Source organism: Arvicola amphibius, chromosome 4, assembly GCF_903992535.2.
Source record: "Arvicola amphibius chromosome 4, mArvAmp1.2, whole genome shotgun sequence".
NCBI classification, from domain to species: Eukaryota; Metazoa; Chordata; class Mammalia; order Rodentia; family Cricetidae; genus Arvicola; species Arvicola amphibius.
In genome coordinates this window covers 106,819,255-106,963,433 of record NC_052050.1, presented here as the reverse complement: position 1 = coordinate 106,963,433, position 144,179 = coordinate 106,819,255, and the positions used below count along the sequence as shown (strand labels likewise).

General features: G+C 40.2%; 3 protein-coding genes and 3 pseudogenes across 5 annotated transcripts; 2 read left to right on the top strand and 4 right to left on the bottom strand.

Moving 5' to 3' along the window:
• The first annotated feature begins 2,268 nt into the window (after positions 1-2,268).
• LOC119811579 (formin-1-like) lies at positions 2,269-3,938 on the top strand. Its single transcript, XM_042054983.1, is given in 1 exon segment — positions 2,269-3,938. A coding segment is annotated over 1 exon segment (1,434 nt). The 5' UTR covers positions 2,269-2,378; the 3' UTR covers positions 3,813-3,938.
• Positions 3,939-7,554: 3,616 nt separating this feature from the next.
• LOC119811578 lies at positions 7,555-9,950 on the top strand (annotated as a pseudogene).
• Positions 9,951-10,592: 642 nt separating this feature from the next.
• LOC119811576 lies at positions 10,593-20,102 on the bottom strand (annotated as a pseudogene).
• A 39,191-nt stretch (positions 20,103-59,293) lies between these two features.
• Positions 59,294-90,466, bottom strand: LOC119811334 (zinc finger protein 431-like). Of its 3 annotated transcripts, XM_042054844.1 has the most exons (4): positions 90,353-90,466; positions 64,446-64,572; positions 63,782-63,842; positions 59,294-62,635 (listed from the first exon to the last, which is right to left on the bottom strand). In XM_042054844.1, exons 1-4 carry the CDS (start codon positions 90,410-90,412, stop codon positions 61,120-61,122), a joined length of 1,764 nt encoding a protein of 587 aa, XP_041910778.1. In that variant the 5' UTR covers positions 90,413-90,466; the 3' UTR covers positions 59,294-61,119. The 3 variants fall into 3 exon arrangements, with proteins under 3 accessions (XP_041910778.1, XP_041910779.1, XP_041910780.1); XM_042054845.1 differs by lacking the exon at positions 59,294-62,635 and having other exon boundaries at positions 63,778-63,842; XM_042054846.1 differs by lacking the exons at positions 59,294-62,635; positions 63,782-63,842; positions 64,446-64,572 and adding exons at positions 71,733-71,797; positions 72,559-72,685 and having other exon boundaries at positions 90,353-90,423.
• Positions 64,445-71,794, bottom strand: LOC119811336 (annotated as a pseudogene).
• A 12,850-nt stretch (positions 90,467-103,316) lies between the features above and the next one.
• Positions 103,317-131,967, bottom strand: LOC119811335 (zinc finger protein 431-like). Its single transcript, XM_038325221.1, has 4 exons — positions 131,871-131,967; positions 106,771-106,897; positions 106,517-106,577; positions 103,317-105,399 (listed from the first exon to the last, which is right to left on the bottom strand). The coding sequence occupies exons 1-4, from the start codon at positions 131,871-131,873 to the stop codon at positions 104,190-104,192; spliced, it is 1,401 nt and encodes a 466-aa protein (XP_038181149.1). The 5' UTR covers positions 131,874-131,967; the 3' UTR covers positions 103,317-104,189.
• Between the last annotated feature and the right edge of the window lie 12,212 nt (positions 131,968-144,179).

Genomic DNA, 144,179 nt, shown 5'->3' with positions numbered 1-144,179 from the left:
GTATTCAACTGCATGAGTATATTAGAATCATTTTCATTCAAATCAACATACATTTCTTCTTAGATAGTTACACCTACTTTTTATCTAAACAAACTCTACCATATCCTTAAGTGAGACTGTGATGATTTATTTATTGCCACAAAATAAACGTTTCCATTCCACGATGAAAGAATCAGAACACAGAAAGTAAAAGACAGACCAAAAGCATGACCAAAATCCAAAAGAACAAACATCAAATCTGCCAATTCTATGTATATCTTTAGCTCACGGTGAAATTGACTGGAATGCAGAGAACTTAGGTATTCCCACCCCTCCATCTCTGTCTGTAGCACACACCATCTCCTTTAGGCCAGCTCTATTACATGCCTACTCCTTTCTCAAAGAATGTTCATGGTCCTCCTTTCTCCAATCTTCTATGTATGATATTGTATTTTACTTTATTAAAAGAGAGGCTGGAAAGAATACTTGGTGGTTAACAGTGCTGTTACGGCTTCAAGAAGACACTTATTTGGATACCAGCTTCTACAGGGGAGTTTACAACTATCTGTAACTACAGTTCCACAGGAACCACAAGGCTAAATAGCTGGGCATAAGCTAGTATCTGGCACAGACTTGCACTTATGAGACTCTTTTCTATGAATCTTGACATTGACAATTAGATTTAAAACTTAGTCATACACAGACTTTGTTGATTCCCCATGGGAGGCCTCACCCTCTGAGAAGTGGATGGGGAGTGGGGTTGAAAGAAGGTGAGGGAAGTGGGAGAAGGGAAGGGAGAGGAAATTGGTATTGGTATGTAAAATAAAAAAGATTGTTTTAAAAAAGAAAAGTAAAAGTAAAAAGAAAAGTTAGTCATACAAAAATATACTTCTGTTCCCAAGGAGAACACGCAGGAGTCGTTTAAGATACTGCCTCTTTGGAACAAATAAATAACTGACAACATATGATATAAGAAATGAAAAGTATATTCTATATTATAACTCTAGGGAAAAGAATCCATTATGGATGGAAAGACATGGTAGCAGTGTTGGGAGTATAGAAAATTAGGTCTGAGATCAGTAATCAGAGCAAATAGAAATTTCTAACAGCTATAAAATCTTGAGTATTATACAGAAATTAATTTCCTCCAAGGAGGTTCCGTTTCCTGAAGCTACTACAAACTGCAAAAGAGCATTAGCAGCTTGGGACCCACCATTCCAAACATCAAATTTTGGAGGATATTTCACATTCAACCTGGAACAGTTAGTTACAGACCAGCAGTTCTCAACTTTCTTTCTGCTTTGACCCTTTAATACAGTTCCTCATATTATGTTGACCCAAACCATAAAATTATTTTGTTGCTACTTTATAACTGTAATTTTGCTACTGTTATTGAAAGACCCCCATTCAATAATAGCAGCTAGTAGCAGTAACGCCATTTTGCAAGGCATGAAATTTTACCAGCACAAAGGACAGGGAAGTTCAGTTAAAGTTCAGTTCAGAGAAACAAGGACAATGAGGGGCCAAGCAGGATATCTATGGTTGGACACCTGGGCCCTAGCCCGGGGACAGAGACAGTTGGTACCCGAGATATGGCTAAGTCAGCACCAACATCTGGTTACTTGGAACGCCCCGTAGCTGTTTCCAGACTCCCCCACAACTGTCTCCAGGTACCCCGACTTGAACCCCCGCCTCATTCAAACTAACCAATCAACGCTGCTTCTCGCTTCTGTACCCGCGCTTTTGCTCCCCGACCCTATAAAAACCCACTGCTCCAGCCTAAAGGCGCGCTAGTCCTCCGAGAGACTAAGTCGCCCCAGGTACCTGTGTATCGGAATAAAGCCTCTTGCTTATTGCATCCGAAGAGTGGTCTCGCTGCTCCTTGGGGGGGTCTTCCCAGATTGGAAGACAACCCACTTCGGGGGTCTTTCATTTGGGGGCCCGTCCGGGATTGAAGACCCCTGCCCAGGGACCACCGACTCACCACCGGGAGGTAAGCTGGCCAGCGATCGCTTTGTGTGACTGTCTGTACTATGTTTTTATGTTTGCGCCTGCGTCCGAACTAGTTAGCTAACTAGATCTGTATCTGGCGGACCCGCGGAGGAACTGACGAGTTCGTACTCCCGACCGCAGCCCTGGGAGACGTCCCGGGGGCATCTGGGGTCCAATTCGGGACCCGTCCGTTTTCTGTGAACCCCACCCGGATCGGACTGTTTGGAGCTCCTCCGCAGTCAGAAGGGTATGCGGTTCTTCTGGGAGTAGAGAGATCCGGACTCTCGCTATCTCCAACTCAGGCTTTGCTTTCGGTTTTACGCCGAAGCCGCGCTGCGCGATTTTGGTGTTTTGTCATTGGTTTTTTGTTTTTTTGTCTGGTATTGTCTGTGTCTGTGTTTGAAAATATGGGACAGTCCTTAACTACCCCTTTGAGTCTGACTTTACAGCACTGGAGGGACGTCCAGGACATTGCGAACAACCAGTCTGTGGAAGTCCGGAAGAGGCGTTGGGTTACTTTCTGTTCATCTGAATGGCCCACATTTAATGTGGGCTGGCCAAGGGATGGTACATTCGACCTTAATATTATCTCGCAGGTCAAAGCCAAAGTGATGGACCCCGGCCCTCATGGGCACCCAGACCAGGTGGCCTATATCGTGACCTGGGAGGCAATGGCCTACGATCCACCATCCTGGGTTAAGCCTTTTGTCCCCCCCAAGCCCCCACTTCCTCCATCTGCTCCCACCTTACCCCCTCCAGTCCCCTCCTCTCCAGCAGGACCCCCAACTCGCTCGTCTCTATATCCAACCCTTACTGACCCTTCAAAAACCAAACCTCCCCCTCCGCAGGTCCTGCCCGCAGGAGATGACTTGCTAATAGACCTCCTCATGGAGGACCCCCCTCCCTACCGAGAACAGGTCCTCCCGCCTCAGGCAGCGGACTCGACCGAGGGAGGCGAGGGACCTGTCGCGCCATCCCCTGCTGCCCCGTCCCCCATGGCAGCCCGCTTAAGGGGACGGCGAGACCAGCAGCTGGCCGCGGATTCTACTTCCTCTCAGGCATTCCCTCTTCGGACCGGAGGAAATGGCCAACTACAGTACTGGCCATTTTCCTCCTCCGACTTGTATAACTGAAAAAATAATAATCCCTCTTTTTCTGAAGACCCAGTTAGGCTAACTTCTCTAATTGAGTTGGTCCTAATTACTCATCAGCCCACCTGGGATGATTGCCAGCAATTACTGCAGGCCTTGCTGACTTCGGAGGAGAAGCAGAGAGTCCTCCTGGAGGCCCGAAAGGTGGTTCGGGGAGCAGACGGACGTCCCACCCAGCTGCCTAATGAGATAGACGCCGCCTTTCCCCTCGAACGTCCCAATTGGGACTTCACCACACAGGAAGGTAGAAATCACCTAATCCTCTATCGCCAGTTGCTCATAGCGGGTCTCCATGGGGCGGGCCGACGCCCCACCAATCTGGCGAAAGTTAAACAGGTACTGCAGGGACCAGGAGAAACTCCCTCAGCGTTCTTAGAGCGGCTCAAAGAAGCCTATCGTAGATACACCCCGTATGACCCAGAAGATCCAGGGCAAGAAACTAGCGTAGCTATGTCTTTCATTTGGCAATCTGCTCCAGATATCAAACGCAGACTCGAGCGCCTAGAAAACTTAAGGGAGAGTTCGCTCAGGGACCTACTAAAGGAGGCAGAAAGAATCTTTAATAAACGAGAGACTCCAAAAGAGAGGGAGGATCGTCTTAGAAAGGAGGCAGAGGAAAGAGAGGACCGTCGCAGAACGGAAGCTGAGAAAAAAGAAAAAAAAGGGACCGCAAGAGACATAAGGAAATGAGCAAACTCTTGGCCACCGTAGTTTCCAGTCAAAGACAGGGTAGACAGGAGGGAGACCGAAGGGGGCCCCAGGTGGAGAAAGATCAATGTGCATACTGCAAGGAGAAAGGACATTGGGTCAAAGACTGCCCCAAAAGACCGAAGGGGCCCCGGAAGCCACGACCCCAGACCTCCCTCCTAACCTTGAAAGACTAGGGGGGTCAGGGTCAGGAGCCCCCCCCTGAGCCCAGGATAACTCTTGACGTCGGGGGGCAGCCAGTCACCTTCCTGGTGGACACTGGGGCTCAACACTCTGTGTTGACCCAAAACCCCGGACCCCTGAGCAATAAATCCGCTTGGGTCCAGGGGGCTACCGGGGGGAGAAGATATCGATGGACAACCGACCGCAAGGTACATCTGGCTACTGGTAAGGTGACTCATTCTTTTCTCCATGTCCCGGATTGCCCATACCCATTACTGGGAAGAGACCTGCTGACTAAATTAAAGGCCCAAATATACTTTAAAAATTCGGGGGTGCGAATTGTGGGGCCACAAGGACAGCCCCTGCATGTGTTAACCCTAAATTTGGAAGATGAATATCGGCTCCATGAGCCACCTAGAGACCCCGAAACCGCACTAGAGACTTTTTGGCTGTCTAAATTTCCCCAAGCATGGGCAGAGACTGGGGGTATGGGATTGGCCACTCAACAAGCCCCCTTGATTATATCGCTGAAAGCGACTGCTACCCCTGTCTCAATCAAACAATATCCCATGTCGCTTGAAGCTAAGACGGGAATCAGACCCCACATACGGAGACTCCTGGACCAAGGGATACTAACACCCTGTCAGTCCCCCTGGAATACTCCCCTATTACCTGTCAAAAAGCCGGGAACTGGGGACTATCGGCCAGTCCAGGACCTCAGAGAAGTTAACAAACGGGTAGAAGACATACATCCCACCGTGCCTAACCCCTACAATTTGTTAAGTGGGCTTTCCCCGTCTTATAATTGGTACTCAGTATTGGACTTAAAAGATGCATTCTTTTGCCTGAGACTTCACCCAGAAAGCCAACCTATATTCGCCTTCGAATGGAAGGACCCAGAATTGGGGATTTCAGGACAACTGACCTGGACCAGGCTCCCACAAGGGTTCAAAAACAGCCCCACCCTGTTCGATGAGGCGCTACATAGGGATCTGGCCGATTTCAGGATTCAGCATCCTACCCTGATATTGCTCCAATATGTGGACGACCTCCTACTGGCGGCTACCTCAGAACAGAAATGTAAGAAAGGCACAAAGGCCTTACTGCTGACCCTAGGAAACCTGGGCTATAGAGCCTCCACCAAAAAGGCTCAAATTTGCCAAAAGCAGGTCACTTATCTGGGGTACCAAATCAAAGAAGGGCAAAGATGGCTGACTGAGGCCAGGAAAGCGACAGTTATGAACATGCCTGTACCTGGGACCCCTCGGCAGCTGAGGGAGTTCCTGGGGACAGCAGGGTTCTGTCGCCTATGGATTCCAGGATTTGCTGAAATAGCAGCCCCTTTATACCCACTCACCAAATCAGGGACTCTGTTCAGGTGGGGCGAGGACCAACAAAAGGCATATCAGGAAATAAAGCGGGCCTTACTCACCGCTCCCGCATTAGGACTCCCAGACCTAACTAAGCCATTTGAACTGTTTGTGGACGAAAAACAGGGTTACGCAAAAGGGGTCCTAACTCAAAAACTGGGTCCTTGGAGACGTCCTGTAGCTTATCTCTCGAAAAAGCTCGACCCAGTGGCTTCAGGATGGCCGCCCTGCCTGCGAATGGTAGCGGCGATTGCGGTCCTCACCAAGGACGCGGGAAAATTAACTCTGGGCCAGCCATTGACCATCCTGGCACCACATGCGGTGGAGGCCTTGGTTAAGCAGCCTCCAGACCGTTGGCTCTCTAATGCCCGCATGACCCACTACCAAGCCATGCTCCTGGATACGGACCGGGTGCACTTCGGACCTGTGGTAACCCTGAACCCTGCAACCCTGCTCCCTTTGCCGGAGGGAGGGGCGAAACACGATTGCCTCGAGATCCTTGCGGAAATGCACGGGACCAGACCGGACCTGACGGATCAACCCCTCCAAAACGCTGATTTTACCTGGTATACAGACGGGAGCAGCTTTCTACAAGATGGTCAGCGAAGAGCCGGGGCTGCAGTGACCACCGAAACCGAGGTAATCTGGGCAGAAGCCCTTCCAGCCGGAACCTCTGCCCAGTGGGCTGAACTCGTTGCGCTCACCCAGGCTCTCAAGCTGGCAGAAGGTAAAAAGCTTAATGTCTATACTGATAGCCGGTACGCCTTTGCCACTGCCCACATCCACGGGGAGATTTATCGGAGGCGGGGGCTGCTAACATCCGAGGGCAAGGAAATTAAAAGCAAAAACGAGATCTTGGCCTTACTAAAAGCCCTGTTCTTACCCCAAAAACTAAGTATAATCCATTGCCCGGGACACCAAAAAGGGGACAGCCCCGAGGCCCGAGGCAACCGAATGGCTGACGGGGCCGCACGAGAGGCCGCTATAGGCATGACGCCAAGCGCCTCACAAGTCCTCACGATTGCCCCAGAAGATACCAACGCCCCTCCTTTACATTGTCCCTTCCACTATACCAGAGAGGACACGGAGATACTAAAAAAAATGGGGGCTTCTCATGATTTGGCCAGAGGGCAATGGGTCTTCCAAGGCAGATCTGTGGTGCCCACAAAACAGACTTTCGAACTGATAGATTATTTACACAAACTGACTCACCTTAGTCCTCGAAAAATAAAAACTCTCCTAGACAGAGAAGAAAGCTTCCATTATTTGCTAGGCAGAGACAAAATCCTACAACAAGTAGCTGATGCCTGCAGGGCATGCGCTCAGGTCAATGCTGGAAAATCCAAATTCGGGACAGGAATCCGGGTACGAGGACACCGACCAGGTACCCATTGGGAAATTGATTTCACTAAAATTAAGCCTGGACAATATGGATACAAATATCTGTTGGTATTTGTTGACACCTTCTCCGGATGGGTAAAAGCCTACCCGACCAAACATGAAACAGCCAAGATAGTGACCAAGAAGCTGTTGAAAGAGATTTTCCCCAGGTACGGCATGCCCCAGGTACTGGGAACCGACAATGGGCCCGCCTTTGTCTCCCAGGTAAGTCAGTTGGTGGCCAAGCTCTTGGAGATTGATTGGAAATTACATTGTGCTTACCGACCCCAAAGTTCAGGACAGGTAGAGAGGATGAATAGAACAATCAAGGAGACTCTAACTAAATTAACGCTTGCAACTGGCACTAGAGATTGGGTACTCCTACTACCCCTAGCCCTTTATCGTGCCCGCAACACTCCAGGACCTCATGGACTTACTCCCTTTGAGATATTATATGGGGCGCCCCCGCCCCTCATTAATTTTTTTGACCCCGATATTTCAGACTTTGCTAACAGTCCCTCTTTGCAAGCTCACTTACAGGCACTCCAGGCCGTGCAGAGGGAAGTCTGGAAGCCACTCGCTGCCACTTACAAAGACCAGCTGGACAGACCAGTGATACCCCACAACTACCAAATTGGTGACGTGGTTTGGGTCCGCAGACATCGGACTAAGAATTTGGAACCCCGTTAAAAAGGACCCTACACTGTGCTGCTGACTACTCCGACTGCTCTCAAGGTCGACGGCATTGCGGCCTGGGTCCACGCCTCCCACGTAAAAGCGGCCCGACCGGACGAGAAAACATCAAAATCATCATGAAAGGTTCAACGTTCTCAAAACCCTCTAAAGATAAGACTTACTCGGGAGCCCCCCTAATCATTTTATGGGCCCTGATAGGACTGGGAGGGGGGGGGAAGCCAAGAGCCCTCATACAGTTTATAATATAACTTGGAGAGTCACTAACCTTATGACAGGACAGGTTGCCAATTCCACCTCCATGCTGGGAACCATGAAAGATGTCTTTCCTACCCTATACTTTGACCTTTGTGATCTAGTGGGGGATTCATGGAACCCCTCAGACCAGGAACCCTTCCCCGGATATGGCTGCAGCAGCCCAGGAGACCGCCTCGACACTAGGGCCCGCGACTTCTACGTGTGCCCAGGTCAGAACTTTCGAAAAGAATGCGGAGGGCCTGCAGATGGGTACTGCGCCCAATGGGGCTGCGAAACCACCGGGGATGCATACTGGAAGCCATCCTCTTCCTGGGACCTGATCACCCTCCGACGAGGAACTACTCCCGGGTGGACGGGTAGTGGACGCTGGGTCTGCGAAGTCTCCGGGAAAGGGGGATATAGGGACTGGTGTGGTCCCTGTTATGACTCCTCGACTAAAAATGTTACGGGGGCCACCTTGGGAGGCAGATGCAATCCTCTGATCCTCGACTTCACCACCCAAGGCAGAACAGCAGTCTGGGATGGTCCCAAGTCCTGGGGACTGCGTCTCCATCGCACAGGATATGACCCTGTCACTATGTTCTCCTTAACGAGACAAATAGCTTCTGTCTCATCAACAGTAGCTGTCGGGCCAAACGCGGTCCTGTCAGAACAGAAGCCCCCTTCCCAACCAGCACCCCCACCCAAACCCAGGCCAATCCCTGCCCAAAACGTCTCTTCTACCCCAGCCCCCACATCAGTCACTAGCCCGTCCGGGAACATCTCGAGGGGACCGCCCTCATCCCCGGGCACCGGAGACAGGCTCCTTAGCCTAATCCAGGGGGCATACTCGACCCTCAACTATACCAGCCCAAACTTGACCGAGGAATGCTGGCTATGTCTGGTTTCGAGGCCCCCATACTATGAGGGAGTAGCTATAATTGGCAATTATACCAACCAAACTGAGGCCACGGCCTATTGTGCATCCCCCTCCCAACATAAACTTACCCTGTCAGAGGTATCGGGACGAGGGACCTGTGTGGGAGGAGTCCCTAAAACCCACGAGTCACTGTGCAACAGCACCCATCCACTTCAGACTAACTCCACTGGATATCTGGTGGCACCCAACGGGACCTACTGGGCATGCAGTACGGGTCTCACTCCTTGTGTTTCCCTTACGGTCCTTAATGCAGCTTCTGATTATTGCGTGTTAATAGAGCTATGGCCCAGAGTGACCTATCATACCCCCTCATATGTTTATGAGCAATTTGAAGAGAGACCACAAATTAAACGAGAGCCAGTGTCCCTCACACTGGCCCTCATGCTGGGAGGACTAACCGTGGGGGGAATAGCTGCGGGAGTAGGAACAGGGGCCGCTGCGCTGGTTGAGACCCAACAGTTCCAGCAATTACAGGCAGTCATGCACACCGATATCAGGGCCTTGGAAGAATCAGTCAGTGCCTTAAAAAAGTCCTTGACCTCCTTATCCGAAGTGGTCCTTCAGAACAGACGAGGGTTGGATGTTCTATTCCTACAGCAGGGGGGGCTTTGCGCAGCCCTAAAAGAGGAATGTTGCTTCTATGCTGATCACACAGGTGTTGTCAGGGACAATATGGCAAAACTCAGGGAACGAATCAAGCAAAGACAGCAGTTATTTGAGTCACAACAAGGTTGGTTCGAGGGTTGGTTCAATAGATCTCCATGGTTAACCACCCTAGTCTCGTCCATAATGGGACCCCTCATGATTATACTATTAATCTTGCTGTTTGGGCCTTGTATCCTCAACCGTTTGGTTCAGTTCATAAAAGACAGGATGGCAGTCATACAAGCCTTGGTCCTGACCCAACAATACCACCAACTTAAGCAATTCGACCCTAAAAATGCAGGAAACCGAGTCAGCTAAATAAAAGATTTTATTCAGTTCAAAGAAAAAGGGGGGAATGAAAGACCCCCATTCAATAATAGCAGCTAGTAGCAGTAACGCCATTTTGCAAGGCATGAAATTTTACCAGCACAAAGGACAGGGAAGTTCAGTTAAAGTTCAGTTCAGAGAAACAAGGACAATGAGGGGCCAAGCAGGATATCTATGGTTGGACACCTGGGCCCTAGCCCGGGGACAGAGACAGTTGGTACCCGAGATATGGCTAAGTCAGCACCAACATCTGGTTACTTGGAACGCCCCGTAGCTGTTTCCAGACTCCCCCACAACTGTCTCCAGGTACCCCGACTTGAACCCCCGCCTCATTCAAACTAACCAATCAACGCTGCTTCTCGCTTCTGTACCCGCACTTTTGCTCCCCGACCCTATAAAAACCCACTGCTCCAGCCTAAAGGCGCGCTAGTCCTCCGAGAGACTAAGTCGCCCCAGGTACCTGTGTATCGGAATAAAGCCTCTTGCTTATTGCATCCGAAGAGTGGTCTCGCTGCTCCTTGGGGGGGTCTTCCCAGATTGGAAGACAACCCACTTCGGGGGTCTTTCATTATGAATCATAATTGAAATATTTGATATGCAGGATATCTGATATGCCACCCTTGTGAAAGGGTCATAAGAACCACAAAGGGAACCTAACCTACAGTTTTGAGAACCAATCATATAGAACCTATTAATTGCGTCCAGGGTTTTATAACACAGATTAAATTAACCCAAACTTCATGTTCCTATATAATAATCTAATAATTTTTATCTATACTAACAGAACAAAGAATATTATGTTTGAATAAGAGTATTTAAAATATATTATCATAAGCATTATATATGTATGCTACATCAAAGTGGGAAAAATATTACAAACTTTACATAAACTTCATAACAATGTTAGTCTATCCATGGGTGCAATGGATGAACATGAAGATAGTATGATAATAGAGATTGTGATCACCCTCCGTATTATGGAGCTCTCAGGAATGAATCATCCATAGTTTAAGCACTGAGTTCAGTAGCTTCTGTCCACTTTCTTTGGCTTGTTTGTGAATAGAAAGGTCTTTCTAGCAAGCCAAGGATTTCTACACAGATCAAACTTGAAACATTCGTCTTGACTTTGAAAAAAATGAGTCTAGGTACCAGCCTCAAAAACTAGAAACAATATCAGTCACCAGAACTTCAAGTAGGACACCTTTCTGTAGACCTTCCCCAGTCTGTCAGTGCCTGCCCTCTACCCTATCCTCAATCACCCACTCCTTCTTGTCATTGTGTCCTTGCCCCAAACTCCATCAGAGGCACCCTCCTCCACCAAAGGTCACCAGAACTGCAGGGGGTCAGCCCACCCAGGGATTCTCCTCACATTCTTGGTTCTCCCCCATCCTACCCTCAATCTCCCACCCCTTTTCACTGCTGTGTTCTAACCCCTAACTCAGATAGAGAAACCCTTCTGGGTCACAAGCCACAACAGTCAGGAGACCAGAGAGGAAACAGAAACAAAGGAACAGAGGAAGAAAACACTCACCCAACAAAGTCAAATTCAGAAATCAAAACCTAGACCTTTTACTAGTCCAAACCAGATGCCTAAACTCCAGCGTAAGAACGTAATCATGCCGGGTGGTGGTGGCGCATGCCTTTAATCCCAGCACTCGGGAGGCAGAGGCAGGCGGATCTCTGTGAGTTCAAGACCAGCCTGGTCTACAAGAGCTAGTTCCAGGACAGGCTCCAAAGCTACAGAGAAACCCTGTCTCGAAAAACCAAAGAAAGAGAACATAATCAACAAGAGTCAAGGAAATATCACTAAAATAGTCCAGCTACACTACTACAGCAAACCCTGAATATTCTAACATAGTCGTAGCACAAGAAAATAACCCCCAAACAATTTTATGAAGATAATAGAGGGTCCTAAAGAGGAAATGAATAGACTCCTTAAGGAAAAATTCAAGAAAGCCAAGAAAAAAAATAAGCGAACAGTAGAAGGAAAAGCATTAAACAGTTTAAGACCAGAAAGTGGAAATAGAATCAATAAAGAAAACACACACAGAAGAAATTATTGAAATAAAAAATCTAGGTAAGTGAACAGGAACTGTAGATACAAGTATCATCAACAGAATTCAAGAGATAGAAGAGAGAAACTCAGGTATTGAAGATTTGATAGAAAAATAGATACATCAGTCAAAGAAAATAATAAATCTTAAAAAGTGCCTTTTAAACAAGGCTTTAACCATCACAGGCATCTTAAAACACACAAAAGAACTTATAATGAGAAGAAAAGCAGGAAACAGTGCACATTTAACCTGTGAGATTCCCAAGGGAAGTGTGCCTGATGGGAGGGGGGGGATGAACTCACCTTATCACAGAGCTGAGCTGACCTTGAATAGAAAGCAGCCATGTTGTTTGCTCCCATCTCGTCTGGTGACCTTATCACAATGGAAGCAGCCACTGACTTAGCTGCCCTTTTTGCTAAAGGTTTGATTAAAAAATAAGTGCCATATGACTTCTTGATTACTGTGGCATAAAACAAAATGCAGTATCCACTTACTGTGCCCTCAGGATATTACCCTATCACATACTAAGCAGATAACAAGAGACTTCTATGGTGTGTGTTAGTTTTGTTTTATTTTTGACACGTACATGCTATTTTTTACTAACTTCCAGAAAGGATTGACAAATTTTCTTCTGCCATGACCCTATCCCTGGGAAGATTCCTATGTTCCACAATAGGGACATGAGGATTTGAAGTGTTAGGTAGGAAGAACAGAGACCCAAAAAATAAAATCACAGAGACATAGGATAATGTTGGAAGAACCACTCACTCTCCTGCATACTGAGTTCTGAGTCCTCCTGTATTTAATTTTTCATACACTTTTATACCTCCATACAAAAAGGTGGGGAAGGCAAAAAACTGCTTTAACATAATACAAAGGCCAACTAGAACAGTTACTTGAGACATCAAATCATTAATTCTTTAGAAAAACATTCTGTTGTTTAGGCAGTGAACCCACCCTAGAACAAGTATCTTGAAGGCAGTCACTCCCTAGGTCAAACCTCCTAATGCAAACAAAGGAGCAGAAGTATGCTTGAATTCTCTGACCTTTGGGCCTCTAAAGGCCATCTTAATGTCTAAAACACCAAGGTTAGGGTGTGCAACTAGTTGTTGTGAACAACTTCGAGGAAGCTAAAAACTCTCTGACCTTCAGACAAGGAGGAATAGGCTCACATTTTTGGGCTTCCACAGGTATCAAAGAATCTGGCACTTAAAAATGATTAGGTTGGAAGGATCATGTAAATTTACAACAGCATAAAACTAGGCATGGGAAAGCACAGGCCCTACGAGAACAAAAGAATAGAACACAGGGTACCAGAAAAGCTCTTTTTAGCAGGTAGTTATGATAGCTTCAGGCCTGAGATGGAGATTTTTCTGAGTCTTAATTCCTAGCTGTAGTACCCCACCTGGAATCTCCAAGAATTTTTCCCTAAGGAATCCTTTGGCTCATGTTTGTAGTTCACTTTTGCCCCCATCATGAACTAAAAATAATATTTTTGTGATGTGGGATTCCTCTCTATATGCTATAAATATATTTTATTGCCATTGGTTAATAAAGAAGCTGCTTTGGCCGATGGCAGGGCAGAATACAGCTATGCAGGAAAACTAAACTGAATAAAGGGGAAAAGAAGACAGTGTCGGGCAGATGCCATACAGTTGTCCAAGAATCATGTGAGATAACAAGCCATGAGACTTGTGGTAAAATGTAAAATAATAGAAATGGGTTAATTTAAGGTGTAAGAGCTAGCTAGGAATATACTTGAGTAGCTGGCCAAACAGTGTTGTAATTAATATAGTCTCTGTGTGATTATTCAGGACTGGGCAGCCAGGAAACAAACGTGCAATCTCCATTCAGAGTTTTATTTTCATATTTTAACCTCTTCACACACATCAGTGAAGCAGTTACTAGGGTCCCTCCCTGCTGAGGCTACCAGACAGAAAGTGTATTTTTAGGTCTGAGTCATTTCTTTTTTGCTCTGCAAGCTAGCCTTTGGCGAAAGTGCTGGTGCAAATCAATGCTGCTCCCTTCCCCTTCTGATTTGCACAGGTCACCATGGTTACCCATAGACGCCACTCCGCCTATTGGTTGTTTGCATAGGGCTCAGTAGCAGCTGTTCTATCCTGCTGGAAGCACCAAAGAGACGCTGACAGTTTTGCCACCTAATGTTAGTCTATAATATTAAATGCACTTAAGAAATGTAGAGTAGGGGGCTGGAGAGATGGCTCAGAGGTTAAGAGCACTGGCTGCTCTTCCAGAGGTCCTGAGTTCAATTCCCAGCAACCACATGGTGGTTCACAACCATCTATGATGAAATCTGGTTGCCCTCTTCAGGTCTGCAGGCATACATGCAGGCAGAATGTTGTATACATAATAAATAAATCTTTAAAAAAAGAAATGTAGAGTAGTACACAATTCCCTTACTGTTTCTTTAGATCTCTCAATAGTTCAGCCTCCTCCCCTTGTAACCCCTTAGGCTAATCTCCTTAGAAAGATCCTACTCAGTCAATTGCCCACCCCTTTTTACAACCACAGGTGCTGTCACCCGCTATCAGGAGCTGGCAAGCCTGTGTCTCTTATCGCAGAAACAAGGAATGCTTTCTGACCCTGATAAGAATTTTCTATAACATTTTTTCTGCCTAAAGTTGCTGTGAACTGTGTATACAAGCTGTGAAGAAAAAGCTGAAGCAGAATAATAAAGAGTATGACCCAAACAGCCGGCGTGTGAGTTATTTCATAACTCTCGATTAGAAATATCCTAAATTCCTTTCGCTTCGCTATGGCTTCTGATGTGAACCTTGGAGGTGGCCTGGCAGAGTTGGACTCCAAGGCCACCATCAGATTGTACTGAATAGCTTTATGTACAATGGTCATTTTCATGGTATAAATCTACCAGTGTGTGAGGGTCAGATACTGTTTGTTCTCTAGTGACTCTCTTATACAGCTGTTGTCCTTCACATCCTTGATTAGGTTCACTCTTGCTACTTAGATTTCTTTGAGGTTATTGTAAATGGGATTTTGTTCATCATCTCTTTTTTTGTGTGTTGCTTATGTGTGGAAAAGTTATTGCTTGTGCAAGATGAGTCTGCATCCTGGATATTGCTGAATTACCTTGTTGTTTCAAGAAGTTTTCTGTGGAACTCTTGGAATACCCCGTGTTATCTGCAAATGGGGATAGTTTGACTTATTTCTCTACTCATACTGCTTTAATTTCCTTCTCTTCCTTATTCCTCCAGCTAGTATTTAGAGCTTAGAACATTATAAATTAGTGGGTATAAAGGGCATCATGTCTTATTTCTGACTCCTGCTGGATTTCTTCAAGGTTCTCTTTGTTTAGGAAGCTGTTGGCTGCATTTTCATATATACCTTCAGTATGTTGAGGTATGTGTTTTCTCTATCTGTACATTACCTAGTACATATATCATTAAGCCATGTTGGACATTCTTAAGGGCTTATCCTTCACCTATTGAAATGAACATGTGATTTTTGTCTTTTAGTTCATTTATGTAGTTTAATTTAAGGCTTGCTTAAATTGAATCATCCCTGCATTTTAGGGATAAATGCTACTTAATGTCTTCTTGGTCATGGCAGATAGTCTTTTTGATGCATGTCTGTATACTGTTTGAAAGTATCATATTGAGGAATTGGAGTCTAGGGTTTGGCAGGAGGGAAGGTAATATGAGAAGAAGCATAATTATATTTTAATTTGAAATATATACCATTACAAAACAGAGACAAAATATAGGCCTTCTCTGGTAAGAGAATGAAAACATGTGCCGTCCATCAAAATAAAGTTGTAGTTGTCCCAAAGATTCGGAGTTTCTGTATCATATGTAAGTCAACAAATATGGTAAATCATACAAATAGATATAAAATTTAAAAAATCAGATGATTCTTTCATGAGTGTCAAAAGCTTTTGGTGATAACAAACATATATGGATGGTAAAAACCTGGAAGTACAGTACCTGACAAAGTACATAACAAAGTACATAACAAAGGCTATATTACCCTAGGAAGAGGAAACCTCTAAGCAATCCCATTAAAATCAGAAATGAGACAGGGATGTCCACTATCACCACTCTGTTTCAACATGGTGCTTAGAGCACCCACTAAGACAATAAGACAAGACATAGGGAGGAGTCTCTGGGGTACAGGTGTTATCCTCCCTCATTGGAGGCTCTGTGAGTCCTTGGTTACAGACCTGATTGTCCAGAGTGCATGCAGTATGTGCTGCCTTTACAGGCATGAGCCAGCCCACTACATTACATGCATCATGAATTTGGGTTAGAGTCATGAGCCCCCACAAATACATCACTGTGAATGCTGTTTTATAGCCTTGAGTCCCCCAAAATATCTTTACCATGAATGTTGGGATACAGCCTAGAGCCTCCCAAAGTGCATGTACCATTAGTGCCAGATTACAGCCATGAGCCCACCATACTACATGTTCTGTGGATACTGCATTATAACCATGAGCTTCTCTCAATGCAAGTACAATGAGTTCTGGGTTATTTACTTCAGCCCTCCACAGTACATGCATCATGAGAACTGGTATTCAAATGTCAGCCTCCCAAAATACATGACTCATGAGTCATTTGTTACAGACTGGTCATTATTTTTTCCTGTGTGACATAAGGCACAAACAGAAGCCTGTTTACTTTATTCAAATAAATTCGTTTCTATTTGAAACTGAATAGGACTAAAGAATAAAGGAAAGCCCATGTATTAAACTCTTAAATAGATCCTCTGAGTTCAGAGTCCAAGTCTAAGAGAGGAACAGATCATGGGTCTTGTCCCAGGAAATGAGGTCACCAAAAGAGCCTGTTCATTAGGGAAGATAGTAAATTCAATTCTTTATATATAAAAACAAGTTCTCAAGGAGAAAAAATGGAAGATTCCTAAGTTTCTGAAGCTGAAGTACTCTCCTCCTCAATGTTTGTCCTGAAACATCTGAAGGCAGAGGTTCCAAGTCTGTTTCCACAGAGAGGAATGTTCCACCTCTGTGAACCATGGCAAGACTGAGGGGAAGCACTTAGCTTGGGTTAGTCTCACTTTTGTGTACATACGATGGCAACTCAGACATCTGAGTCCTGCAGAGATTGGAAATCACAAACTTCCCAGGTGTAGGGAGGTACTATTCTGGTTCACCTAAAAATATCATTTCAGATTTGCAGGTGTTCTATAGTCTCCTTTCAAGACCTGATGTGTGTGGTTGATGACAATCAGGTCATGATTTCCATAATTAGGTGGCTTTGCAAGTGGGTCATAGACACGCTGAGTCAGCATGAGGGCAATCTAGACTATATCTCTCACTACGTACCCAGGGATGTGGCAGCTCCACTTGGAGAGTGCTTCCAAGTTCACATGTTTGATTACCTGGTCTGTGGACCACTAGATCTGGGGCAAGGACATGCCTCCGGGCTTGCCAATGAGGTACTCATGGTGAAGGACTGTGTCACTCTAGGAGATGATCAGGAAGTCTAGGATGAGCTTGAGTGAGTGCAGGGGAGCAGTGCAGTACCAACTGCTCATAATACACAGGCAGGCATTTGACCTTGCCCACCTCCGTGCACTGTGCATATATCACCTTGATGGCCTTGTTCCACTTCATAAGACAGTCTTGGCAGCTGCTCAGGTCAAACCCTGAGATGTGATCAAAAGCTTTTTGTAACATGAGGGCCTGCTTGTTGGGGTTTCTGTCCTGCCCAGTTCCCACAGTCATTATGTCCCAAAGAAAATCACACAGGGTTCTACATTAGATATAAATTGATACAAAATAATACAAAAATGATAAAAAATAATACAAAGCTCAGGCTTTGTATTAGCTCTTATAACATATTAACCCATTATTCTTATCTATGTTAGCCACATGGATTGGTACCTTTTTAAGCAGGGTAGGTCACATCCTGCTTCTTCGGTGTCTGGACAGGACTGCAGAGGAAGCTTCCTTCTTCCCAGAATACTCCTGTTCTCATTATCTTGCCTCTACTTCCTGTCTGGTTGTCCTGCCTATACTTCCTACCTGGCTACTGGCCAATCAGCATTGATTAAAACATAATTGACAGAATAAAATTGTCCTATACCATTTCCCCCTCTTTTTGTTTTTTTTTTTTAAGCAACAAGAACATCCATAGTCCATTTTTGGGAATGTGGGCATAGTTTTCTAGGCTACTTCCTGCTGGTTGGGGGCACTGATAATCTTATGGGGACCTAAAGAAAATTTAGAATTATGATCAAGTCCTGACTGGAGTATCCTGTGATTCTTGATCATCTCAGGAAGCAGTCTTGAACCTGTTCTGGATATAGAACTCAGACATCTGGGCCATCTGTTCCTACCGGAGATTTCTCAGGTGGTCTTCTTTGATCAAACCTGATTATTCTTAACTCAGAATGAATCCATAGCTTCTCATTTCCTGTGAAAACAAAAGCAAAATCTCTTCTCCAAAGTAACATACCTTTTGACTTCAATTTTGAAGTCAAGGTATTTCTAAAATACCTATCTTGGATTAATTCAGCAGCATTTATAAACAAATATCTTTTAGCAACTGTTGCTCCTTCCTCAGCATTCAAACAATTCAAAGAGAGCATAATAACATACAGTATCAAGATTCTCTGTGTGTTTTCCATCTTTATGTGGCTTTATTTTAAATTCTTTTTCTTTTATTTTTAATTTTTGGCTTTTTGAGAAGGGTTTCTGTATATCTTTGGCTGTCCTGGATACAGAACTCACAGAGATCCTCCTGCCTCTGCCTCCCAAGTGCTGGGATTCAAAATGTGTTCCACCACACCTTGAACTCACAGAGGTCTGCCTGCCTCTGTCTACCAAATGTTAGGATTAAAGGTGTGTGCCACCACACCAAACTACCCTCTTTCTTTTTTTCTATTTTAAGGACTTTAACCTTTATCCTGCATATATTTTTAACACACAGTAAACAATTTAGAGGGTTTTTTCATCTTTGAATCTCTCTTTACTGTATATTTCTCTCTTTTTCTGACCACACGAGTCTTTAATTTGTTAAGCAATATGGGTAGGATTAAAGCCATGGCTTTGATGGCTGGATCCAGCCCATTTCTTAGCTTTCTGAGATTTCAGCCACAACTCTATGGCATTTTAAGGTCCTTGCAAGCAGGCAAGCAAGCAAGCATGCTGCAACAGTGTGTTCACAAACAACACTCAAATGCTCTCTCTGTAGTTGGACCTCCTGCTTCAAAGAGTCAGAGTTTGTACTGACAGGATGGCCCAGAAAGCCAGCATTTTAAAATGGCATAGCTTCTTTTCCTGCTATTGCTGAAAAACAAAAAGCATGCAGTCAGCTTTTATCAACACCATTTAAATGTTTTGTGGTAGGACCTCTTAAAGAGCTGCAGGGTTTTACAGTAAAGCTGAGTCAGGAAGCCTCACTTAAGTGAGAGTACTTGCCTCTAGCAAGCAGAGCAGATCTGAGAAATTGCTGCTACCAAGAAGCCATGCTTTACTCTATTCTTTTCTGTCTAGAATTACTTCCCAAGTTCTCTCAGGGTTTTGGTGGATGCAGTTGTTCATGTGGGTGCCATTCTGTTGTCAGGGTTCCTGTCTGCCCAGTTCTCCTGTCATTTAGTCCCAGAGGAAAATCACACAGAGGTCTCCATATGTTTTAAACTGATTGGCCCTTTAGCTCAGGCTTCCTGTTAACTCTTATAACTTATATTAACCCATTATTCTTATCTATGTTAGCCACATAATTCAGAGCACTGACTGTTCTTCCAGAGGTCCTGAGTTCAATTCCCAGCAACCACATGGTGGCTTATAACCATCTGTAATGAGACCTTGTGAGAAATCATGAAGGGCACGGAGGCCTGGCCATCATGCACCATTAGCAGAAATTTGGAGTTGGGGAACAGGCACGCCAGCTAGATGGAGGACTTGAATGTGAAGGCATCCTTGTTACACAGCACATATACTGGCTCACCATACTTGGCAATCACCTCCAGGATTAAGGCCTGCATGGCAGTGTCCAGCACCTCATCCATCACACCTGCCTCATCCAGCTGCAGTTTCTCCCAGCCAGACTTTGACCATTCCTGCTGCATGACGAGCACATGAGGGATGATGTGTGTCTCCTCTCACAGCACACTTCAGAGTGCCCATCTAGCTTGGCACACACCCACAAAGATGAACTGCATGGCCTTGCCATAGAGGTACTCCAACTGGTTGGCACCAAGCATCACCAGTTCCTTCTGCTCCAGCTGCATCCTTTCTGGGTTCCACACACCCAGGAATAACACCCAGCACTGCAAGACTTGCTGCCCAAGCTTCAGGGCCAGCACATAGCCAGCAGCCAGTGGTCATCAACACCTTATGCAGGAACAGACATATGCCCAGCCAGGGGCACAGGTCCAGGCAGGGGACACGCCTCATTGACAGACCAGCAGGCCCACCTGGTATGCATCTGCCCTGGGCATCCTCATTTCCAAGCACCAGTCCTCGAGCCTGCTCAGCACATGCCCAAATCTGCAATGCTACAGACACAGACTCCAGATCCCTGCCAGCTACCAGGGAGGTGCTACAAGGGGCCTGGGCTGGTGATTCTTGCAGCACATGCGCTATGATTTCCAGATTACAGATATGTCTTCCAAAATACATGCACTGTGAGTGCAGATTTACAGGCATGAGCCTCCTAGACTACATGTGTCATGAGTACTGGTATACAGATGTCAGCCACCCACAGTCCATACACTATGAGGGTTGGATTACAGGACTGAGACCACCATAGTCCATGTATGATGAAGCATATAGCAGCCTTATAGGAATGAGACCCCATAGTACATGCTCTGTGAGTGCTTCTTTATTGGTATGATCCTCCCATAGTAAATGTGCCATGAGAGCTGGTCTATAAGCATGAACTTCCCACAGTATGTAACATAAGTGCTAGGATTTCACATTTCAGCCTCCCACAGTGCATGTATGAGTACTAGCATAGAGATATCACTCTCCCATAATATATACATAATAAGTCATGAGTTACAAGCTAGATCCTCTCAGCCTACATGTACTATGAGTTCTGTATTACAAGTTTGAATCTTCTACAGTATATGCACTGTGAGTATTGAGGTAAAAGTGCATATCTCCATGAAATTGCACCATGAGTGCTGGGTTACGGCACTAGTCTTCTACAGTACATGTATCATGAACGCCATACTGTAGGCCTGAGACTCCTAGAATGCATGCAGAGAGAGTGCTGGGTTACAGGCATGAACTCACAATGTACATGTACCATGAATGCTTGATTATAGGAATGAACCCCCATGAACTGTGATTGCTTGATTATAGGTATGAACAATCCACAGTAAATGCACTCTGAATGTGTAAGCTTCCCATGGCATATGCACCATGAGTGCAAGGAATATAGGTGTCCGCCTGCCATACTATATACATGATGAGTGTTGGGTTAAAGCCAATAGCCCAACCTAACAAAGGCACCATGAATTCTGGGTTATAAATGTGAGCCTCCCATGGTACATGCATTGTAATTGCTTGCTTACAGCTTTGAGTCTCACACAATACATTCAGAATGAGTGTTACATTTCAGGCACAAGGGTCTCACAGTACATACACTATCAGTGCTTGGCTGTTGCTATGAATGTCCCACATTGTATAAATCAAGCATGGTAGGATACAGAAATGAGTCTTCCTATTGCATAATGAGTGCTGAGTTATAGGTGTACATCATAAGAATGCATGTACCATGAGTCCCTTATTACAAACATGAGCTTCTCTTGTACACGCATCATGAATGCTCAGATACGGCTGAGAGCCTTCCAATAGTGTGTGCCTAGTGGTGCACCTTGAGTGTTGTGTAACAGGAACAAGCCTCTCAGAGTTTATTAATTATGAATCTGGAGTTATAGGCATGATCCCCCAATCATTATATGCTTGAGGAATGTTGTTGTGTTCTAATAGATCCCTCTGGGAAGAGAGTGAGAAGACATGGCAACAATGGCACAGACACTGGAAGTCAGGTAAAAGGCAAACAGCAGATTCACGTATTCAGCAATGGGGAGAGCCTCATATACCCTCCTCCCAGCACCCAGACTGTGTTCCAATCTATTGACATCATGTGGTTGGTTAGGAATGATCAGGACTTCTGACATTACCTGTTGCTAGGCCCTAAGGCATACTCCAAGTTGGCTCATCTCTCAGCATTGTAGGCCTTATCTTTCTAATTATCTACAATTATTTTATTTATTACATGGGCACTCAGCAGGAGCCAGAGTTCTTTGCTCAAACCTTGTTGACCCTGTATCAGGAGGGCTCAATGGCTCAACTGTGCCTGTCTTAGGCCGGCCTATCAAACAAGCTCTTACCTGTCATTGACTATTAGCCCTTGAAGAGCATTCATTCCTGGAGAGCTGCCAGGGTGGGAACACTAGCCTTTTGAATTTCAGATAACCAGGCATGCCTAACCTCCTGCAGAGGTCTGCAAAAGGGATGCCTAAGAGCCATTAACACCTGAAAAGCTGCTTCAGTTGCTACCCACTGTTGTCAAATATGCTGCAGGAGACATTTTAAAAGAATAAGGATTAACAATACCACCCCACAAATTAAGGCATATGTGAGCATCCAGAAGGGATCAAATGGAATTTTTATATTATGCCAAACTTTTCTCAAAAACAGAAGTCAAAGGCTATAACCTCTGCCATTATCTGATCTAACTGAAAAAAATGTGTTAGTTGTAATGCATAATATATATATTTAGTTGAACATGGGCCCTTAGCCAGCTTCTGGTGTGCTGAACTTATATTCCTCATCTCAAAAGACATCATACAAACTAAGGGAAAACTAGGGTCAAAATTGAGTCCCATCAAGGAATCTAAAGTGCCAATTTCTTCCTCTTATAATAAATAAATTTGTTTGGGGGGACAATGAGAGCAAGAAAGGGGAGTATGTATATTACCCATCCTGGGTTATTCCATCCTTGGTGGAAACAGGTTGATCTATGGTTGGATGCACATTTCTTACTGGTACCCATATTGGTATCATAGTAGTCTGAGGAAAAACATAAGCATACCCTTGCCCACAGGTTAGCAGGGGGCCGGTGGCTGCCATTAGAGGGAGATGGGCTCTCTCCATCTCACCAGGGGCATGAGTGTCTTCCTTGGCAGAGACGCCCAGTGCTTGTAGGCCAAACTGAGCTCCTTGTCATCAAAACTGAGAAAGTTCATATGGAAAGGACATTTGTTAAGGCCAGATGAGGATCTCTTTTAGCCTCTGGTGAGATAGTCCTGGCCAACAAACATATCCCTAAGAGCTCTGTTGGTTCTCTCCACAATGGCTTACCCCTGCAGATTGTAGGAGATGTCAGTGGTATGGGAATCTTCCAGGACTCCAGAAAGTCATTGAATTATTAGGAAGCATGAGCAGGGTTATTGTCAATCTTAAATGTCCAAAGTACCCCAATAACTACCATGGCCAACGTAAGGGTCTTGATAACATTGACAGCTTTCACCCCAGAAAGGGTGAGGTCATAAACAAAGGAGGAACATATCAAGATTGCCAAATGGGGCATAGTGCATAACATCCATTTGCCACATGACATTAGGCAAGAAGCCCTGGGGAATTACCCCTGTGCATTGAAGCTGTCCTAAGGGAACAAGAAGGGCACAAGTGACACATGCCTAGGACAAATGTTTACATTGGAAACTGGTAATTTTGGAAGAAGTTTATACAAATTCTGACAATAAATGGAACTGCTGGTGAGGAGCCCTGGCTTGCTCTAGGAGATCCAAATTGGCTGTTAATATGGTGGTGTCTGTGACCTCATTTCCTTGAGTCAATAATCCAGGTAATTTGGAGTGAGATATAATACACAATAGGTACCAGGCCTCAGTCCTCTGGTTTAAGATATGATGAGCATAGTGCTGGAAATGGAGGTCAGTGAGTTTTTGATTTGAGAAAAGCCAGCCCACAAACTGCTTGTACAGCGTACTATCAGAAAAAAAAATGTTAATAGGCTAGGTCTGGCATTCCACTAGAACCTTGAAGAGGGTCAATAGCTCACCCAATTGAATAGAACCAGAGTTAGGGATAGCATACGTAACATCTTTGTAGCTAGGATGCTGAATAAGAATACCATATCTGCTTTTATTGGAATCTTTAAAGGCCAGGGTGGGATGAGGGATAGAAGTGGAAGAGGGGACTGCATGGGACTTCCAGTGAAGATTAGAAGTGTAGGGAGCCCTGCTAAGATCTTATTTTTTTGGCAAAAGAATGTCAATAGTTCCTATGAATCCTGCAACTATTTTCTGGAATGAGATAGAGTCCACTCAGAGAGACTGAATATTCTTGAAAATATTCTTGAATATTCTTGAAAAAAGGGGGGTGGGGCAAAAGTTTATCTGGCCATTGTCCATATGTTCTCTGTGCTAGGATTTGTGCCTTAAAGGCAGGTTGGAATTTATCAAACTTAGAGGTGACTTTTCACAGATCAAAATGTACTTGATATATCCATAATAGGGGACCAGATTGCCATAACACACCAAAAATAAAAACCCCTGAATATTCAGAGGATCATTGCCAACAAGGACTTCTGAGGGTCATGGCATTGGTGTCACCTTGAATGGCCACAACCTTTTGTGGTAGACCTCTAGCCCCATGAGTAAGCCTAACCTTGACAGATGGACAGGTGGGACCCTCCAACAATGAAAACAAGTATCTCATCTCTTGATCAAGGATGGGCAGAAAGGGTTTAAGACAGTTAACCATGCCACATATGATGTGGGAGAGTCTTCTGTTTGTATTGATTTTATTCATTAATAAAGAAACTGCCAGGCTGGAGAGATGGCTCAGAGGTTAAGAGCACTGGCTGCTCTTCCAGAGGTCCTGAGTTCAATTCCCAGCAACCACATAGTGGCTCACAACCATCTGTACTGAGATCTGGCACCCTCCTCTGGCATGAAGGCATACATTGAGGCAGAATGTTGTATACATAATAAATAAATAAATCTAAAAAAAGAAAAAAGAAACTGCCTTGGCCCATTTAAAAAGCCAGCCCTTAGGTGGGTGGAGTAGACAGAACAGGAAGAAGGAAGTGAGGTAGATGGCTCAGACAGTTGCCATGCCTCTCCTCTCCAAGATGGACACAGGTTAAGATCTCTCCTGATAAGCAACCACCTCGTGGTGCTACACGGATTACTAAATATAGGTTAATTAGCCAATAAGAGGCTGAAACTAATGGGCCAGGCAGTGTTTAAAAGAATACAGTTTCCGTGTAATTATTTTGGGTAAAGCTAGCCGGGTGGCGGGACACAGCCTGCCGTTCCTTCTACACACATAATTGTTGTAATTTTGAGAATGAATACAATTCCTTCATTTCCAATTTATAGAAAAGGGGACAAACCCTGGAAAAGACTAAAAAGGCAAAGGGTTGGATACCATTTGAACCTTATCTGGCACCACCATCAGATGTAATGACATGAGATCTTTTAACACCTATTCATCAGTCCTTTGCAGATGGACTGCATCCCAATGTGCCAAAAGGAGATCATCCATGCATCCATGTAATGGATTAAGAGGATTGTCCTTGGAAATATTCACCAAGGTCTGAGAAGTATATAACTGGCAAATGTGGGACTATGCTTCATTCCATGTGGAAAAATAGTACATGGCTAGCTTATGCATATTAGGTTCTCATACTGTAAAGGCAAAGTTGTCTTAATCCTGTGGTACCAGGGGATTTGAAAAAAAAGCAACCTTTAATATCCAAATCTGAAATATAATAAGATGGAGGAATAGAAGTAGGGTGGGGGAGGCCTGGTTGTGTGTACCTCATTTTTTTCCATTTGATCATTAATTGAATAAAGGTTCTGCAGGAGGTAGTAGCATCCTGATCTCTTGAGAAAAACAAATATGGGGTATTATGTTTACTTGTGGCTGGTTCTATGTACACCATCTTTAGTTGTTCTGCAGCTAATTTTTTTAGGATTGACAGCTTAGGTTCAATTATAGGCCACTGTTCCACCCAGGCATCTTGATTCGAGAGCCATGTCAATGAGATGGGGCTAGGAGGCTTGACTATCTTAGATTTCTGAGGGACAGTAGCCCTTAAAATTGGGGGTGTGACTCATGTATAGGATCATGATTTGACAAGCCTGTCTTGTTGTGGCCAAGGTCATTAAAGAAATTCTATGATCAGTAGTTAGGACAGCACTCATATTCTCCTGGATGTCTCTACCCCAGAGCTTTCTTGGTACTGTACAAACAGTAGGGTGAATGGCTCCCTTGTCGCCATCAAGGTCTTTCCAATGGACTGGATGGGCAAGAAGTTTTGAATCTTGTTGGCCTCCTACTTCACTGATGGAAAGACCAGGTCTAAGTTTCCAATGGGGGAAGTTAAGAGCCCCCATTTCTGTTAATATGGTGACATGCACACCGGTGTTCACCAAGCCTCTAACAGCTTGTCCATCAAGATATATGGTCAGCATTGGGGACTATGGAAAAACAGGCTTGTATCCAATAGATTTTTTTGGATTACCAGAGTCTCCTTTTACTGGCCAGGCTTGGGAGCAATCTGCCTGGAATTTAAAGAGAATGGTGCTTCAGCAAGCTTTGATCTGCAATCCTTTGCCCAATGAAATCCATTGCCAGTGGACTTGAGAACACAGCTGAGTGCTGCATGGTGATTTTGGGGTTTTGTTTCTATAGACAAAAAAGTTAGATATGAAAAATAAAGACAGATTTAGACAAAAGGGCCTTTAAACAGGTTGCGGTGTGTTTTGATAATGTTTTGATAGCTTGAGAGAGAGAAGAGAAAGAATAAATACAGTTTAGATTTAAAATACAGATTTACACCACAAGATCAAGACCATTTTGCCTTTACAGTATGGGAACTTAATATGCATAAGCCAGCCAAAAGATATCAATAAAAATTAAATAAAGTCCTTAAAAAAGAGTAAGTAATATAAAGAAAACGAGTCAGCTGAGGGTGGAAAATATACACAGTCTGGATTATGTGTATTGTGGTTTTTTTGGCTTTTTTTGACTGTTAATGAACTAACTGCTGAGAGACATTTAATTATATAAGCTGCTAAATTAGATGTTACTTTGGGAAAGACACTCTGCTTTTATTTCTATAGAAAATGAGAGGTTATGTATCATTTCAATTTAAGAAAAACCAAGTATGATCAAGGAAGACCCCCTGAAAATCCTGACTACAGACATGAGAAAATAAACCTAAAGTAACTTCAGGATGCATGATGCATACTTTGCCTGATCAAAAATAAAACAAAAATTTATCTTTGGCTGACTTGTGTACAGTACACAGTTTATATTTATATTTATATTAATACAGATGTATGTGTGTGTGTGTTATCTTTAAAAGTTTATATATTTACAAAACAAGGGGACCATACAACAATAAAAATGGATGGCCCAACTGATCCAATGTCTCAGAATGCCTCTGTTGCATTTTCCTCTGAGTTCTACACCCAAAACAGCTTTAAAGTGACTGACTGAGATGATCCCATTGTACAAAATGCTCCAGTCAGGACTTGACCATAATTCTAAATTTTCTTAGGGTTACCAAAAGATTACCAGCACCCTCTATCTGCAGGAAGTAATCTGAGGACTACACCCACATTACCAAAAGTAAATTATGGATCTTTGTCATTGTTTAGGGGGTTGGTTACAAGTTATTATTGGTAATGGTCAGAAAAAAACTAAACAAAAGAGATTAGATTCAAGGATCTTGTTCTGAAAAGAAAAAGGGGGATATAGAAATAATAGTATAAAAGGGTAGATTATTAAATCTACTTTGATCCAAAAAACAATTATTAATCTTACATGTTTTACATTGGAATCAGTTTTAGTTTATTGACACCACTTTAAAGTTTATTTGTTATATGCATATTTCTACTTCTTTAAGATATTATGTTGATGCAACTCATTTAAAAATTAAATGTATAATTTAAAAGTACAGATTAATAGTCATCTTTAGTAGTCAAACTTATGTTAGTTAGAGGTTTTCTAGGAATACAGAGATATATTTCAGATAGATAGATAATCTTCAAGCACTTCAAAGACCTGCAAAATATAGATAGAATATTTTCTTTAATTTTGCCAAATACAAGTAGACATTGTAACTATAATTCTTACTTGATAATTATGTATATAATTTTATGATACTAAAGTTAAAACCTTCCTTTTTAATTGGAAAAAGGGGGGAAATGCTATGGATGATGCTTGTTGCTAATAATAACACTGATTGGCCAGTAGAAGGAAAATAGGTGCAGTGACCAAACTAAGGATGATGGGAAAGAGCAGGGTAGAGTCAGAGAGTCGCCAGCCAGATGCAGAGGAAGCAAGGTTAGAATGCCATACTGAGAAAATGTACCAAGCTGTGTAGCTAAACACATATAAGAACTATGGGTTAATTTAAGTGTAAGAGTTAGTTAGTAATAAGCCTGAGAAACTTATTTTGCATTTCTAAGTATTACAAAGCCTCCAAGTCAATTATTTGGGAGTAGCTGTCAAATATTTGGGAGTTGCTGGTGGGACAGAAACTTCTGGTTTCAGTGACTTAATGTGAATCCTAACCTATTAGGTTACTGACACTCCAGCTGCTGTTCTTTCAGAGGTCTGACTCTCCACAACTCTCTCTGGAAATGGAGGTTATCAGAAAGCCTGCTATGCCTCTGAAGCCTGCTGTAGGAGGCCAGTTGTTTGTTTTCCAGCCACAAAGACTCCTGAAATAATCACACAGAAACTGTATTAATTAACTCACTGCTTGGCCAATTACTTAAGCATATCACTAACTAGATATTACATCTAGAATTAACCCCTTTTCCTTATTTTATATTTTACCATGAGGCTCATGGCCTACTGGCAAGATTTCAGCTGGCAGCTTGCATCTCTCCCCTCTGGTGGCTACATGGCATTTCACTGACTCTGCCTTCTTCCTCCCAGCATTCAGTTTAGTTTTCCCCACATACCTCTATTCTACCCATCACAGGCCCAAAACAGCTTTTTTAATTAACCAATGATATTCACAACATACAGAAGGGAATCCCATATCACCTCCCCTTTTCTGTTTCAATAAAAAGGGAGGTTTTAACTTTAACATCAAGCAAAAATTACAGTTACAACATTTATATCTACTCTATCTTTTATTATAACCTTTATTCTTCAACTCCATCAAAGACTCCAGAAGGATATAATATTACCTAAGTAAATAGGAAGTGCATTGTAAGCAACTTCCAAAATTCTAGAATTGACAGAGACATCTCACTGCCTGGACAGTCATCCAAAGCTCTTCTGTAACATCGCAGGCACTCATCTTCAGCCTACTGGCCCATAGTATTAGGCAGACTTTTCAATGAAGCAGGAAGCTTTAAAGACAGTTTTACCTATATTGGCAGTTTGTCAGTCACTTTCTTCGGTGTCTTAAAGAATGTCTGACAGATTCTTTCATGAAGCAGGAACCCTGAAGAATCATCTCACCTTTAGGCCAGTTCTCTGTGGGTCCTGCATGTTCAGTTCATACAGCATACTATCAAACAGTCTAGGCAAAAGCAGTTTCTTGCCAAAATGGCTAGCCAATGCCATAAGGAGCCTCTTCAGTGCCTGTCATCCTCTTGAAGTAGATTGGTGCTGCCAGGAGCAGGTGAGTGTAATAGGAGGGTCTGCTTGTTCGGCCCAGCTTCCCATCTAGCTTAGCCCTGAAATAACCACACAAAAACTGTATTAATTAAATCACCGCTTGGCCCATTAGCTCTAACTTCTTATTGGCTAACTCTTACATCTCTGTTTAACCCATTTCTATTAATCTGTGTGTCACCATGTGGCAGTGGCTTACATCTATCTCTGGCAGTGGATCCATCACTTCTCTTCACTCTGCCTTCTTTCTCCCAGCATTCCATTTAGTTTCCCCTGCCTACCTAAGTTATGCCTTATCATCAGGCCAAGGCAGTTTCTTTATTTATTAACCAAGAAAAGAAACATACAGACAGAAGGACCTCCCACACCAGATGTGTCTCATTGTCATGAAAAGTCCTGTTATTAAAACATTTTAAATGCAATTTTCTGATGTGGGAGGGTCTTCTGTTTGAGTTGATTTCATTGGTTAATAAAGAAACTGTCTGGCCCATTTGATTGGCCAGCCCTTAGGTGGGCGGAGTAGACAGAACAGAATGCTGGGAAGGGAAGTTAATAAATCGCCATGCCTCTGCTCTCTGGGTCAGACGCAATGAAGCTCCAGCCCAAGATGGACATATGCTAGAATCTTCCCGGTAAGGCACCACTTCATGGTGCTACACAGATTATTAGATATGGGTTAATAAAGATGTGAGTAAGAGGCTGGAACTAATGGGCCAGGCAGTGTTTAAATGAATACAGTTTGTGTGTTGTTATTTCGGGTATAAAGCTAGCTGTGTGGGAGCCGGGCAGGACAAAAAGCAGGCCTGCCCGCAGCTCCTCACTACAATTTTCTGTAGTTCTTTCAAGTGGTTGAAGAATACCTTTCTATCTTAAATATATCTGTACATCTAGAAAACCTAACGTGTCTATAAACTTGATTATTATAGATGATTCTCTATTAACCTATATTTCTTAATTATATGTTACATTTTTAAATGAGCTGCACAAATGTAATACCTTAATCAAGAGCAGAAATATAGAAATAACAAAATTGACCTTAGAGCGAGATCCATACCCAATGCAAATCTCTATAACATATTCCCCTCTAAATGTAAACAAACATTTATAAATAATATTTGGAAATTTGCTCTCCACAACTTTCTCTGTAAATGGAGGTTATCAGAAAGTCTGATAAGCCTCTGAAGCCCCCACTTTTTATTGTGGTTTCAAAAAATACAATGACACTAATGATAGCAAGAAATATCAAATATGAATCTTTTCTATCAAATAGTACCAAACTTGTATTTAAGGAAAGGAATTCAAATCTCTATACCACCCCCACCCAGCAAACTTTTGTTTATTCCCAGGTCCTCTTCTGTATTCTAGAAATTTGATGGCCTGGAGCAGTGACCCTACTCTCCGTGAAGCAATTAGTGTCTTTCTTCCCTTCCTCCTTCATTCCCTATACACTCTTTAAGAATCTTTAAGAATCACTCAGTGAATAAGATTGCGAGGGCCAACTCTGGATACTGGGGACAAAACACAGTCACCACTTTCGTTAGGATAAAATCAAGTGCAGTTCCTGTCTAGGGGAGTTCCCTTTTCAATCACACACTCTCTTGATCAAGAGAAAAGTTAGTTATGTCCAGACATTTGTAACAATTTAGGGGCTAGTCTGGGAAATTAGCTCACCTGAGGAAACACTCAAGTTTGCCTTTCTGGGTAGATGCTTCCCACCATCTTCTGTGACTCTAGAACTTTCCAGGTAAGCAAAAAAATCCAGGGCTTGGAAGTTTCTGGCCATTACAGTGAGGGCAAGCCTAAGGAAATTACCGTGGTGACAAGGAATACTCAGCACACAGATGAAATGTAAGGAATGATGTGGAGAACAGAAACTTATTCCTTTGTTGGTTGGGTTCTCTTGGGGATAGAGATGTGTTTGACCTGAAACTTGTGTGCAAGAAATCTCTTTAAAAGGTTGTTTAGTATGATGTAAACCAAAACGGGAAAACAGCCTAGGTAGAAAGAGCTCTAAAGAAAAAGAGACACGGAAAGAGACAGAGAAAGAAACTAAAAAAAAAAATATTTCTCCAAAACATAGGAGAATCCTGTAGCTGTGCTATAGGCTCCCTGAATATAACTTGCCCTACCCTAAGGAGACATTGAACAATACAAAATCTGTAATCTGATATTTAAGCTTTTATCTTTCCTCTGTGTGCATATTATCCATCACTCCCTTCCCCACCCAGCACCCACAGATTTTGCAAAACCTTGGATCAGTTCTGGTGGAAGGGACAAAGGCAGTCTCTGCATAATTAAGCTTATATGATGATGTGTGGCAGTACTTTCTGAGTGAAAGGGTCCCCAAATCCCACCAGGTTTCAATTAAGATGAACTATTTTAACAAGTGTGTTTCCAAACATTTAAATCCAAGTACACACAAAGGGTAACAGATCTACCTGATCTCAGTCCATACTGAACTGGGATAAATTGGTGCCAAGAAATATGTTGTGCCTGAGGACTTGAGGAGGAATAACCCCTGAATGACAATGCTTGGCTTCCAGTTTTAATTCATGTGTAAGGAATATGAACTTCATTGTCTCTTAGTGAGACCATGGAATTTTTTCCTCTGTTCTTTTGGTATTTTAGGTCTATCTGTACAGGCCATTGATATCATCTCCTCCTATATACAAGTTAAATAAACTAACATGCCTTTTACAAAAAAAAGGAAGTGGCAGTGCACATTTAATCTGAGATATGTGGATCCTGCAGAGACTTTTGCCAGATGGGCTCGCTTTCCATTGCAACTGAGACAACCTTGGCCAAGAATGAGCCACATATGTAAGTGTCTGTGCTTACTTGCTGGGTCAGTGTGACCTTACATGGCCATTGGAAGGGCCGCAGTACAACTGACACAGTGACGATTGTATTGAGAATATTGAGATTTTTATACTTTTAGCAGAAACAGAACATAAAGGCAATTGCCAGGATCATCAATACATTTATAGTTGCCAGGATAAAGAGTACTGGGGACAAAAGATTAATATTCAAGACCAGTTGTCCTGTAAAGCCTTTATACTTCCTTGACTAACTACAATGGGAACATACAGAAAAATGCAAAGTAGTCTAAATACTTCAGAGTCTGAGGAAGTGCATCCAACTCTCAGGAACTGGAAGCCACATTATGCCTCAGGAGCCATGGACTTTAACCTGAAAAACCTAGGATGCAGCCTCTCAAGACAGCTAAGTTAACCCAACTCAATGGTTCACTGCATTTGTGGCTTGCTCCCATCTTGATGGTGACATCATCACAATGAAAGCAGCCATGTATCTTGGCCATCATCTTTGCTAAAGATTTCCTAAAAAATGTAAATGCTGTGTGACTTCTTGGTTACTGTGGATTAAACCAAAATGGAGACATCTATAAACTTCCTGCTGTCCCTAATCTTAAAGAATTACCCCATTTATACTAAAGTAATGACACTAGGCTTTCATGGTTTGTGTACTTTTGCTTTATTTTTCACATATCGCTTTACCTGATTTATTTAATGGTTTCCAGAGGGAAGTGAAGCATTTTCTTAGTCATGTGCCTCTAACATTAGCAAAGCACCAAAGGAATCCAGCATTTTTAAATGGTTAGGCTTGGAAGACTCATGTAAATTTACATTAACTTAGAAATAGTCTTGGGAAAGCACAGACCCTTCCAAAAACATAAGAATAGAACACTGGGTGCTAGAAAAGCTATTGCCAATGGTCAGGTTTTACAGCTGCAGGCTGGAGATGGAGGCTATGCTGGGTATTAATGTGTAGTGAGGAGCTACAGGCAGGCCTGCTATTCGTCCCTCCCGGCTCCCGGCCACCTGGCTAGCTTATGCCCTGAAATAACAACACACAAATTGTATTCGTTTAAATACTGCCTGGCCCATTATATCTAGCCTCTTCTTGGCTAACATCTTGACTAACCCATATTTAATAATCTGTGTAACACCACGAGAGGTGGCTTACTGGGAAGATTCTAGCCTACATCCATCTTGGGTCGGAGGTTCATTGCATCTGCTTCACTTCCCTTCTTCCCAGCATTCTGTTCTGTCTACTCCACCCACTTATGTTCTAACCTATCAGGCTAAGCAGTTTCTTTATTAATTAACCAATGAAATAATCAGATAGATAGAAGATACACCTACATCATTAATGGCTAGCTCAGCTTCCCATATAAAATCTCCAAGACTTTTTCCCTAAGAAATCCTTCTGTCCGTGTTTGTTGTCCACCTTTGCACCATCATGAATTAAAAGCAATGTTTTTGTCTTGTTTTTCCTCTCTGTTCATAAGCATCATTGAAGCAGTTAATCATTCCTTTCAGCCAAGTTGGTCTTCATGTCTACAAATTCCTTTTCTCTTCTTACAGAGAGCATAAACCCCAGCAGGAGACATCAGGCCTGTGTTCTTGTAGGCTCCCATTGCTGCCAATTTGACATAAACTCAGTCTTGTGGCTTTGGTGCAGTGGTCAGATACTTTAGAACTCCTATTTTCCTGAACTTTTTTTGCATTCTTCCCTCATTTTTTGCAGATTTATGGTGTGGGACAATTGTCTGTATTCTGTCAATTATATTTTAAATAAACTCTGATTGGTCAGTAGCCAGACAGGAAGTACAGGTGGGAAAACCAAACAGGAAGTAGAGGCAGGTCAATGAGAACAGGAGAATTCTGGGAAGAAAGAAGTCGTAGTCTGCTGCAATCCTGGCCCAGACACAGAAGAATCAAAAATGTGACTGCCTTGCTGAAAAAGGTACTGAGCTATGTAGCTATCATAGACAAGAATAATGGGCTAATATAAGTTACAAGAGTTAATAAGAAGCCTGAGCTAATGGGCCAATCAATTTATAGTTAATGTAGACTTCTGTGTGGTTTCTTTGGGACTTAATGACTGTGGGAACCAGGCAGGACAGAAACCTCAGTCAACAGATTTGACTTAGAAATTCCTTGAAGCAGCAAGTCTAAGTTTGTTTCTGATGCTATCAATCTTATATTTCTTCTGTCTGGGTCATTAGGGCTGAAGTAAAGATGAATTGAAAACAGCCATTTACATGTTACTATAATCAATGACATGCATATGGATATGAAAAGATACCTCAGAGCTAAAAACAGTAGTTTTTGTCCACAGGGACTGGCTTTGATTCCCAGCACCCACAAGATACTCAGCACCAATAAGACAGCTTACAAACTGACTGTCATTTCAATCATTGGAGATCTGACATTCTCTTCTGGTCTTCACTAGTATTTGGAATTCAATTGGTATACACACTAGCAAAACTTACCTAAATTAAATTAATTATTAATTAAATTATTAAATTTAATTATTTTAAAAAATAACACAAATATTAAATAAATCTTTTTTTCAATATAGAGTCACATGTCTCTGCTTCTACATCATTTGCATACCTGGTGCCCAAGGAGGCCAAAAGAGTGTGAAGAGTCCAAGAATAAGAATATAAAAATGTAGATTCCAAAAATAAAAATGCAGAAATAAAAAAAATATAAAGTTGTAAGTCTAGGAGAATGAAAACAGACTGTCAGCAACTTTCTCAACAGCTTGAGGATGAATTATTAACAGAGGGCTATTTTGCTTTACTAGCCATAGCTCTATTTACAAGGCTGGAGCTTCTCTCTGCAAAGTGAGAGTAATGTCCTGGCCATCCTTGATAAATGACAGATATGAACTGAGTTAACCTTTAGGAGACAGAAATACATGACCTCTGGGTTAGGCACTGTCTCTGTTATGGGAAGGCATGGGGCTTCAGTAAACACTGCCTGAAGGTACCAGGAGAGACAGTGGATCAAATACTGACACTGGTTTGACTGATGAACTCTGCTAATGTGGGTTGTAAAGTAAGGCAATCTGTATCTGAGTTTTATCTTGAGATAGTGTTATCCTGATTTATCAACCTTCTGATATTACTAGCAGTCCCTTTTTCTAACTAATTGCTAAAGACATCTGTTTTCTTGCCATTAGTGACTTTCGCTGTAATCTCCTCTAAAACACAGTTCATGGTAGCTGCCTAATTACCCATTGACATTAGAACCCACTCCCTCCTTAGGGTCTCTGTTGACTAATCCGCAGGTTGGGGCAAGATCATAAAAATTCCTTTGTTCAGACCTAATGCTTGTGGCTCTACTATAAAAAGATGGGTTCAGAAACCAGCCTTTTGCCACAGCCTAATAAACACCATCTCTGGCTGTGATCTCAGCTAGTTGATAAGCTTCTGTGCCTTATGGTATTTTTTTATTTTTAAAGGTTGCTTCTGGTTTCCTGGAATCTGGTTTCTGGAATAAAGTTTGCTTCTGGTTTATTAGACTTTGGTGGTCTGTCCCCATCTTTGTGTGACCCTCTTGGGTCATCATATATTTTGGACCTGGAATTACAGGTAGTCCTGAGTCATCTGACATGGGTTCTAGGAACCAAACCTAGGAGCATTACTACTGAGCCAACTATCCAGTTCCCAAATACATCATTATAATGCAGTATATGAAGATGTCCCATTACTGAAGATAATGAAAGACCCTGTTACGTGGTAACAAGTGCATCATATATTTTGGACCTGGAATTACAGGTAGTCCTGAGTCATCTGACATGGGTTCTAGGAACCAAACCTGGGAGCATTACTACTGAGCCAACTATCCAGTTCCCAAATACATCATTATAATGCAGTATATGAAGATGTCCCATTACTGAAGATAATGAAAGACCCTGTTACGTGGTAATTGAAGGGGTCCATGGATTTCTAGCCTTCTGTGAATGGACTCTCCACATTCTTTCTTATTGTCATTATTAACACATTTCTCTTGATGTGAGTAGACAATAAAAGGATTTGTAAAGTCCAGCCAGATTACATAAGAAAACTTCCATAATCTTTTTTTTAGAAAAAAATCTTTCTACATAGCAACAGCTGTCCTAGAATTCACTATCTCAACCACATCTGTGAAAATTTAGAGATATCCTCCTGACTCTATCTCCCAAGTGCTGTGGTTACAGACATGCAATACTATGTCCAGCTGTGATATATTGTTTTAATGACCTATTTTTGAATCAGAGAATAAAAAATATAATGTAAATTCTGAGCAGAAACCATCATTGTTTTGATGAACAATAATTCTACATAAAATTCTACAATATATTAATTTCAACTAAGTCGTTTAATTTATTCTACATATTTTGGTTATTTTCTTTGCTTTCATGATTTCAAATTTTTAAACTGTTTTAACAGTGTATATACACTTATGCCATGTGTGCATATGAAACTCACGGGATAACTTACAGGTGTAATTACTACTTCATCTATGTGAGGTCTAGGAGTCAAATGCAGGTAGTCAAGTTTGACTGTAAGTGACCTCCCTGGCCTTATTTTGGTTTTAAAATGATTTTTCTATGTGGTGGTGTTTGGGTGTTCATATGCCACAGCCCAAGTGCAGAAATAAAGAGAAACTTGTAGGAGTAGTATAGGTCTCGAGGAGACTGAACTCAGGTCATCAGGCTGAGTAGCAACCAACTTTATCCACTGAAATAATTCTCTGGAATTCTTTGTTGTTCTGAGAAAGTATTATGAACAAGTGTTTCCTTCTCAGAATAAACTAATACAAAACAAAATGGCAGTATAAATATCATGTTCATTTACAAATAGGATTCATTATTCAAATTATCCTGCATTTCTCTATCTTTAAAGGACAGTAGCGTTATAATTTTAATTGATATAATGTTTCTACTGAGCACCAGTGGGATGCTTAATTAGGGAAAAAATATCTGTGGTGTGCAAGGCTGGCAACTTGATTTGATCACCATACAAAGGGCTAAAAGAATTTTCTCAAAGTTTTCTTCAGGTCCTAACATGACTGCTATGCCCTACAAATCCATAATAAAATTGTTGCACACACACACACACACACACACACACACATCTTTTTTCTAAAATAAATCTCAATTCTCTGACATTATGTGACATCTCTAGATAATTTCCTTAGGAGGCAATAAGTGGAGTGCCAAATAGATAAAAACTGGATCAGTAAGAAGAAGGAATGTCAAATAAAATATACATCGCCATAGCACATCAAACTACATTATGAGATGTACAAGTGATTGCTGATTCTTCTTCTTTATTATATCTCTACCAGATAGATGAAAATGATACTCTAAATACACAGATGAGGTATTTTCATGCTTCTGAGATCCTCTTCTGTTAAGCATTTTAGCATTTACAGTTTAAAAGTGTTGACAAAACAGGATGCATTGGGGATATATCTTCTATCCTTGGACTGGTACTTGGGAGGCTGACACATGATAATCATCAGTTCAAATGTAGCCTTGACTATTTACTGACATCCAGGCCAGGTTGGATCACAAATATCTGAAGAAAATTTGTGAAAAATACAAAAAACCAAGCAAGTAACAACAATCCACCACCTTACACAGACATCATTACTTGAAAAATATGATCATATACTGCCTGATATTTAAATAAACAGCAGACAATTTAGATGATGGACATTCCATTCCACATATATAAACAGAAAAATATGTGAAAGCACAATAGAAGATGAACAGAAGCCAAAGAATGAATGTATGAACCACCAAATAAACTCCAGTAACTAGATTTGCCACATATACAGAACACTTCAATATCTACTCCAAAAGCTTTGAAATACAAGTCACAATACTGTGATCTCCATCATCAGAATTGCATGAACATGCTAAATAATTTACTTGCTTCAAGGCTATGATGAAAAAGATTAAACAAGATTTTTTTCTTTGAAACTGAAGACAACTGTGATGTTTAAATCTTTACCATGTTGTTTACATGAATAGGGCTTTTTGTGTATGTGCTCTTCTCTATTTCTTAATGACAAGATGATATATAAAGGTCTTAAAATATTTAGAGGGCTAGAGATAGAGCCAGTTAAGACAAGCTCATGCTGAGGAAATGGGTGAGTTTTCTCTACAACTTCCTATAATTCCTTTTAGAAATTCAGGAAGATTACAAGGTCTAATTTTCTTGGGTACCATCAAGCACATGCATATATCCATAGACACACATCTACCACATAAAAATTAAAACAAATCATTAAAGAAACTATTTTCACTCATGACAATATTTCTTATGTGAAATTTTTCCCAAGATCCAGATGTTGAGGCATTTAAAGGCTTACATAAAGAGTTTTTCTTCATCATGAATTAGTTCACATAAAACAAAACAGGTATAGCCTTCAAAGATAGAGAATCAATAATTCTCAGGGTTTTTTATATCATTTGGAAACATTGAGAAAACGCTGCCTTTTAGAAGGGATGTCACTCATCATGGGCTTTGACACTTTAAACACTGACACCACTTTCAGTTCCCACTCTCTGTTCCATCCTTCAGGTTGAGGATGTTAGCTGTGAGCTTTGCTCTGCCCCTCTCATGATGGTCATGTATTGCTCTGAAACCATAAGTCAGATTAAGCTCTTTTATAAATTGCCTTGGACACTGTGTTTTATCAGTGTCTTAATTAGGGTTTCTATTGCTGTGAAAAGGCATCATGACCACGGGCAATGCTTAAAAGGAAAGCATTTAATTGACAGTTCAGAGGTTTATGCTGTTAATGTATGTTGGGGATCATGGTGGTGTGCAGGCAGGCATAGTGCTGGCTATATCTTGACTAGAAAGCAATAGGAAGAGACTGATTGTCACATTGAGTGAACCTTGAGAAAGAGATCTCAAAGTCTGCCTCCAGTGATGCAGTTTCTCCAACAAAGTCACACCCTCAATACTGAAAATTCGTATGAGCTTATGGGGGTCAATTACATTCAAACCACCACAAACATGAAGAAAGGCACTAGTATACCTCCATAAAGCTTTAATCTGGATGATTTATTCCACATAATTGAAGAGAAGGGTAATATCTAAAAATTTGTCTTGCTAATTTAGTTCACAGAGCTTTTGTCCATGAGTGTGTAGGTGCAAACAAAATAGAGACATCATAATCCTTGAACAGATTGTTGACATTTGTCACCTTTTTAACCACAATAATTTTGTGTAACTAAACATACATTTGTTGGTTAAGATCTTGTCAAATTCTTTATAGTTAAACATTCCCCCTCAGTAGGAGTTCTTTCATGTCCTAAAAGACTACTGTAATATACACAGGCTTTAACAAATTGATTAAACACTATGAGTATTACTGTTAGATGAAATTGTCCATGTTATCAAGGACTACAGTGAAATGTAGACTTTACGACACTGATAACATTCATACATTTACTCTCCAGTATGCATTTTTCATGCTTTTGAAGATAATTGTGAGATGCAAGGCTTTCCCACATTGATTACATTTATAGAGTCTCTCCAGTATATGAACTTTTATGCTTCTGGTGTGAAAATATTTTACCGCATTGATTGTATTCATAGGGTTTCTCTTCCATGTGGATTCTATGCCTTTGAAGACCACTATAACATACAAAGGCTGTCTAACACTGATAACATTCATAAGGTTTCTCTCCAATATGTGTTCTTCTATTTATTCTGGGATTATATTGTTTAGAGAAGGCTTTTCCACATTGAATACATTTAAAGGGCTTCTCTCCAGTAAGTAAACTTTTATGTGATTTAGTTGTGAAATTTTATAACAAAGGTAAGTTCATTTGTTTAATTTAAATCAATAAATTTGAGAGATATATAATTGCAGACAATATCACCACCCATGAATTTAATAACCTTTTTGCTTATACCATGGATGGTATTCTGCAAGGCTTATATGGATTTTCTGATGCATCTACTAATTTGATATCGGAATTAGCTTTTTTCATATTATATCCTTAAAATAGTTTGATAATAAAACCAAGAATGAGGCACTTTTAGAAATGATACAGTCTTTACAAACTAATAACCAACAGCAAGCTGACAGGATTTATATCACTGAAAATCAAGTTAGCCAAAAAATTAATACCATTGAAAATGATAACATTAATATGGTCACCACACCATTGATACCTATTCAGGTTTTCAATGGGCAACTGCTTTGAATTTGGAAAAAGCCCATTTGGTAACCACAAATTTGCTAGAAGTTATGGCCATCATGTGTGTACCTGTACAAATAAAGACAGAAACACTTCAGCATATAAGTCTTTAAGAAAATGAAATAGATTTTTTTTGTATTATTATATACAGCATAGTACCAAGTATACTACACAATCCTACAGGGCAGGTGGTTATAGAAAGATCAAATTGAACTCTAAAGCATTTGCTAAATAAACTTAAAAGATAATAAAGACCCCCAGAAAAGATCATCTATTCTATTAACTGAATTTTCTAAATGTGAATGAGAAAGGAACAACAGTGGGGAAACAATGGATAGTAAAAAAAAAAAAGCTATGGAATTAAATCAGCTGGTATACTTCTACTAAAACACATTTCCCAGATAAGGGCTCTGTCTGACCCAACGGAAGAAAGACAAAGCTGGTAATACCTGTGCTGTCTGAGTCATAGGTGGTCCAAGATAATGAGAGACTCTGGGCAGGTCTAGAAATCAGGAGTACTAGTGGGAGGTAGCTTGCAGGTTCTTTCCAAGATTCCCCTCTGGCTCTCCTGTAGGGACTTGTAAAGAAGATCATTAGTCATGCTACAGTAAATGTGGAAGCCACTGTTGCCAGACCAGGAAGATTAGGCTGCTGAGGTACCAGAGCTCAAGCCACAGGGAATTGGGATGGATCATGAGCCAGACTGTGATTCTATTGGTCCATGTGGCAGCAGCTATCAGCCTCTGAGTCTCACTAAGTATGGATTCCCTTGGGAAGGGTAGGCTCTGCAGCTCAGTTCATAGGAAGCTCTGATGTTCTTATTATAAATGTCCAGTGTGCATACACAGGCATTGTTTTGGTGTGCAGTAGAAAAAGATTGTAAAACTGAAAGTCTGGTTTTTAGAAGTTCTGGTATTGCATTACACATTCACTTTTCTTTGATAAATTTCACAAGTAGTTTAGAAACTGGTAGAAAGCAGGTGATAGGATGGTCCTTCCGCAATCCTAGATTAGAATGCTTTCAACTTTCCGCTACCACCAGCCAAAACAATGTGATTCAGGAAAACTCAATTCTAGGGTACGAAAAGGAGTTTCTGATAGTCATGTTTCACAGGTGTATATGACCTTAGGCAAGTAAATGGGGCAGATTCTACGTCTTGTGCCATAATCCATGTGGCAGGAAGCAAGCATTAAATTATTTTTCAGCATTGCTTTGCATGTGGGAATCAGAGAGACAGGGTTTGCCTGACACCACTAGGGGGCCCTGTGGGGCTGCACAGCTATAGCCTACCTGATGGCCTCCATTTCCAGAGAGAACTCTAGAGCAAGGGGCCTCTCTTCTTAGAAGAGAAATCAGTTGCTGGAGGGTCAGAAACATAGCAATTCAGGGGTCACTTTGAATTTTTTTGTGGGAGATGTGAAGTCTGTGTTTATTTAATTTCTCTACACATACAATCATAACATTGGTCAAGATCACATTTTCCCTGGCTGAGTTTCCTTAGGTCTTTTGGTAAAAGCTTGACTAGATTTTTGTGCTTTTGTTCTTGACTTTTTCTACCCATCCCTTTATTCTTTTATAAATATTTTACACATTCTTGATTCTTGTAGTTTTACTTTTTCATGAAATGTAGAAACCACATTGTGTCAATATGTGTACAATTTCTTCATAATCCTATTGATAATTCTGAGTTTTTCCACATAGCATGTAGCTTTGGAATCAAGCTTCCTGTTACAAATTGTTCAAAATTTTCTTTGGATTGTATGGAAAATCCAATACTGCAAATTGAGTATATCCAACATCTTTTTTTATTTAATTACAGCACATTAATGGTGTTGATTTACAGTAATATAAAGGGGTAAATTAGTATTCTACATAGCCATTTGTTTACCAACCTACAATAAGTATGTGAAACTGAAACTGATGTGAAATAATGTAAAAAACCATAGAAATATTTTAGTGACACAGAATACATTGTTATGTTCAGAAACTTTTCTATCAATGTGTTTATGTGTTTCTACAACATGCAGATTTCTCTTAAAATTATAGAATTGCTATAGATCCCAGCAATCTTCTCAGTATATTTTTCTTGCATTCGAAGTTAATATTAAGAAGTATCAAAATTCTCATTCTCATGGCAGTTATATTCATGGTGGCCACAATATGAAAATGACCAAAATGTCCACTTTCAGGACATTGTGCTAAGGGAATGAAGACAATAGCAGTGGTTAAAGGATTACATACTTATAAAGGACTTAGGCAGTGTCACCCCACTTCTATCTCCCATCAGATTTTAATATCTAGTGGCACTCTCATTTGTCAGATGGATGTAAAAGCTGTCTACACTACAAGTAGCAATAGAAAATGAAGGACTGAGCTGGGTGGTGGTGGCTCACTCCTTTAATTCCAGCACTTGGCAGGCAGAGGCAGGTGGATCTCTGTGAGTTCAAGGTTGGCCTGGTCTACAAGAAATGGTTCCAGGACAGGCTCCAAAGCTACAGAGAAACTCTGTCTCGAAAAATCAAAATAAATAAATGAATAAATAAATAAATAAATTTTTTAAAAAGGAAAAGAAAATGAAGGACTGCAAGAACACAGAATCTAGCAGAAGCAATCACCTTCAAAGGGGTTTTCTACTGTTCATTTAGTTGGTATGTGAAGAAGAAAAATTAAATATCGAGCTTTTGTAGTAAGAGTTGTTATATAAATGAGATGCAAATGTCTTATTATAGCATTCTATAAAAATGTAGAAATTTTCTTTCTTTGGTTGGTATGAGAGCTTTATGCCAGTGCTTCACACTGCATGAAAAAGTAAAATGAGGTTAAGAAACAGGGCGACTTGCTTTGTCTCAATTTACATTATGACGATACATTATAGTTTTACAAAAATGTAACAGCCTTAGACAACTAACTCATCACTTCTGATCAAATAATCCACTTTGGATATCAACACTTTCATTTTTGCTTTGTAGAATGTGTTTAAATATTTAATTTTATATATGAATTGGTTTATTTTAGTGTATCATTTAATTACTGCAGCAATACTGTATAACATTACATATGTATTTCTAATAATTAAATAGTTATTCAAACATTAGTTTTCTTAAAGAGAAGCAAAAGTATCCTTCTGGAAATAAATGGGAGGGAACTTATATATTTCTACAATACAAACAAATGAAACATATGGAACCACAAAAGAATCCATTAGGGACCACAACATTATTTAGAAGAAGATTTGGAATATTTTACAAAAACTGCTAGATTCTCATAACATTATGCATAGCTTTCAAAACAAACATCAGCATTTACTGATGAAACCTAGAATTTTGAGCCTTATATAATGAGATATCAAGGATTTCTTGATTCAGTGCCTTGTGTTGTAAATAGCTGTGTAAACAGATTTATGCATGAAGAACATAATCTGAGTCATATCTGGCCTCTAGCTTTATATGTTCAGGATTGCAGAGAGAAGACCAACACAAAGGGATCAGTGACCAATCCAGCGATATGACAAATGTTATAATATTTATTATTCATTTTTCTCTTTTCATACATAAGTCATGGTAAAAGAAGAAAATTTCATGTAAAAAAGGTAAATGAGTCATTGCCACATGAAATGCCATATAGAATGGCATTTCTTATTTCTTAGATGCTGAGAAAACTGTCAGATCTCCTTGTATAAACAGAAGGGGCTCTAGCACCAGCCAGGATAATACGTGCAGGACAAAACTAGCACCATACAAAGAACACCTTGTTGCAAACTCTCAGACCAAACAAGCACCATTCAAGGGACATCTCTGTGGAACCCCTCATAATTGTCTGTGAGGATGGAAACCTGACTGCCCCAATTATGTTGAGCTGCATTTTGTATTCTCACATTTGTGCTACTCCAAATAATTTCTGTGGAACCTTATAGTAAACTGTTGAATATATACATTATGAATAAGGGTGAGATGCTTTCAAAATAGTGCCTCAAAAGTTAAAATGCCAATGAAATTTAAATTATGTAACAAAATAAAACTGCAAAAAAGAAAGAGGGAAAGAAAGAAAGAGAGAAAGAGAGAAAGGAAAGAAAGAAAGAAAGAAAGAAAGAAAGAAAGAAAGAAAGAAAGAAAGAAAAAGAAAAGTATTCCTGGTTTCAGCAAAAACCCAAACCTTTTGGCTTGTTAAAAGAAATAGGAAAAAATTCTCTGTAGCTCATTTATTTATGGTATTTTGTTGGTTTTATACTGAAGAGTGGAAGAGGAAATGAAATCCCCATGTGTTCTTGACTCTGACAGCATCGTCCTATACAGAAAGTTGAAAATAAGAAGTCAGAGGAGAAGGATATGAAAGTCTCCTTCAAAATAGGTATAATTATAAAAATCTTTCTAGAGAACATGGATGTTAAGACTCATAAAAGATTACAGGGCAGACAGGAAATAAGAACAGTTTGGGTGATAGAAAGGATAATCTTCCAATAGCGACTGAGAATGACACACATAGGAAGGACATTCACAGCAGAGAAGGAAGTAGTAAGAGTGGAACATTCACCGAAAGACTGGAGGCACAGGAAAGTGATAGAAAGTCACCAACTCACAGCTGAGAGTTCAAACAGAACCAGTTTTTCAAACCACGTAAAATGGATTTAGGAAAGATTATATTTATAAGAGTCATTAGCCTCATGCCTCCACCTCCCTCAGCAAATCCTACTGGAGTGTGCCACAACTGGCAAGCCACTACAACAGGTTGGAGAGATGGTTCAGTGATTAAGAGCACTGCCTGCTCTTCCAAAGGTCCTGAGTTCAATTACCAACTATCACATGGTGGCTCACAACTATCTGTAATGAGATCTCATGCCCTCTTGAGGAAGACAAATGGTCAGTTGTCCTCAGCAACTTAAACCATGAAACCCAATACGAATAAGTTCAACAGAACCACAATACATGGGTTGCCCGTGCATGTTTCAGCCTTAACAGGGCATAATTTTTATTCAATTTCAAATACCAAGTTTACAAAAAACAAAAAATGAAAAAGTTCAAACTCTACTTCATTCCTCCTGGTTGTAGCTCTGCACCCATTCTTGCCATTGCTCTTGTTCACGGTAAGGGGAACATCAGGGTTTCAAAGGTCTAGATCATTACTGATAGATGCTTGTCTCTCTATCCCACACAGGATTTGTTCTCTATTATCAGGAAGAAGTGACCAGATTCAGAAATAATTTTCAGATAATTAGTCAGTATATCTCATGGAGCCCAGAACTCCAGTTGGATGGCTCAGAGAACTAGGGTAGAACCAAATACAACTGACCAAAAAGAATAGTCACTAAAAGGATTCCTAACTATAATCTTTTTAAATCATAGATTGGTGCCTAGCCCAACTGTCATCAGAAAATTTTTCTTCAGCAGCTGATGGGGGCAGATGAAGAGAAAACTAGCTGGAGTTCTGGGAACCATGAGGAAGATGGGAGGGGGGACTGTAGGAGTCAAGAGGGGCCAAGGACACCAGGAGAACACGACCCACAAACTAAACTAAGAAGGAATTATAGATGCTCACAGATACTGAAGCAGAAATTAAGAGAAGAAAATTAAGAATAAACAAACAAAAAAGAAATGAAAATGCATTAAGTCTAACTTCAATGATCCTCACAATCTTTAATAACCCCAATACTATTCAAATATCCAAAGTCTATTCTGCTACTCAAGAACATCTCTTGGTGTGACATCCTATAAAACCAAGAAAGAAATTAATTCTTTCCAAGATATATACAGTCAATTCTCATGTGCAGGCCACACTATCCAGAAGAACAGGTAGACCACCAGTGCACGGAATTCCCTATTCCTTCAGTTCCTACAGACACAATCCCCCACTAAGCCTCCAGTCACCACCCCTGTAGCCATGTTTCCACCCCAAACTCAGGTGAACATCCTCTGTTCAAGTGCAGGCCATATCAACCAGAAGAGATAGGCAAAGTCAGGCAAAGATTTGTTGCTGAACCAGAGGCCACGCCAGTCATCGTAAATCCAGATAGGCTGCCCCCCAAGGACTGCCTCCAATTTATCTGTAACCCCACCAATACTATCCCCAATCTCTTTCCCTTCCTCATTGCTGTCTTAGCCACCAACTTGTGTGAAGATGCCCTGCTAGAACAAAAGACACAACAGCTATCAGAAGTCCATGTAGGCCACCTGCCAACAGACCCGCCTCACTCTTGCAGTGCCCATCCCCATACCATCTCTAGTTCACCTATCTCAAGCTCCTCACCTGGGACTAACTCTGCCAAATATAGATGGGTCCAATAGGGCTAGACTGAAAACACAGAAAGAATCATGACTTTCAAATTTGGCATCTTGTCTCCAGAATGATTACAACATGGAGGATCATCTCAAATTTGGCTTCTGAGTTGTGATGAGCTTCACCAAGCTTGGACCAGAGTTGCAGAAGGTTCTGCATGAAGTTGCTTCCTAGGATTAGGAATTACTTTGCTTACTCCATCCACAAGTTGAGGGGTTAGCTGAAGGAGTCTTGCTCTTAGCACATCCTCATAAGCTCCCACTATAAAGCAAGGGGCTTCTCTTTCATGGTGATACTCTCCTTGAAGTGTCTGCCCATTTAACCACTAGACAGCCATCTCAAACTACCCTGTGCTGATTTTCTCTACAAAACTCAGACGTTTCATTTCTTTCTGCCTCACTTGTTTCATTTCCACTGGAGACTCGAATGAGACCTCAGTAATAACCATCCAGCAGAATCAACATTTTTTTGAAGAAATCAGCCTATTAATTTTAAATTTTGGATCATTCAACTCTTCAGGGAATGGAGGATGTTAAGAATGAACTGGGGCCAAAATATTATACGTGTCCTCTAGTTAAATTTTTTATGGAGGCTACTGCCCACTGACACCGTGTGACCTCAACATCCACTATCTATATTACTCTCAATATTGCCAGGCCTACAAGCATGGATGACTAAACTTTCTGTGGCTTTGCCATCTATAGACCTAGTGTCTTCAACATTCCTCCAAAAGTCATGACTCCCAGGTACTTTGCAGCAACAAAATCCCTTTTCTCAACACAAAATTTTTCTGAACAACAAAATTTGTTGTTCATTTTTCTGAACAACAATATTTTCTAAATGCAAAAATTAGTGAAGGTCCATCATCTTCTAGAGAAAACACTAAAATTAGATGGTAATTAAGAAAACCAGTGACAAGACATGAGACATAAAGACAGACCAACAAATATATGTCATGGTCCCTTAAACAAGAATGACAAGACTATAATCAAAATCAAACTACAAGAAATCTCTTGCCAATACTCACCCTATGCATTCTGGTTTTTTCTTTCCAAAAAAGAGAAAATGGATTGGACAAGACCTGCTCTTGCAACAAAATTAGAGAGATTTGTTTGAAGTTGTCTGATGTTTTCACATGGTAAAAATGGTTTCAATTACTATCTTATCTAATGTTTCTATTTCTGAGACCAAACACCATAGCCAAAAAGCAAGTTGGTAAGGGAAGGGTTTATTTGGTTTACACTTCCACATTGCTGTTTATCACCAAAGGAAGTAAATCAATACAGGAACTCAAACAGGGCAGGATCCTTTAGGAAGGAACTGATGCAGACACCATGGAGGGGTGCTGCTTATTGGTTTTCTATGGCTTTCTCAGCCCACCTCCTTAAAGAACACAGGACCAAAAGTCCAGGGGTGACACCACCCACCATGGGCTGGGCCCTCCTCTATGGATCACTAAATTAGAAAATGCCTTACAGCTGGATCTCACTGAGGCTTTCCTCAACTTAGGCTCCTTCCTCTGATGACTCTAGCTCCTGTCAAGTTCACACATAAAACAAGCCAGTACAACTACTAAAAGGATCTCATTCTCTTGATAAAGAAAAGCAAGTATGTTAGGATCACCTGGACATCATTTTGCTTCCTATGATTTATGACAGGATGTAACTCTGCATCAGAGTGAGGAAATGAACTTTTCCAAGCCAAATGCAAGATAACAGATTTTTAAAGAAGCAGTGAATGATTTGTATTATAAACCAAAAGCAACTTGCTTTGCTATAATTGCTTTATAAGTCACAAGCACTTATGTAAGTTTATCCCCATTTTTTGTGTATATGTTTGTGTGTGAGAGAGAATGTTTTCCATGTGTGTACAAAAGAGGGTGCCAGATTCCATGGATCTGGAGTAGCATGTCATTAAGAACCTTCCAAACGGAGTGTAGAGATTTGAACTCAGGTATATTCGCTGAGCCACCTGACAAGCCCCACAGTACTTCTAGCCAATAAACTGAGTCTAAATGATCCTTGGGAATATGATGCTTCAATATTAAGATTCTATGTATGGTCGATTTGTAGCATGAACTGAATACAACCCAAAGAAAATTCCGAACAATTTTTAATAGGAAAACTAATTCTAAAGCGACATGTTGAGTAGAAACACTTAGAAAGCTCAATGGGCTTATGAAAAATAGTACAATACACACTGACAACTTATGACTTCTATATTTACCCTAAAGCTATAAAAATAAAAATGTATACCATGTTTGTGAAAGAATAAAGGGATGGAAAGAAAAAAACCAAGAACAAAAGTAGGAAAACATAGTCAGCTGTTAGTCAAAAGAACAAAGGAAACTCAATCAAGAAAACCTGTAATCCTGACCAATACTACCTAGCTACCTATGGTACCTATGTGGATAGAAATTAAATAAACACAGCCTTTACAACTTCCACAAAATTAACTCAAAAGGAACCCTTAACTTACTATGTTTCTGACCTTCCAATTACTGATATCTCTTCCAAACAAGGCCCCAAGCTTTAGAGCTCTCTCTACAAATGGACATAGTCTCTGGCTATGTTTCTGCTATACATCATGCCTCCTAGTATTTTCAGGTGAAATCAGCTCTGCTGATACCCAAACCAAAAACAATGACTATTTCCTGCCATGTGGATTATGGTACAAGATGGGGAATCTGTCTTATCCACCTGTCCAACATCCTGCATACCTGAGAAACTTCTGCAGTTCAGAAACTCCTTCTGTGCCCTGGAACTGAACATCCCAGAATTAGACAATTGTGGCTGGTAGTAGCAGGAATTAAAGTGTTCTAATCACGTACTTCTGCCAGATCATCCCCATCACTTCCTTTCTACCAGTTTCTAAACTATCTGTAACATTTATAAGACAAACCATAACACAAAATGCAACGTTAAGAACTTCAAGAAACTAGACCTTAATTTTTTTCAATCTGTCTTCCTACTACACACCAAAAACAAAGCCTGTGTGTGCACACTGAACAGAGATATTACAAGCATAATATCCTCCTATGCCAGGCCTACAGAGTCTCTCACTCCCCACAAAATCTATACACAGGGTGTCTCACAGGACAAGAGCCACTGCTCAGGTAACCCCATGGACCAACAGAACCGCTGTCTGCCTCCTGGTACATCCCAGTCCTAGAAGCCGAGAGCTCAGCACTTACTCCTCCTGGTCTGCTGGGACCACCCATCTGGCCTCAGAAGAGTAGCAGCTTCCCTGCTGGAAGATCATGTCAAATGACTCAGACAGCACACTCCTTGGCCCTGCCCTTCCAATCTAGAGGCAGACGAGGCCCTAGTTAGGGCAATTGCTGTTTTAGTAGAAATTCTTGCAGCCTTGGGAGTACATCCTGTTCCCCTCCAAAGGCAGAGTTCTTTGTGTGCACATCCTATTACACACTCTATGTCCAGTGCACCCAAATCTTTGCTTCTTTTTTTAGATTTATTTATTTATTATGTATATAACATTCTGCCTCCGTGTATGCCCACATGCCAGAAGAGGGCACCAGATCTCATTACAGATGGTTGTGAGCCACCATGTGGTTGCCTGGAATTTAACTCAGGACCTCTGGAAGAGCAGTCAGTGTTCTTAACCTCTGAGCCATCTCTCCAGCCCCAAATCTTTGCTTCTTAACTGGGAAATTCTGTTGCCAAACACAGGTCACAGTCAAACAGGAGCTGTTATACTGTGTAAATCTTGTGAAAGAAAAACAGGCTGTCAGTTAGAAAACAATGAGAGGTCATGGTAGTGCTTCGAGGCAGAAAACAGATGATGGATATGATGAAGTTATAATCTCAAAAATTATTTTGAAAAATTTGAAGCAGGCTTTATGGCCATGTGCTCCAGAGACTAGGAAATTGTATGGGAGCACACCAAGGATTACTCATAACTTGTCTCTCAGGATGTACAAGTTAAACATGGAAAATAACAGCCCTGGTAGGCTGGGCCACACAATTTATGCAGATCTTCTATTTTGCTTGAAATAGTATAAGTACAGTGATTTGTTTTCATGATAAGGTCAGTCCTTTCTCCAGATTCTTTTTTTGTTTGTTTGTTTGTTTTTCAAGACAATAATTACTTGTACAAATCCTTTTCTTACACTACAATAGATAGCTGACTACATGACTCATAGATAATTTGAAAACTCTGAAGTGGTACTGATGGAGGAGGGTCATCTGTCTATGTGTTACCTTCATTGGTTAATAAAGAAACTGCCTTGGCCCTTTAATAGGACAGAAAATTAGGTAGGCGGAGTAAACAGAACAGGATGCTGGGTAGAAGGCAGTGAGGCAGATGCCATAGCTCTCCTCTCCAAGATGGACGCAGGTTAAGATCTTTCCCGGTAAGCCACCACCTCGTGGTGCTACACAGATTACTAAATATGGGTTAATCAAGATGTGAGAGTTAGCCGGTAAGAGGCTAGAGCTAATGGGCCAAGTAGTGTTTAAAAGAATACAGTTTCCGTGTAATTATTCTGGGGTATAAAGCTAGCTGTGCGGAGCCGGGTGGGACGAAACGCAGGTCTGCCTGCAGCTCCTTTCTCCATCATTTAAGATTTTGGAAGTGAAACATAGAGGACAGCTAGGTCATCACCCTGGAGAGAAACTGAATGGAATGAAGGTCACCTGGGTAAACAAACAAACAACAACAAAAACCTTCTCTCAGAAACACTTTTCTAAAAGGCAGGAAGTACAACTGTTCTAGAATTAATATGCCTTCCCAGGGAGAAATCACTCCACACTTAAGAGATTAATAAAGAAAAACCTGTTTAAAGAGCACATTCATCTGGCTAATGATCAAATAAGAAAGAATCTAGAAGAGATTTTGCATTCCACATATGTTGTCGTCCTTAATTTTCTTTTAGGTTAAGGCTCGAAGTTAAACATCGAAAATTTAAATAGGGATAGGAGACCACAAGTCTAGCCACTAAGGCTGTTGGAGACTTACATAGCAAATATATTAGCAGACCTGAAACAGCAGACCATTCTTCAGTGACAAGGTCCTGAAGAGCAAGTGCCAGGGCATGGGAAAGATAAAAAAAGTAGAAGGTAGAAGAGATAAAGGCTGGGTTGGAGAGGTCCTGCACATGCAAAATAAGCTTCTTAAGAAAAATACCTTCTTGTTATATTACTTTCAAGGGGAAAATTGAAGGAAATGGGAGACTTCTTTGAAGTCTAATCATATAATCATACAGTCAGAAAAGCTCAGAAGGCTAATCAAACAATGTTGCATAAACTGAACACAAGGTAGCTCAAGAGTATTACTGACTAAGCCCACAGTGGCCAAGGGACTAACAATCAGAGCTCCATCTGTGAGAAGGGTTAGGGTCTCAGGATCTGAAGCAACCCCTCCACAAGGGTCCTGGTCCTAGACCATTATCAACTGCCTCAAGAATATACTGATTTTAGAGAAGATGCTCTGTTTTATTCTTTTTCGTTTGTTTTTGTTTTTGTTTTGAAGACAGGGTTTCTCTGCAGCTTTGGAACCTGTCCTGGAGCTAGCTCTTGTAGACCAGGCTGGTCTCAAACTCACAGAGATCCGCCTGCCTCTACCTCCCAAGTGCTGGGATTAAAGGCATGTGCCACCACCACCCAGTGCTCTGTTTTATTCTTAGCACATGGGTTCCTTAGGCTAAATTCCCAAGGCCATGGGGATCACTATTAAAAGTATGTTTCAGTAGGAGGCCTTGCAGATGTTCAGGAATTGATATTTGGTTCTTTTTATTTTAAGAAACAAACAGGACAATGAAGCAGTCTCATTTCTCTTAAACTCCTAAAACAACATGACACATGAACTTCAAATACTATGCACATATCCAAAGCAAATCAAGTTACACTGTGAAACATATTGTTGATTGCAGATTATCCTACTTTGTTACATCTCTACCAGATAGATGAAAATTCTCCTTTGGATATACACATGAGGTATTTAATACTTCTTACATTCTCATGCACTAAGCATTTTAACATTAACATTTATAAAAAAGTTTCAACAAAACAGCAGACTCTGGGGGTACATCATCTAGCCTGGGACATGGACTCATGAGGATCATGAGTTCAATTGTATCCCTCACTAATTACTGACACCCAAGTCAGACTAGATAATGAACAACAATATCACAGAAAATTGATAAAAACATACTTGCTGCCTGGTATTTATTTATTTATTTATATTATTCCATTAAAAAATTTACACATCCTCCACTCCTCCCATACCCCTCCTGCTCTCCTACTCACCCTCCTCCATCCCTCCTTAAGAGAGGGCAGGGAACCCTGCCCCGTGGGAAGTCCAAGGCCCTTCCCCCTCCATCCATGTCTAGGAAGGTGTTCATCTAAATACACTAGGGTCCCAAAAAGACAGTACATGCAGTAGAAATAGGTCCCAGTGCCATTATTGATGGTTTCTCAGTCCACCCCCATATACAGCCACATTCAGAGAGTCCGGTCTGATCACATGCTCATTCAGTCGCAATACAGCTGGATTTGGTGAGCTCCCATTAGAACAGGCACACTGTCTCAGTGGGTGGACCAACCCCTTGCAGTCCTGACTTCCTTGCTCATCTTCTCCCTCCTGCTCGTCAACTGGGAGCTCAGTCAATTACACCGATGAGGGTGTCTGTCTCTATCTCCAACCATCGCTGGATGAAGGTTCTATGATAATATTCGAGATAATTATCAGTGTGATAGTGGGGCAAGGCCAGTTCAGGCACCCTCTCCTCTGCTGCCCAAGGACCTAGCTGGGGACATCTCCGTGGACACCTAGGATCCCCTCTAGGGCCAAGTCTCTTGCCAACCCTAAAATGGATCTCTTAATGTAGATATCTTCTTCCTTGTTCCTATAACTGCCCTCCCTCCATCTCCACCCACCTGGCCCCCAAGATCTCCCCAACACTCTCCTTCTCCCTTCTCTTTCCCCCTCTCCTGTTCCCCCAACCCCACGCTAACCCTCTCAACTTTTGCTGGCGATAATGTTTGCTTCCAATTTCCAAGAGGATCTATATATGTTTTTCTTTGGGTTCACCTTAATATTTGGCTTCTCTAGACTTCTGAACTATAGGCTTAATGTCCTTTGTTTATGGCTAGAATTCACTAATGAGTGAGTACATACCATATTCATCTTTTTGGGTCTGGGTTACCTCACTCAGAATAGTGTTTTCTATTTCCATCCATTTGCATGAAAAATTCAAGATGTCATTGATTTTTACCCCTGAGTAGTACTCTAATGTGTATATATTCCACACTTTCTTTATCCATTCTTCCATTGAGGGGCATCTAGATTGTTTCCAGTTTCTGGCTATTACAAATAATGCTGCTATGAACACAGTTGAACAAATGCTTTTGTAGTATGATTGGACATCTCTTGGGTATATTCCCAAGAGTGGTATTGCTGGATCCTGAGGTAGATTGATTCCCAATTTCCCGAGAAACCGCCACACTGATTTCCAAAGTGGTTGCACAAGTTTGCATTCCCACCAGCAATGGATGAGTGTACCCCTACTCCACATCCTCTCCAGCAAACGTTATCATTGGTGTTTTTTATTTTAGCCATTCTGAAAGGTATAAGATGGTATCTCAAAGTTGTTTTGATTTGCATTTCCCTGATTGCTAAGGAAGTGGAACATGACCTTAAGTGTCTCTTGACCATTTGAACTTCTGTTGAGAATTCTCTGTTCAGTTCAGTACCCCATTTTTAATTGGGTTAATTAGAATTTTAATGTTTAGTTTCATGAGTTATTTATATATTTTGGAGATCAAAGCCTTTGTCTGATGTGCCTTTTTGTCTTAATGACTGTGTCCTTTGCTTTACAGAAGCTTCTCAGTTTCAGGAGGTCCCATTTATTCATTGTTGCTCTTATTGTCTGTGCTACTGGGGTTATACGTAGGAAGTGGTATCCTATGCCCACATATTGCAGACTACTTCCCACGTTCTCTTCTATCAGGTTCAGTGTGGTCAGATTTATATTGAGGTCTTTAATCCATTTGGACTTGAGTTTTGTGCATGATGATAGATATGGGTCTATTTTCATTCTTCTACAGGTTGATATCCAGTTATACCAGCACCATTTGTTAAAGATGCTTTCTTTCTTCCATTGTATAATTTTAGCTCCTTTGTCAAAAATCAGGTGTTCATAGGTTTGTGGATTAATATCCAGGTCATCAATTTGATTCCATTGGTCAACATTTCTGTTTTTATGCCAATACCAAGCTGTTTTCATTACTGTACATCTGTAATAGAGTTTGAAGTCAGGGATGTTAATGCCTCCGGAAGTACTTTTATTGTATAGGATTATTTTGGCTATCCTGGATTTTTTGTTTTTCCATATAAAGTTGATTATTGTTCTCTCAAGGTCTGTGAGGAATTTTGTTGGGATTTTGATGGGAATTGCATTGAACTTATAGATTGCCTTTGGTAGAATTGACATTTTTACTATGTTGATCCTCCCAAACAAAGAGCAAGGGAGATCCTTTCATTTTCTGGTATCCTCTTCAATTTCTTTCTTCAAAGACTAAAATTCTTGTCAAATAGATCTTTCACTTCCTTTGTTAGAGTTACCCCAAGATATTTTATGCTATTTGTGGCTATCGTGAAAGGTGATGCTTCTCTGATTTCCCTCTCTGCTTCTTTATCCTTTTTGTATAGGAGGGCAACTGATTTTTTTGGAGTTGATCTTGCATCCTGCCACATTACTAAAGGTGTTAATCAGCTATAGGAGTTCTTTGGTAGAGTTTTTGGAGTCGCTTATGTATACTATCATAACATCTGCAAATAACAAAAGTTTGACTTCTTCCTTTCCAAACTGAATCCCCTTGATCCCCTTATGTTGTCTTATAGCTAGTGCTAGAACTTCAAACACTGTATTGATGAGGTATGGAGAGTGGACAGCCTTGTTGTGTTCCTGATTTTAGTGGAATGGCTTTGAGTTTCTCTCCATTTAATTTGATGTTTGCTGTCGGCTTGCTGTATATTGCTTTTCTTATATTTAGGTATGAACCTTGTATCCCTAATCTCTCCAAGACCTTTATCATAAAGGGGTGTTGAATTTTGTCAAATGCTTTTTCAGCATCTAATGAAATTATTGTATGCTTTTTTCTTTCAGTTTTTTTTATATGATGGATTACATTGATAGGTTTTCGTATGTTGTTGAACCAGCCCTGCATCTTTGGGATGAAGCCTACTTGATCATAATGGATAATTTTTTAATGTGTTCTCGGATTCGGTTTGACAGTATTTTATTGAGAATTTTTAAGTCGATGGTCATGAGTGAGATTGGCCTGTAATTCTCTTTCTTGGTTGAGTCTTTGTGTGGTTTAGGTATCAGGATCACTGTAGCTTTGTAAAAGGAGTTTGGCAATGACTCTTCTGTTTCTATTTTGTGAAATACATTAAGGAGTATAGGTATTAGCTCTTCTTGGAAGTTCTGGTAGAATTCTGCATTGAAACCATCTGGTCCTGGGCTTTTTTATTGGTAGGGAGGTTTTTGGTGACAGCTTCTAATTCCTTGCGACTTACAGGTCTATTTCAATTGGTCACCTGATCTTCATTTAATTTTGGTATATGGTACTTGTCTAAAAAAATGTCCATTTCTTTTACATTTTCCAATTTTGTGGCATACAGGCTTTTGTAATAAGATCTCTGAATTTCCTCTGTGCCTGTGGTTATGTCCCCCTTTTCATTTCTGATCTTGTTAATTTGCATGTTCTCTCTCTGCCGTTTGATTAGTTTGGAAAGGGGTTTGTCAATCTTGTTGATTTTCTCCAAGAACCAGCTTTTTGTTTCATTGATTCTTTGGATTGTTTTCTGTGTGTCTATTTTGTTGATTTCAGCCCTAAGTTTGATTATTTCCAGTTTTCTACTCCTCCTGGGTGAGTCTGCTTCTTTTTTTTCTAGAGCTTTCAGGTGTGCTGTTAAGTCTCTAATGTGTGCTTTCTCTGTTTTCTTTATTGGGCACTTAGTGCTATGAACTTTCCTCTTAGCACTGCTTTCATAGTGTCCCATAGGTTTGGGTATGTTGTGTCTTTATTTTCACTGAATTCAAGGAAGACTTTAATTTCTTTCCTTATTTCTTCCTTGACGCAGGGGTGGTTCAGTAGTTGACTATTCAGTTTCCATGAGTTTGTAGGCCTTCTAGGGATAGAATTGTTGTTGAATTCTAACTTTATTCCATGGTGATCCGATAGTACACAGGTGGTTACTACAATTTCTTTGTATCTATGGGTGCTTGCTTTGTTACCAATTATGTGATCAATTTTTGAGAAGGTTCCATTAGATTCTGAGAAGAAGGTATATTCTTTTCTGTTTGGGCGGAATATTCTATAGATGTCTGTTAAGTCCATTTGGTTCATTATATCTGTTAGTTCTCTTATTTCTCTGTTAATTTTCTGTCTGGTTGACCTGCCCATTGGTGAGAGAGGTGTTGAAATCTACTATTAGAGTGTGGGGTTTGATGTATGCTTTAAGTTCTAGTTTCTTTTACATATGTTGGTGCTTTATATTAGGGGCATAGATATTCAGGATTGAGACTTCCTCCTGATGAATTGTTCCTGTTATGAGTATAAGATGTCCTCTATCTCTTCTGATTGATTTTAGTTTGAAATCAATCTTGTTAGATATTAGTATAGCCACATCCACTTGTTTCTTGGTCCATTTGATTGGAAAACCTTTTCCCATCCCTTTACTCTGAGGTAGTGTCTGTATTTGAGGTTGAGGTGTGTTTCTTGTAAACAGCAGAATGTTGGATCCTGTTTTCGTATCCATTCTCTTAACCTGTGCCTTTTTATAGGTGAATTGAGTCCATTGATATCAAGTGATATTAATGACCAGTGGTTGCTAACTCTGGTTATTTTTTACGGTGGTAGTGTTTGTGTGTTTCCCTTCTTTGAGTTGTGCTGGTAGAGGGTTGTTAGATGCTTGTGTTATTATGAGTGTTGCTGTCTTACTTGGTTTGTGGTTTTCCTTCTAGTATTTTCTGTAAGGCTGGGTTTGTGGATATGTATTGCTTAAATCTGTTTTTGTCCTGGAATATCTTGTTTTCTCCATCGATGGTGAATGCAAGCTTTGCTGGACATAGTAGTCTGGGCTTGTATCCATGTTCTCTTAGTGTCTGCAGCACATCTACCCAAGACCTTCTGGCTTTCATGGTTTCCACTGAGAAGTCAGGTGTAACCCTGATAGGTTTCCCTTTATATGTTACTGACCTTTTTCCCTTGCAGCTCTTAATATTCGTTCTTTATTCTATATATTTTGTGTTTTGATTATTATATGGCAAGGGGATGCTTTTTTTTATCCAGTCTATTTGGTGTTCTGTATGCTTCTTGTACCTTCATAGAAATATCCTTCTTTAGGAATATCTTTCTTTGGGAAAGTTTTCTTTTATAATTTTGTTAAATATATTTTCTGGGCCTTTGAGCTGTAATTCTCCTTTTTCTACCCCTTTTATCCTTAGGTTTGATCTTTTCATGGTATCCCAGATTTCCTGGTAGTTTTGTGTTAAGAATTTGTTGGATTTATTTTCTTTAATAAATGAGTTTATTTCCTCTATAGTATATTCGGTCTTTCTTCTATCTCTTGTATTCTGTTGGTTATACTTGTCTCTGTAGTTCCTGTTCATTTACCCAGATTTTCCATATCCAGCCTTCCCTCAGTTTGTGTTTTCTTCATTACCTTCGTTTCATTTTTCAAGTCTTGAACTGTTTCCATTACCTGTTTGATTGCTTTTTCTTGGTTTTCTTGGGTATCTTTGAGAGATTTATTCATTTCTTCTACCTTTTTTCATCTTCTCCATTTCTTTATAGCAGTTTTTCATATCCTGTTTAAGGTCCTCTATTAATTTCATAATGTTATGTTTAAAGTCGATTTCTTCTACTTCTTCTGGATTAGGATTTTCAAATCTTCCTGCTGTATGTTCGCTGGATTCTGGTGTTATCATATAGCTTTTCAGATTGTTGGAGGAATTCTTGCATTGGTGCCTGCCCATCTCTTCCTTCAAATGCTGTTAGGAGAGTCTTGGCATCTTGGTCCAATCTTTGCTGTGGCTAACTGTGTACTTGGGGTTTTTTCTTGGTCTGCCCTTTCTTAGGTCCCTGGAGTTGGCTCTCAGATCCTCTTCACCCTGAAGTAGGCTGTGGTGGTGTACCTAAGGATCCTGCAGATGGAAAGAAGTGCTTGGGTGGCTAGTTGGGATGGGATAAGTAGAGAAAGGCAGTAGCTGGGGAGAAGCCACACTGAATGGCCAGAATGTTTAGGGGATTGGATGTTGCCTGTACTGAGTTCCCGCCAGCCAGTCGGGAACTCACTTACCCCTCCAGATGGATCTTCTGGTACAGGAGCAGGGCCACTTGCTGGCCAGGGACCTCGCAGACAAAAAGGCAGGCTTGCTAGGTGCAGTGGAACAAAGAAACTCCTGCAGCAGTTACACTCACCACTTTGTCCCCAGATCCTCAGCCCCGAAGCAGGCTGAGTTGGGGGATCCTATGACCCCACAGATGGAAAGGGGTGCTTGGGGGCAACCTGGGATGGGATAAGAAGAGAAAGGCCGCTTCCTGATATTTAAATAAGTAATGGACCACTGAGAGGCTGGGCACCACATTGTATACATTACAACAGAAAAGCACTTATCAGTACATGAAAACATAACAGAAAGTGAACAAAAGACAAACAAAGCATATGAGAACCACAAAATAATCTTTATTAAATCAATTGACCACACCAAAAAAACCACACTTTTAATATCTACCCCAAATATTTCAAAATAGAAACCATCAGTCTTGAGTAAACATGGTCAATTATTTACTTACTTGAAGGCTACAATGAAAAAGAGATGAAACAGGATTTTTTTCTTGAAAGTGAAGACAACTGTGATGTCTTTACAAAATCATTTCCACAAATAGGGTTTTTCTCTTCTATGAGTTCTTACACATTTCCTGATATCAAGATGATATTTACAAGGCTAGAGATTGGCAGAGCAGTTATGAGAAGTTCACTCCCAGGACCAAGGCCGATTTTTGACAACTATCTGTAGACAGAGGCTGCTTGTTTATTTCTCAGCTACCCAGACCCAAATAATCACATGGAAACTACATTACAATATTCATTGCTTGGCCTATCAGTTCAGGCTCATTATAAACTAACTCTTACATCTTAAATTAACTGATTTCTATTAATCTGTGTATCACCATGAGGCTGTGGTCTACCATAAAGTTTCAGCATGTGTCTCCCTGACTTCACCCACTCTCTCTATATATATCTTGTCCAGCCTGGCTGTATTTTGCCCTGTCATAGGCCAAAGCAGTTTTATTCATGAACCAAAAAAGCAACACATATAAAGAAGGACATCACATATCAACTACCTGTGTAATTCCTGCTACAAGAAGATCCTAGAGTCTAAGCTTTTTGGAAACCAGCATTAAAATGCATATATCCACACAATGATACAATGACATCACATAATTAAAATTAAACTAAATCCTTAAACAAATTTTCACTCATGTTTTTTCTTGTGTAAACATTCATGCATATAACACAAGTGTTTAGGCATTTAAACATTTACTTAGAGTTTTTCCTCATCTTGAACTGGTTCATGTAACAGAAGGTAAGCATATCAGCTTGAAGTCAGAGAAATTAATTCTTCACAGTTGGCTGTATCATGTAGGAAGATTTAAAAAATATAACTGTGCTGGAAGAATGGGCCTGAGAGTTTCCATCCCCACACCATTTCTACTTCCCACTCTCTGTTTCATGCTGAAGGCTGCTTTGGCTGCTAAGTCTGACACTTGGAGCCCTGCCACTTGCATGGTGATCTTGTATCACTCTGGACCCATGGGAAAATTAAATTCTTTCATAAGGTGGCTTGGATATTATGTTAATCACAGCAACAGAAAAGGCACTATTACACATCCATAAAGTTTTACACACAGATGAGTTATTTCATGTAGCTGAAGCATGAAATCTAAAAGGGTTAACTTACTTAAAACCACACAGCTTTTGTCACATGAGTTTGCAGATAAAAACAAAATAAAGAGATGTGTCATAATGCTTGAACAAATTGTTGACATTTGTCAGATCTTTTTTTCTCCACAACAAATAACCTTTTGTAATTGAATGTAAGTGTGCTGGCTAATGGTATCGCCAAATCCTTTAAAGTCAGATTCCCACAGGTATGAGTTCTTCCAGGTTCTCAAAGATTACTGTGATATACAACGGCTTTAACAGACCAATTACACACTAAAAGTTCTACTCATGTATAGACCACCATGAAGTGCCAAAATTTTGTCACACATTTATAGGGTTTTTTCTGTGATACAATTTTGTCTCAGGATTTTGAAGAGTGTTGATAGAAGCAAAGGCTTTATCACCTTTATTATATTTGTATAGTTTCTCCCCAGTGTGTGTTCTTTTATGTCTCTGGAGACTTCTGCGATGTGCAAAGGCTTTATCAAATAGCTTACATTTATAAGGTTTCTCTCCAGTACGTCTTCTTTTACATATCCTGAGACTACTTTGACATGCAAAGGGTTTACCATATTCATTGCATTCCTAAGGTTTCTCTCCACTATGTGCTCTTTTATGTACTTGGAGATAACTGTGACTTGTAAAGGCTTTACCACATTCATTACAGTTATAAGGTTTCTCTCCACTATGTAGTCTTTTATGTACTTGGAGATAACTTTGACTTGTAAAGGCTTTACCACATTCATTACAGCTGTAAGGTTTCTCTCCACTATGTGTTCTTTTATGTACTTGGAGATAACTTTGACGTACAAAGGCTTTACCACATTCATTACAGGTGTACGGTTTCTCTCCAATATGTGTTCTTTTATGTGCTTGGAGATAACTGTGAAATGCAAAAGCTTTACCACATTCATTACATTCATAAGGTTTCTCTCCACTATGTGTTATTTTATGCCTTTGAAGATAACTGAGACGTCCAAAGGCTCTACCACATTGATTACATTCATAAGGTTTCTCTCCACTATGTGTTATTTTATGTACTTGCAGATAATAGTTACGTGTAAAAGCTTTACCACATTGAATACATTCATAAGGTTTCTCTCCAGAATGTATTCTTTTATGTACTTGAAGATGATTGTGACGTCCAAAGGCTCTACCACATTGATTACATTCATAAGGTTTCTCTCCAGTATGTGTTCTTTTATGTACTTGAAGATGATTGTTACTTATAAAGTCTTTACCACATTGATTACATTTGTAGGGTTTCTCTCCAGTATGTGTTCTTTTATGTACTTGAAGATGACTGTTACTTGCAAAGTCTTTACCACATTGAATACATTCATAAGGTTTCTCTCCAGTATGTGTTCTTTTATGTATTTGGAAATGCTTGTACCGGGAAAAGGCTTTATCACATTGATGACATTCATAAGGTTTCTCTCCAGTATGTATTCTTTTATGTATTTGAAAACTACTGGAGTGGGAAAAGGCTTTACCACATTGATGACATTCATAAGGTTTCTCCCCAGTATGTGTTCTTTTATGTTTTTGAAAACTACTGGGGCGGGAAAAGGCTTTACCACATTGATAACATTCATAAGGTTTCTCTCCAGTATGTGTTCTTTTATGTATTTGGAGATTACTGAGCTGGGAAAAGGCTTTACCACATTGATGACATTCATAAGGTTTCTCTCCAGTATGTGTTCTTTTATGTATTTGGAGATTATGGGGCTGGGAAAAGGCTTTACCACATTGATGACATTCATAAGGTTTCTCTCCAGTATGTCTTCTTTTATGCTTTTGAAGATAACGGTGACATCCAAAGGCTTTACCACATTGATTACAATTGTAAAGTTTCTCTCCACTGTGTATTTTTTTATGATTTTGGAGATGACTGTGTTGTGCAAAGGCTTTGCCACACTGACTATGTTCAAAGGATTTCTCTCCAGTACGATGTGCAGAGGCTGCACCATATCCAATACTTTTATAGGGTTTCTTTCCAGTATGATTACTCTCAATCCTTTGAAGATGACTATGACATGCAAAGGCTATACAACACTGAGTGAATTCAGATGGTTTCTCTCCAGTACAAATTCTTTCATGCCTGTGGAGAAAATTGGCAAATGGAAAAGCTTTAACACATTCATTATTCTGATGAATCTCTGTATTTATATACAAATTAGTTTGAAAATTTAGACTAACTGTAAAGGGGAATCAGATAGTAAGGTTTACACTCATGGTGTTCCCCTAAATTAAGCATTGTTTTGTGTCTTTGAAGATACCTGTGATAGTAAAAGCCTTTTTTAAAAAAAACAAAATGGTCCATTTTTTTAGATATAGTATATTTTTTCCATGTTCACATATTTGAAGAGAACTGGAAGAACTTAGAACTTTACCATACTGTTCCATAAATAAGTTTTCCTACAGTGTGAGCCATACCACATTTCAAAATGAACCATGACAAACAGATGTATTTACACATTCCAACAGTCATAGGAATTTGCTACAATGTGAGGTTGTTGATGTATTCCCAATAAAGTTGGAAAACCAATTAATTGTAAACTTGTAAATTGTAAATTGTACCACATTCAATAAGTCTACTCAAAGTGGAGACTACAAACTATCTTCTAATTGTCCTGGAAGATAAATAGGTAAATGGCCCGTTTCCATATCCTTTTGTGCACATGGCTTGTATTCAGAGTGACATATGAGGTATCTATTAAAAGAATAACAACAAAAGATTTCCACAGTGCATTCACATTTTGACTTTCTGTTCCTCATAGACATGTGGTATAGGTATTAAGGTTTCTACACAGCAACCTTGTTGACTCTCATAAACTGTCCCCCTTCAATAAATTTAGTAAAGTCACAAGTATATGAAGAACATGAGCCTTGCTATGGATGATTGCTTGTTAGAGGGTTTTGAACATATACTTATGACATCTATACCTTTTGCACTAAGTGGTATAAACCTAAATGGATCAGAACTTCTACAGTGTAGTTATCATTGGCCTGTGATTCAAATGGAGATATTTGTGAGGCATTGTTTCCTTGTCTTCTTTCTGAGAGGAATGACTTGAAAATAGAGATCACCTCCCTGACACTGAGTTATATGATTTTGTGAGAAGTTAGTAATCATGAATACACTTTAAGCTGGGCTTATTTATACTGTTGATTTTCCTTAACACTTCTAGGACACACTAAAAATTTCTTTAGAGCCACATTCTTATCAGCCGTAAATGAAAATTACCTTCCATGTCTTCTAGAACTTTGACACCCTTCTTCAATAGGACGGGTTTCCCAACGGTAGCCTAAAATAAGTAGCAGGAAATGTATGATACATTATTGGAAATTGTACAAGATTGAAATTACTATCTTCAGTGAACCTTAACAACTTCCTTGATTTATTCACCTCATTCTTCCTCTTTCTCAATCAAAATTACAGAAGATCATCAATAACCTGTAGTGAGGAGCTGCGGGCAGGCCTGCTTTTCATCCTGCCCGGCTCCCGCATGGTTAGCTTTACACCTGAAATAACAACACACAAATTGTATTCATTTAAACACTGCCTGGCCCATTAGTTCTAGCCTCTTATTGACTAATTCTCACATCCTGCTTTAACCCATATTTAATAATCTGCGTAGCACCACACGGGGTGGCTTACCAGGAGAGATCTTAACCTGCTTCTGTCTCGGAGAGGAGAGGCATGGCGACTGCCTGAGGCATCTGTCTCACTTCCCTTCTTCCCAGCATTCTGTTCTGTCTACTCCACCCACCTAAAGGCTGGCCTATCAAATGGGCCAAGGCAGTTTCTTTATTAACCAATAAAATCAACACAAACAGAAGACTATCCCACATCAATAACCAAGAAACAGTTCTTTTATTTTAAAATGTGAAGGAAAATTCAGTCTTACCTATAGCAGTGAGGTTCCTGTAGGTCTCCAGCATCACAGATTTGTACAGACTCTTCTGGGAAAGATCCAGCAAAGCCCACTCTTCAAAACTGAAGTCAATATGCACGTCATCATAGGTCACTGCACTCTAAAATATACCATACATGTGTACAATAGAAAGAATGATACTGAAAAGTTGTAAAGGTATACTATACTTCTTTGACAATATATTAATATAATTTTGTTGCTCCCCACACTTTATTCCACAACATAGAAGTTCTAACATAAAAACCAAGTCACTTTAAAAGGAAACTGTATGAGAGGTTCACCTTTGTCCTTTCTGTACCCTTTGAAAAGGATATAGTCTTAAAAGAAAAATGCCTATTAACAGACATACAGCAAGACAAACAACAGATCAACAGTACTGATAACACATCAGAGTGATTGAATGAACAGTTATAAGTATAAATACATGGACAAGCTGGGTGTCTTCACTCATGCCCATAATCAAAGGACTCAGGAAGCAAAGGTAAGTGAATTTAATTAAGGTGGATGCCAGCCTGGCATATGAAGTGAATTTCAAGATAGCCAGAGTTACGTATTAATAAGGCCTGTCTCTACCACAAAAATCAATCAAATAAAAAAGGTAGAAGGAACTGAGAGGTTTTTACAGAAGTTCTTACAAAGAGGAAGACATTCACTCCAGTTCTATATTCATCTTCCAGGAACCTGAGGTGCTGCAGATTAAACTGTCACATTAATAAGATCTTACTAAAATGGAATGCAGTTACAAATGGACAGATGAAAATATTAGCAATGAAATGTTGTTATTAATAAAGAACATAAGGAAGGACAGATGGTTCAGTAGTGAAGATCTCCTGCTAGTCTTGCACATAGGTGGTTCAATGGCCAGTATTTAAATCGGGGCTCACAACTATCCATTACTCCAAGTTGCAGGGATGATGAGGCCATCTTCTGACTACTGTGAAGAGCAAGCATACGTATCCATGTGGTACATAAACATGAACATGGGCAAAAAAATAGTATTTGTTCAAAGGAATTCAAAATAAGCACATTAGGTAAGAGGACTGTCACGCATTTGGAATTCAGTGACTCGGAATGTCCAGGCAGTATTAGTTTTGCGAATATTGCCAACCTAGGAAAGAGAATGAGACCTAAATTTCAAAATTCAAGATGCAGGTGAAAAATCAGTACAACAGCATATGTTTGACATGCATACGAAAACCTATGTTCCAGGCCTATCAGGCAAATATATATATATATATGTGTGTGTGTGTGTGTGTGTGTATGTATGTATATATATATTATATATATATTATATACATATATATTACATATATTATATATATTTCAAAAACCCAGGCATTTTGGCCCACCTTTAAAACCTGCACTCCAGGGCCCAGAATCACTTGGATCTCTGAGTTGAAGACAGCCTGGTCTACAGAGCTACTTTCAGAAAAGCCAGTACTACACAGATAAACCTTGCCTTAAAAAACAGAAATGAAAACAATAAAAAAAATCAGCCTAACCAATTGCATTGAATAGCAATTGTTCAATTGTATCTCATGTGCTTTAGTGATACCATCTACAGTGATGGTGAAGTCATGAAAAAAGGACACAAAGACCAGAAAATGGTTGAGGTTATGTATAAACATGCAAATTCCATCTCCAGTGAGTCCTAAAGGTTCTACAAGCATCCCAAAGATACTCACCATGGATAAATAAGTATTCAAATAAATCATCCTATCTGGAGCTTTTCATTCAATTGGCTACATTCTGACTCAGGTCACTACAGATTCATGATCATTCCATAAAAAATGCTCTAACTTTAATGACTCATAGCCTTCAACAGCCCCTATACTGTTTAAATGTCCAAAGTCTCTTCTGACATTCAAGGCAATAGATTTATTGTGACATCTTGAAAAATCAGAAAACAAGTTACATCTTTCCAACACACAATGGCACAGAATACCCTTTACTATTCCAAAAGAGAAGAACAGAGACATAGTAAGGAGAGATTGGACCAAGGCAAGACTGAAACCCAGGAGGGCAAACACCAAATCCTATAGCTCTGTCTCAGACACATGGAGCTTTGGTTTCAAAGGCCTTAGGTGCCTCATTTTTTCCTGCAACTTATCATACATCTTTCCATGGAATATGTCTCATAGCTTAGCTATTTCAACATCTTGTGCTCTCAAAATGCAATCCAGGCTTCATTCTCACAGCTTCAAGCAATGAACTCACAACACTGCATCTCTGACTCTGCAAATATAGACACATGCAACAGTGTTAAACTAAAACCACACACCATGAATTCCTAACCTGAAATCTTGATTCTTTCCTGTTTCCAGAACCAGCACAACATGGGAGAGCCTGCCAAGACCAGCTTCTTAATTAGGATGGAACCTGTCTCACTTGGACCCCAATTGCAGCAGGTTATGTATGAAGCTGCTTTCTGCAACTAGGAATTACTTTGCCTAATCTTTTCATTAATTGATAGAGTATCGGTTTTAGGACACCTTGCTATTTTCCACTGTAGAATCTCCTTGAAAATTCCTGCCTGCTTCAGCACCTGACTGCCATCTGAAACTGCCTTATCATTTTCAGTTATTTCTGTCCCACTTGCTGACTTTTTAACTGTGGACCTGAATAAGCCATCACTAATAATCATCTAACAGGCTTAATATTCCGTCTAAGAAAGCAGGCCATTACTTTTTAATGCTACCTCACTCAATCTCTCAGGGCATGGGCAAAATAGGAGAGATTTCTGGTCAATATATCACACAAATGATCTCTAACTTAATTTTTCATTGAGTCTATTTCCGACTGAAATTCTATGTCCTCAACTTCCACTGTCTGTATTACTCTCAACACTTCCAGGTTCTACAAGAAGAGACAGTTAAGCTCTGTGTACAGCTTTGCAGGCATTTTCTAATCTAAAATATGGAAATCTTCCACATTCTTCCAAAAGACAATATTATCAGGTTCTGACCAGCAGCAACAACATCACTTTTGGTGGCCCATTTTTTTTGTTGTTGTTCTAACATGATTCTCTGTTGCTGTGATTAAATCCTTTAGCCAAAAGAACCTCAGGTAATGAATGGGTATTTTTGTTGTTTGTTTTTTGTTTTCTGATTCAGTCAGATCACAGCCCATCATTTTGGAAGCTTATGATACTCAAGCTAGCAACTGAAGACAAAAAGCATGACAAATAACCTTTCTTGGCTTTTTCTCTTGCATCGTCATTGTCTCATACTTAACTAACTCTTATCCAGCTGAGGCCCACTTGAAAAGGGATATTCCTCAGTGGAAGAACTGTCCCACATCAATCATTGACCAACACAGTCTCTCACAAACATAGGAGTTTATGGTTATTATGAATAAAGCTGTTATAAAAATGGTTGTGCAAGTGTACTTGTATTAAGATGGAGGAACATTTTTTGGGTATAAGACTAATAGTGGTATAGCTGCATCTAAGTAGATAGATTCTCAATTATCTGAAGAACTGCCATATTGATTTCCATAGTGGCTATACAACTTTATACTCCCACCAGGAAGTAAGGAGAGTTCCCCATGAGCTGTCATGTGCTCAATTGATCCTGGCCATTCTGACAGATATAAGATGAAATCTCAAAGTAGTTTTGATTTCCTTTTCCTTGATGGTGAAGAATGTTGAACATTTCTTTAAGTGTTTACTAGCCATTGTAGAATCTTCTGTTGTGAATTCTGTTTCAATTTGCTTGTTTCAACTGGGCATACAATAACAACACACTTTTAATATCTACCCCAAATACTGCAAAATAGAAATCACAATGCTGTAATCTCAACCATCAGTCTTGAGTGAACATGGTCAATTATTTACTTACTTGAAGGCTACAATGAAAAAGAGATGAAACAGGAATTTTTTTTGAAAGTGAAGACAACTGTGATGTCTAGTCTTACAAAATCATTTCCATAAATAGGGTTTTTCTCTTCTTTGAGTTCTTCCATATTTCCTGGTATCAAGATGATATTAAAAGCCTAAAATATTTGCAGGGCTAGAGATACGGCGGAGCAGATATGAGAAGTTCATTCCCAGGACCAAGGTCAGGTTTTTGACAACTACCTGTAATTCCTGCTACAAGAGAATCCTAAGGTCTAACTTTCTTGGGTACCAGCATGCACATGCATATATCCACACAAAGACACAATAACATCACATAATTAAAATTAAACCAAATCTTTAAACAAATTTTCGCTCATGAATGTTTTATCTTGTCAAAGCATTCATGCCTATAACACAGGTGTTGAGGCATTTAAAGGTTTACTTACAGGGTTTTTCTTCATCTTGAATTGGTTCATGTAACAGAAAGCAAGCATGTCAGCTTGAAGTCAGAGAAATTAATCCTTCACAGTTGGTGGTATCATGTGGGAAGACTTAAAAAATGCTGCTGGGCTGAAGAAATGTGTTCCGGGGGTGGACCTGAGAGTTTCCATCCACACACCATTTCTACTTCCCACTCTCTGCTTCATGCTGAAGGCTGCTTTGGCTGCTAAGTCTGACACTTGGAGCCCTGCCACTTGCATGGTGATCTTGTATCACTCTGGACCCATGGGAAAATTAACTCTTTCCTAAGGTGGCTTGGATATTATGTTCATCACAGCAACAGAAAAGGCACTATTACACATCCATGGAGTTTTATACATGGATGAGTTATTTCATGCAAGTGAAGTAAAGTGTAAAATCTGAAAGGGTTACCTTATTTTTTAAATTCACAGGGATTTCATCCATTTGAATTTGGTGGTACAAATGGAATAAAGAGGGACATCAAATGTTTGAACAGATTGTTGACACTTGTCAGATTTTTTCCCTCCAATCTTGTGTAACTGGATTTAGGTATGTTGGCTAAAGATCTTACCAAATCCTTTCATTTCAGATTGCCTTTGGTATGAGTATTCTGAGGTTCTCAAAGACTACTCTGATATGCAAAGGCTTATATGATATCTTAACATATCAACTAACATATCAAGGTTTACTCTTGTATTAATATTATGAAGTGCAAAACTTTTCCACACTCACTACATTTATAAGGTTTTTCTTCAGTATAACTTTTTCCTCATGATTTTGGAAAACAGCTGATATATGCAAAGGCTTTATCACACTGATTACATTTGTAGGGTTTCTCTCCAATGTGTTCTTTTATGTATTCGAAGATGACTGTGATGTGCAAAGGCTGCCAAACATTGATTACATTTGTAAGGAGTCTCTCCAGTATGTATTTTTTTATGTATGTGGAGACTACCTTGATGTGCAAAGGTTTTCCCACATTGATTACATTGATAAGGTTTTTCTCCTGTATGTTTTCTTTTATGAATTTGAAGCTGACCATTACTTGTAAAAGCTTTCCCACATTGATGACATTCATAGGGTTTCTCTCCAGTATGTCTTCTTGTATGTATTTGGAGATTAGTTTGCTGTGCAAAGGCTTTACCACATTGATTACATTTGTAGGGTTTCTCTCCAGTATGTGTTCTTTTATGTACTTGAAGATGATTGTGACGTGAATATGCTTTACCACATTGATCACATTCATAGGGTTTCTCTCTAGTATGTGTTCTTTTATGAATACGGAGATAACTCTGATGTGCAAACGTTTTACCACATTCATGACATTCATAGGCTTTCACTCCAGTATGTGTTATTTCATGTATTCGGAGATTACATTGCTCTGAAAAGACTTTACCACATTGATTACATTTGTAGGGTTTCTCTCCAGTATGCGTTCTTTTATGTATTTGAAGATGACTGTGACGTGCATAGGCTTTGCCACACTGATTACATTTGTACGGTTTCTCTCCAGTATGTGTTCTTGTATGGATCTGAAGATTACAAAGTTGTGCAAAGGCTTTACCACAATGATTACATTCATAAGGTTTTTCTCCAGTGTGTGTCCTTTTATGTTTCCGAAGAAGACCATGACTTACAAAGGCTTTATCACATTGATTACATTCATAAGGTTTCTCTCCAGTATGTGTCCTTTTATGTATTCGAAGACTACTACGGTGTGTAAAAACTTTACCACATTGATTACATTCACAGGATTTCTCTCGAGTATGAATTTCTTCATGCCTTTGAAGATGCCTGTGATATGCAAAGTGAGTATATTCGGAGGGTTTTTCTCCAGTATGACTTCCTGTGTACCTGCGAAGACAATTGGTACATGTAAAAGCTTTACCACATTCATTACACTGATGAATCTTTACATATTTATGAATTAAAATTACAATTAGATCTAAATATAAAAAGGGATAAGATCTTAGGGTTACACTCATGGCATTCCCTTTTAATAAGGGTTATTTTGGGTCTTTGAAAATACCTATGATGACAAAACCCTTTATTACATGGCTCACATTTATAGCATTTTATTTCTATATGACAGTTTTCACATATTTGAAGAGAAATGGAAGAACTCCAAGCTTTATCATATTGCTGTATTCAAAATTTTCCTATATGTAAATGATGGTACATTTCCAAAGTGAACCATGACAAACAGAAATATCTATACATGCCAATACTCATAGGGCTTTTCTGCAGTATGAGTTTGTTGATGTATTCCCAATGAAGTTGGAAAACAAACTAATTGTAAACTTGTATCACATTCTACAAGTCTACTCAACAAGAAGACTATTATATATCTTCTAATTGTTGAGAGAGAGAGATACACTGCTTCTTTCCACAATCCTATGTTCAAAATGCTTGTACCCAAACTGACATATCAGAGGAAGAACAACAAATCAAAGGTTTCCACATTGCGTTTACACAGATTGCTGTTCTGTTCCTCATAGACAGGAATTAAGGTTCTCCCCAGCAACCTTCTTAGTCTCATAAATACCCTCTTCTCAACAAACTTAGCAAAGTCACTACAAACATATGAGTAGCACTAGCTTTACTGGGGACTATTTGCTTATTAGAAGGTTTTGGACAGTACTTATCACTTATTCAATGTGTGTATCTTTTGCAATATCTGAGAGCTGTGAAACTAGAAGAATTTGTAGTTCTACAGCCTAGCTCTTATGGTATTTTGACTCAAACGGTCATATCAGTTAAGGCATTGTTTCCTTGTCTTCTTTCTTAGAGGAATGTCTTGCAAAGATGAATCAACTACCTGACAATGAGATATATGGATTTGTAAGAATTTAATAATCAACACACTTCAAGATGTGCTTATTTACACTGTTGCTTTTCTTCAAAACTTCAGGACTCATTTAAATTTCATACGCATATTTGTATCAGTTTGCACATGAAAATTACCTTCCAAGTCTTCTAGAAGTTTGACAATGTTCTTCAATATTATGGTTTTTCCAATTGTAGCCTAAAATACAGAACCAGAAAATGTGTGATATATTTTTGGAAATTGTGCAAAATTCAGGTTACTAACTTCAGTGCACCTTAAAACTGTTTGGTTGGGGCCAGACGGTGGTGGTACACACCTTTAATCCCAGCACTTGGGAGGCAGAGGCAGGTGGATCTCTGTGAGTTCGAGGCCAGTGTTATCTACAAGAGCTAGTTCCAGGGCAGGTTGGAAGCATCACCCCAGCTGCTGATGCCCCTATATCCAAAGAGCCTGGAATGTTTAGGTGGGGCTTCATTCCAGTCCCTGGCGTCCATTTCGGACCAACTAGGTGGAAAGTTCCATTTCAAGTCCCATCCTCTGGGAGTTACAGAAAGTCACCAAATAGTGACTTTCCACAGGGAGGGTCAAGACCACTCCCCACAAGCTATTTAAACTGCTCCTGCCTCCCCCTCCCTGAGAACTAGTGGTCCTCCAGGTTCTCCTTTCCCCTCTCTGTTTTCCCAGGAGCGCTGGCATCCATTAAACCTGGGCCTTTTCTAATTCAGTTTGATTTGGTCTGATTTAGATTATTGTGTCAATGGAGAGGTTTGTTGGGCAGAAAAATCTTTACAAAAACCATGCCTACTCTTCTGGCCTTCAAATATTTAAAAAATTTTAAAAAAACATGCCTAATTTATTCATCTCATTCTTCCTTTCTCAATTGAAATTATAGAAGAGTATCAATAACCAACAAACAGTTGTCCCCTTATTTTAAAACAAGAAGAAAAATTCAGTCTTACCTATAGCAGTGAGGTTCCTGTAGGTTTCCAGCATCACATCTTTGTAGAGATTCTTCTGGGAAGGATCCAGCAAAGCCCACTCTTCCGGAGTGAAGTTGACATGCACATCATCATAGGTCACTGCATTCTAAAATATCCCACGCATGTGTACAACAGAAAACGTGATACTGACAGCATTTAAATGTATACTTCTTTGACAATATATTTGTATAATTCTGGTGCTTCCCACAGTTATTCCATGACTGAAGTTCTAATGTAATCACCAAGCCATTTTAGAAGGAAACTTAATAGGAAGTTTACCTCTGCCATTTCTTCACCCTTTGAATGGGATATAGCCTTGAAAGAGAAATGCCAACTAACAGACATAAAAAGAGACAAGCAAACAGATCAATGGTACTGAGTACCCATCAGAGAAACTGTATGACCAATTACTAACTACAAAAAAAGATGGGAAAGCTTGGTGTATTGGCTCACGCCTTTAATACCAGCATTCACTCAGGAGGCAGACGCAAGTGTATGTCATTGAGTTGGATGTCAGTCTGGTCTATGTTGTAAGTCCAGGACAGCCAGAATTATATACTAATAAGACTCTGTCTCCCCTACAAAAATCAATCAAACAAAAAGGCAGAAAGAACTCAGAGGTTTTCACTGACATTCCCTACAGAGAGTTATACATTCACTTCAGCTGTCTTCATCTTCCAGAAACCTGACGTGCCCCAGGTTAAACTGTAACATTAAGATCTAACTATAAGGGAATGCATGTTTCAACAGTTACAAATGGACAGATGAAAATATTAGCAACAAAAATGGCGATCCTAAGTGAGCATCCTGGGGCAGGAGAGGTGGCTGGCTCACAGTTAAGAGCTCTTGCTGGTCTTGCAGATAGGTGGGTTCAATTGCCAATACTTACACAGGGGCTCACAACTATACCTCCAAGTTCAGGAGTTCTAAGGCTATCTTCCAACTACTGTCCAGTGGGGGCACATATGCGGTGAATATCCATCCATACAGGCAAAAGGCTCGTTCATTCAAATAATTCAAAACAAACCCAACAGGAAAGAATGTCACACACCTGTGATCCAATGCCTCAGAAGGCTCAGGCAGTATTAATGTCATGAATAGTGCCATCCTGGGAAAGAGAGTGATACCCTCTAACAAATTTCAAAATTCAAGGTGTGTGTGAAGCTCAGCACAAAAGCATACACTTGACATATACAAAAACCTACATATACAAAAACAAAACAAACCAGGTGTGTTGGACCCCCTTTAATCCCAGCACACAGAAGTTAGTCATTTGGATCTCCAAGTTGAGGCCAGCCTGGTCTATAGAGCTACTTTCAGGACACCCAGGGCTACACAGAGAAACCTTGCCTTCAAAAACAAAAATAAAAACAACATTTTTTTTTTAAAAAAAACATATTAGACTAGCAAAATGGCCTATCATTGAATAGCAATGGCTTCAACTGTATCTGTATGATTTAGTTATATCATCTATAATGGTGATGAAGTCCTGAGAGCAGGACACAAAGACAGGAAATGGGCTGTGGCTAGGCATGCAAATCCCATCCCCAATGAGGAATTTCATCAAGAAAGGCCCCTCCTACTAAAGGTTCCAAAGGACCCCAAATAAAGCCACCAAAGAGAGACAAGTATTCAAATACATCATTGTACTTGGGAGGTTTTCATTCAATTGACTACATGCTGACCCAGGTCACTGAAGGCTCATTATCATCCTATGATGAAAAAGTATTTAATCTAACTTCGACTACTGTCATAGTCTACAACATCCCCTACACTGTTCAAATGTTCACAGTCTCTTCTGATACTCAAGACAATCTCTTATAATACCAAGAAACAAATCAAACATTTCCAGCACACAAATACACCGAATATATTCCCATTCAGAAAGAGGGGACTGTGGCTCTGTTCCAGTCCCCAACTTGGGCAGACATCCCATGTTCATGTGCCAGTTGCATCAGCCAAAACCGGTAGGCAAAATCAGGCAAAGACTCCCTCTTGGATCAGAGGCCACATCCATCAGAAACCCAGGGAAGCTGCTAACCCATGGACTTAGTGAATGGAAACCATGGCTCTGTTCCCAGAACAGTGACTGAGTGTTTCACGGATGGCTTTCCTTCTGGGAAACATCAGAGAAGCTCTCGTATGCCTGGCAAAGACAGGTGTGACAGAATATTCAGCCTATGCTGTGCTCTTGATATTTTTTTTTCTGTAATGGGTATGGCAGTGACACAGTAGAGGCCTCACAGAGTTGTAAGGTGGATTTATTAAAAATTTATGACAGGACTGAGAAAATGATTTCTGAAGAAACTCAAATCCCAGGAAAGTTCTTAAAAAGACAAAATAGAGATAATACAGTTCTTTTAAGCACATAATTGTTCTCAGAAAAAAACACAGAGTATCCTCTGACTGAGAAAACAGTCCTTGCAAGAATGGATTAGAGAAGTTAATAAGTATATATAAACATGAGGACATTAGTTCAGGAACAAGAAACTCATCTCTATAGGTACCAGAAGCACAGGCAGTCGGAAAACTGGAGAGGTTGGCCAAGAGTCAACTAGCTCTTGTGCCAACAAATTTAATCTCCTTATTCTGGCTGTGCTTATACGGGACAGAACTATGGACACTGCCAGAGTAGAGCCAGAGAAAAACTTGTAAAGCTCATTGCATAGGCTGCCAGCTAGATATTTAAAATACAACATGCTAACCACAATGACCACTGAGATGTGCTTAACTATGACATCAGATGGTTAAACATCTGCCCAACAAAAAAAAAAAAAAATAGTATGAGAAAGAAACCTGTAATAAGACTTCAGCAAATTATCTAGATTCTTGGAATGAATTTAGGGACACGAAAATTAAATTGTACACTTTATGACTTTCAAATGAAACAAATACAGAGACCATCAAGCTATTTGGGGGAAATCTCCTAAAGAGCAAAACTGGTACTCATATCTTCCATTATGCCAGTGCCACACATCTCTGTCCTTAGGACCCTCAAATCTGCGAGAAGGTGACCCTAGAACCTCCTCCACTCTTTCAATACCCTCCAACACTATCCCCATTCCCACTCCATTCCTCGTTGCTGTGTCCTAGCCCCAACTTGAGCAGAGATGCCCTGCTCAAACAAAAGACACATCAGCTACCAGAAGTCTATGCAGACCCCCTGCCAAGGCCCCGCCCTCACACTATCCCTAGTCCCTCCTCCCCTCCATGCTTTTTCTCAGCCAACAGTCTGGGAGGAGACTCCCTGCTGGTAGAGAGGCCTTGCAGCCAGTTTTCTAGCTCCCAACCTAGGAGGGGGAGCCTCTATTCAACCATAGGGCACACAGACCAGAAGATCAGAGAGCAAATATAAACTAAGGAACAAAACACCAATCCAAAGATATACTAAGAAATAGGCACACAGAACCAGTCACCCCAAACCGAGATACCTAGATGCCAGCTTAAGAACACAGTCAACAACAGCAATGGCAATGTCACCACCTGAGCCCAGTTATCCTATTACAGCAAGCCCCAAACATTCCAAAACAGCTGAAGCATAAAGAAAAGATTTTAAAACAACTTTATAAAGATGAAATAGGTCCTTATAGAGGAAGGGAATAGTCCTTTAAAGAAATTAAAATTAAAATTAAATAAAATACTGGAGAAAATAAGTAAATCCTAGAAAGAATGCTTTAAAAAAAACCAAGCAGTTGAAGGAAATGAATAAAACTGTTCAAGACCTGAAAATGAAAATAGAAGCAATTAAAAAAGCACAAAATGAAGGAATTGTGGTAATGAAAAATCTAGGTAAGCGAACGGGAACCACAGAGGCAAATGTCAACAGAACACAAGACACGGAAGAGAGAATCTCTGGCAATGGAGATATAAGAAATGGATATATTGGTCAAAGAAAATGCTAAACCTAAAAAAAATTCCTGAAACATAACATCAAGGGAATCTGAAACACTATAAAAAAAAAAAAAAAAAAAACCTAGTATAAAATCTAGGATTAGAAGCAACATCCCAGTTTTTAGGCCCAGAATTTTTGTTGTTGTTTTGTTTTTTTGAGACAGGGTTTTTCTGTGTAAGAGCCTTAGCTGTCCTGGAACTAGCTCTTGTAGACTAGGCTGGCCTTGAACTCACAAAGATCCTTGTGCCTCTGCTTTCCAAATGCTGGGATTAAAGGTGTGTGCCACCACTTCCCAGCTCAGAAAATATTTTCAACCCACGTAGGAGCACTGGACTGAGCTCCCAAGGTCCTGATGAGGAGCAAAAGGAGGGAGATCATGAGCAAGGAAGTCAGGACCGTGAGGGATGCATTCACCCATTGAGATGGTGGGACAGAACTAACGGGAGACCACCAAGTCCAGTTGGAATGGGACTGATGGAACAGGGAACCAAACCGGACTCTATGAATGTGGCTGACGGTGGAGGAGGACTGAGAAACCAAGGACAATGGCGATGGGCTTGGACTCTACAGCATGGACTGGCTCACTGTGAGCTTTGTCAGTTTGGTTGCTCACCTTTCTGGACCTGGGGGGAGTTGGGAGGACCTTGGACTTAACATAGTGAAGGGAACCCTGATGGCTCTTTGGCCTGGAGAGGGAGGAAGTGGAGGTATGGGTGGAAGGGAGGGGAGGGAAGGGGGAGGAGGAGGGGAGGAGATGGAAATTTTTAATAATATAAAAAAAAAGAAGTGAAAGGTACATTATTTTAATATTACAGAGAATTTGTATGATAATTATATTACTGATTTAAATAAATGCAAATGTATATGTAGAATACTAAAGAAAAAGAAAATATTTTCAAAATAATCAGTTAAAATTTTTCCTAACCTAAAAAAAAAAGGATACCAGGAGAACACAGCCCACAGAACCAGCTAAAACCAGCGCTCATAGAGGCTCACACAAACTGAAGCAGCAATCATGGAGCCTGCATGGTTCTGTGCCAGGTCCCCCTAGATATACATTATGGTTGTGTAGCTTGGTGTTTTTGAGGACTCCGAGCAGTGGGAGGAGGGGATATCTCTTCTGCCTGCTCCTGGGACCCTGTACCTCATACTGGATTGCCTTATCCAGCCTTGATATGAGGGTTTGTGCCTAGTCTTATTGTAACTTGTTATGCCGTGTTTGGTTGATATCCCTGGGAGATCTGCTCTTTTCCAAAGGGAAACTGAGGCAGAGGAGAGCAGGAGAGGATACTGGAAGGAGTAGGGAGAGGGGACACTATAGTCAGGATGTGTGGTATGACAGAAGAACAAATTTTATTAAAAAGAAAAGAAAGAAAGGAATGTGGACACAGAGAAAATTGGACCAAGGCCTAAAACTCAGCAGGACAAACAACAAATCCTTTAGCACTGCCTCACAAAGGAGGAGTTTCATTCTCAAAGGACTACCCCTGCAACTTTTCATACATGTCTCTCCTTTGTTACTTCCACTCCCCATATAGAACTCTCCATGGCAGATGCCTCATAGTTTGGGCATCTCATTATCCTATCGTCTGAAAATACAACACAGGTTTCATCTTCACGGCTTCATGCAATGAACTCTCACGGTCTCCTCACTGGGTTCACAACTCTGCCAAACAGATAGGTGCAACAGTGATGAACTGAAACCAGAGAGAAAGACTCCAAGACCCTTAGAGTGTGCATCTTTCAAGAAAGGTATTTCCAGAACAAGTATAACATGGGTAATCTGCTAGTATTAGGGCACCTGTACTTGGGGCTCTGACAGGCTATGTCCTCAGCTGTAGAGCACCTCTGTACACATTCACTACCTTCCCCTTCGAGAGGGCCCTGTCCACCTCCCACCTCTCTCTTTCTTTCTCTGTCCCTTTCTGTGTGTGTGTGTCTCTCTGCTTCTGCCCCCACCACACCCGGCGCCTCTCTCTTCTCTTCTGCTATTCCTGTCCTCAGAGGCTGTTCTCCCCGCTTCCCATTCTTCTTTTTACCTTTCCCTTTCATCTGCATCTGGGCTCTGTTGCATGGCATCTTTCTTTCTCACACCGCTTTTTAAAAATTACAACATGATCCCCCAAATTTGGCTTCTGAGTTGTGATGGATCTTACCATATTTGGAGCAGAGCTGCAACAGACTCTGTATGAAGGTGCTTCCTAGGACTATGAATCACTTTGCTTACTCCTTCCATAAATTAAAAGTTTAGCTGAATGGAGTCTTATCCTTAAGGCATCTTGATAGGCTTCCACTATCCAGAAAGGGCCTTCTCTTTAATGGTGACAATCTCTTTGAAAGTTCCCCGTTTCACCACTGGACAGCCATCTGAAACTACCTAGTGCTGTTTTTCTCTTCGTAACACAGGCTTCGTTTCTTTCAGCCCCACTTGTTTTGCTGTAACCTGAATGAGTAATTACTAATAACCATCCCGCTGAATCAATATTCTGTCTAAGAAATCAGTCCATTACTTTTTAATTCTGCCTAACTCAATTTCTCAAGCAAAGGAGAAAGTAAAGATTTAGGGCCAAGATATACAAATAACCTCTAGCTACTTTTTTGTGGAGTCTATTTCCCACTGGAGCCCTGACCTCGACCCCCACTGTCTGCGCCACTCTCAGCACCTGTACTTTCGGGTCCCGCAGGAGAAGCTGATGGTGCTCTGTGTACAGCTTTCTAGGACTTCTGCCATCTAAAATTCTAATATCTCAACATTCCTGCAAAACTCACCAGTCTCAGGTCTTTTGTAACAACAAAATCACTTTTGATGTGCCACATCTGTCTCATTTTCTTGCTGTAATTAAATTCTCTGACCAAAAACATCTCAGGTAATTAATGTGTTTATTTGAACCAGAGTTGCAACAGATTCTGTATGAAGATCAGATTCTGCCAGACCAGATTCCATTATTGTGGTAATTTAAGATAGAAACTAAAGTTAGCAATGAAAGACAAACAACATGGGTAAACATTTTTTTTCCTGGCTTTCTCTCTTCTGCGGTCACTGCCTCATGTTCAGCGAGCTCTCTTATCCAGCCCAGGCCACTTGCTTAGGAATATGCTACCCTCAATGGAGAAGCCTTCCTACATCAATCATAAATCAATACAATTTCCTATAGACACTGTTACTAGCAATTCTGATCTGAGACTGTCAACAATTGATGTTCCCTCAGAAGACTCTAGGCTACATCTTAGTGACAGGTGAAGCTACTTAAGACAAAGCTAAAATAGTATATAAAAAGGCTTTAAAAACTCAAAACCAATGTATAAGTCATATTAATCACTTCAACAGCCAAACCCAAACATGAAAATAGCAACAACTGGAAAACACAGACATGCCTAGAAATGAGGACAGCCAAGCCTTTAAGATCAAGAAAACTAAAACTATCTCTTTATAGAAAGTTCCAAAACCAACAAACTCAAACTTTTAATATAGTAAACTTTCTGAATACAGAAATTGGTGAAGGTCCATCATTTTCCAGAGAAACAACAATATAATAAGATGGTAATAAAACTAACAACATAGATGGCACCACTGGAGGAAAAATGAGTCCTAAAGAAACATCTACAAATATATGTGTATGTGTGTGTGTGTGTGTGTGCGCGCGCATGTGTGTATACATATATACACACATATATACATATATATCATGGTCCCTTAAACAAAGATGACAAGATTATAATCAAAAGTCAAACTCTGAGGAATCACTGGCGAGAACTCATCCTGTGAACTCTCACTCTCCCCTCTGCCAATAATAGAAAAGGGGTTAGATGAAGAGATCATGGATTTGTATGAAAGCACACTAGAAATTAGTCATACTTTCCTCTCAGGCTGAACATCTCAAACCAGAAAAATAACAGTATTTTAGGGAAGGTCGCACCATTTTGCTCAGATCTATATTGGCTGAACTAGTGTAAGTACAGTAATTTGCCTTCATAATAGGGTCAGTCCCTTATCCAGATTCTTGGTTTTTCTCATGTCCAGTCACATTATTTACTGAACATATAAGGTTGGTTATGTGACTTCACCTTGGTAATATCATATCAACTAGAGCCAATGAAGGAAATCTTCTACATTCCTTCCTGCACCTCCCTTTCTGCACGGTCATTAACTACACCAGCTTCAAAGATGGTCAGTGAACTCAATCCATCCACAGGTTCCTCTTACTTCTAAATCCCCAATAAAACCCAGAGAGAGATTGGAGGATACTCATTAACTGGTCTATTTTTCCTTCTGTCTTTCCGTCAAGGCCTGGAAGGAGTTGCAGGACTGTCTTCCCAGGATTAAGTGTGTTCAGAACAATTCTCAACTACACAGTGTGAGGCAAGCCTAAGCTAGAGGAGACATTGCAGTAAACAGAAATAGTCAAGAGCACTTGAGAAATAGGAATGAAATTCTTACTGACCAACAACAATGGAGAACTGAGGCAAATAAATACTGAAGCAGGAATGTTCTTTACAGAAAATGAATTTTTAAAATGATGTCAATAATTGACTTGGTTAAATGATAAAGTTTATTGAAGACTTAAAAACCAACTGTATTGACATTACAAAAGGAGTAGACCCTATCCAAGTAGCGGGAATGTCCTTAATGAGAGCTTGACTGATCATATGCAAATGCTGGCTGCTGGGATCTGTAACACAGAATAACAATCAATGTCTGTGTCTCCAACCTCTGAGCTGACTTAACTGTGTCAAGCAGGATTTGAACACATCTGCATAGAAGAGTTCCCTAATTGGAAATTCAATTCATTGAATCAAACTTACCTTCCCAAACTGTACGCCCACCAATCTAATCTGTCTTTATTCACATGACATGAATTAATACATGCTGGGAAATACAAAATCACTGCCAGGCCACAGTCAGGTTCTTTTTCATAATGGAGACTCAAACAGCTGATTGCCTACCTTGTTTACCCCATAAACACAATAAACTATTCCTCCTATTCTGGTCGGAAGGCAGAAATCACGCCTTCCACGAACAATTTCTTGTGACTGCAATGGACAATCGACTACATGACTCAAATGGACAGTTTTACAACTCTGAGGTGATACAGTCATTTAAGAATTTTAAAGGTCTAATATAGAGAACAAGGTCATTGACCCAGAGAGCAAAAGACTGTGATCAAGACCACCTGAGTGAACACATGAGCGCGTGTCTCAGAAACATTTTTTTCTAAAAGGCCTGGCTGCTGCTTGTCTTAGGACTGTGGCATCGCTGTAGAGAATTCCATTCTTTTCTAACCTCTATTTTTATTTTAGTTATATGGGTGCTTTGCCTGCAGTTACCTTGTGCACAATATCGACAGAGACCAGGGTAAAGTGGCAGATGCCCTGAACAGGAGTTGCACAAAGGGTTAGCTACTATGTGGGCTCTGGGAATGGAACCTCCCCACTCTGGAACAACACCCAGTGTTCAACTGTTGAGCCATCTCCTGTTGAGCCATCTCTCTAGACCGTTCTTTTATTTAAAATTTATTTCTTTACATTTTAATTAAAATATATTACATCACTTCCCCCTTTATTCCTCCCTCCATCCCTTCTCAAATACTTCCCAACTTCATCCGTGTTAAGTATGTATGATTATAAATGCTAAAATATATTAATATAACCTGCTGAGTTCACTATTGATGGTTTTGTGTATTTCATTTGAGATCTGACCATGTAGTATTCTATAAACAATTAAGGAGCCCATTTCTGAGTGAAATCAGAGAGTGAAAACAGCCCCATTGGTCAGCCTTATTACCAGGCAGTGGTAACAGTAGCCACATTAGTTGCAACAGAAACCAGGCGATGCATGCCTTTAATCCCAGTGGTGCACACCTTTAATCCCAGAACTAAAGAGATTCATAAAACAGGAGACAGCTCTCAGTCTCATTCTGAGATTGCTGGAGACAGGACTGCCATTTCAGACTGAGGTTGAGGTAAGAGCCAGTGGCTGGCTGCTTTGATTTTTAGATCTTCAGGTTGAACCCCAATTTCTCTCTCTGAATTAATTGTGCTTCATTTGGCACCTCTCTCCTGGAGGAGAATTCCACTTTTCAATCAGCCCCAAGTTTTGAATCCCTGGCTAGGCTGTCTTGGAGAGGAAACATTATAAAGAACAGAAAACTTGAAATGGAAAATACCTTAGCAGTTAGGAGCACTGAAGATTCTTCCAAAGCACACAGCTTCCATTCCCAAAAGATATTGATCTGACACCATCTCCTGGCCTCCCTGGCTACTGGACATAAATACAAGGACATACCTGTAGGCAAATTACCCACACACATAAACCAGGAACTAGATTCTTTCTATGATACTAACACTATTAAAGAGGAGGAAACAAACAGCACCATGAAACTGAATTTTGAAGCTGGGCGTAGTAGTGCATCCTTTTAACACCAGAACTCTGGACACAAAGACAGGAAGATCACTGTAAGCTTTAAAGCCTGTGCTACACAGCACACACACACACACACACACACACACGGGGAGGGGAGAATGGAGATGGAGAGAGGAAAAGAAGGATAAAATCGAATAATATACAGGAAAAGGAGGATTGGGAAATCAGTACGATATTTCTTTATGTCATTTCAGGTGTCTGCTACTGGTGCCCATACAATAATGCTCAAAAGTGAGTGTTTCCAAGTATGGTAGCACATGCCATTAATCCCAGTTATTGGGAGGCAAAGGCAGGCTGCTATCCATGAATTTGAGGCCATAGGCATGGGACTTAAAGTTAGAACAAACTCCTCCGTGGTTTCTGTAGTTGGAAGGGGTGAGTATTCTGTGTTCTGATCTTCCACAGATCACTACCTTTCTATTGTTGAGATAAAACACACAATGTCCAAGAGAATTTACAAAAGAAGGAATTAAACTGGGCTTACAGTTCCATAGGGTTAGAGTCCATGATGGCCCATTAAACACATGACAGAAGGACAAGCTGAGAGTTCACACCGTGAGCCTCAAGCAGGAGGTAGAGAGCACACTGGGCATGTCAGAGAATTCTGAAGCCTACAAGCACACCACCATGGCACACCTCTCTCAAAAAGGCCATCCCTCTACTCCTTTCCACATAGTTCCACCAACTGGAAACAAGGGTTTGAACTTGAGTCTACAGGAGCCATTCTGAGCTAACCAACTCCTCTTCCTTCAATGCTTAGTGACAGCTACTTTGTACATGACCACACTACTTCCTTTAAGTGAGACTGTTATATTTCCAACATAAATGGTAAAGAATAAACATTCCTATTCCACAGAGAAAGAATCAAAGCAAACGAGGAATGAACATACAAAGGCAAGACCAAAATCCAACAAGACAAACATCAAATACTGTAGCTCTCTATTAAGCATCTTGAGATCAAGATGAAATTGCCTGGACTCCAAAGGGCTTAGTATTCCAGCTCCTTCAGTTTTAACAGCCTCAGAACACCTCTTTTTAAGAACAGCTCACTAGGTCTCTGCAGCTTTCTCAAAGGATGTGCATGGTATTCTATTTCACTTTATTGAAAGTGGGTTAGAGGGGCTGAAGAGATTGCTCAGTGATTAAGAGCACTGCCTACTCTTCCTACCATCCCAGGTTCCATTCCTAGCATCCACGTGACAGCTCACAACTGTCTGTAAGGACAATTTCACAGGCACCATAAAGCTAAATAATTAGGTATAAGCTGATACCTGGCATTGGTATCACTGATTATATGAATGGAAGGTTTGTCTATGAGTCCTAGCACTTAGGTTCAGAAATTAGTGACACAAAAATACACTTCTGTTCTACAAGGGGACATGAGAGTTGTCTGAGTTATTGTTCTCTTTGCAGCAACAAATAATTAACAATACATGATACAATGAATGCAAGTTATATTACAGCTTATAGCTCCAGGGGAAAATATTCCAATATGCTGGGAAAGAATTGAACACTGTGTTGGGAGTCTAGCTGTCGAGGGTATTTCACATATAAACTGTAGAAGTAAATATCAGTGATAACGATCTAGTAACACAAAATCCATGTTCCCATACAATAACAGTCTCATAAAGTTTTTTTCCATCTACAGTAAGAGAACTAGCATGGTTAGGAATCAAGGCATTTAAAATGTATTGAAGAAGAAAAGGCTTCTGATGGAGATGGGGCATCTCTTTGCAAACAACTGAAAAGCTACAATAGAGCTAAAATGTGGCTGATGGGTGGGAAGGGTAAAAATATCTCTGGCTCACTTTAAGGAAAACGATTAACAGTGCACCAAGAAGGTGGACTTACACAGTGAGGTAGAGAGAGTCCTACTGTGGTATCAGTGGCTGAGAATCTGTTTCCTGTATTCCAGAGGTAATAAGGAGGTAGGCATGCTGGTGTGTTCTGACCTATAAGGCCATTTTGAATGTACTTATGTGCTTCAATCAATTTCAAGTCAATTTCTGATCAATACTAAGCTCATGATAACCCCATTGTCATTCTCTGTTCCTGCTAGTATCAGGGTGGAACCAATGCCACCACTCATCTGAAGCAGGGCATGGTGTGTTATGTCAAAGCTGGAAATCTTTCTTATACACTTCAGATAGGATCTCATGACAATGTTAGTCTGATCATGGGTGAACATTAAGGTAGAATGGTAATGGGGACTGAGATCCCCCTACAAGTTCTATGGACTTCAGGAAGAGATTACTTACAATGTCACCAGAAAATTCAGTGTTTCCTTTCTTTTCCATTTCCTTAACTCATCTATAAATGGTCATGCTAGCAGATCAAGCTGCTCTAGATGAGTGCCATCTTCAGGCATTTCTCTGAACCATTTCTCTTCTCTTTCAGAAAGCACATCTAAATAATGATTTTGTACCAAGTATACTTTAAGTACTTGTTTACTCATGGTGGACAGAATGTTTTAGAGAATAGGAAGGCTCTTTCCCTTCACTTACTAAGCTCACATTGTATTCAATAGTAATATTACACCTGTTTGTATTTTAAAGGGGGAGGCTTATTTTCATGGCAAGAATCTCCAATGCAATGCTGAATAAATGGAGTAGCAGTCTGTCCCATTCAAACATTAGAAAGAATCCCCATTTTGACATCAGGAGTCAGTACCGTTTTCTAGGAGAAATCACCTTTAAGAATGTTTTATTTGTTATGAACGTCTTTGTACATTATTTGGACATTTTATAGCATGCTCAAGTTTTTCCTCATGTTCTTCAAATGTCAATTTTGAAATGACCTTCATGTTAAGAGAATACTAATGTTGACAATTCCATTTATCTAGAGTTCTTGCCCAGTTGTAGTCTATCGTCTTTACCAAAAACTATTATGTCTACAACTCTATATGCTTTCTCATCTCTTGGTGGCTGACTTTCTGTCTGTCTGGTCAAACCAGTCAGCTCAACAAGCTAGTACAATCACACACAGCATAATTAAAAAGCCCTAGAGAGCACTAAGGAAAATATATGTTAGTGACACAGAAGAGACTCAAACTTGTATGTCAGGGATCACTATTAAAAGTGTACTTCAGTAGGAGGACTGCAGATGTCTATGAATTAATGTCCAGGTTCTTTTTACTTTTAACAATAAAAACCAGAGTCAGATATCAAGTGTGAACACTGAAAAATCAGAGAGGCAGAACAACAGCTGCAGTCACTTCTTCCCTCTGTGAAATCTCAGAAGGAAATGGGGAGATCCTGTCTCCACCTCCCTAGTGCTGGGATTAAAGGCATGAGATCCCAAGTGTTGAGATCAAAGATGTGATCCACCACTGCCTGACCTCTATGGTTAACTAGTGGTGAGTTCCACCCTCTGACCTCCAGGGAAGCTTTGTCAGGATACAAACAAAATAGCATACAACACAGGGCAATTGTCTAGCCTCGTTTCTGTTAAGATGATAAACTGACCCAAAGTAACTTTGGGGGGAAAAGCATTCTTTTGATTCACAATTTTAAGTTACAGTCCATCATTTGCATGGTATAAATGCAGAAAATCGAGAGCCTAATCACATTATATCCAGTCAAGAATAAAAGGAAACTAAACACATACTTGCTTTCTTCTTTTCTTTCTTCTCTCTTAGACAACTCAGGGCTCAGGCTATGGTATGGTGGCATGCAGAGTGGGCTCATTATTCTGTATCAATTAACAATCCAGATAATCCACCACAGATCTGCCCACAGGCCAACCTAGTCTCCACGATACCTCATTCAAACACTTTCCAAGTACTTTTATGGTGTGTTGAGTTGACAGTTAAAATTAGCCAGCAAATTCTACAACTTGTGACTTAAAACACAATCCGAAGCATCCCTTTCAAATCAGACCTTTCCACCCATGCTCCACATGGTCTCATGTTTGCTGTAGAAGATTATTTTAAGGTGTCACTTTTGTTTATGCTCTGGAACATTTGTTTAATGGTGTAAAGATGTGTTTGATTGAATGAAATTTACTTGTCAGGAGGCTGCATCAGCAACTAGCTGACAGGAAGTTGTAGGGAGGAGCCAGGTGGAGAAGGGATTTTAAGGAGGGGTGAGGAAAAGCGTGAGAACTTCTTGGGAGAAGTGAGGAGGTGAGCTGCTTGCTATTCAGTCTCTCAGAGGAGCAGAATTCTGCCTCAACCTTTGAATTCCCTCAGGCTGCAGCTCTTGCAGTCTAAACTGCTGCTGATAGGGGCAGAGTTGAAGTTGCTAACTAGGATAGCCATAGCTTTAAAAAAAACAATTAAAAAAGAAACCAACACGTTAATTATACCAGAGAGCACTTTCAACTTCTGAAATTCTAGTCTTTAAAAATTCTAACATTTAAAAAATTAACAATCGCCTAAACTATATACTCTGTAAATATATATATATATCTACATATATATATATATATTTAAGGAAAGCAAAACCTAACAGATTGCTGTAAATTCTGAGAAACTTAATGCTATTCAGGGCTCTTGGAGACATACCATCCCAGCCCCACACCAGCAGCAATCCGAAGGTCCTAAAATCTACCACCCTTGCAGGCGCCCATCATATAAGCGCAGGGCCTCTCTGCACGTGTTTCAAATCTGTTACCAGGTCATCAGCTCTTCATGAGCCCTTCAATCCGGGATTGACAGGCAAGACACTCAGGCAGAAGAATCCCAACAAATCCCACACCAATCTAGATTCTAGACAGAGAGCAAACGAGGGTAGTCTCTAGTCCTTCAGCCTATTGTATGTTGACTCTACTATTAAGATGTTAATTTGCTGAATTCGAGGAGATGCGTGAGGAGGTAGGGAGAGGAAACCCAATAGACAGGAGACCAGAAGGAGATGGGAAATGCCAGGAGGAGACAGGAGAGGACCTGAGTGGCCACAGAGCACTGGAGCCACTGGCAGGTCTGAGTCCCACTACCAGCTCCGTGGAGATTCTACTGTTTAGGCCAACTAGTCATGGCCGCCTGGAGACGATTCACTGAGCGGAGCCTGATAACTTGTTCCCAGTCACAGAATTACTGTTTGTGCCTCAAACCAACTTGGCTTGCCCTCAGTCAAGTGAAGAGGACAGAGATGTGGGCGGGGAAGAGGCAGAAAGTTATTAGCCCCAGTCAGCTGGTGGTCTGTCAACACCCCCCCCCCCATCCCCTACCAGCACATCCTAAGACTCTGCCACTGTAGAAATGTGAGCTTGGAAGCAAAGGCAACTGGGACTCATGTCCCAGTGCTTAGACTGTGGTTTCTACAGGCCCTAGGGAAGAAGACATCTTGAGCCTAAAGTGTGGGATTTTACAGAGACTCACAGGATTGCTCTGGAGTCTGTGGAAGACAATGAACAACATTTGCTTGAGCCCAGCACAGTCTTTCCTGTTCCTGCAGGAGTCTCCGTACCCCATTGTACACTCAGGCCTTAGATGACATTGAGACTCTTAAACTCCTGCCTCTGCCTCCTAAGTTCTATGATCACAGGGGTGTGACAGCATGCCTGACTTGGGTGACTTGTCATTCAACTTTACTGAGTATCATGAGATGAACATGTGGACACTCAGAAAGAAAGTTTGTAGATAAAAAGAATGTTTATAGAAAGTAGCTAAGGTGGGTGCTTACACCAATTGATTCCGCTGTGTCCAGTCAGGAACCAGACTGTGATAAGTGCCACCCAGCATCTGACCCCAGCCCATGAGCTGGCTTTTTGGAACCCTATGGTGGGATGCCTTGCTTAGCCTTGATGCAGGGCAGAGGAGCATGGTCCTGCCTCAACTTGATATGCCAGACTTTGTTGACTCCCCATGGGAGTCCTTACCCTTTCTGAGGAGTAGATTGGGGAGGGGGAGAGATAGAAAAGAGCTGGAGGGAGGGAATGAGAGAAGAGGGAGGAGAAACTGTGGTTGGTATGTAAAATAAATGAAAAATTTTTAAATAATTGACTTTTTAGAATTATAAAACTAATTGAAAGAATACTAGGCTATACTGACTTTGAAATAGCAGGCACTTCCCTGATAGAGAGGGCGCCATTAGTAAGAGACTTTGACTTCGTCTCACTCAAAATGTTAGCTGCTGAGTGCTGTAAATGACACGGGTTTCAAGCCTGTGTCTCACATCTCTGAGCTGACTTCACTATGTCAACCAGGACTGCACATATCTGTATAAAAGAGCTCACTAACTGGAAACTGAACACTCGGAAGTTCAAGCTATTCTCCATAAATTGAACAGCCAACAGTTCTACCTGTTTCCATTCATACTGAAGGATTAGTACACACAGGGAAATTACAGAGAAAGTCACTCACCCTACCCCATCAGGTCTTTCTTAATGGTAAAATCCCTGCAACTCAGTGACTTAAACGTCAGCCATGGGGATAAGAGGACAGTGCCCTGTGGGGCTACAGACAGGGTTCAAGTCCACCTCAATCAACACAGGAGACCTTGACTCAAAACCACTTTTCAAAAAGGCTGGAGACGCAGCTGTTCTAGAATTAATGTACCTTTATGGCACAGCAGGACTTAATGTTGGCCGTGACCCTGTAATGGCCCTGGAGCAGCATGTTAGAGGCCTGGCCTTTGCTGAGGGGAGGGGGCTGGCTGGTTGTAAATCAGGGTTGTCTCCTTTGTTATAGGATTAATCTAATGGCTGATTAATCCTGGTGAACAGACATTAACATCCTATCATACTCATCTCTAACAGGCATGGTTAACAAACTATTTACTTTTGAGGTATTTGGGAGTTAGCCCTCCCTTAGCCAAATTCTACTTTGCATAACTTAATGTCTCCTAAGAATTGAGAAATCCTTCTACATCACAGTTTAGCAGTGGGATGCTACCCTACACAGGAGATACCGTTTATAAACTCCACAAAATTAACTCCAGATAGATCCTAAACCTAACTGTTAAATGTTAAAAATGCAGAACTTCCCAGGCGATGGTGGCGCAGGCCTTTAATCAGCACTTGGGATGCAGAAGGATCTAGTAAATTCAAAACCAGCCTGGTGTCCAGGAAAAGTAGAGCTGTTACACAGAGAAACCCTGTCTCAAAAAGAAAAAAAAGGGGGGGGGGGAGTGCAGAACTTCAGGTACATACTAGAGAAATCAGGGCTCTCCGGATTTGGCAAATCTGCCTTTCATAGATAGAATAGCAGCTCTGCAGGCGCCCGCATTTCACAATGTTATTACGAAGAAATTTCAAAGCATTCCTGCTCCCAATGGTAGGCACAGATGCGGCCCAGAGAGTGAAAGTTAGTCAGGGAGTTGCAAGGACACGGGACAGGCAGAACCACGCAAGAACACGCCCAACTCTGCCCGCCAGATCCCACCCAGCCAGGGAAGGACCCAACACACCGGTACCCGCGGCTCAGCCGGCGGTGGCTGAACCCAGTCTGGGGACAGCAGCCCAGCACTCGCCATGACCGGGCACATCTCCCAGTCTGCGGAAGGCAGCTCCTAACTCACCATAGTGCAACAGCCCAGCTTGCCTGTGCTCTCAATACAGCTCCCCGCAGCAGGATCCATGGCGCAGCACGTGTGACAACTTCCGCCTTCGTCAACTCCCGAGCTCAGGCACGGCCGGTCAGGAGAAAAGCCCTCTGGCAGGTACGCTGGAGGCGCTGATTGGCTAGTGAGGCCTGAGCGACAGGACCCTGTGAGCTGAAAGAATAAAGCACAGCGGTTTCCTGCTCTGGCTTCCAGCCCAAGCAGGATCTATTCCAGATTGGGTGCAGATTTATGCCAAATTGAACAGTACGTCGGTAGCACAACTAATAAAAACCCAGAGACGAATATTGGGGTTCAAGCTGAAAGATCAGAGAAGCAAAGCAGCCAACCACTAGAGAGCTCTTAACTCTACGAAATCTTCAAATTGAAAAAAGACCAAGTTACTGTCTCACCACATCTAGGCTGAGATTAAAGGTTTACACTATCACCGCCTGGCCCCTATGGCTAACAAGTGTGGCTGCTGGGATTAAAGGTGTGTGCCACCACTCCCTGGCTTGTATGACTGACTAGTGTGGCTAGCTTTGCTTCTCTGATCTTCAGGCAAACTTTATTTATTAAAACACAAATAAAATATCACTCTACGTGTCTCTTGTTAATATATCAATGGTTCAGTTTTAAAAGGAAGTGTATAAATTCAGGAAGAGGCTAATCAGACAATGTTGCACAAGACGATCTTGTACTTGTGCACAGAGGATCTCAAGAACATTGTAAATAAAGTACAGGCCTTGGGACTGGTAATCACAGCACCCTGAATGGAAAGAGTTGGGTTCTCGGGATCTGAGAGTTTGGGTATAGAGCTTATTTAATGGGTTATGGGGGGAGGGAAGGGCGGAAGGGGATAAAGGGTAAGAAAGAGAGTGGGGAGGCAGTAATTACTTCAGAAGAGGGACTGGAAGAGCAAGCACAACGAGAGGAGGCAAGGGATCCACTTGCCTTGATGGAAGGGGAGGGATGTTGGGAGTGGGAGGAGCTTGTCTCTTAAAGTAACAGGGTACCAGGTGACAGGGAAGGTCAGCAAAATCCCAGACTTTTACCAGCTCTCCAAAGCATACTCCCAGATTTAGAGGAACTCTGTTTTCGCTCTATACATCAGTGCCTTAGGGAAACCTCACCAGGCCTAGGCAGAGAGGCCTAGTTTATCACGTTTCTTAGTTTCTGGAAGTCCTGCACTACACTTTTGATGTTTACGAGTAAGATCCATTTGCAGTTAATTTTGTGGAGGTTGTGAATGACATTTCAAGTTCTGGGTAGCACTCAACTACTAGTTATGATGTAGAAGAGCAGAATTGTGGATATAAAGGATATTGTGGATAGCCCAAAGATAAGTAGTGCGTTAACCAGGTCTGTTAAAGATTAGGATGCTAGGATGTATATGTTTGTTCAACTTTATGTATGCTCCTATTGGTCACTTGTCTGTGGTAAAAAGTGCTGATTGGATTCTGAGTAAATGTGTCACTGTAGTAAACTGGGCAGCACATTTTGAAGAGGGCTTTCTAAGTGTGTTCTTCAGGATGCTGTACACATTTACTTCATGTTGGTTTTCTTATGTATTTCCTGTTTTATTATATCGCCTACATCCACCAAAAAACCAAAAAGCATGGTTATAGTAGTGATGCCATGTATTGCATGAAGACCATCTTGTGTTTTCTCTAAGCTTTAGTTTAACAGATTGTACCTAGGAAATACTCATTTCTTACATTATCTTACACAGTTTCAATTCAGTTTTCTTTAAATGGCTGTTGCTCGGGACTATTTTAAGAAACAATTGGCACCTTCCTATGATCAGCTGTGCCTGCTTACAAAGGATGACCACCACGAGGTATGCTGGCTGTTGATATTTCATCATAGAAGGAAGTAACCTCTCCTTCTGAGTATACAGCCTCTTTCCCAGGCAACTGTAGGTAATTCAACCCTAATGACAGATGACCTTGTGGTTTCAGAGAGGATCCAGAGTATGCAGCCTGAAAAAGATTTGGAAAGTGTCGGGTTTTTCATATGCACCTCTAATAAAGCCATCTTTAAATATGGGAATTTAACTTGAGTGCTTTCAGGCTATGTACACTGAGGAATATAGTGTAATGCTAAGTACATGGGCAGTGAGAGAGCAGAGAAACTGAGCTCCACATATGCAGTTATGAAAGAGCCATCGTACAAACTGGATGGAGACATTTCTGTGTGGCTGCTTCTGGGTATCTACCTTAGAGTTTCTATTGTTGTGGATAGATATGGGGGGGGGGGGGGCTTGAGCACCAGCCTCAGTGCCCCTCAGTGCTGATAACTGGATGTCTATGGCAGGCAAGGATCTTAAGGTAAAAAATTAACACAAGTACATTACCTCTGCATCTTCTTTATTTTTTTGTGCAAGGGGAGAAAATGAAGTAAAGGGGGCATGGAGGAGAGGAGGAAGAAGAGGAAGAATAAGGAGAAGAAGGAAGGAGAGTAAGGGGAAGAAATAGAAGTAGCAGGGAGAAGAAGAGGAAGAGCTGATCTCCACAAGGTTTCTAAATTTCCATAGGCAAGGACAATGACAATATACATATCAAAATCACACACAAAAAAGGGCATGTAAAACCTGACAAAGCAAGTGCTCGGAAACAGGTGACCCGGCCCAGGAATGAGCCAGCATTCAAGGGGAAGTACCTGACACTCTAAACCATTAGATAAAGTTCCTAAATATCCCAGAATCGTGGATTCACCCACTCTCCTCATCTAATCTCTTTTGTGATAACCAGCTTTGGATACACCCAGATTTGTTTGTTAGCAAAGGTTGGGCATGCTGCCTTCCTGCTCAGAGCCTGTCTTCTATAGTAATTTCTATGTGATCTGTTAGCAGGTAATTTTCTGGGATTAACTCTGTAAATTTGACTGTTTGTTAGAACAAAGAGAGAATGCCTTTAGCTCCAAGTCCTCATGGTGTGGGGGAATGGAGAAAGATCACTCCTTCACTCTGCCTGTGTAGAAGTCACACTGCTGAGGTATTTTGGGAACAAATCCCATTTTGAAGGGAAGAATCATAACTTCACAAGGTTTTTACAGCTATGACAGCGACTTTTCCAGAAGACAAGTGTTGCCGCAGCTCTACAAAATGGGCTGCTCCATGTGGACGTGTACACTTCCATGTGGACTTGTACACTTCCCATGGCTCTACAAAATGGGCTGCTCCATGTGGACGTGTACACTTCCATGTGGACTTGTACACTTCCCATGGCTCTACAAAATGGGTTGCTCCATGTGGACGTGTACACTTCCCATGGCTCTGTCATTGGTCTGCTAGCTGTGCATTGACTGTATAGTCTTGTGGGCTCCAACAGAGAGACACCATGACTATAGTGACTCTTAAAAAGGAAAACATTTCATTGGGGCTGGCTTATAGTTTCAGGGGGATTGGTACATTTTTATCACGGTGGAAAGGATGGTGCTGTGCAGGCAGATGGGCTGGAAAAAGAGCTAATTGGCCTACATCCAGACTAGCAGGCAGCAGAGAGTGACTGTGACACACTTCCTGCAACAAGGCCACAGCTCTTAATAGTGCCACTTCCTATGGGATTTGGGGTGCCACTTTGATTAAAACCACTGTAATGGTCTGTCCTGTCCCTCCCCTGTCTGCTGAGGCAGGCAGATCTTCCTTCCTGCTAGCAGCCTGAGTCTCTTCCTTTTTCTGTCTCTCCCGGGAAGAGGCAGCTTCTGCCTCCCTCCATTCTCCCCACTTCTCCCCTTCCCCCTCTCTGTCTCTGTCTCTGTCTCTCTCTCTCATTTTCTCTATGCTTTTCCTTTCTTCCTTTACCCCTTCTCCCCCTTCCCTTCCATAACCCACTAAATAAATATCCAACCTCACTCTGCATGGCGTGCCTATCTGTGTCTGTCTCTCACCCGCTGCATAGCTCCCTGCCTGGGACCAGCCGCCTTCAGAGATCTGTGGTGTGGTGTCACGGTGTGCCCATCCATCTGTCTCTCCTTGTTGGACTGGCTGCCCCCTTGAGGTCACGCTGCTCCCTGCTGGCTACAGCCACTTGGGGAACTGCACCATCCCTGCCTGAGACTGGCTGCTTTGGGGACCTGCAGCGTTTCTGCTGCTGCAGCTGCTGGGGATCCACAGCATTTTACTTTTACTATTACAATCCCCACAGTATCCAAACTCCTGTAAATATCTCCTCGACCATGTTCAGTAAGTAAGTTCAGTGAACTCGTTGGTTCCCTAGGGTAGACTTTGGTGAAACTGTGCTTTGCATTGTCACTGGAACTTCTGGGGATGGGAAAGACATTCCTTTATCCCCTACAACCAGGGAGAAAATTCTCCCAACAGATCATAAATAGATTTGTTAATATTCTTAAGTCTCATGGTACTAGAAAAAGGAACCAGTACATGAAAGAACATTATTAGAGGAATGTAAATATGGAAATAACCTTAGTAAAGAAGGACTTAGATATATGATGAGGGTAATGACTGGATAGTTCCAGATTTTAAAAGACCAGAAATTTTACAAGTTACCACAGTCTACATAATTATTTAAGGTACATAAAATATGAGAGTTAGAGATCATATTTTTTATTAAAGTTGGTAAAAGCAGATATCAACTATTTCAAGGACTGAATAAAATGTACATGAAACAAAAGTTTATTGAGTTATATCTGGCTATTGAAATATTATACAGTAGTTAAAAGTGCCAAACTGGCATTAAACTGATCTTCTGGATGTTTAATAATCATTCTTGGAGGCTATTCTAATATGGTTAGAAGGACGAAAATGGAGAATATTTCTCCCCTTTCCCTACAAAGTCAATGAGTTCCTGGGAGAATACGGCCTTTGATCACTCGTCTTGTTCATGGAGGCCATGGAGACCACACTCAATGAATTTGAAACACTGTCCAGTCTACAAGAAGGAGGTTCAACGTAGGGAAGATTTCCTCATGGCTTCTTTTCAATGACAAATACAGGGAATTTCAAAGACTGGTCAATTCTACAATATGCTGAGCATTTAGCTCCTCCTGAACCAGCTAGTTCTATACCCTGTATACTCCTATGCCAAAAGTCATTGTTCCACCCACACAGGTTTGTCAGTTAACCATTTAAAAATAGGGCTCTCGGTGTCCTTTAAAGACCAACTGCTATTGTTTCTTGCTTATGTACAACTTGAATAGTCTGTGGCTGTTCTTGATAATGTTCTGATATTTTTCTCAGAAACACTTTTTATTTCATGGTTTGTTTCTGAGATTGGAGGAATGTTTATCTGTGTTTTCCATTGCTGCAACAAATCATGTCTCCATGAATTTATTTTTATGGTAGTTTTAATTTTCCTGCCCATCTTTCTGGCCCTGTCACTCAACTCATCTTATGCCTTGTTTTACCTGAGATAAGGTTCCAAACCCTAAAAACTGAACATTTACCTCCTGAAGAAGCCAAATTGGATGCCAAGATTTTGTTGAAATTATGGTTACGTTTTTCCCTGTCTAGCAAAGCCTCAATTTCAATGCCATTTATTTCTATTTGTAGCTTTGGTCTCTGATCATTTATAGCAATTTCCCAAAATACTTGTTTTTCTGGTCACTGCTGAGCTTTTTGTTGTATCAATTGAAACTGTTCTGTTTCTTATCACATCAAGAGCAGTGTGGTTTTAAACAACAGGTATTAAATCTTTTAACTGTTCTATGGATGAGTTTCTTTGATGCTGACAGGGATTGGTTGAACCAGATTGGTTGAACAGGCCCCTCGGGGAATTTACTGATGGCAAATGGTTACCTTGCCTGTCCCTTGTTGAGCTGAATGCATTAGTCCAAATGCCAGCCTTTGTTGCACCTCTGTATACTCCAGAAGGCTGGGGTCTTCTGTTGAGATTATCTCTAGAACAAAATATTTTTTCTAGGAACACCCTGCCTACAATCTCTTTTCAAATGACCTTGTTTACCACAATTAAAACATATGACACTTTGATTTTTCTTGAAAATTTTTAGAAATCACTTCTCCTATTCAAGTAAGTGTGAGACCCAATGTCAGCTGTCCTTTGAATCCGTTCAACTATTGATACTAATTTCAACTTTAAAGGCCTAATCACACTTTTGCATTATGAATTAGCATTTTCAAAAGTCAAAGATTGAATTAACATTTGTCTAACTTCTGGATCTGAAGTTCTATTTACAGCTAACCCTGCCCCAAGCATTCAGAGCTGCTATATTTCATAGAACCAAGGTGTGATCATTAAGAGTAAACTATCTTTGCAAATTACCATTATGGCCCTAGCCGAGAAAATTCTCACTGGTCTAGGGAAATTTCAATACGTCTAGTCCTACTTCGTCATTCTATGACCCCAGCTTCCTCTCTCCACCACGTTTTATATTGTAACTGAGGAATAACTTCCAATGTTGCTATAGCAAAATCTTTTCAGTGTGGAATAATTCTGTTCCTAATTTTCCATGAATTTAACATCTGCTTCACAAAGGGTAAATGCATACCATATGAAATGACTGCTTCCTTAAATCTCAAATAATCTAACATTTCTACATGATTCCAATAAATTTCTGCATAGCCTTGGGGATGCTTAACATAATGGTCCTTCTTGTAAAGCAGCTGGATAAATTAAGGTGGATTTTCTATTAACCTTAAGTTGCTCCTTTTCAGTTTCATAATGCAATGGTATGGTAGGTTTTGCTCTAAATTCCTTTGTCTGTATCTGAGCATTTTTCTTATTTTCATTAGTAAGCTTTTCTAAAGCTTGTATCTTATCAATAGTAAGCCCTTCTAAAACTTTTACCTTATCAGTCAAATTTTTATTATTTTCATTGATAAGTGAGTGCTTCTAAGGTTGTATCGTATCGGTCATTTTTTTCTTTTCATTAGTAAGTCATTCTAAGTTAATTTTTCATTTTTTGGGGAAGTTATCAAATCACCTTTTAAGGATAAAATATGAATTGATATCTTAGTTAGGGTTACAATTGCTGTGAAGAAACACCACGACTATGGCCACACTTATAAAGAAAACATTTAATTGAGGGTGGCTAGCTTAGTTTCAGAAGTTCAGTCCATTATCATCGTGAAGGGGAGCATGGCAGTGTGCAGGTAGATGTGGTGCTGGAGCTGAGAGTGCTATATCTTGCAGGCAATAAGAGGTCAACTGACAGTCACACTGAGGGAAGCATGAGAAAAAGAGATACCAAGGCCCACCAGCACAGCGACACACTTCCTCCTAATAGTGCCACTCCCTTTGGGGGCAATTTTCTTTCAAGCCACCTCATTTACAAAAGTGAAAGTAATTACAATCAGCATAATGCCAACCCCAGCTAAGTGGTTTACCCCGTCATTTATTCTTTTCATTTGCAAACCATCCACACAAACATTATACAGGGTCCTAGCTCCCTGCATTGTAACATTTCCAATTTTTAGCATGGGAAAAATTTTTCTTTCTAATATTAGTTTCTCTCTTTCAGGACTTCCCAAGTGTCTCACCAAATCTGCTGACTTCTTGGTTTATCCACAGCAACAGCGCCACCATCAGAGGCCCATGTTCTATAGTCCTGCAGTTTGGCGAGACACAGGAGGTGACTGCAGAGGCACCAACTGGCAAGATTTCTCCGTCCAAGTGACTGCCATGCATTGGAGCACCACATAATGTTTTTCTGCCAACTTAGAGAGTGCACATGAATGTTCTGACTTTTATTTTTTTTCAGATCAGTGTTTCTCTGTGAAACAGTCCTAGCTGTCGTGGAAATGAATCTACTAATATTGTATTGTCTGCAACCCCATGGCCCCTCAGTCAGCATCCCACCAGCCACTCAAGCAACAGCCTGCTGGAGCTTCTGGTTTCGTGGTCCAGACTCTGTCACAGCCGCCACATGTACATTTAAATTAAGTATCTATCATTCTATTTATTAAGAAGACTCAATAGTCAAAGTCTGGAGTTAAAAACCTGCTAACTCAGAGAGACTGAGTAGGAACTAGCTAATAGTTCTTTCTGGCCAGAGACAATGCAAGAGAAACATCTCTCCCCTTGTCCCAGAATCAGAAGGAAGCTCAAACTTCATTCCTAACCCTTTCCTTCCTGTGCTCCCTCTCTATCCAGATTTCTGGCTTCTCTATGGCTAATTCTGGTCAGCTAGTTGCTGGCTCCAACATATGATTCAAGGTTTAACATTATTGGCAAGTCTCAGGAGTTGGTCACAGTGCAATCAAAATATCCCACAACAGAGACAGTGGAAATGATGTGATTTTAATCCCAATTTACGTTAAAAAGTTGAAACAGGCTTTATGACCATGTGCTCCAGAGACTAGGGATTTATATGAGAGCACACCAAATATTACTTAAGGTTTTTCTCTAAGCCTGTACACCATTCACTGGAAAATATTAGGCAGGTCCACACATTTTACCCAGATCTTCTATTATGGTTGAACTAGAGTAATTATAGTAATTTGTTTCATGATAAGTTTAGTTTTCTACCCATATTTTTGATTTCCTGGTCTGTGGCCAGTTAGGACACTTATCAATTAATCTTGGATTACCTCAGTATTCATACCTAATGCCTTCTACTGTCAACACAGGAAAGCTTTTATCCTTCTTCATGCCCTTCCCTTTCGTCTCTCTGCATTTAGAAGTTCTCAATAAAAGCCAGAGAGGTTGGAGGACTCTCACTCATTGGTCTATTTTTCCTTTTCACACACCAGTCAAGGCCCAGACAAGGAGTGGCAGAACTATTCCCATCCCTGAGAAGCAGAGGCAAGATTAAATGTTCAAATCGATTCTTAATTACATAGTGTGAGACAAGCCTGAGCTATGGGAGAAACTGCTCTAAACAGATAAAGTCAACAGCACCCGAGAAAAGCAGAAATTAATGACTAGAAAATATTTGAGAATAAAAACATGTAAGAGATTAGAGCAATAAATGAGACTTTTTAAAAAGATAAATATAATTGAAAAAGCAAGAGTTCTACTGATCTTGAAAAAGGGCACGCCATTCTCTGGTAGAGGGAATGGCATTAATAAAATAATGTTTGACCCTGCCCTTATATGCAGCATTAGCTGTTGTGATCTGTACATTGACACACACAGTTCCAGCCAATGGCCTTTTACTCAGCCCACTGAGCTGACTTAACTGTGCCAACCTGGACTGTGTATATCTGCAAAGGAGAGCCTCCTCATTGGAAAATCACTATTTATTGGCTCAAGCTAACCTCCCCAAATTGTAAACCCACCAATCTGGCCTGGCTTCAGTCACATGACATGAATAAATGCATGCTGGTAAATTGCAAATCACTCTCCTGCCACAATCAGGTCCTTTTTCATAATGATGACTCTATCAACTAATTGCCTACCCCATTTCCCACTGTGGTGTAGACAACAAACTATTCCTCCTATTCTAGTCTGCAGACAAATACCATGATCCTCATGCAAATCCTTTTCCAGTTACTGCAATGTACAGTGTACTACATGACTCCAATGAGTAATTCTAAAACACAGTGGTGGTTCAGGCCATTCATAATTTAGTAGATTTAATCAACAGGGCAGAAAGGTCACAGCCCTGGAGAGTATCAGAAGGGGATCAAGGCCACATGAGTGAATGTAAGAGAACTTGTCTCAGAAACATTTTTCTAAAACACTGGATGTGCAGTTGTTCTAGAATATGCCTTCCCAGAAATTAGTCCACACTCTGTTTGTTTTGGGGGTTGTTTGATCGATTGATTTTTGTTTTTTCTAGAATAAGAGTTTCTCTGTGTATCTTTGGAGCCTGTCCTAGAACTCACGTTTTAAACCAGGCTGAGACTGCTCATGTGTTCCTGGCTGCCGAGATCCGAAATAATCACAGAAACTATATTAATTACAACACTATTTGGCCAATGATTCTAGCTTATTCCTAGATAGCTCTTACATCTTGAATTAACCAATTTCTATTATTTTGTATTTTACTACGAGGATCATGGTTCACTGGTAAGGTTCCGGGCCATCTGTCTCCTTCAGCAGCTACATGGTGACTCTCTGACTCCACATTCTTTCTTCCAGCATTCAGTTTTGTTTTCCCGCCTAGCTCTATTCTACCCTGCCACAGGCCCAAAGTAGCTTCTTTATTAACCAATGGTAATAAAACATATTTAGAGTATACAGAGGGAAGTCACACATCACAGGCTGGCCTCAAATCCACAGAGATTTGCCTGCCTCTGCCTCCCAAGGGCTGGTATTAAAGGTGTGCACTAGTAGTCTGACTAGTCCACACTCTTAAAAGATTAATAAAAACCTCTTTAACAACAGAATGCATCTGACTAATACTAAAAGAGGAGCCAAACTAGAATAAGTTTTGCATTTGTCTCTTTTAGATTCAGGCCCCAGGTTATACACTGAACAATTTAAATAAAGACAAAAGATTGCAAGTCTAGAGGATAGCCAGATCCGTTACAGAAGAAATCTTTTAGATCATATAATATGATCTACATTTAAAAGATATTATCAACAGATTTAAAAAGATGTATCATTGCCTTTAATTCTTACACATACAAAGGGCAGAGAACACCAATACAGAAAACATCAAGGAACACACCTATAAGCACTGTGCATGCTGTTCTTAGATGAACAGTCCTGCTGAGCAAGTCTAGTCTCAGCTTTTGCTTCTTAGCAGGCTGGCTCAGAGGAAGGCCACATGAAGGAAAAGAAGTTCATTTTAACTAGTTTCTGCCTGCTGTCTTGGGCTGTGACATCACCTTAGAGAATTCTGTTTTTAAGCTTTTTGTGTTTTGTGTCTGTGTACCGTACCTACAGAGGCCAGAAGATGGCATCAGATACCTATGGACTGGAGTCCAAAATCTTTAGCAACCAAGTTGTTTCTGGGACTGGAACCTGTATCCTCCATAACAATACCCAGGGCTCTTAACTGCTAAACTGTCTCTCTAGCCACTTTTTTTATTAAAAAAAAATTTATACACTTTAATTAAAGTTATTACATCACTTTCCCCCTTGTCTTCTCTCCATGTAAAAAATACATGAATAAAACCTGCTGAGTCTATTTCTGTTGGTTGTGTGTATATGGAACATGACATTGGATCTGCAATTAGGGAGCTCATCCCTGCCTGAGTCTAATTCCTCCACTTGAAGAAAAATTCCCCTCTTTAAGGAGCAACAGGGGTCTGACCCTGAAGTGAACAGGGCTGCCTTGGACAGGAAACATTAGAAAACCTGGGATGTAAATACCTCAGCGTATGCTTGCTGGTGCCATGGCCCTGAAGTTCCGGAGCTGCAGTAAAGACTATGGACACTGGCCAGAACTAATCATTGTCTCCCTTAGTTCTTGGGCATCCCACCATTTTCAACTTAAATAACTTGAAATCCTGAAATTCCTGTCTCCACTTTCTAAGTACCATGGTTACAGTCCTGTGCCACCATGCCTGGCTTAGGTGGCTTCAACTTCATTTAGTGAGTCATTGGGGTAACAGGATGAGTGAAATGAGCAGTTACACTTAACTGTCTTCAGAAAGTCCTTATATCTGTAAGCCTGGATTTCAAAATCTGCCCCAGTCCCTGGATGAGTTATAACAGATTCAATGATAAAGGAAAACATTGCTCACAGTTGGAAGACAGTGGACTTTAAGGTAGGAGGGATGCATTTCATGGGAGCCTTCTGGTACTGGAGTTAGGGCCAAAGCCTGTGTCCTGGCTACCCAAACCATCTAGGCTCAGTCACTCATCCTCACTAAGACAATTAAGAGAACAAGGATATCAAGTTGTGGTGTGCCTACAGGGGCCTCTGAGTGCCCCCTCAGTGCTCAGACAGGGCACTTACAAGCGGGAGTTGGCTAATGGGATCTGAGGGTAAAAGGAATAAATCCGCTCACACACGTCCTCTTCTCATCATGTCCCATTTATTCTTCCCTATCTCACAAGGCTTATATACCCACACAGAGACAATTAACAATTCTCTGGCACTACCAAGGATACCAGGCATGCATTTTTCGGGGCCAAGAAGACAGATAAGGCTGACAAAGTGGGTGTCTGTTATTTATAATCTCAGAAAGGACATGGTTGTGAAGCGCCTGGGAATATCTGACAAGGGTAAACAGGAGGGAGAGGGGGTTTGGGTTTTAACTACACTTGTGTGGTTAGTTAAGCTGGAAGTTTGTAATTGATAAATGTAGAGAAAAGGGAAGAAAACACGGCAGTGCTGTGCACTTTCTAAGTACTTCTGCTCTGGCTGTGGCTGGGAATACAGCAGTGTGGTAACCACAGTAACCAGCTTACCCTGCGGGAAGCAGTCACATTTTCACCCAAATGCTAGCTGATTAAAGGTTCACTCTCAGCCCTAGAGATAACATCTAAGGTGGCTAGATCAAAGGGGAAACTGTGGTTACTTAGTGTAAAATCCAGAGCATGGCATGTCCAGCCTCTGGGCCAAGGTGGTGGTTTTATTCCAGCTAACCCCCAAGTGAAAATTTCCTTTCCATTGGGCCTTTTTAAGAATACAAGGCATTATATTCTATATATAAATATTATACAGCCAAATGAAAAGTCATCTGGCATAACAGTACATGATGAAGTTATGCCCAATAATTGATTAACATACTGCTGGAGTTTTTTGGGATGAGTCCCACTACAGAAACGAGAGTTATGGCTTCACAAGGGTTTTGCAGAAATGGCAGAAATGACTATTCAAAGGCAGCTATCCTCCAAGCTCTACAAACTGGTTTACCCCACCAATGTGTGATCCTGGTGGGTCAGCCTAGTGATTTTGTCAGCTCTTTTCTCACTGTGTAATCACTCCTGTGGACCACAGCATGTGCCCACCTATAATGCAGACACTCTGGAAGCAATGTGGGCAGATCTCTCTGATGTCCTAATACAGCCTAGTCTACAGAGTGAGTTCCAGGCCAGACAGGGAATCATACTATGGTTATTTTATAAAATAAAACACATAAATAAACAAACAATAGAAAAGAAAAAAAGCAAATAACTAGTAATTATTAAAACATGGTATTTATTCAGTATGATGATTTTGGAACAGTTATGAAAATATAAGGTAATCAATTCATCCTTAGTTAGAAGGCAACGAAGAAATCTAACAAAGCCCTATAATGATTTTTTCCATCCCTAAATCCCTCCCAATTCTCAGCTTTCTCCAGTGCAAGGTATTCAGATAAGGGGTAAATGTGTCTTCTTCAGCAGAGAAGTTTTCTTCTGGGGGACTCAGTCTTTGCCAAGAGTGAGACTCCTGGGGATCTCAAGGGGTAAACTGTTTCACTAGCTGCTAGCCAACAGGGAAAGTAGAAAAGATGTTTCTATCTTTAGAATACCCTTATTCCTACCAGGCAGGCAAGTTACAGGGATGACAGGAGGGGGACTGAGGGACTAAGGCTCATGTGGTGACCACAAAGCCGGAACCTTCAGGATGCTGCCACTGAAAGCTACATGTAGTTGCCTAAAGAAGGAAAACTCGAAGACTTGGAGGGCACAGAACAATCACACCCATGAAGTTTTACACCTGCATCAGCTATTTCATGTGATTGAACCGAAGTGTAAAATCTAAAAGGGAATTCATAAGGCTTTTGTCCATGAGTTTACAGTACAAACAAAATACAGAGAAACATCATAAGCTTGAACAGACTGTCGACAACTGTCAGACTTTTTTCTTCTCCAGAATAAATAATCTTGTATAACTGAATGTAAGAACGCTGGCTAAAGATTTTACCAAATCCTTTGGTTATGAGTTTTTTCAGGTTCTCAAAGACAACTGTGATGTGCAAAGGCTTTAAAAGATTGACTATACACTAAAGGTTTTCCTCTTGAATGAAGACTACCACAAAGTGCAAAGACTTTGCACACTGACTACATGTTTAGGGATTCTCTCCAACATGATTATTTCCAATGACTTCAAAGAGTACTGTTACATGCAAAGGCTTAACTACATTGCTTGCATTCATAGAGTCTCCTCCAGTATGTGTTCTTTTATGTATTTGAAGGCTACTGTGATGCGCAAAGGTTTTACTACATTGAGCACATTCATAGGGTTTCTCTCCAGTATGTGTTCTTTTATGTATTCGGAGGTAATTGTGATGTGCAAAGGCTTTATCACATTGATTACATGCATATGGTTTCTCTCCAGTATGTGTTTTTTTATGTATTTGGAGACTAGTGTGCCGTGCAAAGGCTTTACCACATTCAGTACATTCGTAGGGTTTCTCTCCAGTATGTGTTCTTTCATGTATTCGGAGATAACTGTGATATGCAAAGGTTTTACCACATTCAGTGCATTCATAAGGTTTCTCTCCAGAATGTGTTCTTTTATGCATTCGGAGATAACTCTTATGTGCAAAGGCTTTACCACACTGATTACATTTGCAGGTTTTCTCTCCAGAATGTGTTCTTTTATGCATTCGGAGATGCCTGTTATGTGCAAAGGTTTTACCACATTGAGTACATTCATAGGGTTTCTCTCCAGTATGAATTCTTTCATGATGCTGAAGAGTATAGAGATGTGCACAGGCTTCATCATGTTGAAGACATTCATAGGGTTTCTCTCCAGTATGCATTCTTTCATGCTTTTGAAGATGACTGTGACGTGCAAAGCCTTCACCACATTCATTACATTTGTAGGGTTTCTCTCCCGTATGCGTTCTTTTATGTACTCGGAGACTATTGTGTTGTGAAAAAGCTTTACCACATTGATAACATACATAGGGCTTCTCTCCAGTATGCGTTCTTATATGTATCTGGAGACTAGTGGGTTGTGAAAAGGCCTTATCACACTGATTACATCTGTAGGGTTTCTCTCCAGTATGTGTTATTTTATGCCTTCGGAGACTACTGAGATGTGCAAAGGCTTTACCACATTGCTTACATTCACAGGGTTTCTCTCCAGTGTGCGTTCTTTTATGTATTCGGAGATAACTGTGATGTGCAAAGGCTTTACCACACTGACTACATTGATTGCGTTTTTCTCCAGTAGGAAATCTTTCATGTCTTTGAAGATGACTGTCATATGCAACGGCTTTATCACTTTGAGTATATTCACCAGATTTCACTCCAGTATGATTTCCTTCATGCCTGCAAAAATAATTGGCACATGTAAAAGCTTTACTGAACACATTACACTCATGACTCTTTTGACCTGAATGAACTGATTTTAGAATTTGGTCTTACTATAAAGCCGAATCGGATCTTAGGGTTTTATCACTTTGTTTACACTCACAGTGTTCCCCTTCATTAAAGGTTGTTTAGATCTTTGAAGATACCTGTGATGGTAAGAGCCTTTATTACATGGCTCACATTTAAACATAGTTTATATGAGTTTTTCAGACAGTTGAAGAGAACTGGAAAAAGTTGGAATTTTGTCACACTGGTTGCATCAGTAAGTTTTCCAATAGTGTGAATCATACCACATTTGCATAGCAAACTAGGACAAACAGAAGAATTGCTACATTTCTCATACTCATAGGCTATCTTATAGTGTTAGTTTGCTGATATATTCCCAACGGAGCTGGAAAAACCAATGAATTATAAACTTGTATTGCATTCAACAAGTCTACTCCAAGCGAGGACTACTGTATAGAGGGATATTGCTTCTTTCCATGCTCACATGGCTTGTATGCAGAGCGACATATGAAATATCAAGTAATGAAAGAATAACTAATAAAACGTTTCCACACTGCATTCACATCGTTTGTCTTTTGGTTCCTCATAGGCCTGTGGTAAGAAGTTAAGGTGCTCCACAATAATCGTCTTGAAGCTCATAAACTGCCTCTCTCACTGAACTCAGCAAAGTCCCAACAAGTCCCATATACTTGTTTATATGGGTAACACCAGCTTTTCCGTGTACTATTTGCTTATTAGAAGATTTTGGACATATATTTATCACCTATTCATTGTGTATGCCTTTTGGAATACTGAAGTGGTATGAAATTAAATGGATTAGGACTTTACATGGGGCCAAGAGTCAAAAGGTGATCTCTGTTAAGGCATTGTTTCCTTGTCTTCTTCATATAAGAATGACTTGTAAACACAAATCAGTTCCCTGACATTGAGGTACATAGTTTTGTGATAATTTAATAATCGTCACTATACTTAAGTGCTTATTTACACAGTTTCCTTGCCTTAAAACTTCCAGTTCACATTAAAATTTCTTAAAGAGTTACATTTGTATCCACTCGCACATGAAAATTACCTTTCATTTCTTCTAGAAGTTTGACATGGTTCTTCAATATTATGGTCTCCCGAATTGTAGCCTAAAATATAGTATCAGAAAATGTCTATTATTGGAAATTATGAAAAATTTAAGGTATTATCATCATTGAACTTTAGAACTCTACCTGATTTATTCACCTCATTCTTCCTCTTTCTCAATCAAAATTGCAGAAGAGCGTCAATATCCAAGAAGCAGTTGCCCCCTTATTTTAAAAAGTGAAGCAAAATTAGTACCTATAGCAGTGAGATTCCTGTAGGTCTCCAGCATCACATCCTTGTAGAGATTCTTCTGGGAGGGATCCAGCAAAGCCCACTCTTCCCGAGTGAAGTCAACATGCACATCATCATAGGTCACTGCATTCTAAAATATCCCATACATGTGTACAAAAGAAAGTGTGATACAAACAGCATTGCAAATGTGTACTTCATTTACAATATAGTCATATAATTCTGGTGCTTCCCACACTTATTCCATTGCACAGAATTTTAACTGTAATCACCAAGTCACTTTAGAAGGAAACTTAGGAGGTCCACCCCTGTCATTTCTGCACCCTTTGAATGGAATATAGCCTTGCACGAGAAATGCATTAATTATACCAGACTTAGTAAGAGAGAGACAAGCAAACAGATCAACAGTACTGAGTACACACCAGAAACATTGTATGACCAATTACTAACTACAAAAAAAAAGATGAAAAAATTGGGTGTAATGTCTCATGCCTTTAATCCCAATACTCAAGAGGTAGAAGATGGTATATCTCATTGAGTTGAATGCCAGTATGGTCTAAGCAAAGAGTCCCAAGATAGCCAAAGGTATAAATTAAGACTCTATCACCCTGCAAAAATCAATCAAACAAAAAGAAAGAACTCAGAGATTTTTATTGAAGTTCCTAAAAGATTTATACAGCTCTGTATTCATTTTCTAGAAACCTGAAGTGCCCCAGGTTAAACTGTAGCATTAATAAAAAGTTATTAAAAGGTAATACATGATTAAACAGTTTAAAATGGAAAGATAAAATGTTAGCAATGTAAATGTTGATCATAAATAAACAATAAGGAGAGATGTCTCAGTAGAAAAGAGCTTGCATTAGGTGGGTGTAAATAGAGTTCTTGCAGAAAATGGCAGCTGGCCAGATTCTGGAGTGTTAGCCCCTGGGCTTTGATCTCCCTTTTGTGACTGTCTCCTTTTGTGTGAGCTACCTTTTGTTTGAAATATGTAATTTTTACCTTTTTTTCTTCCTAAATGGTTCAATGTTATGGGATAATCTTTTTGTACACTGTGAAGGTATGTCTCTGCCAAGGCAACTTCTGTTTTTTTTAATAAAGAGCTGAAGAGGATAGGCAAAAGAGGATAGGTGGGACTTCCGGGCAGAGATAGGAACTCTAAGACAGAATCAGAGAGGCAGAGATTACAGTATGGAGGCGAGGTAACAAGCCACATGGCAGAACATAGATTAATAGAAATGAATGGATTAATTTGAGTTTTAAGAGCAAGTTGGGAACAAGTCTAAGTTAAGGCCAAGCTTTCATAATTAATAAGAAGTCCCTATGTCATTATTTTGGAGCTGGTGGTCCAAAGAAAGTCCATCAATTGTTCAAAGTCTATGAAAACTTGATTGTAGAAGTTAGAAAACTGAAAGTTTCTGTGACTGAGAATTGCTTTGACATTTGTCTCCTTTGTAGAGTTTCAGATAAAAGATTTCGGTATATGATCAGATGACCTAACCGCCATCTTTACTAAGGCTGACCATGTGGACAACCGCCATTTTTAGTAAGGACAAAAAGATGTGTTGGGGGGGGAAGGGTCTGTGGATGTGTGCACACATGTGACTTGGATTTAACTTTATATGTGGAAATGTAAGCTAGCTTCAACACTCTGTGTTTATGTATGTAATTTAAATTCAACTGCTCTTATGTGTGCAGATAACTATTGTTTAGAAAAACATCATTTACTAAAGTTAAAGAGTAAACTTCTTAGTCCTAATGAGCTCTCTATTCCTTGTAGCTCCTAAACTAAGAAAGCAACGAGTCCTAAATATTTGAGATTGGTATGTACTTTTGTATGATGATAAAATATATGATTAGATCTGTTACAACATACTATATATCTGGCCTAAAATATAATCTATATGTTGATAAAAATTTAAGGTTATAAAATCTATTCAGATTGATAAGGAATAAATGATCAAGCTCTTTAATTGTAGCCATGCTAAGTACTGATGTAATTAGCTACTGGGATAAGCCCTAACTAGTCCCCTATATGTTTTCAGAACTAAGCTTAAAACAAGTAACAAAAGACAAAGTTTGTCTACTCAGATATACCCAGTAGAAAGTCAGACCTCAAATGCTCAGAGATCTGCAGAATATGGCATTTAAAATGTTTAAATAAAAAGGTTTTTTGTAATGGAGAGTCGGAACTACTCCTGGAAGCACCCCTATTTCCCCCAAAGAAGACAAATGGGTACAGAAGAATCTCCACCCATAACTTGCTTCATAAGTGGCAGCACTAGCCACTGGGGGGAAAAACTGCCTTTCACCTCACCTGCTGCTAAGACTGTGGGCATCAGGACACTGAAAACTCAACCACCTCAAGTTGCCTAGACAGAGGTAGGTAGGCCTTCCCATAAGGAGAAGCCTATGCGACCGTCTAGGGCCTACAAGCCCACCTCTGAATGCTGCCGTGAGACCGCTGCCCTCAACCACCACAGAGGACCTGAGGTGGCTGTCAAGCAAGTAAGTCTCTGTCATTTTTAACTGCTAACTCAGGTGAAGTTTATCCTTCTCACAACTCTGATGCTATTTGATGTTTAGTAGCTCTGCCAGCTTAACAGCAGCAAGCAAGTTCCAGCCACCTTCTCAGTTCTGTGTGAAATTCAGGTCACAGGCCTCAGTCTCCTAGAGCTAATACTAAGTCCAGACACAATCCACGTCATTACCAGACTCAGAAAAGAGATAAACTCATAAAACAAGTGTCAATATAACTTCTTACCATTCCTTTGTTTGAAGGAACTTTGCAGTGACTGCCCTCAGCAACCAGCCACCTGTGTCTCCTGAGTTAAGGTGACGCCATGATGATGGGAAGGAACAGGTGCTTTAAGGTTCACTTATGGAACATAGAAAAGCTTAAGATATGAGGATCTAAGAATGTTTTAGTGTCTAAGAAGGTGTTGTAAGGTGTGCAAATGCGAGTTAGTAAGCTGTGTACATATAAATTATAAAGATCTGAGGATGAAAAGGCTTAAGTGCTGATAAAACAACTCAAGACATTTAAAAGAATGCAACATGTTCCAGATTTCTCTCTCTCATCATGCCACTGTTATACTAAGACTCCCAAAGTTCCCAGTCTTAACATTAATTGCCAAAATCCTGATAAGCCATTAAGCTGGCTGAGTACTACCACTATGTGAGTACACCACCCTTTTCTACAATGTAAATATCAGTACCTACTATAAACAGTGAGAATGCTAATAGGTCTAAAACTTATGTTTTCATAAACTCAAAGTATTCTTGTAAGCTCTGGGGAGTCGACTTGGATCCACCCAAACAAGGCAGATTCACTCCAGATAAGTACCATTCCAGTTTTCCCTGGTCTTGCAATCCCCCTCCCTCAATAACCAGGATCTAAGGAAATTTTCTTCCCTAAACTTAACCTTGTCATCTGCTCTGCCAGCACCTCGCCAGGTCCAAGAGGCATAGGACAGTTCCATCGAGCCTGGACAGCAGCCAGGCAACCAGATACTCGAGGACATGGCAGGTTTCCCTGCTTTTTCACATCCCCCAAGATTTCAACACCCACAAATCAGAAGGAAGTGGTCTCGAGAACTCTGGACCCTCATTCCCCTAACCTGCTATGCCTAACTCCTCACTTTTTTTAAAAATAAACAAAAGGGAAGAATATTAGCATCCAGGCACACCTGCCCCTGCCCCTTGGGGACCTGGCAGAGTGTGTCACCCTGTGTGCATGGCAGGCAGTACCCCAACCTAGTGTGATCTCTGCGCACATACACTGCGCCCCATCACTTTAAAAGGAGGAACTCCCCTACTTCCTCCTCCTTTCTCTTCCTTTCTCTCTCTCTCTCTCTCTCTCTCTCTCTCTCTCTCTCTCTCTCTCTCTCTCTCTCTCTCTCTCTCTCTCTCTCTCTCTCCCTTCCTTGCTCGCTTCCCTTCCCCCAATAAAACTCCCAAAGTAAGCTGTCTCCAAGGCTCTCACCTGCTGTGGGGCTCCTTGAACCTGAACTACCCACCAAGGTTCATTTTGCGCTGTTTCATAACATTTTCTAATAAAAGAAAGAAATTAAAGATAGCTGGAACATAGAGTTCTCTGACTCCATGCTACCTGCCAGCTTCTTCAGACAAGAGCCCGCCCGACACTACTGTGTCTGCACTTGAATTTCAAGGAATGACGGACAGACAGGGCTCCACTGCTGCAGCCTGAGCTAGTGCAGCCTGTCTAGAACATAGAATTTTCTTATTGCTTATTTGCTTAACTTTGGTTTAAATTGCTTTTTTTATTTTTCCTCAGAATTACTCAATATTAAAGGTTCCTTCATTAGAAATTTTTTTCCCTATAACCATGGGAATAACTCATTATCGATGGTTCCTTCATGGTAGAAAAATTTTTTTAAAAAGCCAGCTTCGCCCCTCCTTCATTAGCCTGCCTGCAACAAGGCAGGCCCTTTGTCAGCGAGCTGCTTGGCCTGCAAGGAGACCTGACAGTCTGCCAGAGGATCCATCATTCACTGGGGTGAGTGAGGAGTGAGTGCCTGAACCGGGGCAGCTGCCGGGAGAAGGACCACCGACATTCCCCAACTCTCCCCCCCACCCGCACGCTTCCTGCTCTTCCTGCAGGGGTTATTCTCCCCGGATACTGCCTCTCTCTTCCTGTCCCTTCCCAGCTTGCACCCAGAACCCCCTACCCCGCCTCATCCTCCCGTCTTTGGGGCCACAAAATCCCACAGCTCAGCCTGTTTGGGCGCCGGGGACCTGGAATTGAGTGCACCCAAGCCGGTGGGAGGTCCCCTTCTTCATTAGCCTGCCTGCAGCAAGGCAGGCCCTTTGTCAGCGAGCTGCTTGGCCTGCAAGGAGACCTGACAGTCTGCCAGAGGATCCATCATTCATTGGGGTGAGTGAATTGAATTCACTGGGGGGAATTGAACTTCTAAAAGAAGACCCAAAGGGGATTATTCAGAGGAAGAAATGGGCAGGCGCCAATGCAAGAATTCCTCCAACAATTTGAAAAACAACATGAAAGCACCAGAACCCAGCGAACTTATAACAGGAGGACTTGAACACACTAATCAAGAAGAAGTAGAAAAAATTGACTTTATGAAAGTAATAGAGTCCCTTAAACAGGAGGTGAAAAACTCCCTTAAGGAAATGGACGAGAAGAATAACAAAAAGTTTGAAGAATTGAGTAAATCCGTAAATGATATCCTAGGAAACCAAGAAAAAACAATCAAACAGATAATAGAAACAGTGCAAGACTTGAAAACTGAAATGGAGGCAAGGAAGAAAACACAACCCGAGGGCCAGCTGGATATGGAAAATCTATGTAAACGAACAGAGACTACAGAAACAAGCATAACCAACAGAATACAAGAGATAGAAGAAAGAATCTCAGATTCTGAAGATACCATAGAGAAAATAAACGCACTGATCAAAGAAAACAGCAAATCCAACAAATTCTCATCACAAAACATTCAGGAAATCTGGGACACAATAAAAAGACCAAACCTAAGAATAATAGGTGTAGAAGAAGGAGAAGAATTACAGCTCAATGGCCCAGAAAATATATTTAATAAAATTATAGAAGAAAACTTCCTAAACCTAAAGAAAGATATTCCTATTAAGGTTCAAGAAGCTTACAGAACACCAAATAGACTGGATCAAAAAAAAAAAAACATCCCCTCGCCACATTATAATCAAAACACAAAACATACAGAATAAAGAAAGAATATTAAGAGCTGCAAAGGAAAACGGTCAAGTAACATATAAAGGAAAACCTATCAGACTAACACCTGACTTCTCTATGGAAACCATGAAAGCCAGAAGGTCCTGGATAGATGTTTTGCAGAAACTAAGAGACCATGGATGCAAGCCCAGATTACTATACCCAGCCAAGCTTTCGTTCACTATAAATGGAGAAAACAAAATATTCCAGGTTAAAAACAAATTTAAACAATACGTAGCCACAAATCCAGCCTTACAGAAAGGATTAGAAGGAAATTCACAAACAAAGGAGTCCAGCATTGTCCAAAATAACTCAGACATCTACTGACCCTTCACCAGCACATCTCAAAGAAAGGAAACACACAATCTCTACTACCAAATAAAAAATGACAACCGGAGTTAACATCCACTGGTCATTAATATCACTTAATATCAATGGACTCAATTCACCTATAAAAAGGCACAGGCTAAGAGATTGGATACGAAAACAGGATCCAACATTCTGCTATTTACAAGAAACACACCTCAATCACAAAGACAGACATCTACTCAGAGTAAAGGGTTGGGAAAAGGTTTATCAAGCAAATGGACCTAAGAAACAAGCCGGTTGTGGCCATACTAATTTCTAACAAAGTTGACTTCAAACTAAAATCAATCAGAAGAGATGGAAAGGGACACTTTATACTCATTACAGGAAAAATCTATCAGAATGAAGTCTCAATCCTGAATATCTATGCCCCTAATACAAAAGCACCCATTTATATAAAAGAAACATTACTAGAACTCAAGGCAGCCATCAAACCAAACACACTGATAGTGGGAGACTTCAACACTCCTCTCTCACCAATGGACCAGTCAATTCGACAGAAACCTAACAGAGAATTAAGAGACTTAATAGAGGTAATGAACCAAATGGACTTAACAGACATTTATAGAACATTCCACCCAAACAGGAAAGAATATACCTTCTTCTCTGCGGCTCATGGAACCTTTTCGAAAATTGACCACATACTCGGCAACAAAGCAAACTTCCATAGTTACAAAAACATATTAGTAACCACCTGCATCTTATCGGATCACCATGGATTAAAATTAGAATTCAACAACAATGCTACCCCCAGAAAGCCTACATACTCATGGAAACTGAACAGTCAACTACTGAACCACAGCTGGGTCAAGGAAGAAATAAAGAAAGAAATTAAAGTCTTTCTTGAATTTAATGAAAATAAAGACACAACATACTCAAACTTATGGGACACTATGAAAGCAGTGCTAAGAGGAAAATTCATAGCACTAAGTGCCCACTTAAAAAAAATGGAGAAAGCACACATTGCAGACTTAACAGCACACCTGAAAGCTTTAGAAAAGAAAGAAGCAGACTCACCTAGGAGGAGTAGAAGACTGGAAATTCTTAAACTGAGGGCAGAAATCAACAAAATAGAAACACAGAAAACAATCCAAAGAATCAATGAAACAAAAAGCTGGTTCTTGGAGAAAATCAACAAGATTGACAAACCCTTAGCCAAACTAATCAAACGGCAGAGAGAGAACACACAAATTAATAAGATCAGAAATGAAAAAGGGGACATAACCACAGACACAGAGGAAATTCAGAGAATCATTAGATCTTACTACAAAAGCCTGTATGCCACAAAATTGGAAATGTAATAGAAATGGACACTTTTTTAGATAAGTACCATATACCAAAGTTAAACCAGGACCAGGTAAATGCTCTCAATAGTCCTGTTAGTCGCGAAGAATTAGAAACTGTTATCAGAAACCTCCCTACCAAAAAGAGCCCAGGACCTGATGGGTTCAATGCAGAATTCTACCAGAACTTCCAAGAAGACCTAATACCTATACTCCTTAAGGTATTTCATAATATAGAAACAGAACAGTCATTGCCAAATTCCTTTTATGAAGCTACAATTACTCTGATACCTAAACCACACAAAGACTCAACCAAGACAGAGAATTACAGGCCAATCTCACTTATGAACGTCGATGCAAAAATTCTCAATAAAATACTGGCAAACAGAATCTAAGAACACATTAGAAAAATTATCCACTATGATCAAGTAGGCTTCATCCCAGAGATGCAGGGCTGGTTCAATATATGAAAATCTATCAATGTAATCCATCATATAAATAAACTGAAGGATAAAAACCATATGATCATCTCATTAGATGCAGGAAGAGCATTTGACAAAATTCAGCACCCCTTTATGATAAAGGTCTTTGAGAGATTAGAGATACAGGGGTCATTCCTAAATATAATAAAGGCTATTTACAGCAAGCTGACAGCTAACATCAAATTAAATGGAGAGAAACTCAAGGCCATCCCATTAAATTCAGGAACGCGACAAGGCTGTCCACTCTCTCCTTATCTCTTCAATATAGTCCTTGAAGTTCTAGCAATAGCAATAAGACAAAACAATGGGATCAAGGGGATTCGAATTGGAAAGGAAGAAGTTAAACTTTCGTTATTTGCTGATGATATGATAGTGTACATAAGTGACCCCAAAAACTCCACCAAAGAACTCCTACAGCTGATAAACTCCTTTAGTATCATGGCAGGATTCAAGATCAACTCCAAAAAATCAGTCACCCTCCTATATACAAAGGATAAGGAAGCAGAGAAAGAAATCAGAGAAGCGACACCTTTCACGATAGCCACAAATAGCATAAAATATCTTGGGGTAACTCTAACCAAGGAAGTGAAAGACCTATTTGACAAGAACTTTAAGTCTTTGAAGAAAGAAATTGAAGAGGACACCAGAAAATGGAAGGATCTCCCTTGCTCTTGGATTGGGAGGATCAACATAGTAAAAATGGCAATACTACCAAAGGCAATCTATAGATTTAATGCAATCCCCTTAAAGATCCCATCAAAATTCTTCACAGATCTTGAGAGGACAATAATCAACTTTATATGGAAGAACAAGAAACCCAGGATAGCCAAAACAATCTTATACAAGAAAGGAACTTCTGGAGGCATTACCATCCCTGACTTCAAACTCTATTACAGAGCTACAGTATTGAAAACAGCTTGGTATTGGCATAAATATAGGGAAGTTGACCAATGGAATCGAATAGAAGACCCAGATCTTAACCCACAAATCTATGAACACCTGATTTTTGATAAAGGAGCTAAAAGCACACAATGGAAGAAAGAAAGCATCTTCAACAAATGGTGCTGGCATAACTGGATGTCAACCTGTAGAAGAATGAAACTAGATCCGTGTCTATCACCATGCACAAAACTCAAGTTCAAATGGATTAAAGACCTCAATATCAATCTGAACACACTGAACCTGTTAGAGGAGAAAGTGGGAAGTACTCTACAACATTTGGGCACAGGAGACCGCTTCCTACGTATAGCCCCAGCAGCACAGACATTAAGGGCAACATTGAATAAATGGGACCTCCTGAAGCTGAGCAGCTTCTGTAAAGCAAAGGACACTGTCACTAAGACAAAAAGGCAGCCTACTGACAGGGAAAAGATCTTCACCAACCCCGCAACAGACAAAGGCCTGATCTCCAAAATATATAAGGAACTCAAGAGACTAGACTTTAAAATGCTAATTAACCCAATTAAAAAATGGGGCACTGAACTGAACAGAGAATTCTCAACAGAAGAAGTTCGAATGGCCAAAAGACACTTAAGGGCATGCTCAACCTCCTTAGCAATCAGGGAAATGCAAATCAAAACAACATTGAGATACTATCTTACACCTGTCAGAATGGCTAAAATCAAAAACACCAATGACAGCCTTTGCTGGAGAGGATGTGGAGTAAGGAGTACACTCATCCATTGCTGGTGGGAATGCAAACTTGTGCAACCACTTTGGAAAGCAGTGTGGAAGTTTCTCAGGAAATTTGGGATCAACCTACCCCAGGACCCAGCAATCCCACTCTTGGGAATTTACCCAAGAGATGCCCAATCATATTACAAAAGCATTTGTTCAACTATGTTTATAGCAGCATTATTTGTAATAGCCAGAACCTGGAAACAACCTAGATGCCCTTCAGTGGAAGAATGGATGAAGAAAGTGTGGAATATATACATATTAGAGTACTACTCGGCGGTAAAAAACAATGACATCTTGAATTTTGCATGCAAATCGATGGAAATAGAAAACACCATCCTGAGTGAGGTAACCCAAGCCCAAAAAGATGAACATGGGATGTACTCACTCATAATTGGTTTCTAGCCATAAATAAAGGACATCGAGCCTATAATTCGTAAAAAATCCTAGAGAAGCTATATAAGAAGGTGAACCCAAAGAAAAACATATAGTTATCCTCCTGGATATTGGAAGTAGACAAGATTGCTGGACAAAAAATGGGAACATGGGGGTGGGGTGGGGTGGGGTGGGGGATGGGGGGATGGGGAGAGAAAAGTGTGAAGTGGAGGATGGGAAGCGCTTGGGGGAATAGGATGATTGGGATATAGAAGGGTGGATATGGGAACAAGGAATTATATATCTTAGTTAAGGGAGCCATTCTAGGGTTGGCAGAGACTTGACTCTAGAGGGGTTCCCAGGTGTCCAGGAAGACGCCCCCAGCTAGGTCCTTGGGCAGCTGAGGAGAGGGTGCCAGAAATGTCCAGATCCTATTGCCATACTCATGAATATCTTGCATATCACCATAGAACCTTCACCTGGCATTGGATGGAGAAAATGACAGAGCCCCACATAGGAGCACCGGACTGAGCTCTCAAGGTCCTGATGAGGAGCAAAAGGAGGGAGATCATGAGCAAGGAAGCCAGGACCGCGAGGAGTGCTTTTACCCATTGAGACGGTGGGACAGATCTAACGGGAGACCACCAAGTCCAGTCGGAATGGGACTGATGGAACAGGGGACCAAACCGGACTCTCTGAATGTGGCTGATGGTGGAGGAGGACTGAGAAACCAAGGACAATGGCAATGAACATGAACTCTACAGCATGGTCAGGCTCACTGTGAGCCTTGTCAGTTTGGTTGCTCACCTTCCAACCTGGACTGGAGCTGGGAGGGCCTTGGACTTAACATAGTGAAGGGAACCCTGATGGCTCTTTGTCTTTGGAGAGGGATGGAGTGGGGGTATGGGTGGAAGGGAGGGGAGGGAAGGGGGAGGAGGAGGGGAGGAGATGGAAATCTTTAATAAAAAAATGAGAAAGAAAAAAAAAAAGCCCAGCTTCTGGTAAAGCCAACTGCAGTCATGGCATAAAGTACTAAGCCAATCTTGTTCGAATCCAGAAGTATTAGTCACTCATTGTATGGCAGATGTTCTTGATTATCTGCTTAATGTTGAAATGAAAGTTTAATTTTCAAAGTAATGAACTAAAAGGAAAATCCATAATTTTGAACTATATTATTGGGTATGCTCTTTTCTATTTATCACTACTGAGGATTTGGCTCTGCTCTTTAGGTTGCTTTCTAGACATTTTTGGTTAAACTCTATAAAAAATATAACATCTGAAACAGAGCAGGTTGTTAGCTAATTAAATACAATGGCTGCTATGACAAAAGCTCATAAAATAATCTTTTACTGATAAAGAGCCTACAAAAATTATTTTTCCACTTAATAAAATACAGGTAAATTGTTTGTTCCACACTTTTAATAATTGATGAGTTGCATTAACATGTCACTTGGGACCTATAAAAATGGATCCTCTTTTTAAGATTTTATAAAACTACCTCATGGGTATTACCTAAAGTTAACTCTCAAAATATTACAGAGATTGCTCCTGATGCTTTCACGGATAACTTATTTAGAAACAAGTACATAAATAAAAGCTGACAGTGCTGCGCAGCTCTTATTGCTCCCATGTGTAAAGGTAATGTAGCTATAATTTCTCAAAAATCTTGGCATTCCAACCAGTCTTTAGAGATGTCTCCACTCAGGTTTTAGGCACTGGAATATTATCTCAAGTGAAACAAAATGTAGGGTGGATTAAATTTGTAGGACCTGAAGGACAAGTAGGGCTATTAAAGTCTAGTGTGGCTGAGACAGTCATTAATTTCTGGGGTAGCTATGTATTACAACAATCGGGAGCTCAAATTAGCATTCCTACAGTTTTAGAAAACAGCTCATAAAATGATGTTTAAATTGCAATATGTTCCTGGAAAAGGTACTGGGAAGAATTATCAAGGAAAATCATAGGCTGTAGAAAGACAAAATAGGAACTGGCTGATCAAATTTGGAGTAACAGCCACTGCAGTAACCCAATTGCTCTGTCTTTAGGTTGTCTAACTAATAAACCTGTATGGGTGGAGCAGTGGCCCTTGACTAAAGAAAAATTACAGGCATTTGAAAAACTAGTAAAGGAAGTTAGGTGCTAACACTGAGGAAATTACTAATCCTTGGACTTCTGCATTTGTAATAAAAAAGAAATCTGGAAAATGATGTGAGAGCTGTAAATAAAGTGATTCAGCCTGCAATTCCTCTACCTTCTACAGTAAGAGATTTCCAAGATTCTTTCTTCATTATCCCTTTACAAGAACAAGATGGGGAAAATTTTATTTTTATACTGCCTACCTATAATAATGTCCTGCCTGTAAAAAGATATTAATGGAAGATCCTTCCTCAAGTAATGTTAAACATTCCAAGTTTGTGCCAATATTTTGTGCATCAACCACTGGAAATGGCTCATACACAATTTCTCCAGTCTATTATTTACCAGCATATGAATCATAGTTTATTTGCTGCTTTTGACACAGATACCTTTTAATGTAGTACAAGAAATGTTAGCCTGTTGAGGATTACAAATTTCTCCTGAAAAAATACAAAGAGGAGATTCTTTTAGTTATTTAGGATTTAAATTAAGTTGATAGAGAATCCAGCCACAAAAGATTAGAAGATATCAACTGCACACTCTTAAGATTTTCCAAAAATATTGGGTGTTATTAACTGGTTGCAGCCTACCTTTGGACTGACTACTCAAGAATTCAGTAATTTGTTTCAAAGTTGACAAGGTGACTTAGACTTAACCAGCCCAAAGCAATTAAGAGCTAAAGCCGAAAAGGAATTGGCCCAAACAGACAAGAGTTACAAAGTACCCATGTGGCCAGATTAGATCCCACAACTGGATGGATTTTAGTTGTTTTACCTTCTATCCATTCCCCTAATGGACTCATTATACAAAGGGAGAATAGTATTTTAGAATGGATTCTCCTGGCTCAGAAACAGAGTAAGAAGTTATAAATCTATATAGAAAGGTTTCTGAATTCTTACAAGGAGAAAAATAAGACTTTGTCTATTGTCAAGAATGAATCCAATTGAGATTCTAGTACCCTATACTAATGCAGCAATTATGGAATTGTGGGTGATTTATGAGTGCCAAAGAGTTTGTAACAATTTCTTAGGAGAAATTAACAATAAATATGTGAAAAGTAAGCAACTTCAATTTACAAAAAGAACTGAATGGATTCTTTCCTGCATAGTGAAAAGAGCACCTGTTTCTGCAGCTCTTACATTTTATACTGAGGCAAATGAATTAGGAATGGCTGGTTACAGAGCAGGAAACAGCAGGAAAGTAATTCAAAGTCCATAGAGTTCAGTTAAAAAATCAGAGTTATATGCCATTCTAATAGTTTTATTAAATTTTAATGACTCTCTTAATATGATTATTGATTCTCAATACAGACTGATTCTCAACACAGAAGGGGTTGTATTGCATACAGAAACTGATGGACTTATTCCTGATAATTCAAAATTAATGTTGCTATTCATGCAATCGCAACAAGCAATACAGGATAGAAATGATCCACTATATATCATTCATATTTGATCTCATACTGGATTGCCTGGCCATTAACAAAAGGAAATGAAGAAATTGGTAAGTTACTGATAGGAAATGTGTTGGAATAATTTCATAAGAAGCAGCATGTTAATAGTAAAGGGTTAGAAAATATTTTCTATTGTCTGGCAACAAGCTAAGAAAGTTATTAAAAAACTGTCCTGCTTGTTCTTTGTATAATCAAGTTCCTTTACCTGCAGGAAGTAATGCTAAGGGTACACAAAGCAATGGACTTTGGCAAATGGATATATTTCATTTAACAGAATCTGGAAAATTAAAATTTATACCTCATTTATTGATACTCTAGATTTCAGTGGGCATCTGCTCTAAGTTCTAAAAAAGCTGATTCTATAATTACACATTTATTAGAGGCAATGGGTATAGTGGGCATACCAATACAAATTAAAAGGGATAATGCCCAAGATAGGTATTTTAAAAATACCTTGACTTCACAGTTGAAGTCAAAAGGTATGTTACGTTGGAGAAGAGATTTTGCTTTTGTTTCCACAAAAAATGAGAGGCTGTGGATTTATTCAGCCTAAATTTTCTTTAGGTCCCCATAAGATTATCAACGCCCCCAACCAGCTGGAAGTAGCCTAGAATACTACGCCCACATTCCCCAAAAATGGACTATGGATATTTTGTTTTGTTTTGTTTTGTTTTAAAAAAAAAAAGAGGGGGAAATGGTGCGGGAGAATTGTCTCTATTCTGTCAATCATGTTTTAAACAAATGCTGATTGGCCAGGCAGGAGGTAAAGGTGGGAAAACCAGACAGGAAATAGAAATGATACAATGAGAACAGGAGAACTCTGGGAAGGAGGAAGTTGATTCCTCCCACTCCTGCTCAGACCACCGAGGCAGCAGGATATGATCTGCCCCACTGAAAAAAGGTACTGAGCCACACGGCTAACATAGATAAAAAAAAAAAATGGGTTAATCAAGATATGAGAGTTAGCCAGTGAGCTAATGGGCCAATCAGCTTTATAACTTATAGAGGTCTCTGTGTTATTTCTTTGGGGCTCGCCAGCTGTGGGGTACCGGGCGGGACAAAAACCCAAACAAGCAGGCCTGGCCCCCTCATGTTACAGCCCTAGCTTATGTTTCCATTAAAATGAAACAATTTTTGTATGTTATATATAAAACACATTATATGGATACTGCATAATCCTACAGGACAAGCAATTGTTGAAATACCTAATCACACCCTAAAAGAGGTACATTTTAAACAGAAGGGGGATATAAGAACCCTTTCCCCCCAGGGATAGATTGCACAATGCTTTACTAACTTTAAAAAATTTTACATGCTAACGAAAGAGAAAACACCTGCTGAAAGACATTAAATTGTGGACAAAACTGCTGAATTGATTCAATGTGTACTATAATGATGTTTTAACATTAGAATGGGAACCAGGGCAAGTGTTACAATTGGCTTGAAGGTATGCTTATGTTTCTGCAGGAGACAAGAAGTTATGGATACCATTGAAATTGATAAAAATTCAATCAAATCTCTGAATGCTGCAAACTTGTTCCTTGTTATGCTATCTGTGGTAACTGTACAGGTAACAGAAGCAAACTATACACACTGGGCCTATGCTCCTAATCCTCCAATTAACACAGGAGTAATTGGGGAGATACAGATTTCCTTATGGTAGTTAATGAATCTTCTTGGCTACCTAGTCCTTATGACAACTGAGGACCTGCTAAGCCTATGGAGGAGGGTAAGGAAATCATAAATCGTATACTATGGTAGTACAAAGAATTTCTATTTGTATGGGAAATGAAACTCAGTGTCTAAATGGAACCTTTCAAGTGTGATTATCTATAGTTAATATTACCCAGGATTATCATAAGAAGTTTAATATGCTTCATGCATCGGCCTTAGGGGACAGGAGTCCCCTAAATGATGCTAGTTTCATAAATCTACCGTTCAGAAGTGTTACCAATAAGGAATCTGAGTGGGTACATTGGCAGCAATGTCAGAGTGAGAACTCTCAAGTGCTAATTAACATCTTTCATGGAGACATCATAGACTGGAACCCTTTTGGCTTCCCTGAAGGAAATATTCTCATTCAGAATTAAGATAGCACAGATGTAGTTCAAATGGAACTGTAGAAATTATTTCTATGGTTAATGAAACATTTCAATGGCGTGGAGTTGGAATCTCAAACACTCTGCACTTGGTCAGTTCAGTTTAGACCAACTTGTGGAAATTAGGAAATGCCTTCCACCATCTTAAAACATGGGAAGGAAAGATAAACATTAAGGATGATAAGTATACATTGTGTTTTAGATAAAAATCAAAGTCACCTCTTTATAGCGTATGTATAATTACCTTATTTGCTACTGAAGGGACTTGTACAATGTCACCAGGAGTGTGGCTATTGGGATCAGAGAAATGCAAATCAAAACAACTCTGAGATTCCATCTTACACCTGAAAGGATGGCCAAGATCAAAAACACTGAGGACAACTTATGCTGGAGAGGTTGTGGGGAAAAGGAAACACTTCTGCATTGCTGGTGGGAGTGCAAGCTGATACAGCCCCTTTGGATGTCAGTGTGGCGATTTCTCAGAAAATTTGTAAACAATCTTCCTCAAGACTCAGTAATACCACTTTTGGGTATATAGCCAAAGGATGCTCAATCGTGCCACAAGGACATGTGCTCAACTATGTTCATAGCAGCTTTGTTTGTCATAGCCGGAACCTGGAAACAACCTAAATGCCCCTTGACTGAAGAATGGGTAAGGAAAATGTGTACATTTACACAATGGAGTACTACACAGCAGAAAAAAATCTTGAATTTTGCGGGAAAATGAATGGAGCTAGAAAACATTATTTTGAGTGAGGTAACCCAGACACAGAAAGACAATTATCACATGTACTCACTCATAGGTGGTTTTTTAACATATAACAAAGAAAGCCAGCCTACAAATCACAATTCCAGAGAATTTTAGACAACAATGAGGACACTAAAGGAGACTTACATATATCTAATTTACATGGAAAGTAGAAAGTAGAAAAAGACAAGATCTCCTAAGTAAATTGGAAGCATGGGGACTTTGGGGGAGGTTTGAAGTGGGGAGGGGAGAGGCAGAGAAGGGAGCAGAGAAAAATGTAGAGCTCAATAAATATCAAAAAAAAGAAAGAAAAATTTGGGGCCAAATTATCACAGAGTCATCTCTAGTTCAATTTTTCATGGAGTCTATTTCCCACTAAAGTCCTGTGACCTCGACCTTCTGTCTGCACCGCTCTCAGCAGCCTCCTCTTCCTAGTCCAGCACGAATAGCCCATTGAACTCCATGCACGTTTAAAGCCTGCTATCTTCCACATTCCTCCAAAAGACATTTCCAAGTTCTGCCCAACAACAAAATCAATTTGTTGTACCATCTTTTTCCCCCCAATTTGTTTCTCTGCTTCTGTGATTAAATCCTCTAACCAAAAGCTTCTCAGGTAATAAACGAATTTATTACGCTGATTCTGCCAGCTTAGGATAGAAAATTAAGTTTGAAGATGAAGGCAAAAACCACTGGCAAACATTGTTTCCTGGCTTTCTCTCTTATTAGACCACTGTCACATGCTCAGCTAGTTCTCTTATCCAGCCCAGGCCCACTTGCTTAGGAATATTGCCATACTCACTAAAAGAGCCTTCCCGTATCAATCATCAATCAACACAATTTCTCACAGACATAGTAACCAGTCTTTTTGATGGGGGCATGCCCTCAACTGCAGCTCACTCAGACTGTAGGCTCTGAAATGTTGACAACTGAACCTAATTAGGACACAGATACAATAATATATGAGAAAGTTTTAAAAACCCAAAACCAGTGTGCTAACCATATCATCACGTAAAGCAGCAAAAACCCAACATTGACAATTGCAGCACTGGGAAAAGACAGATGTGCCAAGAAATGAGAGAGCCTTTAGCATCCAGAAGGAAAAACTAAAACTGTTTCTCACAGAAAGTCCCCAAACCAACAAAACTCAAGGAACTCATAACATAATAGAGCAAAGTTTCTGAATACAAATATTGGTGAAGGTCCATCAAATACTTTCCAGAAAAACAACAATTATTATTTAGATTATAATTAAAAAACTCACACAACATAGATGGCACCACTGACAAGGGGCACAAGAACAGACCAATAAATTTAACATAGACCTTAAGACAAGATTCTAACAAAAATCAAAATTAAAAAAAAAAAAAAATCACAGGCCAGCAGTCACCCTGTGCACTCTGGAGAGCCGTCCCACCAAAACTGGAAAGATTCACTTGAAGCCTTCTAATGTTTTAACACTGTAGAAAATAGCTTTGATTACTAAAAGTATCTCGTTCCCTCATGATAAAGCCAAGGTGTCTGTGAGGATCTCGTAGGAACTATTTTGTTTCCTATGGTTGAAGAGTGGATGTAAGTCTGCACCAGAGTAAGGAAATATAAACTTTGCCTGGTCTACAAGAGCTAGTTCCAGGACAGGCTCTAGAAACTACAGGGAAACCCTGTCTCGAAAAAAACCAAAAAAAAAAAAAAAAAAAAAACAAGATAACGGATTTTTAAAGAGACAGTGTATGATTTGTATTATACACCTAAAGCAACCTGTTTTGCTCTAATTGCTTTATAAGTCATAAGCACTTTTGAAAACAAGTTTATCATCATCTGTATGTGTATGCTTGTGTGTGTAAGAATGTCTTCCATGTGTATATGGGTGACACACACACCAGAGAAGAGGATGAAGACATCCTGGATCCCAAGGAGCAGGTGGTTATGAGCCTCTCAACTTGGGTGTTGGTATCTGAACTCAAGATACCAACTCAGGTCAACTCCAATAAGAATACTTGCTAAGTGACCTGCACACAAACATAGTACTTCCTGTCCAATGAATTGGAAGTCTTTCACAGCTTTAACAACAACAAAAACCTAAATAAACAGCAAAGTATGGAAATGAGCTCTATGAATCTGATGCCTCCGTATTACGATGTTAGGTGTAGGACCAGGCAGGCTGTCCCTGGGCATCTACCCCTCTCAGGGTTGTCCCTAGCACAGCAACACAACACCCCCTTCAGCCTTCCCTCTTCCCTGGTCACACCTCTAATAGATTCAACAGACCATCCCTAGCTGTCCTTCCCTTCCTGCCCCACCTCTGTGTCCCAGACCCCAACTTGGGCTGACAACCCTGTTCAGCCAGAGGCCATGCCTGCCAGACGACTAGATAGGCTGCACAAAGACCTATCCCACTATCTGCTACCACAGACCCAGTTCTCACAGTTGCCCACAGAACTGGAACAGAATACCAAAGGTACCTTCCTCTCACCCTGTTCACACCACCTGTGAATCCCTCAGACCATCCCCACTTGCTTCATCTCTGTATCCCAGACACCCATTGCTCAGTCACATCTCATGCGTGCCAGAAGATCAGGTAGGTTGTCTGGAGATTTACCACACTGTTAACCCAGACCTGATTTTCGGTTGCCCCAGCACAGGAATAGGACAATAGGATTAGAGATGGTTCAACATATGAAAATCAGTAAATGTAATCCACCATATAAATAAATTGAAAGGAAAAAAAGCACAGGATCATCGCATTACACTGAAAAAGCCTTTGACAAAATACAACACTGATTCATGACAAAAGTCATGAAGAAAAAGAGATTAGGCATACAAGGGACATGCATAAACATAAGAAAGGAAATTTATAGCAAGCCTACAGCCAACATCAAATTAAATGGAGAGAACCTGAAACCAATTTCACTAAAATCAGGAACAGGCAAGGTGGTCCACTCTCTCCGTATCTCTTCAATATAGTACTTTATGTTCTCACTAGAGCAAAAAGACAACTGAAGAAGATCCGGGGGATATAATTTGAAAAGGAAGAATTCAAAGAATCATTATTTGCAGATGATATGATAGCATATATATGCATATACATATATAGCATACACGTGTGTATGCATCTATACATTCACACACATATACACATATACACACACACATGACCATACAAATTCAACTGCTAAACTCTACAGTCAATAAACACTTTCAGCAAAGTGACTGAATACAAGATTAACTCAACAGAAAAAAAAAATTAGAAACCCTTATATATAAATGATAAGTAGGCTGAAAAATAAATCAGAGAAATAGCACCCTTCACAATAGCTTCAAATATTATCAAACATGTTGGGGTAACTCTAAAAAAGCAAGTGAAAGACTTGCATAAAGGACCTGTCAGAAAAAACCCTATGAAAATGATTATTGCCTCAGCTAGATTCTCTGTTCTTTCTGCCCTTCATCTTCTACTGCTACCTGTAGTGTAGACAAGATGGCTGGGGCTCTCACATCCACCTGACAAAGACAGTGCATTAAAGAATAAAATAGGATGGGAAAAAGAAATGGGGTGACACTGCCTAAGCTGTAATTAAGTGCTGTAAGAGTAAGTCCTTTCTAAGTGCATAATCATTTAATCATTGTTATTGTAACACTATATCATCACAATGGCCTTCTGAGGCACCCAGTATGTTATTTTCCTACCAGGGCCACTGTGAATATAAGTGCCATGAGCATGAGAGATCTGGTTCTTCGTAGAACCATGGAAGATACACTGAGAAGACTGCTGGGTCCGGAGCAATTCTGTCATTTTATGAGAACTCTGTATCCTGTAAACACACATACAGAACAAGAATGTCTGGGAACACAGTTTACTCTGATGTTTGTGATGAGGTGGCTTGGGTGTAGGTAATATGACTAAATGCATCAGAATACATACAATAACAAGTGTACTTTTATATCAACTATGACAGCATAACATGGCTTTAACTGATTTTTGTAGTGACATTTCATTTGTATTTTAATAATAAAGTTTGCCTGAAGTTCAGAGAGTAAAACAGCCACACTGATCAGTCTTACGGACCAGGCAATGGTACCACACATCTTTAATCCCAGCAGTCACATTAGTCACACAGAAACTCCATATTCCCAGCCCCAGAGAGAGGAATATAAGACGAGAGGAGACAGCTCTCAGTCAGTCTCATTCTGAGATTCCTGAAGGCAGGATCACCATTTCGGACTGAGATAGAAGTAAGAGCCAGTGGCTGACTGTTTTGAACCCCAATTTCTGTCTCTGGGTTCTTATTAATCGTGCTACAGATTTTAACTGATATCTGTGGGAAATCCCAACCTACTGCTATCAGAGTCTATTTCACATGCTACTACGCTGTCCCATGAAACACTCTGATCCACTGTTCAATTCTGGAGCATGTTTGATTTTTACTCTTTTAGTTTTCTCAATTGAATCAAACTTAGTGGGATATCGTTTATGTGATTATTATTATGAATTCTGTGCACTGGCCTATTCTGCATTCCTCTTCTCTGGCTTCGTATATTATGTCACACCAGTGTCAGATTCACCCTTACTGCAGTTTGCTAAGTGGGTGATTATGCAGAATAGTATCCTTTATCCTTTTACATTCCTGTAAACATTACCATCCACATGACTTTTTTAAAGGATGTTGGGTATGTTCAATTTGAAGTATAAGTTTAATAATCCAAAGAAAATTCCCAAAGATTTTTAACAGGAAACCTGAAAGCCACACTCCATGTGGAAAATGAGAATTTTCAATGGAACTATGAAGAAATAGTAAATACACTAATACAATGTGACTTCTGTACTTATCACAAATTTACACCAAACAAAAATGTGTGAAGAATATGAATGGAGGGAAAAAGCAAAGAACAAAAGCACAAAAAGATAGTCACGTTTTCTTCAAAAGACCTAAGGAAACACAGCTAGGAAGACAGTGAACTTGACCAATGCTGCCTATGGTTGAGCTGTATAGAAATCAAATAAGCAAAGACTTCAACAAAACTCACAAGAGTGATTCAAAGTGACCCCCAAAGTGTTATATTTCTGACCTTCCAAGTACTGGTCTCTCTTCCAAACAGCCCCATGCTCTGGAGTGCTCTCTGGAAGTGGAGGGCATCATAAAGGTGGGCTATGGCTCTGTAGCACCTCCCTCTCCTGCCTTTGTGATTTCAGGCAAACCCCACTCCACTGATGCCCACACACACAACAACAATGAACACGAATAATTTAAAGTGTGCTTCCTGCCACATGGAGTAGGGCACAAGATGTGGAATGTGCCTATCCTTCAATGCAACACTATGCACACCTGGAAAACCTCTGCTGCTCAGAAACTCCTTTTATCCCTGCAATTTAATTCCTCTGATCAAGTATTACTGAACGATAAGGCCCATCACCTCCCTTCTACCAATTTCTAAGCTATCTGTAATTTATCACACAAAACTGAATGTGGAATACAACACTCAGAACTCTTAGAAAGCAGACCTTCAGTTTTCTAATGTCTTCCCACTGCACATTAAAAGTAACGCCTGTGTGTGCACACTGGACGGTGCTATTACAAACATCCCAGTTCCCATGATTAAGGTTGCAGTCTCCCCATCCCTAGAGAATCCACCTTCAGGAAGGCTCAGAGGCCAAGGCCACCGTCCAGACCACCACATGGCCCAAGAGAAGCACAGTGTGGCTCACGATTCATTCTAGTCAGAGACTATATATGAATATGGACAGTGCAGCTGCACTGCTGTTCCTGGTCCGGGGTCAATGGCCCCACACTCACTATAGCATGGCTTGTGGTCTCCCTCACTTCTCCCTAGATCAGAACAAGAGGAGACTCCTGGAAAGAACATGCGCTACCTTCCCAGAGTCCCTCATTAGCTAGGGCTACCCAGCAGGGCCTCAGGACAGTAGCAGCTCCCCTGCTGGGTGAGCAGAGATCAAATGACTCTGCCATCATAGGCCTTCCCAGCTCCACTCTTCTACCCCAGAAGACAAGGCTCTAGTCTGGGAAATCTGTAGTTTGGCAGAATCTTCCCCTCTCCCAGAGCACGGAACCCTTTTATGAACATTCCATTACAGCTCAATGTCCAGTGCAGTAACCCACTGCTTCAGAGCTGGGAGGTCCTGTGGCCAAACATAGGTCATAGTCAAACACTAGCTGTTGTTAAAGCAAAAAGAAGCCATGGATGAAAAAAATGAAGGGTCTATGGGAGGACCTGGAGGCAGGAAAAACATGGTGGAAATGATGTAATTATAATCCCCAAAATTATAATAAAAAGATGAAACAGGCTTTATATTCAGGTGCTCCAGAGACCAGGGATTTGTATTAGAGCACACCAAGTACTTCTTATGCCATTTCTCTCAGACTGTACATGGTAAACCTGGAAAACACAGTCCTGTTAGGCAGGGCCACACCATGTTACCAGGTTCTTTTATTTTGCTTTAAGTAGAGTAACTACTGGAATTTTGTTTCACAAGAACTTCAGTTCTGTATCCAGACTCTTATTACCCTGTCTGTGGACCAGAGAAATGGCCAGTCAGGACATCTATAGATTACCTCACTACTCATTGCTAATGTCAATACTGTCAAAGCAGGAAAGCGTTCACCTTCCTTCCTGCCATCCCTTTCTGTGCTGTGATTACAACTGCCTTAAAGATGGTCAGTAAGCCCAATTCTTACAGTTCCCTCAGCATATGTAATTGTACATTCCCAACGAAAACCAGGCAAGTTGGAAGACACTCATTAACTGGTCTGTTTTTCCTTCTCACTGACCAGTCAAGGCCCAGCCTGGCAGGAGTCTGGACTGTCTTTCCAGCACTGGGCAGCAGAGGTAGGATTAGGTGTTCAAAGCAATTCTCAATTACATAGCATGAGGAGAACCTGAGTACAAGAGGCACTGAACTAAACCAGTGGTTCTCAACTTTCCTAATGCCAAGGCACTTTAATTCAGTTCTTCATGTTGTGGTACACTCCCTCCCCCAATTATAAAAGTATTTTCACTGCTACTTTATAATTATAATTTTGCTATAAATCATAATATAAACATCTGTGTTTTCTGCAGTCTTGGGCCATCCCTGTGATAGGCTTGTTTGACCCTCAAGGGAACCTCAGCCCCACAGGCTGAAAACCACTCCTCTAAACTGATGCATAAAGAAATGAATAAACAGCACTTAAGAAAAACAAAGAGAAATTCTTAATGACCAAGAAACACAGGAAAATGGAAACAAAGAGATTACACCAGTAATTCATTTAAAGAAAATGAAATCTTAAAAATGGTATCAATAATTGACTTTTTAAAATTATAAAAATTGGAAGAACACTAGGGTATGCTGACTTTGAAACAGCAGGCACTTCCCTGATAGACAGAAGGCCTCTCTCTACCATTAATAAGACAATGGAGGACTTTGTCCCTTGTAAAATGTTAGCTGCTGAGTGCTGTAAGCTGACACAGTTACAGCCGATGAATGGCCTGTGTCTCAAACCTCTCAGCTGACTTAATTGTATCAACCAGGATTGCACATATCTGCATAGGAGAGTTCCCTAATTGGAAACTTAGTACTCAGTAGTTCAAGCTACCCTCCCTAAACTGAACAGCCACCAATTCTGTCTCCATTCACACTGAAGGATTAGTACATGCATGGAAATTGCAGAGAAAGTCACTCGCCCTACCCCATCAGGTCTTTCTTAATGATGGAATCCCTGCAACTCAGTGACTTAAACGTCAGCCATGGGGATAAGAGGACAGTGCCCTGCAGAGCTACAGACAGGGTTCAAGTCCACCTCAATCAACACAGGAGACCTTGACTCAAAACCACTTTTCAAAAAGGCTGGAGATGCAGCTGTTCTAGAACTATTGTACCTTTATGGCACAGCAGGACTTAAAGTTGGTTGTGAACCCGTAATGGCCCCTTCCTTGAGCTGCATGTTAGAGGGCTGGTCTTTGATGGGGAGCTGGGCATTTTTGGCAGGTTATAAATCAGGGTTGTCTCCTCTGTTACGGGAATGTACCTTAACCACTGGATAATCCTGGTGAACACACATTTACATTTTATCACACTAATCTCTAACAAGCATGGTTAGCATACTACTTATTTTGGGGTTATTTGGGAGGCGGCCTTCCCTTAGCTAAGTTCCACTTTGTCATTTACTGTCTTCTAAGAGCTGGCAAACCCTTATACTCTCAATTCTGCGGCCATCGACTCTACTCTTCTACGTCACAGTTTAGCAGCGGAGCGCTGCTCTACACAGGAGACACTTCACAAGCTCCACAAAATTATTCCTTATTCCTTCTGGAATAATTTTGTGCACCTAAATGTTCAATGTTAAAAGTGCAGAACTTCTGGAAGATAGTGGAGAGATCAGAGCTCTCCGAGTTTGGCAAATCTGCCTTCCACAGAGACAATACACGCACTACAGGAGCCGGCATTTCACAGTGACGTCAAGGATGTTTCTAAGCACAGTCCCGCTCCCAATAACCCGCGCAAACTCAGCCCGCAGAGTGAAGTTATTCAGAGGCTTCCGCCCTGCCCAAGGAGTTACAAGGACCACGGAGGACACGCAGGACCGTGCAGGACCAGGCGGGACCACGTTTAACTTTGCAGCTGGCTGCTGGTCCCCACCGAGCTGTGGGAGGACCCACCACACCGGCTCCCATGGCTCCGGAGGTCGCTCAGGTCGCTCTTCTGGGGACAGCGACCCTTGGCTCACCATGGCTGACCGCCCCTGCCTGTCTGGGGACGGCAGCCCCTCACTCACCATGGTGCGCTGCCGGACTTGCCGGCACTCTGCCCACAGCTTTCCCAGGCGGAGAACCCAGCACAGCACCCAAGACAACTTCCGCCTTCCTCAGCACACCGGACAACTTCCGCTTTCCTCAGCAGCGGCTCTGAGCCAGAAGCCCGGTGCCCGGAAGAACCCTCCCATATGACTGGCAGATCTGTTGGAGAGTGACAGGAATACTTGTCCCGGGGCCTGGAGAATTGAAGGGACCCAGCACAAAGGTTCCCGATCCTGGCTCTCACACTAAGCCCAAAACCTATCCCAAATTGGATGCAGATTTCAGCCATTTACAACAGCAAGTTTCAGGTTAATATAAACCAATCAATTCAATTTTAAAAGGAAGTGGACAAATTCAGACGATATTACATAGAAGGAACACAGGGTATCTCAAGAACATTATAAACAAAGTACACAGTGCTTTTGTAACCAAAAAAAAAAAAAAAAAACCACAGCCCCATGTATGAAAAGGGTTGCATAATCAGGATCTGAAGCAACCCCTTCCCAAAGGCCTGTTTCCGTATCATGAACAAATTCTAGGTTTTAGAGAAGATCTGTCTTTGCTCTTAGGAGAAAACTGCTAAGGCCGGGCAGGTTGCCAAACTCAGGTCTAATTTATCAAGTATCTTCTAAAAGTTTTGCATTTTGCAATTGACATTTAAGCTTAAGATTCATTCGCAGCTAATTTTGTGGAGGTTGTAAATGACATTTTATGAACTAGGTAACACTCCATACTAAGCTTTAATGTAGAAGAGTAGACTTGTTGATAGGATTTACCAATGCTTAGGGGTTAGTAAGTCACACAAAGGAGAATTTAGCTAAGGGGTGATGCCTCTAAAACACCATCTTAATAAATAGGATGCTAACAAGGCTTGTTAGAGATTAGTATGCTAGGATGTAAATGTTTATTTACCTTTTAAGTATCTGTAGTTAAAACAACTAATGGGGTGTTCATCCATGGAGAGTATAGAGAGACCCTCTGTGTAAAGATCTCTCTCTAGTAAATTGGAAGATCATATATTTAAGAGCAATTTCTTAGTTGTATTGTACTAGATGCTCTACACATCCACTCAATGATGTTTTGTTATCTATTTGCTGTTTCTTTGTATTGTCTACAAACACCCATGAAAAAATCATGGTAATAGTAGTGATGCCATATATTATATGAAGATTGTCTTGTGTTTTCTTTAAGTACCTAAGAAATATATATTATAATATCTTATTGTATACAGTTTTTATTTAGCTTTATTTTATTTAATTGTTGTTGCTCAGTACTATAGTAAGACAAACAACTGGCACCTTCATATGAACAGCTGTGCCTGCTTACAAAGGATGACCACCACTAGATTTGCTGACTGTTGATATTCCATCATAGATGGGGGTATCCTCTCCTGAGTACACAGCCTCTTTCCCAGACAACTGTGAGCAACTCAGTTCTAATGACATGTGACCCTGTCATTTAATGGAGAAGCTAGAGTTCATAGTCTGGGAAAGACTTGAGAGGACGTGGGTTCTGCCTATGCACCTATAAGAAAACCATCTTTAAAAGAGGAAATTTACCTTGAGTGCCTTTGTGCTTACCTCTTTTGTACACTGAGAAATATAATGTAAAGCTAGTGTACATTGGCAGTGGAAGAATAGGGAGAAGCTGAGTTCCACATATGCAGATGTATAAAAGCCATTGTACATTAGTGGAGACATCTCTCGTAGTTGAGACATTCCTTTCTGGCTGCTTTTGTGTATCTGTCTTAGTTAGAGCTTCAATTGCTGTGGAGAGACACCTTATAAAGGAAAACATTTCACTGGGGCTGGCCTACAGTATCAGAGGGTTTGGTCCATTATCATCATGGTGGGAAGCATGGTGCTGTGCAGGCAGATGTGCTGGAAAAAAAGCTGAGAGTTCTACATACAGATCAGCAGGCAGCAGGAAGTGACTGTGACACACTTCCTGCAACCAGGCCACATTTACTCCAACAAGGGAACACCTACTCCAACAAGGGCACACCTCCTAAGAGTATCATTCACTATGGGAGTATGGGGCCATTTTGATTTGAACTAGCAAAGTATCCAAACTTCTGTATCTCCTCAACCATGTCCAATAAGTAAGTTCAATAAACTCGTTGGCTCCCCAGGGTAGACTTTGGTGAAATTGTTCTTTGCATTGTCATTGGCACTTATGGGGATGGGAAAGACATTGCTTTGTCCTCTACCACCAGGGAGAAAATTCTCCCAAAAGATCATAAATATATTTGATAAGATTCCTAAGTCTCATGGTATTAGAAAAAGAATCCAGTACATGAAAGAACATGTTAAAGGAATGTAAATATGGAAGTGGACTGAGTAAAGAACTTAGATATATAAAGATAATAATGACTGGATGACTCCAGAGTGAAAGAGATTGGAATGTTCTAGCAAGTTATGCAGATCCGAGTAATCATTTAAGGTATGTAAAGGATGAGATTTAGAGATCATATTTTGTATTAAAGTTGTCAAGATCTGATGTGGGATTCCCATCTGTATACTATGAATGTATTTTATTACCATTGGTTAATAAAGAAGAGGCTTTGGCCTATAACATGGAAGAATACAGCTAGGTGAGAAAACTAAACTAAATGCAGGGAGAAAGAAGGCAGAGTTGGGCAGATGTACTAAAGGAGAAAAATGCTAGCCAACCACTGAGGAAATAAGGCATATAGAAAATTCGGCAATGTCACGGCCTTGTGGTGATATACAGATGAATAGAAATGGGTTAATTTAAGACACAGGAGCTGGCTAGGAATATGCTTGAGTCATTGGCCAGACAGTGTTGTAATTAATATAGCTTTTGTGTAATTATTTGGGCCTGGGTGGCCAGGAAACATAAGCACAATCTCCTTTACAAAAGTGGCACCCACCATCAGGCATGGATCCATATAGGACCTAAAAGAGCTCTTAAAAAAGAGGGCTTCTAGACCCACAAAAAATGGGAGCCAAATGCAGCTTCCTGTTAGCCACATTTTTCATATAGGCTCTGTTTGCTGGCAGGGAGCAAAGGTGCAGCTCCTTTAAGAGAAGGCTCCCTGATTTGGCATTAGCAGCAAAAACTATGTGGTTCCTTTAAAAAAAAAGACAACAGCCTCCTGGTTCATGCTGGTAGCACAAATGGTTCTGGCTCTTTCTGGAGGACCTGTTACAGAGCACTTGAATGGGGTTTGTGGGTAGCATGCTGCAGGTTACTTGGTGGTGGCATGGGCCAACTGCTTCCCAGAGTTGGTGTGGTAAACATGACTCTCAGAGATGTCAGTAAACAGACTTCTGCCATGCTGGAAATGTAAGCAAGTTGGAATCAACAGTCAAAGCGGCTATTCTGGTCCTAGCCCTGCCTGCTTAACAGTTTACAATAGCGATCAAAAAAGGATCACAGATACACAATAAAGACAGATTCAGACAAAATAAACATCTGAATGAGTAATATTGTATTTAAAAAATATATGTAAGCTTAAGAAAGAAAGGAGAATAGAGAGTTATAGAAAAATTGCTTTAAAAAATAAAGCAGTCTTTAAAAAGACAGTAAAAGTAATATGAAAGAGTACAGACAGTCATAGATTAAAGGAGTAAAGATAAATAAATATTAAAAATTAATAGAGTAAAAAGAAATAAGATGGAACATACACACAGAGAGAATCTGGATTATGTTTATTATTGTGTTTTCTTTGAATTTTTGACTATGAATGAGTTAACTACAGAGAGACATTTTATTGGATGGCTGCTGAACTACACCAACATATATATTTTAAAGGTATCTTCAAGTCAAAATTTGAGTCTGAGGATGTTACTTTGGAAAGGAGGTTCTACTTTTGTTTCCACAGAATATGAGAACCAGTGGACTGTTTCCAGGCTAATGTGGTTTGATGGAATAAGAGCTCCCCCAAAAGGTCTCTGTGAACCCTAAAAATATTTTTCTCAACAAATATCAGTAAGCAGTTTGGAGAAAACTATGCCAAAATTCCCAAAATGTTTGTTTATGAATGTTTGTTTTCACTTAAAAGGGGTTGAGTATAAGTAACTAATGGTCATAGTCACTTTCTAAAAAAATAAGGGGATATAATATAGAAATGAATACTTTACATTAGAATGGACTTTGGTTTATTTATACAAATTTAAGGTTAGTTTTGTTATATGTATATTTCTATTCTTGTTTAAAGTATTATGTTTATACAGCTCATTTAAATATGTAATGTATAATTAAGAAATACAGATGAATGGATAGCGATCTTTAATAGTCTAACTTGTAGCCATGTTAGTTAAGTTTTCTAGATATACAAAGACATATTTTAGTTAGATAGGTAACCTTCAAAGACTTCAAAGACCTACAGAATATGGCATTTAAAATGTCTTAAAAACTTAGACTTTTTTCAACAATGAGACATGTTTGATTCTGGCAGCACCAATTACTTCAGAGTAGTTCATGGGCATTGAAGAAACTTGTTATGGAGTTTGCCTTCAATGGGACAAGGCTAGCCATTTGGGCAAGAAACTGCTTTTGTCTTGACTGCTTGATGATATGCTGTATGAACTGGACATGCAGGACCCACAGAAAAGTAACTGCTATACTTTCCTAAAGAAGATGAGACAGCCCTTCAGGGTTCCTGTTTCATGAAATAAACAGTCAAACATTCTGCAGGATGCAGAAGAAAGCAACTGTTGAACTTTGCCAGTACAAGGCAGAACAGATCTTCAAATTTCCTGCATCATGGAAAAGTATACCAGATAGGTCTGTAAGCTGAAGATGGATGCTGCAATTATACAAAAGAACTTTGGGTAACTGTCCAGGCAGCAAGATGTCTCTGTTAATTCTAGAGCTTTGGAAGTTGCTTACATTGCACATTCTGTTTACTTAGGTAATATTACATCCTTCTAGGGTCTTTGATGGAGTTGAAGACAGCTTTAGTTTCAGGTTTTCTTAGCTATACTAAAAGATAAATTAGATATAAAACATCAGACTCACAAAGAAATAATGTAACTGTAATTCTTGCTTGATACCTGTTTTGTTATATATAATTTTAATGTGCTAAAGTTAAAACCTTCCTTTTTATTTAGACAGAAAAGGAGAGATGATATGATATGTATGATATGAATATATTTTATTGCAGTTGTTTAATAAATAAGAGGCTTTGGCCTATGGCAGGGCAGAATACACCTAAGCAGGAAAACTAAACTGAATACAGGGAGACAGAAGGCAGATCTGGGAAGATGCCATGTGCCTGCCAAAGGAGAAAGATGCCAGCCAACCACTGAAGAAATAAGACATGTAGAAAATGAAGTACTATTACAGCCTCATGGTGATACACAGATTAACAGAAGTGGGTTAATTTAAGACATAAGAGCTAGCTAGGAATATGCTTGAGTCATTGGCCAAACAGTATTGTAATTAATATAGTTTTGTGTGATTATTCAAGTCTTGGGGCTGGGAAACATAAGCACACTCTCCTTTTACAAAGGTCAACTATTTCAAAGACTGGCTAAAATGTATGTAAAGCAAAAGTGAGTTATCTATGGATATTGAAATATTATACAGTAATTAAGAGTATCAAACTGGTATAAAATTGATATTCTGGGTACTTAATAATCATTCTTGGAGGATATTCTAATGTGGTTAGAGGGACTAAAGGAGAGAATATCTCTTTCCTTTCTCTACAAGGTCAATAAGGTCCCTGAGGACTAAGGTCATTGATTACTTGTTATCTTGTTCTTGGAGGCCATGTACACCCCACTCAATGAATTTGTTCAGTCAAAAAAAAAAGGATGATCATTGTGGGAAGGACTTCCTCAAGACCTTAAAGGAAGCCACGGTACATAAAGCAAAGCATTTATGGACAGCTGGAAATAAAAGAACAGAAAAGTCTGAGATTTCTCTCAAGTCCAAGTGACCCCTGATGACTAGTTGCTTAGCAGGCCTTGACAGCACAGAAGGAAAATTAATTTTTGCCACCTGCATGGTCTTCAGCATCAACAGAAAGGTTTAACCAAAGACTAAGAGAATTGGTGGCAGCCCAAGGGAATCACAATCCACAGACACTAGATGTGAGTCTATATGACATATTCTTTAAACAATCAATCTTTCTAATATCTTCTTCACAAAAAGATGTTAAGAAGATGTAACATGTCAGACCTTGTCTCACTGAGAGACAAGGTTTATATCTGCCAACAGCCAAGGAAGATAGACCCATGAAAGTTTTATGCCCCAAATTAAATGATGCTAAATATTGTCTTCTCTCCCTATCAAGAAGTTGCATGGGAAGGACATCATGCTGACTTTTGGCTCGTGAAACAACAATGAAAGGGGTAAAAGATGGCTGTGGGTTCATTAGTCTGGAGACCAATCCTAGAAGTCAAAGAGAAACATCTTATTGATGGGAGCTATATTGAACCCTTCAACAATGATTTGTAGACTTTGAACATGTTAGTCCTTCCAGTAAAGACACCAGTAAAGGAATTCCTTTCCTATCTATATCTGAGAGTTTGGACTTTATAAGAGGTCTTCTGGTTACAATACTGCTACATGTTACCCCAAATTCAGCTGGTAGGAGACAGATCAGTTATTACTCCAATCCCATAATTGTTGTTAGGGGTTACCTCTTAAGAGGGGGGTAGGATAAGAATTGGAGGTAGAAATAGACTGAACAGTGTAGTGAAAAAAAAGAAGGAGGGAAGAAAGGAAGGAAGGAAGGAAGGAAGGAAGGAGGGAGGGAGGGAGGGAGGGAGGGAGGGAGGGAGGGAGGGAAGGAAGGAAGGAAGGAAGGAAGAAGGAAAGAAAGATAACCCATTGCTTTCTTGACTAAAAGTGGAACTCTTAGCAGTTTCATCCTTGCCAGAGGCCAAAGATGCCAAATTGTTTTGGGAGCTTGATCTGTTGATGCTAAGTGAGTCTGGAGACCTTAAGGAAGGAGAAAAGTTAAAAGTGGTAATGAAGGTCTTTTAAGAGAAAAGGGTATTTAAAAGAAGGACACTAAAAAGATATCCCATAGAAGCTCAGTACTGTCTATAATAGAGGGTTATTTATTTAGAGGTAGACTCACAGATCTGAGGAGATCACAGAGCAGAGGTAGACTCTGCTCGAATGGAGAATAGCAACCAAATCCTGCAGCCAGAAGAGAAAGCAACCATGTGCTTTACATTGGCATTTATAGTATAAGAGGCCACATACAAAGGGCGGGTAACTTAAAGGCTACTGGCTGTATGAGTTCCTACAGCACCTCCCCATTTTATTTAAATAAGAGAGTTCTGAGACTAATACAAAATTATATACAATAGGAACAAATATCAGGTATAAAACTTAGAATTACAACCATCACAAACAATATCAAGCAAGAAACATGTGATAAATGTTTCAGTAATTATCCTATCCTAAGGAGTATAAGCCTTGTATTACAAATAACTTGGCCAAGTCATGGCAGGAAAATAACTACAACTATTTAGTCTTCAACCCCATTGGAGACCAGAGAAGGGAAATAATATTACTTAAGTAAGCAGGAAGTGCAATCAAGCAACTTCCAAAATGTGCAACAAATGACAGAGACAACTAGCTACCTGGGTAGTCACCCAAAGTCTCATTTACAATGTTGGAACAACAGACTTTGGCTAAGACATAACAAACAGATCATTTTCATAGGCAGAAAAATTTTCAAAACCATCTTAACCTGTCTTGGCAAGATTTGACAGTCTTTTTTCTTATATCCTGCTTGTTCTGTCTGGACATCATGCATTTTGTTAGTGGTCAATGCATGACCAGTTCCTTGTCCAAAGGCCAGTTTTGCCAAGAAGAAAATAAGTGGAGTGTCTTTGGTGCTCAACATTCTCTTGGGAATAAATTGGTGCTGCCAGGAGCAATTGTGTCTTATGTCAACAGAACCCTAAGTTATTTAAATGCCATATTTCTCAGCTCTTTGAAGTGGTTGAAGATTGCCTAACTATGCAGAATAAATCTCTATGTATCAAAAGAACCTGATTAGTCTAACTATAAGTATGACAAACATGGATGACTATTGACCTATAATTTTTAATACCTATATAACTTAAAGACTAAGACTTCAACATATTAGAATATTAAACAATCTTTAAACAACTGTGCAGCAAATGAAGACAATAACCTCAAAATGTAAACAATGTATAAGTACCTTTTTTCACTTTCTGAACTTTTTATTTCTATTAACATTAAACTTATCATGTGACATGCTTTTAAAAGCCCCTGACTAATCTTTCCTTTTGTACAATTACAGTCTGTGCACAAAAAGCCTGCTCTTCTTTTCTTTTTTAAATTATTATTAAAAATTTCTGCCTCCTCTGCACCATGTATAAGTATCTTGATCAGAGGTAGAAATGTATATTGCAATATGACAAATATATCCTAACATTGTATCAATATACAAAATGTCTTAAGCAGAGGTAGAAATATACATGCATACACTGTGACAAAATAATTTAGGTATACAAATATTGTAGACAAAATAGGAACATATTCAATATAATTTAAGTTTATATCAATATACAAGAATCTATACCAATGTAAATTGCCTGTAAATTATAACTCACAAGTATTCACTCCATTACTCACTATTATTAGTGTGAGTAAACTCACACTAATCAATTATCCCATCCAATTTCCCCCCTTTTTTTCAAAAGAAATCCCTGAGCTTACATAATTTCCTCCAACCTCCACCCCGTAACAGTTATAACCAACCCCTAAATGATGTCCCTAACCCTGAGGAAAAACTTTGTTTGGAGAGGAGATGTCATCTTCTAGAATTACTTCCAGCTGTCATGGGGGTGATGTTCTTTCTATGGGATCCTGTGAAAGTAAAATTAAGTTTCAATATTATTGTCTGGTATAATGGCAAATAGTCTCTGGGTATTCAGTAGGGATTTTCTGAGGTTCTTATTTCGAGTTCTGGCCATAATGTTGTAAAAAGTGCACCATTTCAGCTAACCAAGTTGAAACTATATTAAGCAGCTGGTACCCAAAACAGATCTTATAGTAGCACTATTAGCATCCTGACGTCATATCAACCAAGTGTTGTTGTTGTAGGGCCCCATCTTCTTCCTTGAAACTTCAAAGATTACTGTAGGAAAATTCATTATTTTTGTGGAAAACTTAAACAGTATTTATGCAAACATATATTCAATGAAATATACAATACAGACAAAAATAGGTATGAAGAAAAGTAATTTTTTTCTAATTTTTTTCTTCTTTCTCTCCCATACCATGGCTCCTGACATGAGACAGAAACTCTGAATTTTTCTTTGAAAAAAATGCTTGGATTTAGAGAAGGACAGAGCAATTGTCTGATTCCAAACCAACCTTTGATTTTTAAGTGAGTTATGACTATTATTCTAGTTAGTATTCAGAGATTCTTACCTTCAGATGACCTGTCCTCATAAGTGATAATTCTCTTTGCTTGGTTATCCTATCTGGATAATTATCTTTTCCTCTTTAGGCATCTAGATGTCCATGGTCTCTTGGCTTTTTGAAGATGACTATTTTCCTGCAAAGACAAGAGCAGAACCCTGCCTTATGAGGCTTCCTTACTGCCTGATTGGTTGTCACCTCTGTGATGAGCCATCATTTCTCTTTCTCTAGAGATTTCTTCAAACCAAATCTTTATTAATTTTGATGGTATCCATAACTTTTCTTCTCCTGCTGAAACAAGAACAAAACCCCTTCCACAACATAACATGTCTCCTGGCTTCCATTGTGAGATCAACACATTCTTGAAATACACCAGCTGATTCAATTCAGAACTCTTTTCTATTATTCAATGTCCCTCTGCTGTTGTTGTCCCTTTCTCATTAGTGTTAAGAAAATTCAAGGCTAACAAAGCATTGTGTAATCTTTTTTCTGGGTGTATGTTTTATCCATTTCTGTTTGTTTATAGGTCAATTTAATCTTTCTATAACTTCCTGACCTGTAGGATTGTTTGGTATACCTGTAATACGTTTTATACTATAATAAGCAAAAGAAACTGTTTCAATTCTTAGAAACATATGCTGGACAATTATCTGTCATTATTTGTGCAGATATACCCATGATGGCCATAACTTCTAATAAATGTGTAATTCCAGAATCAGACTTTTCTGAGGTGAAAGCAGTTGCCCATTGAAAACCTGAATAAGTATCAATGGTGTGGTGTACATATTTTAATTTTCCAAATTCTGCAAATTGGAACATATCCATCTGCCAGATTTCATTCCTTTGAGTACCCTTTTGGTTACACCCTGCAGGTAGCAGTGTTTGGTTATACAGAGAGCAAGTAGGATATCTCTTTATAATTTCCTTACCTTGTTGCCATGTAATAGAAAGCTCTTTCTTTAAACCTTTGCTATTGATGTGCTGTTTCTTATGAAATTATGAGGCCTTCAACACATTGCCAATCAGTAAATGATCAATTTCTGCATTACCTTGTGTTAAAAGATCTGGCAAACCCATATGGGGTCGGATGTATGTTATGTATAAGAGACAAACCTATTCCTGAATATATCTGGAACCTGTATAAATAATGAAGTCAATTCTGTATCATCTGATATAAATTCAGTGGTTTCAATATGTAAGACAACTCTTTCTGCACATTGTTAATTAGTAACTATATTAAGAGGTTCATTAAAATCCTTTAATACCATGATAATAGCATATAATTCTGCTTTTGGACAGAATTATAAGGGCTTGTTCCATTTTACTTAATTCTTCTGGTTTGTAACCTGCTTTCCCTGATTTATTTTTATCAGTATAAAATATATGGGCTTCAGTTATTGGTGTGTTGTGTACAATGCAAAGAGGAATCTAAGTAGTTTTCTTTTTTCCCTTTCTTTTTTATTATTCCTTCAAAAATACCAATCCAAATTCCCACTCCCTCCCCTCATCCCAGTCCCCTCCCTCTCCCTCCACAGACCCTCTCCCTACCCCTCCAACCCTAAGGGAGTGCATGCACCCCACCCTGTGGAAAGTTCAAGGCCTTTCCTACTACATCTGGGTTGAGCAAGGTTTACATCCAAAGAGAATAAGATCTCATGAAGCCAGTATCTGCAGTAGAGACACATCCCAGTGTCACTATCAGTGGCCCCTCAGTCTGCCTCAGCTATCAACCCCCTTTAGAGGGGCTTAGTTGTTCCCATACTCATTCTTTCCCAGTCCAGTTGGAGTTGGTGAGCTACCATTAGCTCAAGCAAACTGTCTTAGTGGATGACCCCTTCATTGTCTTGAATTCCTTGCTCATACTCTCACTCCCTCCACTATTCAACTGGATCTTGGGAGTTCAGTCCAATGCTCCAATGTGGGTCATTGCCTCTGTTCCCATCTGTTGTTGGATGAAGGTTCTATGGTGATATGTAAGATAATCATCAGTCTGACTAGAGGGTAAGGTCAGTTCAGAAACCCTCTCCTCTATTGCTTAGGGTCTTAGCTGGGGTCATCCGTGTAAGTTCTTGGGCATTTTTATAGAGCCAAGTTTCTTGCTAACTCTATAATGGCTCCTTCAAATAAGAATTCTCTTCCCTTGCTCTTATATCTATCCTTCCTCCATCTCGACCATCCCATTCCCTCACATTCTTCTCAACCACACTTCTCCACTTCCTTCTACTCCTGACCCCTGCTACCAAATTTTTGTCTGATTCTAATTTCCAGGTGGGTCTATATATGTTTTTCTTTGGGTTTACCTTATTACTCAGTTTATCTGGGATCCTGAACTATAGGCTTATTTCCCTTTGTTTATGACTAGTATCCACTTATGTGTGAGTACATACCATATTCGTTCTTTTGGGTGTAGATTATCTCACTTGGGATAATGTTTTCTAATTCCATCCATATGCATGCAAAATTCAAGATGTCATTATTTTTTACTTCTGAGTAGTACTCTGATGTGTAGATGTGCCACACTTTCTTTATCCATTCTTCAGTTGAGGGGCAGCTAGGTTGTTTCCAGGTTCTGGCTATTACAAATAATGCTTCTATGAACATAGTTGAAGAAATGCTCTTGTAGTATGACTGAGCATCTTTTGGGTATAATCCTAAGAGTGGAATTGCTGGATCCTAAGGTAGGTTGATTCCCAGTTTTCTAAGAAACTGCCACACTGATTTTCAAAGTGGTTGCACAAGTTTGCATTCCTACCAGCAAGGGATGAGTTTCCCCTTGCTCCACAACATCTCCAGTATAAGCTATCATTAGTGTTTTTGATCTTAGCCATTCTGACAGATGTAAGATGGAATCTCAGAGTTGTTTTGATTTGCATTTCCCTGATAGCTAAGGAAGAAGAACATGC

Coding starts and splice junctions, on each gene's coding strand:
- LOC119811334 (XM_042054844.1), bottom strand. CDS start 90,412: ATGGATCCTGCTGCGGGGAGCTGTATTGAGAGCACAGGCAAGCTGGGC. Junction 64,573..90,352: donor AGCTGGGCTGTTGCACTATG/GTGAGTTAGGAG, acceptor GGTATATTTTAG/AGTGCAGTGACCTATGATGA. Junction 63,843..64,445: donor CAGGAACCTCACTGCTATAG/GTAAGACTGAAT, acceptor TACTTATTTTAG/GCTACCGTTGGGAAACCCGT.
- LOC119811335 (XM_038325221.1), bottom strand. Junction 106,578..106,770: donor CAGGAATCTCACTGCTATAG/GTACTAATTTTG, acceptor ACTATATTTTAG/GCTACAATTCGGGAGACCAT. Junction 105,400..106,516: donor ACTTCTAGAAGAAATGAAAG/GTAATTTTCATG, acceptor TTATTTTTGCAG/GCATGAAGGAAATCATACTG.